This window comes from Helianthus annuus, chromosome 10 (assembly GCF_002127325.2).
Source record: "Helianthus annuus cultivar XRQ/B chromosome 10, HanXRQr2.0-SUNRISE, whole genome shotgun sequence".
NCBI classification, from domain to species: domain Eukaryota; kingdom Viridiplantae; phylum Streptophyta; class Magnoliopsida; order Asterales; family Asteraceae; genus Helianthus; species Helianthus annuus.
The window spans coordinates 172,305,223-172,446,533 of NC_035442.2; the positions used below are offsets into that span (position 1 = coordinate 172,305,223).

The 141,311-nt window shown below is 38.7% G+C and overlaps 1 protein-coding gene, 2 long non-coding RNA genes and 1 other non-coding gene across 4 annotated transcripts; 2 read left to right on the plus strand and 2 right to left on the minus strand.

The window, feature by feature from the left end:
• Positions 1–66,152: 66,152 nt before the first annotated feature.
• Positions 66,153–66,259, plus strand: LOC118483536. Its single transcript, XR_004870826.1, has one exon. It is a non-coding gene; the product is annotated as a small nucleolar RNA R71 (small nucleolar RNA).
• A 9,514-nt stretch (positions 66,260–75,773) lies between these two features.
• LOC110883319 (CBL-interacting serine/threonine-protein kinase 6) lies at positions 75,774–77,585 on the plus strand. Its single transcript, XM_022131108.2, has one exon. It carries the CDS (start codon positions 76,071–76,073, stop codon positions 77,349–77,351), a length of 1,281 nt encoding a protein of 426 aa, XP_021986800.2. The 5' UTR covers positions 75,774–76,070; the 3' UTR covers positions 77,352–77,585.
• A 14,876-nt stretch (positions 77,586–92,461) lies between these two features.
• LOC118483229 lies at positions 92,462–107,187 on the minus strand. Its single transcript, XR_004869948.1, has 6 exons — positions 106,579–107,187; positions 105,955–106,482; positions 105,747–105,821; positions 105,468–105,569; positions 105,287–105,377; positions 92,462–93,016 (listed from the first exon to the last, which is right to left on the minus strand). It is a non-coding gene; the product is annotated as an uncharacterized LOC118483229 (long non-coding RNA).
• Positions 107,188–117,799: 10,612 nt separating this feature from the next.
• On the minus strand, positions 117,800–121,595 carry LOC110886596. The gene is made up of 2 exons (XR_004869949.1): positions 120,692–121,595; positions 117,800–119,208 (listed from the first exon to the last, which is right to left on the minus strand). It is a non-coding gene; the product is annotated as an uncharacterized LOC110886596 (long non-coding RNA).
• Positions 121,596–141,311: the final 19,716 nt, after the last annotated feature.

Here is a 141,311-nt window from a genome sequence, read left to right on the forward strand (position 1 = left end):
TTTGATTATTCGTCTTATCATTATGCTACCAGGGTGACCTAGACGGTCATGCCATATATTGAATGTGTCTTTATCTAACAGCTTTTGGTTACTCACCATGTATGATTCGATAGGATTGATATTAGTACAATATAATCCAGAGGATAAGGCTTCTAATTGTTCAACAATTGTTTCTTTGCCATTTTTGTTTGAAGTAATTTGAAGATATTCAATATTTTGTTCAGATATTGTTTTTAGGTGGTAACCATTTTTTCGAATATCTTTAAAGCTAAGTAAATTTCTTCTGGATTTACTTGAATATAATGCATTATCAATAGTTAGTTGGGTACCCGAAGATAATATTATGTGTGCTCTGCCGGAGCCTTCGATAAGGTTACTGACACCAGATATAGTACTAATCGGTGTCTCTGCCGGAGACAACTCAGAGAAAAATTTCATATCTTTGAGAATAGTGTTAGTACTACCGCTGTCTACCAGACATTCATCACCAATAATAGCTCTACTGGAGCTAGTATACATATTTCTTTAGGAAATAAAAATAAATAAAGTTAATGAAAAGAAGTAAAATGAAACATTGCAAGAGTTTCAAATGAAAAGTAAAACATAAAAGGTACATTATCCTCAATCAGATTAGTTTCAGCATTCTTTCTTTTTTATCTTTCATTATACGTTGAGATGCCTCAAAGAGGTGTTTAAGAGTGCGACATGTGCGGGACCAATGATTTGACATCCCACATTTATAATAAATGTCGCTTTGGTTCCCGCTACTTTTCCCTTTTGAAGGTCGCCCTGTACTATGTCGACTCGATGCACCACTGCTATTTTTAGTGTTCTGGGACTCTCGATGCCATGTGTATCTCCGTCCTCGACCACGACCACGACCTCTGCTGGGGCCGCGGCCTCTACCTCGCCCGCTTTGATAATTGGCCACATTCGCTTCAGGGAATGGGCTTGCACCGGCAGGTCGCGATTGATGATTTTGTAGTAGGAGCTTGTTGTTTTGCTCCGCGACCAGAAGACATGATATCAATTCAGAATACTTAGTAAATTGACGTTCCCTGTATTGCTGCGACAGGAGCATATTTGAGGCATGGAACGTTGAGAAAGTTTTTTTTTTTAATCATGTCTTAAAATCTTGTAGTCGTAAATGAAGCCATTCATAGCGGGCTTTGGGGAGTAAGACCAACTTCTGGTGGTCAAAACGTTCTTTGATGTTTGTCCATAATTCAAGAGGGTTCCTCAACAGTTAGATATTCCCGCTTTAGATCTTCGTAAAGATGATGGCGAAGGAATATCATAGCTTTCGCTTTATTTTGAGGTGAGGTCTGATTATCAACATTAATTGTTTCCCCCAAATTATTTGCCGTCAAATGGATTTTAGCATCAAGAGTCCACGGGAGGTAGTTATTACCCGAGATGTCAAGTGCGGCGAATTCAAGTTTTGATAAATTCGACATATTTTCTACAAAAGAAAGAGACATGCCTTTAATAACAAGCATGTGTGTATATAATTGATACTATTGGAGAACTTCGGGTTTTTTATAATTAGAACTTCAAGTTCTATACAATAATACACTTTTCATGTGTATGTTGTAGTTGCGATTTGTAGATCGGACGAAAGCTCGCATGTGATTTTGGTAAATTTTCTTTATTTCTTTATTATCATTAAGAATTAAAACACACCCAAAAAAAATCTCGCATATTTGTAAAAGTAGTGATTTCTTTCTTTAATAACGTAAATGTGATATTAAATATGCGATATTAATAACATAAATGTGATATTAAAAACTAAATAATAGTGTATTTATGTTACAAATTGTAAGTACTGATGTGATTTCTTTAATAACATAAATGTGATATTAAATACTAAATATAGTGTATTTATGTTGAAAAAGTAGAACGACAGATGTAACCGTTTTAAATGAAACGGTGTAATATTGTAGCCCATTAATAACACAAGTTATTGGGTCAGAGGATAGGATGACGAGGGTTGGATCCAAACATAACACGGTTTATAAAGTATGAAATAGAAATTAGGGTTTGGTAAAAGAAAGGCAACACTTTTTTTTTTTTTGTTAGGATCTTCCCATACGCCGAAGATAATCCGATGGTTTACCGCTTCACCTGTAGCCATCACCGTGACAAGAACGCCACCATAGAAAAGGTTTTAACGGATATCATGTTTATCCAAGTAGTCGTAGGGATGAATTTGTCGATGCGATCCATCAATGCTGTAAAACAAGATATACCTTGTAATCAACGGTTTTATCGCCACCAAGCAAGCCGTCGCTAACATCGCAAATTAAGAACATCGGTGGTGCGCGGCGTCGGTTAACCGGTGAGTTGAATAGCCGGAGGAAGGTTTTCGGGTAAGATTGTTATGTGTGACGGTAGGAACCGTCGTGTGTTTTGAGGAAAAACAATCTAATTTAATTGTATATCGATTCGTTAATCGTTGTATCGGTTCATAATATATGTTTCTGTATGTACAAATCAAAAGAAATTCCTAGTTGTTCTAAAGTCCAGATAAAAAAAACGAATTGAGTAATCTAGTATCCAGATCGAAATTCTTATTTCTTTTGTTCCAAAGGATGAGACTTAAAATCCAATTTAAAAAGTATTCGAAAATGGCGCGGATCTTTTTTGTGAAAAACTACCACCGAAGAAAGTATATATATATACATAAATTTTACTTTTCTAATAGCAACTTTGTAAAATTTAAATATGTGAATCATCCTTTGGAATATCAAAACTGTAAAAAGAAAAAAAACTTGAAACATAATAAACACTTAGTTGAGACTGTGATGATATGTACCAGGAGGTGGTAGAACAGAATAGTTTCTGAATCACCAAAATAAAGTCCGGTGAATATGTGTTGTGGCCGGCGACGGGAAACGGCTACCAATTCTTGTGATTGATTTGAGATTTCCGATAAATCTCAGTGGAGAGTCTCGTGCTGATAACGTGATAAAAACAGAGAGAATTAGGGATAAAACTGAATTCTACACCTTCATTCTATTCAACAATACAATATATAGATAAATAAAACCATAAACCCTAAAGCCCATAAGTAATGGGTTGGGCCTAAAATGTCTGGTTTATAACACTTTTAATATTAATTAGTAACCAATATATAAGATATAACTTATTTTTATACTTATCTCTATCTAAAATTAATAAATAACTTTAATTTTGCAATTTAGACTTTTTTTACTTTTAACCCAAAGTTTTTCATCTTTTGCAATTTAATCCCAACTCTTTTTTATTTTCAATTTTGGTCCACCATACTTTTCATCTTTCTCAAGTTTTTTCGTTTCGTTCTAAATTTTGTAAGTTAACACACCGCAACGTGCATGTGGGGTTCAACATTTTTTGTGTATTTTTTTACGTTTGACTGGCCTGTCGCGTCACATCTATTTTTCTGCGTTTGACAAGTTCGTGTAACACGCGGGTCCTGGATGGACTTAGTTGGTTTTTTTCTGTGTTTTACGTTTCGGATTAATTTCTCAGCAACGAGCGTGCGTGATTCAAAGATTTTATGTCTGCTTTTCGTTCGGCGTTATTTTTTCCCGTTTTTATTTATTTTGTTTTTACGAGCTTTTTCGGTATTGATGGTCGCTGACAATAGTATAGCATTACTACTACTTAATAAAGTTTTATAACAACCGCTGAAACACAGGAAATATTTAATAAAAATATCCACCACCATCAATAATATACAATCAATATACAAAATTATACATTCACAGTCGAGTCACTATATACATCCAAATTGACAACTGACAATTCGGTAACGTGTCACGTCGTCTGTTCTCCACGTAGAAGACGATTCACATGCCACCTGTAAAAAGCGGATAACCCCAAACATCCACGTCAGCCCTAACCCTTAGGTGTCACATGCCACCTGTAAAAAGCGGATAGCCCCAAACATCCACGTCAGCCCTAACCCTCTAAGGCTAACAATTGATTTCATTTACTTTTACTAACAAAAAATCCTCTATAAATACCATATTCATACCAATTTCTTATCAAATAAAGTTTTAAAAGTGTTCATGTAAAGTAACATACTAAGCATGGGTGGCGGCAAAGGAGGAGGTGGCGGTGGTGGCAAAGGTGGTGGTGGCGGTGGTGGCAAAGGTGGTGGTGGCGGTGGATGTAAAGGTGGCGGTGGCGGCAAAGGTGGTGGCGGTAAAGGAGGTTGTGGCGGTGGTAAAAGTGGTGGAGGGTCGGGTTACATGAAGGCGCCTGGTGGTGATGGAGCATATATTTCAAGAGCTGGTTTTGAGAGCAACCCGAAAGGATACTTTGATGGGCTTCACGGTGGTTCGAAGGGTGAATAAGTCATCCTAATGTAACAAGCGATGAGGGTTAAAGTTGTCGTTTCTTATGCTTCCTAAATAAACGGTGGTTCGAAGGGTAAATAAGTCATGCTAATGTAACAAGCGATGAGGGTTAAAGTTGTCGTTTCTTATGCTTCCTAAATAAATATTTACTTTCACTTATCTATGTTTTAATTGTGAGTATGATATCCCAGCCGTTTCTCTATAAATCTAACAGTAATAAGTTATAAAAAAAAAAAAAAAAAAAAAAAAAAAAAAAAAAAAAAACTAAGCTCTATAGGAAATCTCTTATATCAAATATTCTGAATACATGGAAAATATGTTGTTATAACAAGCCAAACTGATCATATGATATTTGTCATAGTTGCTTGATCTTGTTATATCATCTAAAAAAATTTAACACCTAAATATTTGCAAAATCCCCGGCATAGATGATCATGACATAGGGGGTGTCATGGGTCGGTTTGAACCCAAACTCGAAATTTTGGTTTTTCGGTTTTGGGTATGGGTTTGTTTGGTATGGGTTGATTTTTGGTTTTCCAAGTGGGCTTGAAATGTCTGGGTAATGAATTTGGTTCAGAACTTTTAGCCAATAGTATTTATATGATATCTATCTATCAAAGATAGATAATCAAGAAATGAGATAGAAATTAGTAACAGAAGATAAAGAAGGAGGTTTCGAAGTAATTTTCTTATAACTAACTAACACTAACCCACTAACATTAAGTAATATAAATTAAAATAAAACACTAACCCACTAACATTAAATAACATAAATTAAAATAAAGAGAGATGCATGAAATTAAAATAAACAGAGAGACGTGGGTGGTGCATGGGTTACGTGGGGAGGCACATATCATTGTAAACCACTTATTAATGAACTTGGGCCTAAAACTTATGGCCGATGTAATGAGCTTGGGCCATAAATCCAATAACAAACAAGTTTGGTGTGGTTAGGTTTAGTTTTGTGCGAATAGCTTTGGTTTTCCTATGGTTTGGTTTGGTTTTGGAACTAGGCATAACTGAACCCGAACCATAACTTTCAGAATTGCTGGTTGTGAGTGTTGCTCGGTTATTTTTGGTTCATTTTTGTTGGTTATTTCGTTTTAGGTTCTTTTAATCGTTGTTTTGCTCACACATACCATTGTACACATGCATCTGTTAAAAGTTGCTTATTTCGCCTTAAACATCAAAGAAAATAGTTTGTGTATATATATATTATGTTCGCTTGTTCCTCATGCATAAAATTCGTAAAAATGTCTTGTGATGTATGTTGGTCTCATGGTCATTTTTGCAATCGATATACCTTTGAGACTGCATCATCCTTTCAAAATGGTTAAGAAACTCGATAAGTAATCAAGCTTACAGAAAAAACAAAAAGTAATTCCCAGTCGTCAACATATTCTCATATTTATGGTAAGCATATCTTTACATCTCTCAACTCAAAAACGTGATTCAACCCTTTATCGTCTGTTAGATTAAAGTATTTCTTTATACACGCCCATTCCCTCTTAAACTCAGCGCAATTTGTTGCGCTAAACCAAATGACTTTTTAAACGCTCTCAATTATAACCACTTATATGATAAAGTGGTCCTCGAACCCAACAAAGCAACACCTTGTGTAACATTCCAATTGTGATCATCAATATCAATATACACAGGGCTGGCTTTGGGTCTGTGCGAGAGGTGCCACCGCACAAGGCCCAAAGTATCTAAGGGCCCAAATCGTTTTTAAAAAAAAAAATATATTTCACATATAAATTATTGTGGAAAAAATAACACAAATTTAGCTTTGCCTCAATGGATGCGGGCTGCGGCAATTCATCTGATACCCGGCCGTTACTTGTTCGAATCCCCTTGTATGAAAAGATTCGTGTTACCAAATTAATTTGGATATGTTTGCACATATTACTGTTATTTTTGTTACAATACTTTTGTTTATTTTATAACAATTATCGTCGTATTGTGACTTTTTGATATACGATTGATGAATTTATATTATAGAGAGGGGGCCCAATAATTTTGTCTCGCACGAGGCCCAAAAGTTTTCTATCATTCTCGGAGACGGCCCTGAATATACAGTATAAACGCCATCTTATACGCGACACAAACAAATTTAAGAAGACCAATTTTTATATATATTGTACAAACCACATATCATGCTTAGTGTAAGTTGTTAACCTTGAGTATCGTCTTTATTATTAATAAAACTATGATTATGTTCCTCTACATATTTGAAATTCTTATAATAATAATAATATATATAAACGTTGATAGTAACTCTATCAATTTGTTTAAAACTAACAAAACAATTTGATAGAGATGCTATTAACAATGTGAAGAATGATAGTTTATGTTGGGTGAATTAATTACAACTAACCTAAAATAAAGAAGAGTCATAATATAGGATTAAAGTTAACTTTTGCTAGAATATATATACAACAAATAAAAAAGAATGTAAATATGATTACGCCATTAACCATTTTCTAATTAATGCCTTCATTCAGGATATTAACGTGTTATTGAAATTATCTAGAAATTAATCTCAAGGGGTTTTGGTAAACAGTTTCATAGAATCTCAAGAGTTTGATCTTAATAACTAATTTATTTTACTTTCTGTCAGAGAAAAAACTCCACTATAAATATATATCTTATAATTCATACAAGTATATCATCAAGTAAGTTTACAAGTGTTCATTAGAAATAAAATACTAAGCATGGGTGGCATACTAAGCATGGGTTGGGGCAAAAGTGGTGGTGGAGAAACCGGGTCAAGTGAAGGAACCGGGTCAAGTGGTGGATGGTCCGGTTACATGAAGGCTCCTGGTGGTGGGGGAGCATATATATCAAGGGCTAGTTTTGAGAGCAACCCAAAAGGGTATTTTGATGGGCTTCGTGGTGGTTCGAAGGGTAAATGAGTCATTCTTGTGTAACAAGGGTTAAAGTTGCCATTTCCTACTTATCCTAAATAAATATTTACTTTCTCCTATTTTCCTTTCGTCATGTTTTTATCACGAGTATGATGAAAAAGTTGTTTCTCAAATATTGTTTCTCAAGTATTTTCTCGGTAATTAGTTATAAAACTAATGCCAGGGCATTACACTAATATGCAATAATGCAACAGTGGCGGCCTCTTTAGCGACGACTTCAGAAAAATCGCCGCTAATGGCAATAACTAAAAATATATACATGTAGGTTAAAAGTACATAAAATATATACTCAAACACAAGATGAATATGAGGATGATTGGTGCCAAGAAAAAATGTATATATAAAATGGGTGCCGGCAAAAGTAGCGACAGTTGAAATGGGCTTCTCTTTAATATTTTAGTTTGTTTGAGGGTTTTGAGCTAAGTTGCCTCGTATATTTTTATTTTAAGCCCGAGCTAACTCTAGCTCGACTCAACAATATTGTTGGCTTCATTGCTGGCATTAAAGCTGCGTAGGTTCATGATTCACTATCTCAATGGTTTTGCAAGCAACCCAAGGGGCAGACGTTCATTCTTTATTAGTTTATTTCACTAATCATCATTTAATAATAACTAAATTTAAGTATTTTATTATATTGAATTTTATATAGGTTTTGATTAATTATTCAATACACTAATTCCATATTTTATTGTATATCATGCAGATTTGATACTTCAACGTATGAGCTATTTCATTTAATTATAATTATCTTTTGAAAAATCCATTTAAATAAGATTAATTATTCATTCACCAAGTGTGCAACTGTTGACTAATAGAGGAAACAGTAATAACAACTTATTGTCTGGAATATACTTAATTAGTGTTAACTATTTTATTATTAGCAATAATATCTTCTTATGTCCGGAATATTGTATAGGTGTCATTTAAGCTAGTTTGTCTTGATGTAGTTTATTATAATTTTTCCCTATGATTGTAAGACGTCAGATTTTGTTATTTTGGGTCTTATGTTCTTACAAATGATTTGATGAAACATGTCGATCATGCTTCGGATCTCTACAAGGATGTGATTTTATACAAGATATAATTTTGTATAAGGGAAATCAAGATTGTAAACGAAGAAAGCATCCATCAAATCATTTGGTGGGAAGTTCGTTTATGCAATGTTTTAAAAACTGGTTTTTAAATCGTACCGGGCTAGGCTTAGATATGGTTCAACCGGTTGAACTCCATTGTACCCGGGGGTTCAACTGGGTAGACTAATTAACCCTATAAATCCATTATATACAATTTCAACTCAGAAAATAATCAAATACTATATCATTCCATAATAAAAATATTCCAAAAATTAATCCATAATACAAAAATTCACTATTGGTTAGTGGCGAAGCTTGAAAATTTCCACCGGAGGGTCGGAAGTCACTGGACCTAAAAATTCTATATAAGTAAAAACATTTATAAAACCGGGGGGTCAAAAACGTATATACCTAAAAAATTCTATACGAAACGTACATACATAACACTACTGAGCGAAAAGTTCGGGGGGTCGAGCGCCCCCGGCCCCTTGAAAGCTACACCCCTGCTATTGGTACCTTTTTGTGCACTAAATTTTAAGAAGATAAATCGTCACCTTTCCGCATAAAAGATTAAAAGTACAAATGTTAACATTTGGCCCTATACCGGTATAATCCAATTTACCGGCGGTACAATTTCTTTGCCATTCACTCAGTTTACCCTTTACCGGTATGATTCGTGTCGGCCAAGCTTCCAGCATCCGGTTTAACTGGTTCAACCGGCCAGCTTAAACCGGTTTTTAAAACATTACGTTTATGTATTAAACAATCCGATGAGAAATCAAAGCAATCTAGATGAACAAGAAAAATGGGTGGGTAGGGGTTGGAATTTAATTGCTTTTATTTTTTAGTTTTGTTTTAATCTTTCTATATTTTTTTAGCAACGGTAATTTTACACCACATATTTTAATTGTTAACATATTTCAAACGGATATCCTATGAATAAGTAGGGGTGTTAATTCTTAACACGACTCGAAAATACGACACGAACCTAACACGATATTTTACGGGTTTGAGTTTTCTCTAAGTAGGTATAGGTCAGTTTCAGGTTAAAACCCGTGAACCCGTTTAGCTAAAAGGGCAGGTTCGACCGGGTTGACCCGTTTAACCCATTTGTATTGTATTATATTCTTTTCAAAATGTTTTACCGAAAAATAGAAATTAGCATAAGATTTTCATAATTTTAATATAATTGTATTATATACTTTTGTGTTTTTTTTATTAAACTTTAATTTTAATATATTAATTTACCGAAAAAATTGAAAAATTAAAAAAATTCGGGTTGAACGGGTCAAGCTCGGTTTAACCCATCAATATTTGGGGTCGTGTTCGGGTTTTCTAGTTCGGGTTCATCTAAAATTTTAGGTTCGGGTTTAACCCCGACATATGAGTATATGACCTGTGACTCTGAGTAAAAAGAATTAGGGGCCATACGTGTAACTCTATTAAACGGACAAATATATAAAAAATATCATGTATATTTTAACTCTAGTATATTCTACAATAAGCGTTTAAACATTTATGTTCGTTCTGTTATTTAGTTGAAATCTCTGCGGTTGTCCGTTTGTTTACAACCTTATCACAAACATGATAACTTGTGAAAATAAAACAAATAACACATGGGCAAACTAAGGAGTCCCGTGAAGGTTGATTTACTGAAATAAGGCGCCTTCTACACTTTACAGTTTACACCTAAAGTCAAGTCTCTCAAAATATCAATTTTGATATTTAAAACCATGAGTCATACTACACTAGATTTGGGACCATACCCAGTGACTACTTGAGATCTGCTCATATTCATATTTGAAAGGTTGATTGATTTAGTGAAATAATAATGCGCCTTCTACACTTTACAGTTTACACCTAAAGTCTCTCAAAATATCATTTTAATATTTTGCAATTTTAATATTTAATATTTAAAAATATCAATCTAGAGCTGTGTTATTCAAGGTTTGTATGATTTTCAATTTTATTGTTGACTAAAGTATATAGAATAATTTATACTTTGAAAACAATATAAAGATATACAAATTATCAAAACTCAAAAATTAAATATTGAGCTTTAAGTTGGCTCGAGACGAATATGAGTTAGGCCAATTCCAGTTTGGAGTGGACATATTAACTCGAGTCTGCAAATGGAGTAGTGGTCCATTGGCAAAGGCAAAATCTTTAAACACATTAAAAGAGAATGTTTTGAGTTCAAGTCTTACAAATAACACTATAAAAGAAATTTGCCTTTAAAAAAGAGTTAAATGTCATTTTAGTCCCTGTGGTTTGGGTCAATTTGCCAGTTTAGTACAAAGGTTTTATTTTTTTTTACCTGTGGGTCTAAAAAGTTTTCAGCGTTGCCATTTTAATCTAGTGGGTTAACTTCATCTATTTTTTTGTTAACGAAAAACCAATTCAGTCATTTTATATGTAATTCTGTTAACTAAAAGAGCAATTCGGCCATATAAAATGACCGAATTGGCCTTCTCGTTAACAGAAAACATTGATGAAGTTAACCCAATGGACTAAAATGTCAACAGTGAAATCTTTTTGGACCCACAGGTAAAAAAATGAAATCTTTGGATTAAACTGCCAAAATAACCCAAACCACAAAGAGTTAAATGACATTTAACTTTTAAAAATTATTAGCTCGAGTCTATTTGATATGTATTTGATAGGCTCAGAAAGGGTTACGCACCGTAGAGTCCGTTTTTTCAAAGACCTAAATTTAAAAATATTTATTTATATTTTTTATGCATAATTATTTAAAACAAAAATCTATAAAATTTAAAACTCATTAACCTTTTTGTAAACCAACTCAATTAAAACTATTTTAAAACTTGAGTAAATTACAAGTTTTGTCCTTTATGTTTACATCAAATTGCAGGCGTTGTTCTTTAGCGTAAAATTTTACAAGTTTGGTACTTTATGATTTAAAATATTGCACATTTTAACCTTTAGGCCAAACCCAATTAATTTTTTTGATTAAATCAGGATATTTTTGTAATTTTAGTAGGCAAATAAAGATATTTTTGTAATTTTAGTAGGCAAATAAGAATATTTTTGTAATTTTATCTATTTAATTAAAAATATGTTAGTTAAAAAGGCAAAAAATTAAAACATATATAAAGTTAGAGTTAATTACTGTTTTCGTCCCTATGGTTTGTCAAAAGTCACTATTTCAGTTCATTAGTTTAAAAATTGCGATTTTCAGTACTTGTGGTTTCACTTTCGTAACCATTTCAGTCCCTGTGGTTTCACTTTCGTAACCATTTCAATCCATTTATTTTGTTAGTATAGGGACTAAAATGGTTACGAAAGTGAAACCACAGAGACTGAACTCACAATTTTTAAACTAATGGACTGAAATAGTGATTTTTGACAAAACACATGGACGAAAACGGTAATTAACTCATAAAGTTAAAACCCTTTCTCTCTTCATTCAGTCTCTCTTTATATCTCTCTCTCTATCTCTCTCAACCAACATCCACCACAGACACCACCTGTAACAACTCTCATTAAATTTTAAATAATTAGGATAGTAATTAGCTATTAAGAAAACCCTAATTGAGACACCCAAGTAATTCTGCACTAACCCTAGAATTTCCAGAACAATCAGAATCAGGATCAGGGGCCCTAAAACTCAGGGGGGGCAAAACCCTAATAACGATTATCTTCATAACTCATTATAAAATTCGAAATTTACAAAACCGTCGACACAGCAAGCCTACATGCACGAAGGGCTACTCTATGAAAATAGGGTGGTCACTCGCGTAGCGCGACGGCTAAGGGGGTACCCCCTCGCGCTACGCGACGGTGTCAAAATTTCAGTATAAATAGCAGGGGTTGGGACTTGAATTTTGGCACTTGAACGACGAAAATCGGAGTTACGTAGGCCGAGTTATAAGCAAAACAGTCCAACACACACACACAATTATCGAATCGCTGCCGCGGAACAGGGTAATTACTCGATCACTATTACGATTCAGTTTCCGGGATCAATATACCCAAAGAATGCCTAAGTGCCGCCCACATTGGGCTATGCTTTATCGTTGTTGATAATTCGATAATGAGCCGAAGCATTGTACTTTGTCGTTGTCGATAATTCGATATACGAGTTGAAGTACTATACTTTATCGTTTGTCATTTTGATAAATGAGCCGAAGTATTGCACTTGGACATTCATTGTCAAAATTGATCTCGGGGAATTATCGTAATCGTTGTATTGATCACTAATCCTGTTTTGTGTGCTTTATTGTGAAATTAGGTTAACAGGGATTAAATCTAATTCTATCAATACTAAATCTGCAATGTGAGTTATTCTTCTTTTATAAATTCTTTTCTCACCGTTTGTGAGTTATTCTCTTTTTATCAACTGTTTTACAATACTCCAAATTATTTTCAGAATTATAACTTACAGTGATTAAGTTTATGTGAATCACCAAATTACAGCCGGTATGTGGGGTATTGTGTACATTACTTGATAATCGTCACCATTGGGGCAGCCATTGGGTGATATGACCATAATCACAGATACCATTGGACGTACGGGCCAATGGATCGAGTGGTAAAGTACTGTGGGTAGTTGGTTGATATCAGGAAACATTGTAAAAGATCTTACCACTGTGAATTATAATAAATGTGTCATTTCCAGTAACTAGAATAATTCACTCAGTATTTCCCCGCTGACAAAATCTTTTTCAAACATGTTTCAGGTGATTTGCTGTAATTCAGGAAAAATGCAGGGAAAGCATTTCAAGCTTAAAATAGTGGCTCAATGTAAAATAAATAAAGATGTTTAAAATGATAATTTGTCACTAAACTTATGTCTTGTAAATTATCGGGGTTTTATCCCGAATTGTGAAATAAAAATAATCGGGAAAAGTTTTAACTTAGCCGATCCTGTGAACAAATTTTCCGCTGCTAAACTCACAATAAACAGAATACCGCATACTTTCTATGTCGCGGGTCCCGAAACGGGTAAATCCGGGTCGGGGGCCGTGACAGAAATAAGGTGGTATCAGAGCCACTGAGTTAAGCTAATTAAGTATTTAACCGATACTTAATTCTTCCTGATTATTATTATGTGATTATGTGATTATATGCTTTTAACTGATTATTTGTTAGTTACAGTATGGGTAAACAAAAGTTGCAAGATATCTATCTTAAATTAGATAGATCAATTTACGAGAAAGGAAGTTCGTCTAAAACTAAAATTTCAAAGCTCCCTACGATTCCTGAGGAAGGAATATTTGTGCAAAAAGCGAATTACGAAAATCCGCTTTCTCCTAGAAAAAGGAGTATGATTATTAAGAAAAGTAAGGAGCAAATCAGGGAAAAGAAAATTAAAAAGGAAACCCTGGAATTACTTAAGAAATCCCCTTGGGAGGATAAACTTGATGAAAAATGGGCTAATTTATATATGTTAGCTACTGTAGCAGAAAATGCTAATCTTTAAAAAGCATCTTGAATACAGTACTAGTAATTCTCAGTAAGTAGATAAATAAAACTGAGTGTTTCCTGTATTTTGTACAAATAAGTATGCAATAAAACTTCTGTGTTTATTTGGTAAACTTTGTTCCAAAGTTTTAACTTGATATTTTGTGCATTTTGCATATATGCTACACAGCATGAACGAGATCTCTGAAGCTTTTCAGAACCTCAATCTGTACCCAGTAAATATTGAAGTTTCTCATGAATTTACGGGATACGTTGCTGATGTGGATGAACCTGTAAAACTCCCTACTCCACCAGTAACTAAACCAAAAAAAGAAAGCCAAAGAAAAATTATGTTTGGGGAAGCCGTATACGTAAGAGAAAGACAGTTACAAAAACCCCTAAAAATAGTAAACCCTTAGACAAAGGAAAAACAATTATAATTCAGGAAAACCCTAATCCACAAGAACAGGAAACTGAAGCTAATAATGAGTCTAGGCAAATGGAGGAGCAGTTTGATCAGTATTCTCAGGAAATAGAGTTAGAAATAGGAAAAGATTCTAACCCAACTCAGGTAGAAATCGGAGAGAGTTCTAATCAAACCAGGAAAGTTACTTTTCAGGATCAAATAGATATTTTACTAGAAAAATGTGAGACTATGCAACCTGTCAGTCCGGGTATTTTTACGTATCCTATCGAAAACCCAATTCCTATGAATTTTGCACCAACAATCACTGAACCAATAGTCCATGACCAACCTGCAGAAGAATGGTGGACAAACGATTGGCAATTCCAAAATATTGTCAATAGCCCTTACTCGTTTCTTCCACAATTCGACCCAGAACCCCTTCCTAATCCACCGATGAGCAATGAAAACCTGGCTGAACTTCGCCACTTTGGTGAAGAGTTAATGGATGCAGGGAATAGAATTAGGGAAATAGGGGGACAGATTGCCTGGAAATACGACGAAAGGGAATTCCGTTTCTGAGATGACAAATAGAAGGATGGTGGAATTATCCTTGTATAATAGTAAAAGAACGTAGAAAAATCAGTTGTACATAATGAATAAAACGTTGTAAAATATCGGTGTGTATTGATGCATACTATACTGATATGAAATGCAATCGAGAAATCGATAATTTTGGGCTTTATGTGTTATAACTTGTTTAATGATTTGTATGAATTGTTAATTGCTAATTATACATAATAATTTATCATCAGATGGCAAATAACGATAACGAACCAGTAAATGAAGCTAATCAATCGGAGCAACACCCAGAAGATCAATATATGACCAAACAAGATATTGAAAATATGGTTGCCCAAGGCATAGCCAATGCAATTCCAATGTTCGTTGCTGCTATGAAAAATCCAAACGATCCACAACATATTGTTCCTAGTAAACATACCATCGAAGATAATTACAGTAACAGTATAAACGGGGGCAATGATCATATAAATCATGACAATGAATCTCAGCACACGCAGCACCCTAAGAAACGAAAGACTGCAACGCCTGGTTGCACTTTCAAAGAATTTCTTGCTTGTAAACCCGCTGAATTTGCAGGCAACGAAGGAGCAACTGCAACGCTGCGATGGTTGGAGAAAACCGAAGCAGTAATTGCAATAAGTAAATGTGCTGAAGGAGATCAAGTCATGTATGCCTCAAACCTGTTTAAAGAAGGAGCACTAGAGTGGTGGAACACAGTGCTACAGGCAAAAGGCAGACGGGTAGCCTATGCTATGATTTGGGACGAATTTAAAAGTCTGGTCGAAAGAAAATTCTGTCCTGAGTATGAAAAGGAACAAATGGCAAATAAATTCCTAAATCATCGAATGACCGGGGTGGATTGTCGTGGTTATACTTCGACATTCTTCGAATATGCGAGAGTGGTACCTAACTTGGCTTCGCCAGAACCGGTACTCATTTCTCGATATATTTGGGGATTAATTAGTGAAATTCGCAATATCGTTAAAGCGGCGAGACCTCGCACTATTGACGATGCTGTGGAATTAGCTAATACCTTAACCGACGAACTGATACGCACACGAGATGAAGATAGAAAGAAAGAATTGGCTCAGAAAATTACCCAAGGATTTAGGGTGGGTAATAATAGTAATTTCAAGAAGAAAGGAGCAAGACAATCTTCCATTCCGCCATTTTGTAGAAATTGCAGAAGGAAGCATTTTGGAAAATGCAATGCAATTTGTAACTTTTGCAAATCTGTAGGCCATAGTGAAGAGAACTGTAAAAAGAAGACTGTAACCTGTTTTCACTGTGGAGAAATGGGACATTACAAAACTGAATGTCCTAAACTGAACAAAATCATCGACAACAAAGGCAAACCGGTTGAAGGAACTATCAAAAAGAATGCCAGAGCTTTTCAGCTAACAACTCAAGAAGCAGAACTCATTCCGGATGTGATCGCCGGTACGTTTTTAGTTCACAACGTCTATGCAAAAGTATTATTTGACTCTGGTGCAAACCAAAGTTTTATAAATACTTCATTCTGTCAAGCTCTTAAGTTACCATTGACCACCGTTAGGCAAATCTTTACAGTCGAAACTGCAGATGGAAATTCCATAGAAATTAATCAGGTTTTGCAAAAAGTAGAAATAGAACTTTTAGGTCATAAATTTGTTGCAACCCTATTACCGATGAAATTAGCCGAGTTTGATGTGGTGTTAGGAATGGATTGGTTAATAGCCAACCATGCTCAAATCATATGTGATAGAAACTCTATAGAAATTCAAGCACCCACTGGAGACATAATTAAGATTTCAGGAGATAAACCTCGGAAGCCGTTAAAGTTCATATCAATAATGAAAGTTGCTAATTATAAACGGAACCAAGGAATAGTATATATGATTTCAGTAATCATTTGTACTAAAGGCAAGGAACTCAAGGAAATTCCTGTAGTTTCAGAATACCCAGATGTCTTTCCAGAAGATTTACCTGGGTTACCACCTGACAGAGAGGTAGAATTTAGAATTCATCTAATTCCAGGAACTACACCAATAGCCAAAGCACCCTATCGATTAGCTCCTACCGAAATGTTAGAATTGAAAAAGCAATTAGATGAATTACTAAGCAAAGGATTTATACAACCTAGTTCATCCCCTTGGGGGGCACCAGTGTTGTTTGTGAAAAAGAAAGATGGATCAATGAGAATGTGTATTGATTATAGAGAATTGAATAAAGTTACAATTAAGAATCGATACCCACTACCTAGGATTGACGATCTTTTCGATCAATTACAAGGAGCTAGATATTTCTCTAAGATAGACTTAAGATCCGGATACCATCAATTGAAAGTACAAGAAGAAGACATACGTAAAACTGCTTTCAGAACTAGGTATGGTCACTATGAGTTTACAGTCATGCCCTTCGGATTAACCAATGCCCCAGCTGCATTCATGGACATGATGAACAGAATCTGTAAACCATATTTGGATAAATTTGTGATCGTATTCATTGACGATATACTCATTTATTCCAAAAGTCAAGTCGAGCATTGTCAGCACTTGCATGCACTCTTAACTCTGTTAAGAAAAGAAAAGTTATACGCGAAATTCTCAAAGTGTGAATTTTGGTTACAAGAAGTGCAATTCTTAGGCCACATGGTGAATCACGAAGGTATTCACGTAGATCCTGCTAAGATCGAAGCCATTATTAACTGGAAGGTTCCACAAACTGCAATGGAAATTAGAAGTTTTATAGGTTTAGCCGGTTATTATAGACGGTTTATTAAGGATTTTTCCAAAATAGCTGTACCATTAACTAAGCTAACCTGTAAAGCCACTAAGTTTGAATGGGGACCAAAACAAGAAAAAGCTTTTAGAATCTTAAAGCAGAAATTAACCAATGCACCAATCTTAGCCTTACCAAAAGGAACAGAAGATTTTGAAGTATACTGTGATGCTTCCAAATTAGGATATGGATGTGTATTGATGCAACGCAAAAAGGTAATTGCGTATGCCTCCAGACAATTGAAAAAGCACGAAGAAAACTATACGACTCATGATTTAGAACTAGGAGCTATAGTTTTTGCCCTTAAGATTTGGAGACATTATCTGTATGGAAGTAAGTTTACTGTTTATACAGATCATAAGAGTTTAAGGTATATATTCGGGCAAAAAGAGTTAAACATGAGACAAAGAAGATGGATGGAAGTCTTGAGTGATTACGACTGTGATATTCAATATCACGAAGGAAAGGCCAACGTAGTAGCAGATGCCTTAAGTCGTAAGTTCCATGAAAAGCAAAAGCGAGTCCGTGCTCTTAGAATAAATCTACAAGTAGATTTACGGGAGCAAGTGAAAGAAATCCAGAAAACAGCAATCAATGACGAAGTCGAAGGAATGAAAGGTTACCTAAAAGAATTAGAACAAGGAAATGATGGAATTTGGAAATTTCACCAAAGCAGAATTTGGGTACCTAAACAAGGAAATTTAAGATCAAAGATCTTAGAAGAAGCTCATAAATCTAGGTATACTATACACCCAGGAAATAACAAAATGTACCAAGATTTAAGGAAGAATTTCTGGTGGATCGGAATGAAAAAGGACATAGCTGAATATGTATCTAAGTGTTTAACTTGTTCACAAGTTAAAGCCGAACACCAGAAACCCTCAGGCCTACTGCAACAATTAGAAATGCCTGTATGGAAATGAGAACTTATAACAATGGATTTTGTTACTAAGTTACCCAAAACCAGAAAAGGTAATGATACTATTTGGGTAATCGTGGACCGATTAACCAAATCAGCTCATTTTCTACCAATCAAGGAAACCTTTAGCATGGAAAGATTAGCCAAGCTATATGTGGATGAAATAGTATCTTTACATGGAGTTCCGCTCTCCATTGTATCAGATCGAGATAGTCGTTTCACTTCCCGATTTTGGACAAGTTTCCAAGAATCCATGGGAACTCGACTTAATCTCAGTACTGCATATCATCCACAAACTGATGGACAAAGTGAAAGAACAATCCAAACTCTGGAAGACATGCTCAGAGCATGTGTAATTGACTTTGGAGGTAATTGGGATAACCATTTACCATTGATTGAATTCTCCTATAACAATAGCTATCATTCAAGTATTGAAGCCGCTCCATTCGAGGCACTGTATGGACGCAAGTGCAGAACACCCGTGTGTTGGGCAGAAATAGGAGAAAGTCAATTATCAGGTCCAGAAATTGTGCAAGAAACTACCGACAAGATCACTCGAATCAAGGAAAGATTGAAAACAGCAAGAGATCGCCAGAAGAGTTATGCAGACAATCGTCGTAAACCACTCGAATTCCAAATAGGAGACAAAGTACTACTGAAAGTATCTCCTTGGAAAGGAGTAGTCAGATTCGGTAAGAAAGGAAAACTGAGTCCCCGATATGTGGGACCATTTCCAGTGATTCAACGAATCGGACCAGTTGCTTATCGCTTACAACTACCAGAAGAACTAGCTGGAGTACATGATGTATTTCATGTATCCAATCTCAAGAAATGTTTATCAAACGAATCCCTGGTAGTACCCCTTCAAGATATAGAGGTGAACGAAAAATTAAAGTTTATAGAGAAACCACTACAGGTCGAAGATAGAAAAGTCAAGTTTCTCAAACACAAACGACTGGTATTAGTCAAAGTCAAATGGAATTCAAAAAGAGGACCAGAATACACTTGGGAGCTGGAATCAGAAATGAAGCGCAAGTATCCTCATCTATTCCAGTGAATCTCGAGGACGAGATTTTTCCTAAGGTGGGGAGGATGTAACAACTCTCATTAAATTTTAAATAATTAGGATAGTAATTAGCTATTAAGAAAACCCTAATTGAGACACCCAAGTAATTCTGCACTAACCCTAGAATTTCCAGAACAATCAGAATCAGGATCAGGGGCCCTAAAACTCAGGGGGGGCAAAACCCTAATAACGATTATCTTCATAACTCATTATAAAATTCGAAATTTACAAAACCGTCGACACAGCAAGCCTACATGCACGAAGGGCTACTCTATGAAAATAGGGTGGTCACTCGCGTAGCGCGACGGCTAAGGGGGTACCCCCTCGCGCTACGCGACGGTGTCAAAATTTCAGTATAAATAGCAGGGGTTGGGACTTGAATTTTGGCACTTGAACGACGAAAATCGGAGTTACGTAGGCCGAGTTATAAGCAAAACAGTCCAACACACACACACAATTATCGAATCGCTGCCGCGGAACAGGGTAATTACTCGATCACTATTACGATTCAGTTTCCGGGATCAATATACCCAAAGAATGCCTAAGTGCCGCCCACATTGGGCTATGCTTTATCGTTGTTGATAATTCGATAATGAGCCGAAGCATTGTACTTTGTCGTTGTCGATAATTCGATATACGAGTTGAAGTACTATACTTTATCGTTTGTCATTTTGATAAATGAGCCGAAGTATTGCACTTGGACATTCATTGTCAAAATTGATCTCGGGGAATTATCGTAATCGTTGTATTGATCACTAATCCTGTTTTGTGTGCTTTATTGTGAAATTAGGTTAACAGGGATTAAATCTAATTCTATCAATACTAAATCTGCAATGTGAGTTATTCTTCTTTTATAAATTCTTTTCTCACCGTTTGTGAGTTATTCTCTTTTTATCAACTGTTTTACAATACTCCAAATTATTTTCAGAATTATAACTTACAGTGATTAAGTTTATGTGAATCACCAAATTACAGCCGGTATGTGGGGTATTGTGTACATTACTTGATAATCGTCACCATTGGGGCAGCCATTGGGTGATATGACCATAATCACAGATACCATTGGACGTACGGGCCAATGGATCGAGTGGTAAAGTACTGTGGGTAGTTGGTTGATATCAGGAAACATTGTAAAAGATCTTACCACTGTGAATTATAATAAATGTGTCATTTCCAGTAACTAGAATAATTCACTCAGTATTTCCCCGCTGACAAAATCTTTTTCAAACATGTTTCAGGTGATTTGCTGTAATTCAGGAAAAATGCAGGGAAAGCATTTCAAACTTAAAATAGTGGCTCAATGTAAAATAAATAAAGATGTTTAAAATGATAATTTGTCACTAAACTTATGTCTTGTAAATTATCGGGGTTTTATCCCGAATTGTGAAATAAAAATAATCGGGAAAAGTTTTAACTTAGCCGATCCTGTGAACAAATTTTCCGCTGCTAAACTCACAATAAACAGAATACCGCATACTTTCTATGTCGCGGGTCCCGAAACGGGTAAATCCGGGTCGGGGGCCGTGACACCACCACCACCTCTAGCGACCCTCTCTCTTTTCAGTCTCTCTTTATCTTTCTCTCTCTATCTTCTCACTCAGCCATCATCCACCACAGACCACCACCACCTCCGACGATCCTCTCTCTCTCTTCAGTCTCTATATCTCTCTCTTCTTTCTCTCTCTATTAGCCCCATCTCTCTCTTATTCCGACGATGAAGGCAACAAACAGAGGTGAATTGGTTCACCACCATAAGATTCCGATAAGAGATTCAAGGTATGGTGATGGAGGATTCAGAGTTTTACAGATCTATTACAAGGCCTAGGGATTCAAAGTTCTACATGTCGATTCAAGGTCTCGCAGGTATGATGGTTTCAATGGTGGGGGAGACAATCGGATCTGGTTTCAGATCTGAAACTCGACAACCACCACCACATATCTGAAACTCGACATTTTTTGTTCTTGTTTCTGATTAAGAGAGAGAGAGAGAGATAACAAAGGGTGGTGGATGGTTGTAACACCCTGTGTTACCGAATGTCAAAGTCAAAGTCAAAGTCAAGTTTGACTCCTTTGACTGTAAATAGTCTATTTTATGTTTTAATTGTATTATGTGGAGTAAGTGTTGTGAAGGGGTATGGTCCCAGATCTCGCGTCAGCATCGACCGCGAATGACCATTACCCTTATCAAAACCCCCACTAGCTAACAACCTACTTGTGCCCATGCGAGAACGCGTCGGCACAAGGGTTGAATCCAATCTATCTAGTAACGAAGGACGACTTACATGGAACATGAGAACGGTAGAGTGATGCGACATGGCATCACATCTGGTGTATGAAAACGGAAGTAGTCACAGCGATGCGGCCTCGCACCGCATCCAGTGAACACTTCTATCAATACAAGAAAGCCTTACCTTAGGCATAGAAGAAGATGAACATAACGGTGCGGCTGGCACCGCACCATATGGGCATTTTCGTCACGACAAGGGATGCAGGCGAGTAGTCTCCGCGGACGACGATGCTGCTAGCACCGCATCTCGCGTATTCCTTGATCACAAGTAGGAGACGCGGTAACTTCAGATATTACCGCACGTAGCGATGCGGCTTGCACCGCATCCTATGCACTCAAACAAGTGGGACTGACACCACAGTGCAAGTGGCACCAATGGCAGTTATCTGTCAGAGCTACGTAAGCAATGGACTGACGTGGCGTAACCTCCACAACCGACAAGCCTGACACACCTACAAAGGTGCAACACGTCGTCAGTCCATCCATCATCATCCTCCTTCACTCCTCGGCTATAAATACCAACCCCAAACCAGGTTTGAGGTATCTCTACACAACTCTCTCACTACTACTACTATCTTACTTTGCTTCCCAAGCAAACTACTGATTCTCACGCCGGAGAGTGGTAACAAGGAGCACCCCCCACCCCATCCTCCTTGTTACGAGTCACGGCTTGTTTCCTTGTGCAGGAGATCAACCACCGGTGATCCAGCCAGCGATCCTCGAGAGGAAGGGATTAACCCTTCTTGACGAGACCAGTGTGTTAATCCTGCCCGGTTAACCATTGTTTCATCATTGGCGCCCACCGCTACTCTTAGCATTTTCTAAACCATCCTTTTTCCTCTCTCACGATCATGACTGATCACCAAAACAACACTGCGGATAACCAAAATCCTCCAATCCCATCCCCGGTAGGGGTCAATGCCTTGACCTCCCAACCCGGACACATCGGCACGTCCACACAAAGGAGCCCCTCCTTTATGTTTGGACATGACTTATCACAGTTCCCATCTGTGATCCCACCAGGCATGAACGTTCATACCTGGTACGAGCAGCAGGCAGCCACGCTGACCGCAGCATACAACCGCGCTTGTACTGAAGCAAATATACGAGCTGGGCTTCCCCCAGCACCGCACACCCCTGTTGAGCGTATTTTACAATACGACGGCAGGATACATTCACGCCCGGCTTCAAGAAGCCGACGTGAAGAACGGGGATCGTCTTACTGTTCGGTCCACACCCTCAACGAGGATGATTCCTCATACGGATCCCACACCAGAGGACCGGTACATACCCGCCTTGGCCCCCATGGCGAGGACAGGAGGCGATCAACCTCCCGACGCGGCCCAGGCATTCAGAGCCGATTGGGCCCACAACCATACACCGAAGGGTACGGTCATACCGACCCTGACGACCATAGCTACCGCGGTGATTCGCATGACACCAGCAGCAAACCGGGAGGACGCAACTATGTTCCTCCCAGTCACCCCCGCAACACATACCTTAGGGCGGCAAAGCGCCCTGCGAACGAGCCATACAGGCCAAAGGCAGCGGCCGAAAATTCCAAGTTCGGCACGCGGATTGCCAACGCCCATGTCACCACGACAAAGTTCCCATTCAACGTTGGGAAATACAGTGGTTCGACCGACACGGACGACCACATGAACATCTTCATGGGCGCGGGCATCAACGGCCAGTGGGATGAACCCACTTGGTGTAATTTTTTCCCCCAGACCCTTACGGGCCTGGCCAGGGCATGGTTCGATTCTTTGCCAGTGGGATCACTGTATTCATTCGAGGACTTGCGTACCAAGTTCCTCGCCCATTTTAGCTAGCAGCGACGCCACGAACGTGATTCGTTGGACGTCATGAACATCTGGCGAAGAGACGACGAATCGCTCGAAGCATTCGTCGTCCGATACAATAAAGAGTGCCTGGAGATAGGTGACGTGGCAGACCAGATGGCACGAAACCACTTCATCCGGGCCGTCAAAGACAGAGAGATGATCATGACCATCTCTGGCAAGGAGGGCTTGCCCAAAAAATGGGAAGATGTCATGACCGCGGTCAAGACATACGCCCAGACACAGCGGTCACTTGAACCGCATGTGACGAAGGCAAAGCCCCAAGCCGAAACATCCCACCAAGGGTCCAAACGTAACAATAAACGCAACCGGGACGTTGGAAATCACGATATTTCCAAACCATATTTCCCGCGAACCAACACGTTCGACCCAAAGAACTACAACCCCGCCCGAGACAGTCGGGCGTCAAAAAAAGATTCTCGGGACCGCAACTGGACCGAGATCACCATGTCGCCAAGTGAGGTCCTCCTTACGGACCCACAGTTCTTGCGACCGGCCCAACCGATGAAGTCCAAGAAAAATCAGGACCTCACACTCTACTGTGAGTACCACAAGGACTCGGGCCACACCACCAACAACTGCATCAGTCTCCGACTGGAGATTGAGCGCGCCTTAAAGGAGGGGAAACTGCAACACCTTTTGCCAGGTGGGCAAAAACCCACCAAGCGCATTACCCCTCATGGCGAAGGTACCTCCTCCGGGAAGAGAACCATGCATGTGGCTTCCACCCACATGATCCACGGAGGCAAGGGCAGGCCGCGCAAAGCGGCGAGAAGGCCGGAATGTGACTGGAAAGACGAGCAAGTCGTCTTTCCAAAAGTCCGAGGCGGACCGCGCGATAGGCGCGCCGTCGTCATTTCAGGCCAACTGGCACACTACTGCACCGAGCGCCTATTTATCGACCCGGGCAGTACATCTGATATAATCTACGAACAATGCTTCAACCAGTTCGACCAGGAGGACAAAGATCGGTTGCAAGCAGTAGATTACCCGTTAACCGGGTTCGCAGGGGAAACTGTCTTTCCCCTAGGCCAGATTACTTTCCCTGTGCGTCTTTCCAGCGGAAACCGCACAAGGACAGAAGAGGTAAACTTCATGGTTTTACCTCACACCTCCAGATATGACGTACTCCTCGGGAGAGAATCCCAAGGGGATTTCAATATGATCACGTCCGTCCCCCACTCTGCGGTTGGTTTCCCAACCGAATCGGGGGTCGCGATAATCTATGCCCGCAGGGACGTCATGACGTCGGACGAAGTACGTCCGACCAAGGTCGCAAGGCCCACCCCCAACGACCAACCAGAAAAGTGGGTTCTCAACGCGAGATACCCAGAACAAAAGGTCACATTGGGTCACGCCTTATCCCCGACCACCAAAGCGCAACTGAAGCAGCTTCTCTTCAGAAACCAAGACATCTTCGCGTGGACACCCGCAGACATGACGGGGGTCCCACGTGATATTGCGCAACATCACTTGAATACCTTGCCAGGTATTAAGCCAGTGATCCAAGGCCAACGCCACCTTGGGTCAGCTAAAAATCAGGCGATGCAAGAGCAGATCGAAGAACTGTTCTCCGCAGGCATCCTGCGGGAAGTCAAATACCAGACGTGGTTATCCAACCCAGTTATGGTAGAAAAACCGTCCGGGGGCTGGCGCATGTGCGTCGATTACAAAGACCTTAACAAAGCCTGCCCCAAGGATTGTTACGCGCTTCCAGAAATCGACGAAAAAGTCGATAATCTCGCACCATTCAGGTGGAAGTGTTTCCTCGATTGCTACAAAGGGTACCATCAAGTACAAATGGCAATCGAGGATGAAGACAAAACGGCATTCCGGACTCCCACCAGAAATTACTGCTACACAAAAATGCCGTTTGGGTTGCGCAACGCGGGCTCAACCTACCAAAAGTTGATGAACGAACTTTCCGCGGCCAAATAAGCAAAAGTGTCGAAATCTACATGGACGACCTGGTCGTCATGAGCATGGAAGAGGATACCATGCTCACAGATATTGAAAGAACATTCCAAACTCTGCGCAGCGTTAACATAAAGCTCAATCCAGGAAAATGCTCGTTTGGAATGGAAGAAGGCAAATTCCTTGGGTTCATCGTCACTAAAGATGGATTCAAGGTAAACCCGGAGAAAGTCCAGGCGATCGAGCGCATGCCATCGCCTTCATCGATGAAGGATATGCAACGGCTAGCCGGCAGGCTAGCGGCGCTTAACAGATTCTTAGCCAACCACGCAGCTAAGTCTTATCCGTTCATCAAGACCCTGCGAAGCTGTTCAAAGAAGGAACAATTCCAGTGGACCGCAGAGGCTGAACAGGCTTTTCGGGAAATGAAGGAGTGTTTGATACAACTCCCAACTCTAACCGCACCACGCAAAGATGAGCCACTCATATTATACCTATCCGCCACGGATAACGCGGTGGGTGCGGTATTAATAGTGGAGCGAAAGGGGGTTCAAACACCCATCTATTACATCAGCAAGATGATCAACGACCCAGAGACGAGGTACTCAATAATGGAGAAATTGGTGCTAGCATTAGTGCACGCTTCAAGACGGTTGCGACGCTACTTCGTAAACCACGTCATCACAGTGCTAACCAATTACAGGATTGGCCCGATCCTATCCAAACCCGACATCTCTGGGAGATTAGCAAAATGGGCAATCGAGCTGGGCGCGCACACGATACACTATAAACCGCGCCCCGCGATTAAAGGCCAGATCTTAGCTGATTTCGCCGCCGAAGTACCGGTAAATCGCATCCAAGAATGCGAAGAAGCACAAACTCCTGCACCAACGCCATCCTCCTCCGAGACATGGGCACTATTCACAGATGGTGCCTCTAACGACGAAGGTGCGGGTGCAGGTCTGCGACTCGTCAGCCCTGACGGCCAAGAGCTTACATATGCAATCCGCCTCGAATTCAAAAGCACAAACAACGAGGCAGAATATGAGGCCCTGTTAGCGGGGCTACGTTTAGCAGTCAAAATCGGCGTGCAACATCTGGAAGCACACGTCGACTCTTTGTTAGTTGCAGGCCAAGTACGCGGCGACTATGCCGCAAAAGGGGATATCATGATCCTCTACCTCGAGCAAGTCCTGCAACTAAAATCCAAATTCGCTTCGTTCAATATTCGCCATATTAATCGAAGCGAAAACAAGTCCGCAGATGCACTATCAAAACTTGCATCTACTAGCTTCCAACACTTGGCAAAGGAGATACGCATCGAAATCCTGCAAAATCCTTCGGTACCCCTGCGCCAAGTCAACGTCATTCAATACGGTTCAACATCATGGATGACACCTATTATCGCATATCTACAATCCGGTGTGACTCCCGAAAGCAAATCAGAGGCACGCAAGCTCCAATACAAAGCGTGCCATTATCAAATGGGAGACGGTATCTTGTACCGCAAATCATACCTAGGGCCACTACTACGATGCGTCAACCCCCAGGATGCCACATACCTCATCCGAGAGATACACGAGGGCATATGTGGCATACATGCTGGACCACGCATGGTAGTGGCCAAAATCATGAATGCCGGGTATTACTGGCCCGGCATGCACCTGGACGCCGTCAAAGAGTTGCGCAAGTGCATTGACTGCCAACGTCATGCTCCAAAAACCTTGCGGCCAAAGAACAACTTAGTCCCCGTCACAACTGCATGGCCCTTTCAGAAATGGGCAATTGACGTGGTGGGACCATTCCCTGACGCTCCAGGTGCGGTTAAATTTATCATAGTAGCGGTTGATTACTTCACAAAATGGGTGGAAGCAAAACCGCTCGCCTCAACCACTGCTATGATAACAAGGAAGTTCATTTGGGAACACATCATCTGCCGTTTCGGTTTACCAATGTGCATTGTCACCGATAACGGCACCAACTTCGCTGCCGACGAATTCAAAAAATGGCTAAAAGAACTACATATTGAGCACATATTCTCATCAGTCGCACACCCGCAAGGGAACGGCCAAGTCGAGAGTATCAATAAAAGCCTAGTCGAAGGGATCAAGGCACGGTTGGGAACAGCCAGGCGTGGCTGGGTCGATGAACTCCCAAGTATCTTATGGGCTCACCGTACAAGCCCAAAAACAAGCAATGGGGAAACACCCTTCAGCCTAGTCTACGGCTCAGAAGCGGTGATCCCCGCAGAAGTAGGTCTCCCCTCTCCTAGAATGTTGGCTATTGAAAAACTAGACAACAACACGGAACGCAGGATCGATTTGGACCTCTTGGAAGAAAGGCGCGAAAACGCTGCCATCAACGAGGCCAAATATAAATCCAAACTTGAAAAGTACTACAACACGCGCGTCCGCGTTTGTACTTTCAACCCAGGAGATTACGTCCTACGTGACAATAAGGCATCTAATGCCGAGCGCCCAGGCAAACTTGCCCCCAAGTGGGAAGGACCCTACCTCATCAAAGAGGTCTTAGGGAAAGGCGCGTACAAATTGCAAACACTAGAAGGCGAACCTATCGCACGCACATGGAATGCACAACAGCTTCGACGCTGTTATATGTAAGCCATGTTCTTACATTTCTCTATGTAACCTATCGGGCCGCAGGCCATTTGCAAATAAATAAATAAGCAATTTTATACATTATTGTTTGTTATTACTATTACAAATGCGTGTTCCACTTTGCGGTATCCCAAAAACAGATTGGCAAAATCTTCATTCGCGATACCCATACAAAGTGGTAACCACACACAAATATTGTAATAGGCCAGCAAGAGGCAAAAAGACTTGCATATTTATCCGGCCGGATAAACAAGTTTTTGTTAAACACTTAACACAATTCCTGAGCCCAAAAAGGCAAACAATGGAATTGACGCGGACTCATACGACAAAGGTATGGAGTACACTCGACCCCATTCACAAATGGGTAGAGTTCCGGACATATAAGCTTTTACAAAGTTTACACAATTCTAAAACCCTAACGCGGTAAATAACAGAATTGACGCGGACTCATACGACAAAGGTATGGAGTACACTCGACCCCATTCACAAATGGGTAGAGTTCCGGACATATAAGCTTTTACAAAGTTTACACAATTCTAAAACCCTAACGCGGTAAATAACAGAATTGACGCGGACTCATACGACAAAGGTATGGAGTACACTCGACCCCATTCACAAATGGGTAGAGTTCCGGACATATAAGCTTTTACAAAGTTTACACAATTCTAAAACCCTAACGCGGTAAATAACAGAATTGACGCGTACTCATACAACAAAAGTATGGAATATACTTGACCCCATTCATAAACGGGTAAAGTTACGCATACATACGTTCAGACATGCAAGAATTAAAAACACTTGTACAAATTGAACAAAAAACTTTATATTCAAAAAATTCAAACACCCACACGGTGCTTAATGGATTTACATAAAGTTCCTAATATATACAAGAGGAAAACAAAAAGGGGGCACACTTGCCAACCTAAACCCTATTTCGTACCGCTGGTACCAGCGTCGTCTCCAGCACCACCAGCGGGATCCTCCTCTTCCGCATCGGCATAGAGCATCCGCAGCCGATCTACATAATCCGCAGCCTCTAAACAGTCGTCCACTTTCTCCACACAGGAGAGAGGCGTATCATAAAAGGAGGCTACGGCCGCGTTCAGGCGACCTTCGGTATCCACATCACGGAACCCGGATCGCTTATCAGTATAACCGTCTGCGGACAATACATTGATATGCCCAATGCAGCGGTTATAACCAGCTTTAAAGCCAGCATCGCGCGCACGTTCCTTAACCAGGTCCAAACCAGATGTGGTCTCAGGGGCATTCATGATAGCCTCAACAATCTGCAATAAAAGGATCATAAGTCTCGGATATTAGTCCAAGCAAATCTAAAGAAAAGGGATACTTACACGCGCGATACCGTGAGCCCGCAACCACTCACGGTCAGCCTCCAGCTGGTTAAAAGAGGACACCAAGGCATCCTTGGCCTCAGCAGCGGCGTCAGCCCGTTTCTCCGCAACAGATACGCGGGCAGTAAGGTCTGTAACCGCGACCTCCCGGGCCTGAACCTCAGCCTGTCAAAAAATAGTAAACAGTTTACACGATAAACATTTACGAAACAAGGAAGAAAGTAACACAGTTAAAGAAACATACCTGCAGGCTGGAAACAACTTTGTCCAAACGAATGCGCTTCGCATTCGCCTCTTTAAGAGCCTTAGAAGCACGACTCTCCCTCTCTTCAGCCTCCTCAAGGGCTTTCGCGTCACGAGCACCGGCTTCTTTGGCCTCTTCAAGCGCCTTCAGGGCGTCGGCCTTCGCCTGCAGCGCTTTAACAGAAATGGCCTCAGCCGCAACTTTCTCCTGGCTCAAGGTAGCGTTCGCTGCCTTGGCATTTGTCAACTCCTGCCGAGCATGAAACAGAATGTCATTCTGCTTAGCCCAAGATGCATTCCACTTCTTGCGCTCATTGGACATTTTTTCATTCCAACTCTTGCGCTCATCAGCAAGAAGTTTAGCAAGGGTACGCACCTATTTCAGCTGGGCAGTGGCAGCCCATTTAGAAGTCTGTTTCTGCTTCTCAAAAGCAGCCTTGTCCTTCTCGAGCTGCTCCGCACCCGCGCGCGCAGCCTGGACCAACTTTTCCGCTTCCGCCCGCATACGAGCAGCCTCCTCCTCGCGGCGACCCAGCACTTTATAATCTTCCAAAATGGCATTTGCCACAATGGAAGTCCCTACCAGCATTGTTGAGAGCTGGTTTATACGCAGCTCTCGGGGTGCGGCACGGGCACGCTCGACTTCAAAAGGGGTGCCCAGACCACCCAGAATCTCCTTGCATGCCGCAGGGTCATTAGAAATATCGTCCCCCTGCATAACAGTCCAGGGGGGTCGGTGATACATCATACTGCGACCCTGGGAGTATGTGCGGTAATAATACTCCAACTCAGTCTCCCCAGGCTGAATTGGAGGCCCATCATAACCCGCACCACCGGCATCAGCACCGGTAACCTTCACACCAGCAGAAGAGCTCTGCGGCTCATTAGCAGTCTTCTGCGCCTCCACATCAGACTTCTTCTTACCAGTATCTGAAAACCTCAAGTCCAATCCATCACCCTCATTAGGAGAGATCAGATTGTCCGAGGAATCCACGGTGTCGAATATCCGGTCAGCAGTCGTTTCCACCGTTTTCTCCAAGGGGGGATCGCGAACCGGCCCAACAAAAGGGGCCGTAGGCTCCTTGGGCACGACAGTCTCCTTCGATACCCCCGCACCCGCAGCAGCGGTATGCAGAGGAGACAAAGGGAAGTCAAAGAAGGAATACCCTGCATCTCGGGATTCTGCAACACAAAGAGCATCAATGATTATTCCCACCTATTGTACATACAAAACAAAGAAAATGGATATACTTACCAGCAGCAACTGCAGGTTTCTTTTGCGCCGGAGCAACTCTCTTGGTCTGCAGTCTCCGACGTTTCGGTTCACCACCACCAGCAGCCTTCTGCTCTGGTCCTCTTTTCTCACCAACAACGGGGGGAACCACAGCAGTTCCACCCGCAGCCGCACCACTACCTATAACACCCAAACCCTCAAGGGTGTCAGATACTACCACATAATCGGTATATCCCCGATAACAAGATCGATAGGTACCTGCGGCTTCAGAAACTGAAGAAGGGGCAACTGAGCCTTCAGCACTCCCCTTGCCACGACCCCGCACGGTCTTCTTCACCGTTTTCTTCTCCACAGTCTTTTTGGGGACGCGTTTCTCAAACTTCCCCAAATCCGCAAGGATACCTGGATTGACACAATCAACAAAACCAGTAAAAAAGATAAACTGAAAAAACTAATGCCACGTACGACATACCTCTTGCGTCTCCCAGCACCGGGGCATCCAGCACCGCACGCGACGGTACGCGGAAGTTGCTAGAGCCTTTCTTCAGCTCAACCGCAATAAGTTCAACCCGGCCCTCGAAATCGGGCTCAAACATTCTCCACAAGCCAACCGCATCCGCTGATACATGCATGGAGGTTACTACAAGGCTTAGGAAGTAAGGAAAATAACAAAGTGTAAAGAGCTTACCACCACCCTTTTCCCGCAAAACGGGCCTTTCCTTCCTATCTGGTTTCGAGAGCATCATCCGCAATATCCACAGTTGATCGTTATCCAACTTCTTGAGTTCAATTGGCCGCAGCCTAGAGAACCAGTCCACGGTCTTTGCGGTAGCAACAGGAATATCTTCATCAGAAACTCCAACGTTGACATTCCTGAAAGACATGCTAGCATAGACCGCACAGGCTTTCACATAGAAGAACCTCTTCTTCCAGCCTGTCACACCCTTAGGGGGCGTCATCAACTTCAAGCTCCCATGCCGTTGAGTAAACGAGAAAAAACCGGTGTTCACCGTCAACTGGTAGAACCGCCGGAAATTTTCCACTGTAATGGGCAAGCCATGGGCACGGAATGTGTATTCAAAGTTCCTAATTCGGAACATTCCAAAAGGACTAAGTTGGGAGATATGGAGATGATAATACTCCAATACCTCCGCAACAAACACCGTCACCGGCAACCTAAGGTTGCCGTCGGTGAAAAAATCAGCCCACAAGGTTATATAACCGGCCGGAGCATCGGCACCGGTGTCCCCCTCTTGTGGGTAGGTAGCATCCCAATCTTTAGCCATCTGCACAGTGGCCATCAGGAGTTTAAAACCACCCTTTGACCACTTCAACACCGGTAACCCACCACCGGGAACGTCAACGTCATCATCTTCATCTTCATCAGCCGCTATTACCAGCTGTTCTGGGTTTTCACCCTCCACATTATGTGGACTTGATGGTTCAGCCATCAGATATAACAGAAGAAACAGACGACAGTGAGTGGAAAAACTAAAAAGCCTCACCGGAACTTCAAGAAATATCGTCGGAGAAGACAAAGAAAAGATTTTCTCTCACCGGCAAATTTTTGAAATTTCGAACAAGTGAGGGGAAACCACGAACGGTTTCCCCTTATATACCCATCGCAATTAATGCGGAGGGAGAAAACAAATCATCACGTTCGAAAAGAGCAAATCGTATGACACCACGTGTCGAGCGCCGTTTTCGCTGACGGTTATCACGCGCGCGTGGCCGCCCACGCGCCTGACGAAAGAGACGTTTACACTCTTCGCTACAGTGCATTTAATGCCTCGGGCAGTGCAAACGTCCTTTCATTTCAGCACATGCCAGGAAGATCTCACCAACTTCCACCAACTCACACGTGAGATCAGCCACGTATGCAACAAAAAGCGACTACATTATCCAATTATAAGCGGCATGCGGTTTCTCTGGTATACCGCACCATAACCCATACCGCATTTCGTTTTTTAACATACCCCTAAAAATAGGTAAAAATATATATCTCTACACTATAAGGGGGTATAATACCTATCCGCACTACCCACGAGCACACGTGGAACATGCGGACATGACACACACGAGCCCGTTCAAGTGTGTCAGATGCTCAGAACCAGCGTTGTCCGTTGGACTGAACCGCATCTCAGACATAGGGGAACCGCATTGCCTTCATTCTCTTCAAGCTTCAAATCCCTCCTGTCCGGTTCACAACCGCAGAGGGTACATGAACACCTCCTTTAACAAAAGGAAGGAAGGGAATGCACGCGAACGCACATCAGCAACCCTGTCTCCTGAACCTTCAAGAGCTACATCCGAGCAACACACCCGCTTCGAGCGAATGTGGTAATGCAAAACCACAGACACTTACGAGGAGCTACGGACATAACCATAGCTTCCGCAGAGTGGTTGCTACGGAAGAGCCAAGCTCACTCCACATCACCGAGCAATGCTACTTCAAGGCAAACTCGGTATTGGAGCGGGAAGGTAAGTGGCTACAAAACGAACGCAGATAAGCGCTCTAAACGAGCCTTTGTCGAACAGCAAGCATCCGAATAGCGGTAACAAGCCTGCTTATGACTTTGTTTGCCCGCCTATGGGCCGGATAGAATAAACAATGGTGGGCATACCCTTGCCTATGACCATGTTTATTTACCCATAGTACGAATATACATTGTTCGACCAAACATGGCCAACAATGACGCAACGAGGTAACCGCAAAGAACGTGCGGTTACTAGAGAGCTATGACGACGAACACGAAAACCCAACAAAAAAGGGATCGTCATCTCATGACTAGATGCTGAACATAGAGCTTGAGCAAAGCACTTACAAGCATCAACTACTTTTGGTCCCAGTCTCAAAGATTGGTCCAAAAGTTTCTTTTCTTCTTCATGCACCAATTTAACAATTGGTTTGAAGAAAAGACCACCTTTAAAGGGTGGGAAACCTCTGCATACCTTCAAACCACCATCTCAGAGGTTGGTTCGAAGTTTGTGCAGCATTACTAACAAAGTCTCCAAGAGACCTTCGTCACAACAACAGGTGGCAAGCCACCTGGTGACATAAATCGGCTGAGAATTTCGCGTCCGACGAGATTCCTTCACCGATACGGAAGAGGCGTCAGATGACCCTACCAGACCTCCAGCTTGATTTACATACAGAAAAGACCACACATGGTCTAGGATCTTCTCCAGACTCCAAACTACCTTCCAAACACCATAGTCCAGTACTCCTCCCACATACAACTTGTATGTGGCAGCAACACTAGACTGGGGGGACTTGAAGGGGTATGGTCCCAGATCTCGCGTCAGCATCGACCGCGAGTGACCATTACCCTTATCAAAACCCCCACTAGCTAACAACCTACTTGTGCCCATGCGAGAACGCGTCGGCACAAGGGTTGAATCCAATCTATCTAGTAACGAAGGACGACTTACATGGAACATGAGAACGGTAGAGTGATGCGACATAGCATCACATCTGGTGTATGAAAACGGAAGTAGTCACAGCGATGCGGCCTCGCACCGCATCCAGTGAACACTTCTATCAATACAAGAAAGCCTTACCTTAGGCATAGAAGAAGATGAACATAACGGTGCGGCTGGCACCGCACCATATGGGCATTTTCGTCACGACAAGGGATGCAGGCGAGTAGTCTCCGCGGACGACGATGCGGCTAGCACCGCATCTCGCGTATTCCTTGATCACAAGTAGGAGACGCGGTAACTTCAGATATTACCGCACGTAGCGATGCGGCTTGCACCGCATCCTATGCACTCAAACAAGTGGGACTGACACCACAGTGCAAGTGGCACCAATGGCAGTTATCTGTCAGAGCTACGTAAGCAATGGACTGACGTGGCGTAACCTCCACAACCGACAAGCCTGACACACCTACAAAGGTGCAGCACGTCGTCAGTCCATCCATCATCATCCTCCTTCACTCCTCGGCTATAAATACCAACCCCAAACCAGGTTTGAGGTATCTCTACACAACTCTCTCACTACTACTACTATCTTACTTTGCTTCCCAAGCAAACTACTGATTCTCACGCCGGAGAGTGGTAACAAGGAGCACCCCCCACCCCATCCTCCTTGTTACGAGTCACGGCTTGTTTCCTTGTGCAGGAGATCAACCACCGGTGATCCAGCCAGCGATCCTCGAGAGGAAGGGATTAACCCTTCTTGACGAGACCAGTGTGTTAACCCTGTCCGGTTAACCATTGTTTCATCATGTTGTTAATCAAAGAATCGAAGTAATCAAACGTGTAATCGACGCGAAACGCTTATCGACCTTGAATAGTAGGAAGTAACAATGCGATAAAGTTAATCAATCAATAATCAAGCTAATCGAATCATCATCGAACTCGAAACTCGAATTACGCGACCTTGGTATTATTTATACGTGTGTGTGTGCCTTACGTGTTACTTGTGCGTGTTTACTTTATGTTACGTATGGTGATCAATCGAATCGAAACTCAAAACTCAATCGAAATCGAAGTCGAATATGGAATGTAGATGCTTGTATGTAGATATAATAGTTGGGACTAAAAGTAATTTGAATAGGAACTCAATCGTATTCGTACCGTCTTCAATCGAAATCGAAATATCAGAAGTCGTCGCACCGAACGCCCAAAACAGGCTGCGGATCGATCAGGCTTTCAGCCGATCGAACAGCCCAGCCGATCGGACAGGCTGTCCGATCGAGCAGGCTGTCCGATCGGGATGCCTGGCCGATCGGCCAACACTTTCCCCTTTTGGAAGCCTATAAATAGCCCTGTCATTGTCATTCTTTCCACTTTTGGAAACTCTCTGACCGACCAGCTCGTGTTCTTCACTATTTCTCAGATTTCTCTCAATCCCGGTAAGATTTCATCCTAAATCTTGTACGTTTCTGATCTATGCACACTTCTACACCTTTCTATATTTCAAATCTTGATTTCTAACCGTGAAATCATCAAGATCTAAGTGTTCTAGGATGATGTCATGATGGTGTTCTGCAAGAACTTCATGTTTTGGCCTCAATCCACCAAGAATCACTTGGATCTAACCGATTTCCACATAAACAAACAAAGATCTACCCTAGATCTAAACATTTACACGATGTAAAGGATTGAAAGATGGATTTTCCAACTTTCTTTCAACTCTTTTACACTCAATGCCTACAAACCGGTAGAAACTGAGCTTAAGCCAACTCACTAAACATTCTAATGGCTGAGTGGTTCAAGATTCGGATTCTACCTACGAGGTTCACCGATCTCGGGTTAAACTCTAGACTCCGTTCCGAACTGTTCACCGGCCGGACTTGGGTGATTCCTGTCCGAGCAGGGGAAACAAGTAAGGACGAAGGTTCCATGGTTTAGCTCGTTGTCAAAATACCTCGATATAACGTCAAACAATCAGAATAGCCAAGAGTTAGACGAACAGGCCGACCAGGTCAGGATGCTGATCGATCGAACAGGTTGTTCGAACGAACAACCCAACCGATCGGACAGGTCAGCCGATCGAACAGGCCAGCCGATTGGCTAGCAAGTGGCCTCACGCTTTGACAGTTTCATGAAGTATAGTATTGAACGAAGTGATGTTCGATCAAACGAGCTGTTCGATAACATTACTCATCGGATCATGAGATACTATGCTTTAACACTTAATCGATTTTCAATGCGTTCAACGTATTGGAGTGCCACATGCTGTACGATCAGGTGACATCCTGCCGAGGACCATATCTGAAGTACCTAACCGATCGGTTAAGCCGGCCGATCGAACAGACCGTTCGATCGATCGACCTGAAAGGTAAGGACGCTTCAGTGTTCTCAAATACTACAACGAAAACTTCAAAAGGACAAGCCATCATACACAAACACATCCTACTCAAAGGAAGAAACAATCCACTCGAACAGTCCAACCTATCGAGCCTACCGGCCGATCGAACAGGCTGTCCGAACGGACTGTCCAACCGAACGAACAACCCGTTCGATCGAACCTACAGTTTGATCGACCAGGCTGTTCAACCCAACATTACTTGTTTCCATTTTGCGCGTTACTCATCGTTATGCTATCGAACTATTCAGGCTAACCCTACTCTCAAGCGCTCCCTTCAATCCATCAATCAACCGCTGTGAGTATACTCGATCCCTTTTTGCTTTAGCACTTTTGGGTGTTACATACGTTACCTATCTAAAATCACAATTGAACACACTACTCAATTACTTTCAACGCTAACCGATATGCATGTATTACGTGACTAAATGAATGCTTGTTGTTATGTTTACACGTGGAATGTTGTCTACCTGCCTTAACGACGTAGTACTATAGTTTGGACTCAGCACCCGTTCACACGGGGGTTGTTAAGGACAATTACTTGCATGGATTACGGTGGTAATCATGTATTGCGAACTGTCTCGGATAGTCAACCCGCAGTCATTGGTATCGATAGATCCATGTCGATAATTAACATGCTTCGTTTTCCTCTGTGTACGTGCTGGTTATGCGTAAACTATTTCGAACTCTTTATGCTATTATCAAACTTGTATGCTCCCCTTTACATTTTATGTATTGACTTTATTTTAACGTATGTGACATGTGTTTATCTGCTAGGAAGGCGAGCTTAGGATAAGCGTCTAGAGCATAGTTGTCTGTAGATCTTGCAGATCGAGTCTCTAGAGGCATTTGAACAATATTTATGTTTTTATTTGAATCTGAGTTGTCGGAACAGAATACTTGACTAGTTGTTATCTGTAATAATTTGTTTTACTATTTAAGGTACGGTATGAGACGTATTATATAAATTAAATAGTAATGATAGTTGTTGTGGAAACTTCTGGACAATCTGTTTCGCTCAGTGCCATGCCCCGATGATTCCGCCATCGGTTGGGGTGTGACAATGGTGGTTGCGGTGGTGGGTGGGTTGAAAGGGGGTGGTTGTTGGTTGTAGGATGGTGACGGGAAGATTAATTTGGGAGACTAAATTGGCGATTTGGTATTTTGTATGTAGGTGTTGTTAAAATTGGTAGTTAATTGTATGTGGGTGTTGTTAAATTTGGGAGACTAAATTGGCGATTTGGTATTTTGCACACTATTTTGTTTGATGAATTTGTGGTGGTGGTGTAGACTACTGGAAGGAGGTGGTGGAAAGATTGATAAATTTGTGTTGGTGGTGGTGTGGGCTGGTAGAAGAAGTGGTGGAACTAGAAGACAGAGAGATAGATATATGGAGTTAATATATATATATATATATATATATATATATAGTAGGGTTCACACGGAAAGTGTGTTTTTCCTAGAAAGTCTAGGAAGCGATCTGGTCCATCCGATTGGTGTGTTTAAGGGTTGAGATTAAATCAATGGCAATCTTGTAATATTTGAGTTTAATTAATTGATTGTTTTGAATGAATAGGGGCAATTTTGTCAAATGGCCATTTTTTAAAATCAATTAGATAACTGCAATCCCTACTTTCATGGGATTTTCCCTCTCTCTCTCCATTATTAATTTGATTTTCTCTCTTTCTCTCTCCAATCTAACCCTAAACATAATAAAACCTACGATCTCTACTCCCCCTTGCTGTTGGCGACGCAAAACAGGACCCCAAAAGCATCCAGATTTCGGTTCCAAGGCTTGTTGATACCCCTTTTCTTCACTAGGTATTCATATCTTGTGTTGTGATTAAAGTTCTTGAAGTGCATATACGTTTTCAGTCTTAATTTGCTTGTAACTTGGCTGTGTTTTTTCTGTTTTAATTAATGATTGTAGAGAGGCATGTAAAACACAACGTCAAGAATCTGCTTGCTGTTAAAACACAGCGTCAAGAATCTGCTTGCTGTTAAAACACAGCGTCAAGAATCTGATTGCTGTTAAAACACAATGGCCTGCTTGCTGTTAAAACACAATGTCAAAAATCTGCTTGTTGTTAAAACACAATATCAAGAATCCTCCAGCAAATCTGCTGACTTAAAACACAATCATATATGTTAAACTCCAGTATAAAAACAAACTGTTGTAAAACACATTATGATGTAATGTAATCATCAAAAAACACAATGTGATGTAATGTGACATAGACAACAACATATAACACATTCAGAGTGTTAAAATGCAAAATAACTGTTAAAACACAACCTGATTATATATTGACTTCAGATTGTTAAAACACACTGACTTCAACCTCTCTGACTGGTAAAACACATCACCAAGAACATGCTGATAGTTTCAGATAAACACATTGACTTGCAGATTTGAATTCGAAAACAATAAAAATTCCGAAAATCATGGAATTTTAGTTAATGAAGATACATTCCAAAAATAAAATTAAAATGTGAAATTACATGATAGCCCTTCTACTTAAAATCCCTCAATGACACATGTCCAAATCTTATTCCTTCCTAGACTTTCTAGGAAAAATAGACTTTCCACCCAACTCCTACTCTATATATATATATTTCTTTTAAGATAGTTTAATAATAATTGGAAAACGATCATTGTACCCTCATGTGCATTGCACATGACAAGAATTAACTGAGATTTTTAATCATGTTTGGCATAAAGGACAAAACGTGCAAGATTTTGAAAGGTTAATGACACCGTCTGTAAACTTTTAGCCAAAAGAACAACGCCTGCAATTTGATGTAAACATAAAGGACAAAACTTGTAATTTACTCTTAAAACCTTTTAGTTTGGCCCATCTAAACACAATTGTCATTTACCCATTTAAACTCATTGATATAACCTAATAAAACAACTTAATATTTTAAACCTAAAATAGATCATTGTGCATTTGTGCTATAATAGTTTTGTTTTGTTTATTGTTGTCGCTATTATCGTTTTATTATTGAATATTTGTATGTATAAACACTTATATTTTAGAGACCATTTTTTATAGTCACACGGGACATCTGAATTCTTAGAGACGGCCCTGATATCTTGTATAAACTTAGGCCCGAATTCTTACTGTCGAGCTGGCATTAAAAAAACTAACTATTTATCATTGACAAATAAGTAGTCAGTAGTGGCTATCTTTGGAGGATTCAGGCGAGTGTTCACGGGCTTCGGCCCTATGTGAGGGTTTTCCCCGGTTCAGAGACGAGTGTATTTCAATGTGGTGAATTCGCCGTTAAAAAAAGTAGTGGCTATCTTTATGTGAAGATTAGTATACACAAGCAATTGCGATCTGAGTCATCTTCTAATATCTATCTTGTCCCTTTCAGTCTACCAATAAGTAACAAAAACTAAAATGGTAACAAACTCATGGTCGTAATCAACCAATTTAATATTTCAAAAAAAATATAGAACCAAATGTATAATATTACAAGATTCGATTGTCCCTTTGCAAGGCTTACAAAACCCATTAGGTCGTCTTCATAACTTACGTGTTAATTTTCAGTGGATAGTTATTGTTAGTGTGTACGCAATTATAAAAAAATATGAATATATGAAAGACATTATAAATTAAAGAGTAAACTTTCGTTTTGCTTCCTGTGGTTGGATCACTTTAACGGTTTTGCACCAAACCTTTAAAAATAGTCATTTTCCTCAAATAGTTTGCATGGTTTTTCCATTTTGCTCCCCACCTCTAACTCCATCCAAATTGTCTGTTTTTTCATTTTGCTCCCCGCAGGGAGCAAAATGGAAAAACCATAGCAAATTATTGGAGGAAAATGACTATTTTTAAAGGTTTTGGGCAAAATCGTTAAAGTGACCAAACCACAGGGATCAAAACGGGAGTTTACTCTAATTAAAATACAAAAGACTCTTAACATGCGAAGCGTGCGACCACAAAATAATATGCATGATTAGGTATACTCATGCATGATTTTCTGATGTTTGTTCATGCGTGATTAGGTTTCCTCACGCGTGATTATGCGATGTTTTGTTCATGCATGATTAGGGTATGCGTGATTACATGTGTTGTTCATGTGTGATTATGTGATGTTTGTTCATGCGTGATTAAGGTTTGAGTTTTCTAACATGCGTAAAATACAAATACTTACTATACAATCATACGTATACTTCCCTGTAGAAGCTTACAACTTAAATTGCTTAATTAACTGCTATCATGTACTTAATTACCACTAACTACTGGGATTACTTCTGTCATGTGCCGAGAATTTGGTCGGTATTGGTTTGGGTGTCGACACTCACTATAAAAACCAAAAGAGAAAAGGTAAATAAATAAATGAACTCATGATGTGCCTAAAGGATACCAACATATGTTTACATCGATAAAAAAATAATAAAAATGAATATTGGTACCGATGTTAGATCGGAATCTGTTCGGTCCGTTAGGGTACCAGCGTACCATCACGTACTGACGCTTGATACAATCTATGATACTAAAGAAGTACTCTATTACGAACACAACTCTGTTTTTAACAAACTTTGTACCCAAAATGTCAAGAAAAAAGGTGAACACAACTCCATATTTAGTTTTTGTTTACTTACCATGTGGGCATTATCAAAGGAAAACTAGATTAGTAAGAAAAACTAAGTAGGAAAAATGTGTATAGTACATATAGTATATGGTGAGATTGATAGTTTTGAAGCGGTATATTGTATATCAGGCTATATAATCTAACTTATAATAAAAGACTCCAAATAATGTCACATGACATTCTCTCCTTCAAACTCATAAATTTTATTTATACTTGTTTAATAAATTTCTTTTAATATTAGTATTAATTAATAAACAATATATAGATATCACTTATTTTTATCCTTATCTTTATCTAAAATTAACAAATAACTTCAAATTTTCAATTTAGACCCTTTGTTTTTTTTTTACTTTTAAACCCAAGTTTTTCATCTTTTACAATTTAATCCTAACTCTTTTTATTTTCAATTTTGATCCACCATACTTTTCATATTTCCCAAGTTTTTCGTTTCGTTCTAAATTTTGCGAGTTAACGCACATCAACGTGCGTGTGGGATCCAACATTTTTTTCGTATATTTTTTCCCGTTTGAGTGGCCTGTCGCGTCACATCTATTTTTCTGCGTTTGACAAGCTCGTCCAACACACGGGTCCTGGATGGACTTAGTTATTTTTTTTCTATGTTTTACGTTTTGCTTTAATTTCTCAGCAACAAGCGTGCGTGATTCAGAGATTTTACGTCTGCTTTTCGCTCGGCCTTATTTTTTTCCCGTTTTTATTTATTTTGTTTTTACAAGCTTTTCTGGTGTTGGTGGTCGCTGACAATGGTATAGTATTGCTACTACTCAACACAGTTTTATGACAACCGCTGCAACGCATGGACTTAATACTAGTTACTATAATATAATTATCGGTTACGGTAAAAAAGTTACAATTTAATTTTGGGACTAATGGGTGAATGCCTACGCTAATAGGTGGATGACACGTGGCATCCATTGGTTTAGCGGTGTCCCGCCGCAACACACGGGTCCTAAGAACCAGTTATAGTAAAATGCCAAAATGATCCATGAGATTTGGTCATATTTGTTTATTACATCCAACATGACTTTTTTTGTACATTTGAGTGTTTGAGGTTTTTGTTTTATTGTTATTTTCATCCAAATCACTAACGCCGTTTAATTTAAGCGTTAACTCATAGACAATTTGGACATTTTACCTAGTTTTTTTTTCTATTTTTTAATTATCTTTTAGTACTAATTAATCTTTATATAAAACTAGATGTAGATTAATTTTAACCCACCTCACTCCACTTACTCACTCTCTCCCTCTCCCCCCTCCGCCTCTTTCTCTCTTTTACCCACCAATTCACCAACACAGATCCCACCCCCCGTCACACTACTTGTCACTTATCGCCTTTCCGACCCTGTTCCATTGATGATGATAGTTCCAACAACGAGACAGAGCAGCAATGGTGTCGACCATAGATTCAAGCAACAACAGTGGGTGAAACAATCATAAACAGAATATGACCAAAACTAAGAAAGGATTTTGGTATTTCACTCAACTAGTTATATGTATAGTAAGACTAAGAACTACCATACATTGAGCGATTTAGAAAGTCAACTTATGACAACACACATAAAATAAACAAGTAAGAGTTTTGAAAATCGAAAAAACGCCAAGAAGTGAACCTAAGAAGCCAAATCAAAGTTGTTCAAAAAGTAGAACTACAAGTATTTAGTAAAAAATTTGGAGCTTTAATGTACATTCATGAACGTTTGACTGTTTTGAGTGTGTTGTTCAATTAAATACCATACATACATAGGTAAGCACATATAACGAACTCTTTGCTAAACTTTTAGTCAGTCAGTAACTTAGTTTTTTCGTTTTAAATTGATAAAATTATTGGCCATTTAGTACCTCTTATGATATTAGATATTAGTAACCTTTAGTAGTTTTTAGTTATTTTGTTGAAGCTATACCAAACAACCATTATATAAGTTTTTTTTAATGTTAAAGGACTTGTAAACTAATGGTATCAAGGGATTGAATTGGTGTCTATTTTAAGTAGAGAGGGTTCAGGTCTAACTGAAGACAAAATTTCAGTGTTGTTTTTTAGAACAATTTAATATTTTCTTTTTAAACGTTGTAGGTATTGAAATTTGATTAAGTACTTTAATTCCACCATTTATGATGTCTCTGATTTTTCGTATTGTGTGACACGTCAACCATAACCGGATTTGAGTGTTATTAGGTATGAACATTTCGTACCGGGTACCGAACCGTAGCCGATATATTCGGTACCGGTACCGGTTCCCATTTTCCTCGTTTTTTCGTTACCGGTACCGATATTTATGGGTAAAACACCTGTAAATACCGGTACTGTAATGCTTTGCATTTCTGTACTTTCCTTATTTAGAAATTTGTAATCGTATTTTATTTTTGAAAACTTGTAATCGTATTATACTCTTTATTCACTTCCATACTTGTAATCCGATACTTCGATCATAATGAAATTCATCTCTTGTACTTATTTTTGTTATATTTATACATATACGCAATCAATCTTTGGATACATGTTTTATGCAAACTAAGACTTATTACACGCTTGATTCTCATTTATACGTAAACCGTGCATGCATTATACTCATACGATATCTTATTACACTTTAAATATCTAGGAAATGGGCTAAAATACAAGTAAGTGGCATAAAATGATAAACATTACGAAGTTTGGGGGCCTCCAAATTGTGAAACAACAAACTTTCGGAGACAATAGGACTCCTCGCGGCCCGCGAGCCAAAAGCCCAATCTTCTCGCGGGTGGCGAGAAGGCCGAATCTGCATCGAGTTGTTTGCTGCTCATGGGTTGGCCACTTTTCACTCACCTCTTCTTCACCCAATCATCAGACAACCTCATTTAACCACAAACCCTAATCCCCATTATAAAACCAAGCCTCTTACACCTACATTAACGTTTCCAAATCTTCATACACTCTCAAAACACTCTCTAATCAGCTGGAATTACAAGTTTGAGGCAGAATTCTCTAAGTGAAAAAGTGAGCATTTACCTCACTTTTCTTCAACTTTTCTCACTTCTTATTCCTCTTGAAAGCTTGAAACACCTCTAGGATTGTTTCCACAAGTTTACCATAGTAAACTAAGGTGGAACATTACCATTTTGAGGTCCAAACTTTCTGATTTGGAAGAACTTTTACTTACACTTTCTTTACATATGTGGTTCTTGTGAAATCATATACCTACCTTGCTCCTAACCAAGCCTATGGTTATGGGGCTTGAGTATGGTTGATTCTCATGAGTTTAGAGGTCTAAACACCTCATAAACTTTATGTTTAAACAAGGTTCTAAGTGACCTACAAGTGTTGAGACCATCCAAGCTCACCATCTTCAATATGGTAAGACTTGTGTTTTGGTGAAAGTGTGAACCATGGAAGCTTAGGCTCTCCAACCTAGTTCCACTACCTCAGTTGTTGATTTGATTATTTATCTTCTTACCACTAAGTCACTAAAACAATTTCCTAGTAATAAAGTGAAGAAATGTACATCACGTCCCTGAACACTTTCCATACTCGGGATGAACGCATCTAGCTAGCTCACTTGGTTGTTTAAGTGATTTAGATGAAAACTAAGTAGTTTCCTAGACTTAAAGTAAGTTAACACCACCCCGCCTCCAACATTAGTTAGTTGTACTTCTTTTTCACTTTATTCATGACCAACCGAGTCATCAACTACATTGATGACTTTGTACTTTGGTGAACCATATAGTGAGGTTTAATGGATGTTCATCATCCTACCTCCTTCCATGACCACTTCTGTGGCTCCTTAATTTATCTTGTATTCGTATTCATTAACTCGTAAATTCCGAATCTAACCCATTAACAAAACCGCAACTTACACACCTCTGTTTCCCATTTTAGGGTAACTTCGGTGTTCTCAACTCTCAAACGCATCAACTCACGTACGCTGGATTACTATGCAAACTGTGAGTATACTCTATCCCATTTTATACACTTTTGGTGCAACATGTACACTTTATACAAATCATAAATCATGCTTAAAATTGTTTACGAACACACTCTATCCATTAATAACATGATACTTGTATCATTCTTGTTATCGCATGCTATGTTATACTTGTGTTCTATATGCTCATTAACTTTGCAAGCCTACTTTAACAATTATAGCGCTATAGGATTAACGCACCATCCGTATTCTTGTGGTATAGTTAAGTAAACTATTTTACAACCTTGTCGTTTCGGCGACAACGGTATGCACGATTGCAGTACACTTTGGTTTGACTTATAGTTAACTCATGCTAGTATGATAACGAACAATGTACGCAATTTCCCATGTTGGAGGTGAGTCAACTTTTATTTACCATTATGCTATGTATTCAAACTTGTATACGCGGCAACTTTTGTTGATCTTTATTTTAATACATGTTGCAAGAAACTAGTTGATGATGATTGGAGAAACGTACTTTGTTTGACAACTGGCACCAAACCGGTAATTTCCGTACACTTTAATTATTATTTAATGACTGCAATTATGTGCTTAAATGTCAACATTGTCTGACTACATTCTATAGAAGTGAATTCATGCACGTTTTATACTACAAGAATTACTTTATGCATTAATGAACAGCGTTGCGTCAGAAATACTAGTAAACTCACCGGTAAGACACATTGTGTCAACAATTCTGCAGAAAGCAGTTAGACAATAGAATTGGAGCCTAGGTGTAGGTCCAACGACAAGAATACATTAAAACCCAAGAGTACATACAAGGGTTTATATATAGACTTTCCGTAAGCTAAAATACGCACTTAAAAGCACCCGAAATACACTATAAAAGCTGAATTTTATATAATTCAGCAAAATTCAGCAATATAACAAGGTATTACCATGCAAAAACATGACTAAATGGTCCAGAATACTTCCCTAAGTGTTGGGAATTGAAAGTGTCACAAAAGAATACTTAAAAGACACTAAACGGTGCAATTTAGCACTTTAACAAACCGGTATCTAACCGAATAACCGGACATTACCCGGAACATCAAAATATGACTAGAAGCATTATTTATTTATTTCTGAACTAGTTAGGGGCCCCGAACACCCTAACACACTATATAACACCTCATACACTTAAACACTAATCAATACACTTTGGATTTCAACTAGATAACTTAAATTACCATTGAAAGTTACACATCCCCCCCCCATTGCATATGGACGGTTACAAGAAGTGGCCCCACACTAAAATCTCCATTAAACCCACCAAAATCTTGTCAAGATCCTACATAATCTTTCTTGATCTCCTTGGATTCACTTTGATATACTTAGATATGATTTGGATTACAAGATAGCTTTATGATTAAAATTTGCACTTAGACCCCTCCCCATGTCCTAATAAAATCGGCCACATGCCTAGTTAAAAGATTTGGTTGATTTGATTAATTGATCTTGCTTGATTCACTAGTAGATATGGTCATGTACTTGGGGAACATAAGGTCCAATGGTTAAACAAAGCATGGTTAAATAGAGATCATATGCACATAAACCCCACACATTCAACACCCATTACACTTCTCCTCCCTTGGCCCCCATTCTCGGCCGAGTTTAGTGCCATCACCACCATCACCTTTCATTCATAATCCAACAATTCCAAGTTCATTTAGAGGTGTTAGAAGGTGGTTAACGAAGCTTGGAACACTTGGATCTTGAAGGACCTCTTGCGTGTGCTTTTATCCACTCAATCTTCATCTTGTTCTTCCCTTGCTTCAAGCTAGTAGTAAGATCCTTTTTAACACTTGTTTACTTCCATTTTAGTTGGTTAAAAGATATAACATGTTGATTATCATAAGAACATTAAAAGACATGCACATGAATCTTGAAACATAAGGTGAAATATGATGATATCTTGATGAAATGATGTTGCTTAGTAGATGTGTAATGTTTGCTTGTTGATTACTAGAAATATTGATGTTGATCAATACATGAAGCTTGTTAGATTGTGATTAAACACATGATCTAGCAAGTTAGAGGATGATTATGTGTTAACACAAGAAGATCATCCTCATGTATAAACATGAACTTGATGAATAAATGATTTCTTGGAAAATAACAAACAAAGTAAGCTAGTAAACTTATAGATCCAAGATGTATGAATGGTTTTTCTAAAAGAACCAAGCTTAAAATGTGATTTTTGAAGATCTTGGTTTTTACTCAAACATACACTATTTTTATTAGAAAAACAAGTGCATAAACACTTATGAAACAAGAAAAATACAAAAGAAATATTTTTAGAAAAATCATCTTACAAGTTGTAAATGACTAAATCCTTCAAGAATGAGATTTACAAACAAACAACCATGTTTTTAAGGGTAACTAAACCTACTAAATAACATGGTAAGTTACTACAAGTTTTTACAAAACTTCAAGTTCATGATGTAGTGTAAATTACTTGATTTTGACACTCGGTAATGTTGAATGAGTTGTTGATGTTTGATGATGATTTAAAAGAAAATAAACACATGTTTTGAAAACATGGGAAACCTCCATTTTTAGGGGAGACTATGTCAAAATTTTTATAAATTTTGACACTTAGAAAAATATAAGTTTTTGAGAAACTTATTCCCTAAAAATGTATCTAAAAATATTTTCCAAGGTTTCCCTAATTTTTGTGTTAAGAAATGATGATTTCTTCAGGATTAAAATTTGATATTAAGTATGTATATTTTTGAGAAAAATATATATATTTATTGATCACCAAATTTTGTGCTAAGTGTATGTAGTATGTATTACATGTAATAGTGTATTGGGACTTGAAAATACACTAAATACTCCTAAGGAGTGAAAATACAAAAATACACATACAACATACTTAGACAAATACAAGAGAATATATTTATGAAGATATATTACTTGATAGAATAAATAACTTGGACAAGTTATGAACATGAAGTGAAGTATTAGACAAAATACATAATTCGGGTGAAAAATACAAGATACTTATATTTATTTTTGAGAAAATAATATAAGTAAGACACATAGTTAAAAATATAAATTATTTTTAACACAAGAACAAATACATAAAAGATGGTGACTTGTACTTGTGTGATACACGTCTAGTGACTAACGTTAATAAAACATGTTTAGGTCACGACGCTAGATAAGCAAAAAACCGGTGAAGTTTATCTGAAGGAAGAGATACGAGGATGAAACAATGGCCTATCTGAAGGAAGAGATACGAGGATGAAACAAACTGTGCGGACTGTGCAAGGAGTTACGTAATTATCGATGCATACATAATTATGGAATTCAGTGCACATAAACCACAGCAAGTCTTATCACGTATAGATTCCCTCAGTACAAGAAAAGGTCAAACGTGAACACCCTTCCCCAGACTATTAAATACTCTTTTGGAGTAATGACTTAGGGTATAAAGACAAGAACCGCCAACGTGAATATCTTATGACACAACAGTATTTATCTATTTATGCATGCTTGTTGCGGTATGAATTGATACATTTGGCAGATTGTTTGATGTGACTTATGTGGTATATGCCTGTGTATATATATACTAGTACTGTCTCGTATGACGATATCAAACAAATGTCTAACCCTATTGTGTTCTGTCAGAACATGGCACCCAGAAGAGCTGTGAACGCTCGTGATCAACCTCCTCCCCCCCCCCACTGCCAAAGACTGCTGAAGAGCTGAACGCCCTACTGGAAGAAAGGATCTTCGCAGCTATCGTCCATTATGAGGCGAACCGTACTAAAGACAGTGGAGGACCAAGCAATGCGAGACGTAATGGGAATGGAGATTCATCTGGAGGAAACACAGCTCAGGGCTGCACTTTCAAGCAGTTCCTCGACTGCAAACCACTGAACTACGATGGTACTGGAGGTGCAGTGGCATTTGTACGCTGGACGGAAAAGACTGAAGCCACTATCATCATGAGCAAGTGTACCGCGGACCAACAAGTCACTTTTGCTACTGGGTTGTTTGTTGATGAAGCCCTGACTTGGTGGAACTTGCAAGTCCAAACTCTTGGTGATGATGCCGCGTACGGCATGACGTGGGATGAGCTAAAGGAGAAAATGAGAGAGAAGTATTGCTCTAGTGCTGAACTCCAAAGGTTGGAGACTGAATTCTGGCATTTGACCATGGAAGGTGCTGACATTACTGGTTATACTCGAAGGTTCCATGATTTGTCGAGGGTGATCCCCTACATGGTGACTCCCGAATTTAAGCGTGTCGAGCGCTACATCTGGGGATTGGCTCCGGAGTTTCGCAGTTTGGTAACTTCGGCCAAACCCGCAACAATCACTGAGGCTGTAACTCTGGCTGTTAGCCTTACTAAAGATGCTGTTCGAATGAAGAAGTTATCATTGAACCCAACAGAAAAGACCGAGACGCATGTTGAGTCGTCCGGTAACAAGAAAAAAGGAAACATACAAACCTGAATCAAGCAACTCGTAACAACAAAGGTTCAAACAACAAGAAGCGTGACACTAACCCGCCTCAGGAGGCGAAAACTCTTGTAACCATGAATGACGCTCCTACCAAAAGATACCTGGGCACTCTGACCATTTGCAACAATTGCAAGCGTCATCACGAAGGGGTTTGTCGCATTCCAAAATGCGACAAGTGTGGAAAGCTGGGTCACCATACTGAGGACTGTTGGGGAAAAGGAAAGAACCGGAATGGAAATGGTGCTGGTAACAGGAATGGTAACGGAAAGGGGCAGAACCAAGGATGCTTTAGTTGTGGAAGCAAAGAGCATTTCATGAAGGACTGCCCAAAAGGAAGCAATACTCAGGCTCGAGCATTCGTAATTGGAGCAAGGAACACACGCGAGGACCCTAATGTGGTCACCGGTACGTTTCTCGTTAACAATCACTTTGCATCCATATTGTTTGACACCGGTGCCGATTATAGTTTCATGTCTGTGGAATTTAAACGTATGCTTGGGATAGAGTCTAGTAGATTGGATATTCCTTATTCCATATAACTAGCCAATGGTAAACTTGTTGAATTGGGCAAAGTTGTTAGAGGCTGCACGTTAGAACTTAGTGAACCAAGATTTAGCATCGACCTCTTACCTATTCAATTGGGTAGCTTCGACGTGGTGGTCGGAATGGACTGGTTGTCTAAGAAAAAAGCTGAAGTTATTTGTCATGAGAAAATCATTTGCATCTCTTTGGCGAATGATGAAACTCTCATCGTACATGGAGAAAAACGAGACGCGCCTCTGCGAATCATCAGTTGTATGAAGGCACAGAAGTGCTTAAGGAAAGTATGTGTTGCTTTCCTAGCGCATGTTGTAGACAAGAAGGCTGAGGAGCCGAAACTCGAAGACATTCCTGTGGTGAAGGAATTCCCTGATGTTTTTCCCGAAGATCTGCCAGGACTACCTCAGCAACGACAAGTCGAATTTCATATAGACTTGGTTCCAGGAGCCCAGTGTTGTTCGTAAAGAAGAAGGATGGAACACTGCGGATGTGTATCGATTATAGGGAACTGAACAAGCTCACAATCAAGAATCGGTACCCGCTACCGAGGATTGATGACTTATTTGATCAATTGCAAGGATCAAGCTACTATTCCAAGATCGATCTTCGATCTGGATACCATCAGTTAAGGATTCAAGAGGAAAGCGTACCAAAGACTGCATTCAGAACACGCTATGGGCATTACGAGTTTCTTGTGATGCCATTCGGACTGACGAACGCGCCAGCGGTATTTATGGATCTAATGAACCGCGTATGCAAACCATATCTCAATAAATTCGTGATTGTATTTATCGATGATATCCTGATTTACTCGCGAACGAAAGAAGAACATGAGCAACACCTCAGAACCATTTTGGAACTACTGAAGAAAGAGAAACTTTATGCAAAGTTCTCAAAGTGCGAGTTCTGGATTCGCGAAGTGTAGTTTCTTGGTCACGTTGTGAATGAGAAGGGCATTCATGTAGACCCATCCAAGATTGAAGCAATAAAGAATTGGGAAGCTCCCAAAACCCCAACTGAAGTTCGACAATTTTTGGGCTTAGCGGGCTATTACCACCGGTTTATTGAGAATTTCTCAAAGATAGCTCAACCGTTGACCACCCTTACGCAGAAAGACAAGAAGTACGACTGGGGTGATAAACAGGAAGAAGCCTTCCAACTGCTCAAAAATAAGCTATGTGATGCACCGATACTATCCTTACCCGAAGGCACTGAAGACTTCGTGGTATACTGCGACGCTTCATGACAAGGTTTGGGTTGCGTGCTCATGCAACGCTAGAAAGTCATCGCTTATGCTTCAAGACAATTGAAGGTACATGAAAGAAACTATACCACTCACGACTTGGAACTCGGTGCGGAGGTATTCGCCCTGAAGATCTGGCAACACTATTTATACGGAACTCGATGTACAATCTTCACAGATCACGAAAGCCTGCAACACATATTTAATCAGAAGGAATTAAACATGCGTCAACGACGATGGGTCGAGTTACTGAATAATTATGACTGTGAGATTAAGTACCATCCTGGAAAGGCAAACGTTGTAGCAGACGCACTAAGTCGAAAAGAAAGGGTTAAGACCCTAAGGGTTTGAGCATTGGAAATGACTATTCGAACGCACCTTACTGCACGTATTCGTGACGCACAACAAGAAGCCCTTAAGATGGAAAACCGTAAAGCTGAATACCTCCCGGGTATGTTGAAATATATGGTGCCAAATGAAGAGGGAACCTTATACTTTAAGAGGCGTATTTGGGTTCCGCTCTATGGCGGTATTCGAGAAGTCATCCTTGACGAAGTACACAAATCGAGATACTCGATCCATCCAGGATCGGATAAAATGTATCAAGACTTAAAGGAATATTATTGGTGGCCGAGACTCAAAAGAGATGTTGCTGTTTATGTTGGAAAGTGCCTAACCTGTGCTAAGGTTAAGGCTGAATATCAGAAACCGTCTGGCCTACTGCAACAACCAGAAATACCCATGTGGAAGTGGGAGCAAATCTCGATGGAATTCATAACGAAATTACCCAGGACCCTGAGAGGGCACGATATGATATGGGTGATAGTTGATCGATTGACAAAATCTGCGCATTTCCTACCAATCCGAGAGAAGGATAGCACGGGAAAGCTTGCTGAGATATACTTAAAAGAAATTGTGGCACGTCATGGAGGGCCTATCTCAATTATTTCAGATAGAGATGGACGCTTTGTCTCAAGAATCTGGCAATCCTTTCAGGAAGCCTTTGGATCTCAATTAGATCTAAGCACGGCATTCCACCCGCAAACAGATGGCCAAAGTGAACGAACCATACAAACATTAAAAGATATGCTTCGCGCATGTGTCATGGACCTAGGCGGTAGCTGGGATACTCATCTACCTTTAGTTGAGTTTTCCTACAATAACAGTTATCATACAAGTATAAAAGTCGCACCGTTCGAAGCTCTGTATGGCCGCAAGTGCCGATCGCCCTTGTGTTGGGCAGACGTTGGAGATAAACGTATGGTTGGTCCTGAACTAGTACAAGAGACAACCGACAAGATTATGCAGATCCGAGAGCGCATTAAGGCGGCTCGAGATCGACAAAAGAGCTACACTGATAGAAGACGGAAACCATTAGAATTCGAGGTGGGAGACAAAGTTTTGTTAAAAGTCTCACCTTGGAAGGGCGTAGTAAGATTCGGAAGACGTGGAAAGCTGAATCCCAAATACATCGGACCACTCAAGATTTTGGAAAGAATTGGTACCATGGCATACAAGTTGGAATTACCGGAAGAACTTAATGGAGTACATGATACGTTCCATGTATCCAACCTCAAGAAGAGTCCAACACAAGAAAACGTGATCATCCCTGCGGATGAAGTGCCTATTGATGACACCCTCCGATTTACAGAACAACCCGTTGAGGTTACAGACTGGAAAGTCAACAAGACCAAGAGGAGCACTGTCAAACTTGTCAAAGTACGTTGGAACTCTAAGCACGGGCCCGAGTACAAGTGGGAACACGAAGACCAGTTTAAAGAAAAGTACCCCCACCTGTTCAAGAAGACTCCTGCGAGAGTTAGCTCAGCCTGAATTTCGGGACGAAATTCTTTTAACGGGGGGAGACTGTGACAACTGGCACCAAACCGGTAATTTCCGTACACTTTAATTATTATTTAGTGACTGCAATTATGTGCTTAAATGTCAACATTGGCTGACTACATTCTATACAAGTGAATTCATGCACGTTTTATACTACAAGAATTACTTTATGCATTAATGAACAGCGTTGCGTCAGAAATACTAGTAAACTCACCGGTAAGACACATTGTGTCAACAATTCTGCAGAAAGCAGTTAGACAATAGAATTGGAGCCTAGGTGTAGGTCCAACGACAAGAATACATTAAAACCCAAGAGTACATACAAGGGTTTATATATAGACTTTCCGGAAGCTAAAATACGCACTAAAAAGCACCCGAAATACACTTTAAAAGCTGAATTTTATATAATTCAGCAAAATTCAGCAATATAACAAGATATTACCATGCATAAACATGACTAATTGGTCCAGAATACTTCCCTAAGTGTTGGGAATTGAAAGTGTCACAAAAGAATACTTAAAAGACACTAAACGGTGCAATTTAGCACTTTAACAAACCGGTATCTAACCGAATAACCGGACATTACCCAGAACATCAAAATATGACTAGAAGCATTGTTTATTTATTTCTGAACTAGTTAGGGGCCCCGAACACCCTAACACACTATATAACACCATATACACCTAAACACTAATCAATACACTTTGGATTTCAACTAGATAACTTAAATTACCATTGAAAGTTACACATTACACCCCCCCCCCATTGCATATGGACGGTTACAAGAAGTGGCCCCACACTAAAATCTCCATTGATCCACCAAGATCTTGTCAAGATCCTACATAATCTTTCTTGATCTCCTTGGATTCACTTTGATATACTTAGATATGATTTGGATTACAAGATAGCTTTATGATTAAAATTTGCACTTAGACCCCTCCCCATATCCTAATAAAATCGGCCACATGCCTAATTAAAAGATTTGGTTGATTTGATTAATTGATCTTGCTTGATTCACTAGTAGATATGGTCATGTACTTGGGGAACATAAGGTCCAATGGTTAAACAAAGCAAGGTTAAATAGAGATCATATGCACATAAACCCCACACATTCCACATTCAACACCCATTACACTTCTCCTCCCTTGGCCCCCATTCTCGGCCGAGTTTAGTGCCATCACCACCATCACCTTTCATTCATAATCCAACAATTCCAAGTTCATTTAGAGGTGTTAGAAGGTGGTTAACGAAGCTTGGAACACTTGGATCTTGAAGGACCTCTTGCGTGTGCTTTTATCCACTCAATCTTCATCTTGTTCTTCCCTTGCTTCAAGCTAGTAGTAAGATCCTTTTTAACACTTGTTTACTTCCATTTTAGTTGGTTAAAAGATATAACATGTTGATTATCATAAGAACATTAAAAGACATGCACATGAATCTTGAAACATAAGGTGAAATATGATGATATCTTGATGAAATGATGTTGCTTAGTAGATGTGTAATGTTTGCTTGTTGATTACTAGAAATATTGATGTTGATCAATACATGAAGCTTGTTAGATTGTGATTAAACACATGATCTAGCAAGTTAGAGGATGATTATGTGTTAACACAAGAAGATCATCCTCATGTATAAACATGAACTTGATGAATAAATGATTTCTTGGAAAATAACAAACAAAGTAAGCTAGTAAACTTATAGATCCAAGATGTATGAATGGTTTTTCTAAAAGAACCAAGCTTAAAATGTGATTTTTGAAGATCTTGGTTTTTACTCAAACATACACTATTTTTATTAGAAAAACAAGTGCATAAACACTTATGAAACAAGAAAAATACAAAAGAAATATATTTAGAAAAATCATTTTACAAGTTGTAAATGACTAAATCCTTCAAGAATGAGATTTACAAACAAACAACCATGTTTTTAAGGGTAACTAAACCTACTAAATAACATGGTAAGTTACTACAAGTTTTTACAAAACTTCAAGTTCATGATGTAGTGTGAATTACTTGATTTTGACACTCGGTAATGTTGAACGAGTTATTGATGTTTGATGATGATTTAAAAGAAATTAAACACATGTTTTGAAAACATGGGAAACCTCCAATTTAGGGGAGACTATGTCAAAATTTTTATAAATTTTGACATTTAGAAAAATATAAGTTTTTGAGAAACTTATTCCCTAAAAATGTATCTAAAAATATTTACCAAGGTTTCCCTAATTTTTGTGTTAAGAAATGATGATTTCTTCAAGATTAAAATTTGATATTAAGTATGTATATTTTTGAGAAAATTATATATATTTGTTGATCACCAAATTTTGTGCTAAGTGTATATAGTATGTATTACATGTAATAGTGTATTAGGACTTGATAATACACTAAATACTCCTAAGGAGTGAGAATACAAAAATACACATACAACATACTTAGACAAATACAAGAGAATATATTTATGAAGATATATTACTTGATAGAATAAATAACTTGGACAAGTTATGAACATGAAGTGAAGTATTGGACAAAATACATAATTCAGGTGAAAAATACAAGATATACTTATATTTATTTTTGAGAAAATAATATAAGTAAGACACATAGTTAAAAATATAAATTATTTTTAACACAATAACAAATACATAAAAGATGGTAACTTGTACTTGTGCGATACAAGTCTAGTGACTAACATTAATAAAACACGTTTAGGTCACGACGCTAGATAAACAAAAACCGGTGAAGTTTACGACGCAAGGAACGCAAAGTTGTGAGTTCATGCTCCCCCTTTTCTTTTAACTATTTTCAGTTTTATAACTTCGGGGGTGAAATACATGTTACAAATGTTACAATATTTACAAATGGTATGATGGATACAAGAATTGAGGAATGATACGAGAAATGATATAGGAATGATACGAGAAATCGTGTCACGAATAGGGTACCATAAGCACCGTTAATCGTGTACATACTAAGACCGCAGAACAAAAGGTTAGATCTAATGGGTTTTCGGGCAGCCACACTCTTGGTGAAAACTAGTACCGAGTAGTGCTTTTGTGTCTCAGTCGTGAATCGACAACTAGAAAAATGCATATGGTTTGGTTGCTTCCTATGTCGTGTCACATGTTAATGGCCTTGCAACCCATTAACAACCTAGATACATACAGAAATACTTGATTTATACAAGAATACTTGATTTATACAAGATACATACCATGTTTTCATACAAAGTATACAAACGTTTAATACAAGAACTGCATGAATTCACACCAACATTATGTTGACGTTTTTCCAAAAACTCACATGTATTTCAGGTAACTAAAGTGGATGTGCGCGCGGTCTTACTCATGCTCCTGGACGTTGTTTATGTTTATCCTTAAATAAAGTTGTAAACATTCAGACAATATGATGTCTCATGATGTAAACACTTAATCTATGTTTTCAGTTATGTAATGTTTGGCATTTGAAGTTATTTTTACGAGCATGTAGTATGTTTACCAATCGTATGCAATGAAAACCTTTCATGATCACATCTTGTGCTTCCGCCTTAGAAAGGGGTGTTACACTTTGGGAAGAATAGAAACACACCTAGACTTTAATTTACGTATTTTGCTTCACGTTGTTACGTTATTTGCCAAACTTGTTGTACTTTCCATTTCAAACAATGTACTTGTCCTTTTTAGTATAAAATGAAATTGAGTTATCTAAATATTGTCACAATTAATCGTTATAAAGTCTCTTGCAAATCTCGTTTTCGTCTCACTCCGATGTTTCTGCCATCGGTTGGGGTGTGCCAGAACCGGTATATTCGGTACCAGTACCAGTTTTCTCCGTTTTTCGATACTGATACTTTCGGTACCAGTACCAATTCGATACCTTGCTCATCCCTAATTGCTGCAATACAACTAATCCGGTTGAAATTCAGCTTCGAAATTTTGAGTTTACTCTATTTGGAGATAAATGATATGGAATCTAGGAGTTAGGTGGAGTTTAAAAAATATAAATGTTTAATATAATTTATTACATACATATATATAAAGTCGAATCATGTGTTTTAATAATAAGGTTACACGGTATGGGGCGCTATCTCCATGCTACCTCAGATAAAAAAGACTAATAGTGCAGCAATAGCAAGAATGCAAGATGTATTGTGTGAAAGACGAGGCGCTAGCCACTTGTTCAATTTATCATTATGATGTTTAAAGCAAACTGATGTGCGTGAAGTGTGTTATATTTTAGATGTATATTTAAGCCCTTTTTACACTTTTAGCCAAGTTTTAAATTTATAAAACACGATATTCACTAACACTAAACACACATATGGGCAAGTGCACCCATCGTGGACGTAGTATAGTGTTGGTAAGATACCGAGGTCGTCCAAGGACACAAGAGCTTTTAATACCGGTTTATCCTCAACGTCTAATCAAATCAAAAAGTGAGAAAAATGTTTTAAACTAAGAAAAATAAAAACTTAACTAAATGCTGAAAAATAAAATAAAATAGATAGACAAGATGAATCACTTGGATCCGACACGTGTATTAGTATAACCTTTGATTATTTTCGCACTTTTGCACTTGTTTAAGAGATTATCTTAGTTATTGTAGTAGGCCCCTCTTTTGAAGGTGACGTTACCCTCAACCCAGTAGTTTGAGTCAGCAAGGATACAATCCTAAAGGGTCGGATTATTGAAAGATAATGAATTAAGTTATTAATGCAAATTGTGGTAGGCCCCGCTTTTGGCGGTGACGTTACCCTCGGCTAAGTAGTCTGAGTCAGCAGGGATACAGTCCTAAATAGCCGGGTTATAGTATTAATAGTAGTTAACTTATGAGGGGGTCAAAGAGTTTGGATCCCCGCCATCCAATACCTATGGGCATTGAAGGAGATCCTACTAAATTTGACCCAGGTCCCAAGCAGGACCTCTAAACGCTGAACAAGGGCAAGACCCTTACCAAACCGTTCCCTTAACCCCCGACCAGGTAGCCAACATACCTCCATATAGACCGTGGAGATATGAATGGTGAAAATCTTTTATTTTATATAGACAGTAAAATAATGCCAAGACACCACGGACAAACGATAAGGAAAGATCACCTTCAACATAAGTAACTAGTTATTAAAGTCATTAATACAAAACCAAATAAAAAGTGCAAAAGATTAAAAATAAAAAGTATTATACTAAACACTTGTCTTCACCAAGTGATGTAAGAGACTTAGGCAAACATGGCCTTGATTGTCAAGAACTCTTACTATCAATCTTGGATCCCGAGACGACTCACACACTCTACGATGGACAATGGATGATGGTGGTGGATGATGGTGTTATGGTGGTGGTGGGTGGTGGATGAAGTGTGAGAGAGGTGGTGTGCCAAGGGATGAAATGGAATGAAGCCAAGCACCCCTATTTATAGGCTGAACAGAAGGCTGGGCACGGCCCCGTGTCCGCTGGACACGCCCCCCGTGCCCGTCTGACATTCTCTCTCTTCATTAATTGTAATTCGCAATTACAATTAATGCGCCTGCTGTACTTTCACCACGCCCCCGTGCCCGCTGGACACGGCCCCGTGGTGGGCAATGGAAGCTTCTACTGGTTTGTCTTTTCTGCTGCTTCCTGGGCACGCCCCCGTGTTCGCTGGACACGGGGCGTGTTCAGTCTCTGTTTTCTCTTCTTTGCCTTGGGAGGTGCCGTTGAGGGTCCGGGCAGTCTACTTTTGTTCCTTTTCTTGTATTTATGCTAGAATTAGTTGTCTTTTTGCTTCTTTTGTGATTTTGAGCTCATTTCATCCTGAAAATACAAAAGGAAGACAAGAACACTCTTTTTCCAACATTAGTACTTAAAAAGGGTTAGTTTTATGCCTTAATTGATGTGATTTATATGTTGCATTTTACACACATCAAATACCCCCACACTTGAACTTTTGCTTGTCCTCAAGCAAAACTCTTTAAATGTGGCTTACACTCCCAAATGGAATAGGTAGAAGAGAAGGTTTTTAGCTTGTCCTAGAGTGTCGGGAATCCAAGGTCTTTGTAAGTTTTATTTTTTTTATTTACAATCCTATTCGTTATGATTTATTTTGAACGTTTCATAAGATAAATTACTTATTTGGGCATAGCATGCCTTATTAAAATTCCATTTATATACAAGTTCACATACCTCACGGGGGATCACTCAACACTCGGCCGAAGGTGTATATTTTTAGTGAATCACTCGAGAGCGGCATGGAACTTACGCCTTCCATAGGCTTGCCAAGCAATCAATCCTCCTCCTTTTTAACTTTTTACCTTTGTAAATATCAAGAGGACTTTTGGGTGAAGGGTTAGGCTTGGGTTAAAGGTGGGTGGTTGGGTTAGTGGTTAGTAAAAAGGGCGAAAAAATCGTAAAAGCGTCGGTTTTTGTAAAATACCTTGTCTTTAGCGACTTTTTATTTTGAAGTATTTCTCCAAACAAGCTTTTATATAGCTTTTGTTTGTTTTTGAGTTCATCATTTTTTTTCATCACATAAAAAGGTGAGTTTACGAAAAACCGAGCTTGTTACTAAAATAAAAGGTGAAAAATAAAAAAGGGTTTTTGGTGGGTAAAAAGGGTTTTGGGGTAATGAAATGAAAGGTTTAGGCTCAAAGGGGCTATCTAGGGGGATTTTGGGTAGGTGGTAAAAAAAATGAAAAATAATGGTTTAGAAAAAAAAATATGGTTAGTCCTAATGCCTCCATCACTTACTTACTTGGGTTTAAGTTGGTAAGGACCGGGAATGTATCGTCGTGGCAAGTTCTAGAGTTGTAAGAACCAAGCGGCTATTCACACAAGAAACGAAAAATGAGCATTTAGTCTAAATATGTATATTTTTATGCTCAATAAAGGCTCAAAACTCACTTTTGTGGGAATGGGTTTTTAATGTGATCAAGTATATATAATCGAATTTTTAACTAGACTTGTTATGCCATTTCATAATTTTCTTATGTTGGTTCTTTGTTATCACGACGCTATCGGTTGTAAACTTGTAAAAATATAACCTTTTTAGAACTTGTTATTCCCAACTTAAACTAAGACAAGTAAATGATAAAAAAAAATTGAAAGAGTTTTTGAAAAAATTTGGGGTGTTTAGCGGTTCCAATAGAGTTTTGTGTAAGGCTTGTATTTAGGATTTGCAAAATTCAAGGTTTTAGCATCCCCCCCACACTTAAATTACACATTGTCCTCAATGTGTCCAAAAATAAGGTTTTTGGTCGATTAGGATGTGTAAAAGTAAGTTAAAAAGCAAAGATTTATGTTACTGGCATCCTGGACACGGCCCCGTGGTGACCGGGCACGGCCCCGTTGTCAAGTGCCAGTAACAAAAATTAGAGAATTGAAACAGAAGCCTGGACACGGGGGCGTGTCCGCTGAACACGGCCCGTGTCCAGTTACCTGAACTGGGTGTTTTCCTGCAGGTGGCTCAGCACGGGGCCGTGTTGGTTGGGCACGGCCCGTGTTGAGCCTTCTGTGATGGAGATTTGTGTCGGGTTGCTCTGTTCTTCGTGCATGGTTCCATTTTTCTCGTTCCCTTTTTCATCCATTACCACCATGAGTGTGTTTTATTCTGCAAAATAAGACTAAAAGATTAAACTAAACTAAGGATAGTTCCGCGGAATGCCTCCGTGGTGCGCCACGTTTATAAGGGTCCTTGGCTAGACCCGATTCGAGGTTATATATTTTCTGAGTGGGATGCTTGGCGTCCCATGTTACACCGTCGGAGAGCAGCATCCAAGCTCGAATCAATAACCTTCATGTAATTGACCGGGTCGTCATCTTCTATTCTCTTCCCAACTCCGAATTTCACTTCATCATCCCCATACCTCAAGGTGAGTGTCCCGTCATTCATATCCACCACTGCTTGGGCTGTGGCAAGGAAGGGTCTCCCTAGTATAAGGGGGACCTCGGTGTCTTCCTCCATATCGAGTATGACAAAGTCAGCTGGATAAACGAATCTGCTTACCTTTACCAAGACATTCTCGATGACACCTTGTGGGAATTTGACGGATCGATCAGCGAGTTGTATGCTCATTTTTGTAGGGCTCGTGGTTCCCAAGCCGAGCCTTTTGAACATTGACGAGGGCATGAGGTTAATGCTAGCTCCTAGGTCGGCTAAGGCATTGCGAACGGGCGATTCCCCTATTGAGCATGGAATCGTGAAGCTTCCGGGATCGATTTTCTTTTGGGGAAGTTTATTGAGCACGAGGGCAGAGCATTCTTCGCCTAAATTAACTAATTGCAAATTTTCAATTTTCCTCTTATGCGTAAGGAAGTCCCTCATGAATTTAGAGTATTTGGGCATTTGGGTTAGGACTTCGATAAAAGGAATATTGACGTGCAATTGTTTTAACAGACTTTCGAATTTTGCGAATTGCTCATTTGTCTTTTGACGAATTAACCTATCGGGGTACGGAACTCGAGGAGCCTTGGTCGGCTCTGGTGGTGGAGGAGAGTTCTTCTCCTGCAGAGGTGTCGGTACTGTTTCTTCCGTTGGCGGTGGCACTTCTGCAGGCCCTACGGTGCGGTTTCGTAGTGTGATGAGGTGAACTTGCGCCTTTGGGTTTGTTTCGGTATTGCTGGGTAATGCGCCTTGTGGTCTCTCGGAAAAGTTTTGAGCTATTTGATTTAATTGTTTTTCTATGTTTTGAATGCTAGCTTGTTGATTTCTAAAATTAGATTCTAATTGTAGAAATCTTTCCGAGTTTTTCTTATCAGTGTCAGAGACGAGGCGAGATATAGTATCTTCGAGCCTTTCTCGTCCACCTTGTTGTTGAGTGAAATTTTGTGACTCATTTCTTGGTTGCTGAAAGTTTGTTCGTTGGGTTTGTTGGTTACTACTATTGCCGGGTTCCCTCCAACCAAGGTTTGGGTGGTTTCGCCATCCTTGGTTGTAAGTTCCCGTTGGGGGACCCGACGGCCTAGGTCTATTATCAATGTAGTTTACCATTTCTTGTTGATCGTCTGTTTCTTTCATGCAACTCCAATTTTCATGTGACCCACCACACCCTTCACAAGCCATAACCGAGACTGTTTTTGTCATTTCCAATTTTTTTATCTTTGAAGAAAGAGCCTCGATTTGGGCTTGTAAAGAAGTGCTTTCATCGACCTTATGGGCGCCCGGGGCGATAGACTTATTTCCCCGGGGGGTGTGCCATTGAAAATTGGTTTGAGCAATGTCACACACCGATTTCCACGTGTATCACCGGTGGGCCCGGTGGGGGATTACCGTGACGTAGTTGGCAACAATATAGTCAAACCACACAATTATATAAATGCACAGCGGAAGCTTTAAAGATAAATATATACTTCAACCTCTGGTGGTAATATCAAATATATTACAGAACTCGAATGTATCCACAGCGGATCAAAATAATAAAATATTGTTCATTCAGATACGGCATCGAGTTTGCGAGACTATTCGTGATGCTTAGGAAGCTAATACCAGCCAATTTCGTATAGTACCTGCACTTAATCTTTTTGGGGAAAATACGTCAGTTTACACTGGTAAATACATTCAACTGACACATTTGAAAATGTTTATTAAAATTGATTTGAATGCACAAGGCACAAACTCTTTTATAACTTGGGAAAATTATTAAAATCTTGTGAACGTATTACATGTTCTTTTATGCGTTCAGTAGCCGGGTCGTGCCGGGTTAAAGATTAATAGACACACCACATTGCGTAAAACCGTAGCATAGAAACCAACGGCTACGTCTTTTAATTTAATTGTTGACAATATATACCGGGTGTACGCCTACACCGGGATGTCGATGGTCGTGGCCATTTCGTAAAATGATGCCAAGGATATCCGGGACAACGGTCATTAACCCCCCAAAGGCTTATAAGAAACAAAACTGTTTAAATGAGCCGATCATAATATTTAATTAACCACCTAAGCGATGGAAGATATGATGCTCAATCAAGCGGTATTATTATACCGTATCCCAAGCCCATATAGGGGAAATAAGTTAAAAGTATTTACCTTTGCAAGTATTATTCCTTAATTTGATTAAATCACCGATAGCTTTTACTGGGCTCCTAATCTGGAACGAAGGTTTTAATTAACCTCTTAGAATCCTAACGGGTCTTTATATTGGCCGTAGCCTAGACCGGTTGGTTCCGGAATATAAATATGGTTTAATCGCGCGAAAAGGCGAAAACCGAGAATGGAATGTGATTCTGCCCCAACAAGTTCAGAGACTTGTTTTATATGGGTTCAAGGTTCACACTCTGGATTTTGGGGTCCAAATAATATAAATTGACCCGTATCGGCTAGTTTATGAAAACTAGTTTCATAAGCCGAACCGTGCGCGCAATAGGCGAAACGGTTAACCATGAGAGTCTTACGTTTATTTCCTAAGTCAATATGCCTTAAAGAGGTTGTGGTATCAGTAGGATACCTTCCGTGATGCCCGTAACGAGTTTAAGTTAATATTATGCCCCGTAGGGGCTTTTTGGTCATTTTAAAGACTTTTAAAGGGCTTTTCGAGTTCTACAGGAAATCTGAGTTTCCCGAACAGTTTATAAAGTCTAAAATACTTTATTTATTATTTAAAATCAGTGGCGACTGGAATCGGGTCAAAAGACCTTGTAGAACTCATGTTTTGGCCGAAAAGGGCATATTCGGTATTTACCGAACCGTAGCCATAACCGCAGGTTATGAGCAAGGTAAAAATTTTTAAAAATCTTTAAAATTCCAAAAATATTATTTTATAGCAGTGGGTAAAAGTTTTGGTGACGAAATCTCGGTTTAGATAGGCGTTATGCTAATTGCGCCGTTTATTACAAAAGTTTATTTTAAATTGCGCTATTTAGCATAACCCTCATTCTAGACCTCGGATTGACGTGAAACTTTAAGGACATGCTTATAATTTAATAAGCAAGGTTATGGTCCGTTCACGTGTCCGGAATACTCGTTTTATTTTTAAAAGGACGTTACGGCCAACTTTTAGGCGATTAACGGAAATGCGTAAAAGGCTCGGACAAATCATGAACCGATCATAGAGGTTTATACCATCATGTAACCTGGTCCTAAGAGAGTCCTAAGGCATATCTATACCTTACTAAAACGGGTCAGAACTGAAGTCAAAGCAAAAGTCAAACTTTTGCGACATTCGGCTCCGAACCGGTTCAATATAGCAAATGGTCGATTCAAACGAGCGCAAACAAGTTTATATACTTAATATCATGTTTTACGAGTGTCCAAACAGGTTTCATAGCATATACATTACAGATTATGCATAAATCGCAAAAATAGCTTTCTGTTGACTTTTTAACCGTTCTTTTGACTCGACATTTGAGCTAGTTAGAGTGGTGATCAGAGGGAACCCTTTTAGAGGTTTATTACCCACATTAATACCAACTCATAACTACTTTTGATTCGTCATAAGACTGAACCATCTTGGATTTATTTTAAAGTCAAACCGTATTTACGACGGTTTGGTTTCTAGTGATTTACTAAGCATAAATTGAACTACAAAGGATCTAAGCAACTTACAGAAGTTAAGACTTGTTTAGAGAGCAGTGAAGAAGACTTGAGAGCTCTTGAAATGACCAGATGAGTGAGTTTGATTTGTGATGAACTTATGAACACAAACTTGCTATTTATAGCCAAAGACATGGTCCAAGATCATCACACAAGGGTCTACAAGTGCTTATGGATGATGGGCAGGTGTCCCTAAGTGTTATGGGTCGAGTAGGGGGCGCCCATGACCCTGAGAACCCATCATTTCGTGTTTTGCCGCTTAAAACAGCCAACAGCCAACAATCTGTCGCTGGGCGCTGCTTACGGACCGTATGGCTTCGGCCTTGCGGTCCGTAAGCCATAGGCGGATCTCAGCAATCATTCCCCCTCCTTACGGTCCGTAAGGCATACCCTTTACGGTCCGTAAGGGGTTAAAATTAAATCTTTTTCAAATCTTTTTGTAATGATTAAAAATCTTGGTAATTAATTACCTGACCTTTCGGGTTTGAAGGGGTAACTTTGCGATATGGCCCTCGGTTAATTACGATTAAGGACCTCGCGTTATTTACCCGTATCGTTAAGCCCCTGGTTAATTTATTTATTATTCAGAAGGCCTTAAATTTTATTATTGACGCTTTTAACCCTTCTCCTACGAATTCGATCGTAACTTTCACGTTTCATAACGAAACTTCGCGAAATTTATATATTACATTCTAGTGAGTGTATAACACTGTTACAAAGCTTTGGGAACGTTAAAGGGTCACTCAGAGGTATAATTTAAACATGTTGACACAGTTAACCCCTGTGGTTTGTAATCCCTCACTTTCTTCCGCGTTTCGCTTCCGTACGATCTATGATTTATTCGTTTGAAGGTATGAGCATCATTTAGGGTGACTATACCGTATTTTACCCTTTGTTGACATTTATAACCCTCGAATTTACATACTTTCAAGGTTCGTCAAATTTAATCCTTTATTTATTATAGATGCCACGTGTAGTCAAATGACACGTGTTAACACATCATTGGACACAAAAATTCGAGGTGTTACAAGCAATTTCCTCAATTTGATTATATATTTCGTGTGGGCGTCGATTACCTAAAAGTCCCCCGGAGCTAGAATCAAGTGTCTGCCTAGTGTGTGGCAACAATCCATTATAGAAAGTGGATACTTGTTGCCATATTGCGAGGCCGTGATGGGGACACTTGCGTAATAGCTCCTTGAACCTTTCCCAAGTTTCATATAAGGATTCCCCGTCCTCTTGTGAATATGTATTAATTTCAGCCATTAACTTAGCAGTTTTAGAAGGAGGGAAATACTTATATAGAAATTTTTGGGCTAGTTCATCCCAGGTGTTTACCGATCCAGCTGGGAGGGTGTTGAGCCAAGCTTTCGCTCGGTCTTTTAGTGAGAAGGGAAACATACGGAGGCGGATGGCGTCGTTTGATGCTCCATTGATCCGAAAGGTATCACATATTTCCAAGAAATTAGTTATATGTAGATGGGGATCCTCGTCCGCAAGCCCGTGGAAGGTTGCGGAGTTTTGGAGCATTTGTATCAAATGCGGCCGAAGTTCGAAGTTATTGGCTTCGACATTCGGAGCATTGATAGCGGCGCCTAGATTACCTACGGTGGGTCGTAGATAATCCATAAGGGTACGTTGGTCCGCCATTGGAGGTGGATCACCCGAAACCTTCTCTTGGTTTTTGGCTTTTAACCTTTTTTCTGAGAAAGCGTTCGGGTTCTTCTAGTGGTTCTTTTATGTCTTTATTGGAACTGGAGCTCATACACTACGTGAGGTTGGCGTCGGGTTCCAAGTCCTGCAATAAAAACAGAAAAGAATGTTGGTCAGAAGGTTCACCATGGCCCCGTGTTGAGTGAACACGGCCCGTGGTCGGAATTTCAGTGATTGTTTTCCAGATCCCAGTTACTGGAAGTTGGACACGGCCCCGTGTTGCACCGGCACGGCCCCGTGGTCAGCCTTCTGTAACTTGGAAAACAAAAACTGCCAGTAACGATGCTGGGCACGGCCCGTGTCCGACCAGGCACGGCCCCGTGCTGAGCTCTGCAGAAGCTGAAAATCTAAGAAAAAATCCTAAAAAATTAAAGAAAAATAAAAATATGATTAGGCCGTTGATTCCTAACTTTCTTAAAATCCTTGTGTCCCCGGCAGCGGCGCCAAAAACTTGATGTGCGTGAAGTGTGTTATATTTTAGATGTATATTTAAGCCCTTTTTACACTTTTAGCCAAGTTTTAAATTTATAAAACACGATATTCACTAACACTAAACACACATATGGGCAAGTGCACCCATCGTGGACGTAGTATAGTGTTGGTAAGATACCGAGGTCGTCCAAGGACACAAGAGCTTTTAATACCGGTTTATCCTCAACGTCTAATCAAATCAAAAAGTGAGAAAAATGTTTTAAACTAAAAAAAATAAAAACTTAACTAAATGCTGAAAAATAAAATAAAATAGATAGACAAGATGAATCACTTGGATCCGACACGTGTATTAGTATAACCTTTGATTATTTTCGCACTTTTGCACTTGTTTAAGAGATTATCTTAGTTATTGTAGTAGGACCCTCTTTTGAAGGTGACGTTACCCTCAACCCAGTAGTTTGAGTCAGCAAGGATACAATCCTAAAGGGTCGGATTATTGAAAGATAATGAATTAAGTTATTAATGCAAATTGTGGTAGGCCCCGCTTTTGGCGGTGACGTTACCCTCGGCTAAGTAGTCTGAGTCAGCAGGGATACAGTCCTAAATAGACGGGTTATAGTATTAATAGTAGTTAACTTATGAGGGGGTCAAAGAGTTTGGATCCCCGCCATCCAATACCTATGGGCATTGAAGGAGATCCTACTAAATTTGACCCAGGTCCCAAGCAGGACCTCTAAACGCTGAACAAGGGCAAGACCCTTACCAAACCGTTCCCTTAACCCCCGACCAGGTAGCCAACATACCTCCATATAGACCGTGGAGATATGAATGGTGAAAATCTTTTATTTTATATAGACAGTAAAATAATGCCAAGACACCACGGACAAACGATAAGGAAAGATCACCTTCAACATAAGTAACTAGTTATTAAAGTCATTAATACAAAACCAAATAAAAAGTGCAAAAGATTAAAAATAAAAAGTATTATACTAAACACTTGTCTTCACCAAGTGATGTAAGAGACTTAGGCAAACATGGCCTTGATTGTCAAGAACTCTTACTATCAATCTTGGATCCCGAGACGACTCACACACTCTACGATGGACAATGGATGATGGTGGTGGATGATGGTGTTATGGTGGTGGTGGGTGGTGGATGAAGTGTGAGAGAGGTGGTGTGCCAAGGGATGAAATGGAATGAAGCCAAGCACCCCTATTTATAGGCTGAACAGAAGGCTGGGCACGGCCCCGTGTCCGCTGGACACGCCCCCGTGCCCGTCTGACATTCTCTCTCTTCATTAATTGTAATTCGCAATTACAATTAATGCGCCTGCTGTACTTTCACCACGCCCCCGTGCCCGCTGGACACGGCCCCGTGGTGGGCAATGGAAGCTTCTACTGGTTTGTCTTTTCTGCTGCTTCCTGGGCACGCCCCCGTGTTCGCTGGACACGGGGCGTGTTCAGTCTCTGTTTTCTCTTCTTTGCCTTGGGAGGTGCCGTTGAGGGTCCGGGCAGTCTACTTTTGTTCCTTTTCTTGTATTTATGCTAGAATTAGTTGTCTTTTTGCTTCTTTTGTGATTTTGAGCTCATTTCATCCTGAAAATACAAAAGGAAGACAAGAACACTCTTTTTCCAACATTAGTACTTAAAAAGGGTTAGTTTTATGCCTTAATTGATGTGATTTATATGTTGCATTTTACACACATCACAAACACATATACATATTACCCTATGCAATGGTAAAGGATCCTGTAAAAAGTCCATCTTTTTTAAGAAGTGTAAGAAATAATCTTGGAATGACAAGTGTCCCTCCTCTTAATTAATTCAAAAGGGTAGATTAGTAATTGTACATTTTTGTCATTTAATTGATTTACAATATAACTGGAAAAAAAAAACTGGCCATGAGAATTTTTAGGGATTGATCATATCCATCTCCGATTCAGATCATCTTCTACGACCATCTTGTTAACCTTCCGTCATCATCATCACAGTTCACGTCATCTTCTCCGATTTGAACACCTGCATCTCCGACCACCGTCACCAATTTCTTTCATCTCCACAAATCATTCACCGTCATCGTCTTTCATCTTCGTCATCCTCATTCTGATCATGACTTGAATCATAGTCATGGTGTTTTAAAATCTGGGAATGTTTTGTATTGATTGTCCAGATGTTAAAACACCATGGATGTAATCACAATACAATGTTTTCTGGATTCTAGATAAAACACCATAACTTGAATCATAGTCAATTTATCCAGTTATTTTAAAACACCATGCCATGAATCTGATTATACAATGTCTCCATATAAAACACCATGACTTGAATCATAGATGTTTAAAACACCACACCATGAACAATGTCTACAGATAAAACACCATGCCTTGAATCATAGTCATGGTGTTTTAAAATCTGGGAATGTTTTTGTATTGATAAAACACCACGCCATGAACAATGTCTCCTGATAAAACACCATGACTTGAATCATAGATGTTTTAAAACACCACGCCATGAACATTGTCTCCAGATAAAACACCATGACTTGAATCATAGTCATGGTGTTTTAAAATCTGGGAATGTTTTCTATTGATAAAACACTACGCCATGAACAATGTCTCCAGATAAAACACCATGACGTGAATCATAAGCGTTTAAAACACCACGACATGAACAATGTCTCCAGATAAAACACCATGACCTGAATCATAGTCGTTTTAAAACACCACGCCATGAACATTGTCTCCAGATAAAACACCATGACTTGAATCATAGTCATGGTGTTTTAAAATCTGGGAATGTTTTCTATTGATAAAACACTACGCCATGAACAATGTCTCCAGATAAAACACCATGACGTGAATCATAAGCGTTTAAAACACCACGACATGAACAATGTCTCCAGATAAAACACCATGACCTGAATCATAGTCAATTTATCCAGTTGTTTTAAAACACTACGCCATGAATCTGATTATAGATCTATTTATGATAAAGTATGAAGAAATTCGTTGATTTTTTGGAGATGGATGACGGTTACCATATAATTCGCTGATCTTTAGGAAGTTGATGGAGGTTTTGAAACGGTTACCATATTTGAAACGTTGGAAAAGTCACTATTGCCCTTCAATTTTTACATAAGGTCCTTCTAATTAAAACACAATTTACATTTTATACCCTATTGATCTCAACCATTAGATCAAATATCCATTGGTTTAAAACACTTCTTACCCTTCTTACATTTTAAACACTTTTTACCATATCTCTACCCTTTATGCAATTCTCACTTTTTTTTTTTTTACTTAAAGTTGATTTATATTAACCATCTTATTTCACTAAGGATTCGTCAAATTTGATTGAGTCCGACTCATAAGTCATAACGATCTTTTAACAAAAAAATGACTCTGATTATTTAAGGATTAACCAAAAACAATTTACTTATGAGACTAAGTTGACATTTACAAAAAGTATCAAATAATTTTGATTTCGGTACATCCTACACTATCTATGTATATAATGTAAACTTTTAAAACTTTGTATCTTGTCGACGGTTTATGAATTATAAACTTGTAATGTAATGATGAGTGGATGACAATTTGAGAACGTACATAGCTTAGTGGTTAGTTAAAGTAACCAAGTGACATGAGAATATTTATTAAGGTGGAATAATTATCAGCCGTTGGTTGTGATATTTTGTTATAAAAACAAATACATTAGTTAAACTTTGATTAATAATAATATTCCCATGTGGACCAACTAAAACATAAATAATTTGTGTTTTAAATTCAGAATAATAATATGTATGATCTCTAATATCTGTTTTAATTTTGATGAAACACCTTTTGCGTTAGACCATGTTCGTGTTCAAAAGACATAAAGTTTATGCCACTAAAAAAACACTTTTGGCAACTTTTAAATTAAAACGTGAAGATCTAATAATAATAATAATAATAATAATAATAATAATAATAATAATAATAATAATAATAATACTAATAATAATAATAACAATAATAATAAACAACCTATATAAAGTAATTCTGATTAAGCGAAAAGATAGCGTGGGGATTGAGTCCAATTAGCAAAATTGTTAAGGTGTTACTCATCTTAAAGTCAAGGGTTCAAGGCCTGTTAAAGCGAATTTGACGTAATTTAAGCTGTTAGAAAACGAAAGAGATAAATGTATTAAATTTAAATTAAAATAAAAGTTAACGACAACTTGATTATAATAATTGTAATAAAAATAATATTAATAATAATAAGTTGAAACTTAATACTCCTGCGTTAAGGGCTTTTAAAATTCTTTAGGACTTGACTACATAGGTGCTTTAGAATTAGATTCATTTAGTTTTTAGACATTAAATATGTACAAAACAAAGCTTATGTTATCATATTCTCATATATTATGATCATTTAGTTTTTAGGCATTAAATATGTACAAAACAAAGCTTATGTTATCATATTCTCATATATTATGATCATGTAAAGAATTCCCTGTACGGGGTAGAGGTGCTCATCAGTCACCACACGCTCATCATTCACAACATCCAATCAATTTTCGTCATGTCATTGAGCATTATTCCATCACTAGTGATGGATTTTAATGGAAATGTCCATCACTCACCACACACTATCAAAATCATTCACAAAAAAAAAAAAAAACAACTGAATTACATCAAATCTCCACGCGTGCTCGTGATCACGTTTAAGTTTCACCATGAGTTATAAAAGCCATCGGCGGTGGTGTTCCATTACATTCCACGCGTGAACAATAGTTGATCACGAGGCGCCCCGTCCTCTCTTATGATTCTTTCTGACCTGACCTTCTGACGAGAATTCTTAAAACTCTATTTTTCAAGTCAACAACTTTTAAGAGAATCTGATTTTAAAACCCGCCTCAACCTCGTAAAGGGGTTGATCAGTGAGTGTTAAAAAGGTTACAATGATTTATACGTAGGTTTGTAAACGAATCGAACTATTAATAAACCGTTTGATGAGAAGTTTGTTTTTAAATAAAGGATAAATTACACTTTTCGTCCTTTATGTTTGTAGCTAGTTGCAATGGATGACCTTTACCTTTAATAATTACAACCACAGTCCTTTATTTTGAAAACTCATTACATCTTTCGTCCTTTACCACTAACCAGGTTAAAATTTTGAGATAAGTCTAGTCAAGGAGGGTATTATGGTCATTTCACGCTTTTATTTTAATTATTTTTAATAAATAAAACCAAAAGTTCATCAGATATATAATTTCATCCCCCGTTAAACTCTCACCCATCCCCATTTAACTTCCTCTCTCTAAGATAGCAGCATAAGCCCACCACCACCGCCACCTGATACATCACCATCACCGCCACCTGATACATCACTACCACCATCATCATCGGAGCTACACCGTCGCCACACACACACTCTCTCTCTCTCTCTCTCTATCTATCTCTAAACTCATTATCTCATAACATCACAGCCGCAGATCTGGTGGGATTTTGTCAAACCCTAAACATAAATCTGGTGGATTTCGATTCCTGCAAAGAAACTAAAGTGATTTCAGATGGTAGACTAGAATCGATGGTTCTTGGCTTGGAATTGAAGCTCTCCGGTTGTGAAGACTCACAGATCTGATGGTTCTTGGCCCGGAATCGAAGCTCTCTGGTCCAACTGCACCACCGTTGATTGGAATAACTTATTTACCCCTTGTTTTGTTTATTTTCTAGTTTTTTCGCCTCTTGCAAAAGTTAAGGAAGAAGAAAATGGGGGTATCAGAGTTGGAACCGATTGAGAATAATCACAGGTACTCAACTATTAATGAGTTTTTCACTTTGTTTAATAAGAGATTTATTAACGAGTTTCATAGATCCAATTTCACCTTGTTGGATTTAGACCGACCAGTGGATTCAGATCCGCCACAGCACGCAACAACTTAAGCAAGATGACATCGGTTCTTTCATCTTTGAACAGGGGTATCCCCCAAATTGAGATTTCTTAAGTGGGTTGTTCTGGATTAGGTGTAAAGGCTGAATCTTTATTGATTATTGCTTCTTGAACCATGAGTTTGAGCTCATTGAGTGAAGTTTTTCCAGATGTGAAAGATCTTTGATCATGTTGCTTTCTTCTTTGAAAGAAACCATGGATTGTGGGATGTTGTTTGGGAGTTTTTCTGGGTTTTAAATAGGGGTGTGCATCGATCTATATACAGAGGTTTTTTTTTGGGTTTTAAATAGCTCCGATGATGGTGGTGGTGATGTTACAGGCGGTGGCGGTGGTGGACTTAGGCGGTGGTTGAGTAGATACAAGAGAGATTCGGATGTACAGATATAGATACAAGATCTTTGAGTAGATTAAATAAGCTGTATTATGTATATATGTTATGTTTTAGTTTTATTATTAAATAAAAACATGAAATGACCATAATACCCTCATATGACTAGATTTAACTCAAAATTTTAACCTGGTTAGCACTAAAGGACGAATGGTGTAATGAGTTTTCAAAATAAAGGACTGTGGCTGTAATTATTAAAGGTAAAGGTCATCCATTGCAACTAGCTACAAACATAAAGGACGAGAAGTGTAATTTATCCTTTAATAAATGAAAGAACATGAACATGATTTTTTTGTTCAATTAATTAAATGAACGAACGCGAAGTCCCGAATTCGTGTTTCTTACGTTCAAGACTATGTCTCTGAACATCCGCTTGTATATGTTTATCCGTTAAATATTGATACAAAAGTTCATTTACGTTCCTTTGTTTTTGTTTATTTATTTTCATTTATGTCCGTTTGTAATCATTTTTGTACATGAATTGTTAGTTCAAAATGTTATCGAATTAACATAAATAACTAGGATTTTCTTAATGAATGAACATGAAGAAAAAGATCAGTTCATTTAATTATGGATATTGCATTTAAATAAATTCAACTTTCTATTTGTACTACACCACTCCAAACTTTCAAATTATTTCCGCTGGCACTTCCAAACTAACTAAACCCTAACTCAGTTAGCTGATGTCAGATGCCATGTCATTGAACTGCCATGTCATTGACCACATCACCTGTCACGTCATCAAAAATGGCATGTCAATTGCTACATCAACAAAATTGTCATGTCACTAAACAAAGTGCCACATCAGCAAAAAAACTAACTGGGTTAGGGTTTAGTGAGTTCCGAAGTGACAAAGGAAAATAAATTGAAAGTGAGAAGTGGTGTTGTACAAATCAAAATCAAAAGTTGGGAATGTTAAAGTTAGAAATAGATTTTGTTGATTGATGAGTTTGCCATTATAAATTTTTTTCTGTTATCATCGAAAATCTATTTTCTATTATATTATATTATTATAGAAATAATTACACGGTTAGCTCCTATGTCATATTTATATAACGAATTTAATACATATTTATTAAAAACTATATCACTTGTCTCAAATAATGCATAAAAGTAACATGATTGATCCCTAATTAACATTGATAAGGTTATCTTTTTTAAGTTTAACCCTTTTATATTTATTTATGCACAACTTTAAACTAAGAGTGTAGTTATTACTTTTTGAGTTCTTGTGTTTCAGAGATTTTAAGTTTTTAACCACTTGAGTACAAAATCAAAATGTTTAACGCCTTGAGTCCCTATAGCCACTTTTCTTAACCATTTGAAATTTGGACAATTGTTAGGAAAAGTGACTATAGGGACTAAGGGCGTTAAACATTTTGATTTTGGGCTTAAGTGGTTAAAATTTCTAATTAAAAAGTAATTTACCATTATTATTATATTATATATAACATTTGTGGGTTCTTAGTAATAGTACTAATTTTGTTACTTTTTTTGTTTTTATCCTTTTTTGGTCGTTTATACTTTTAATCCATATACTTTAAATATTTTACAAATTTGTCACAACATATTTATAAATTTTTTGTTTTACGTTTCGCTTTAAATTTTGCGAGTTAACATGTTGTAATGTGTATTTGTGGTTCAATACTTTTACGTATGTTTTCCCCGTTTAACGACTCCGCCACAATAAACATGTTCTAGGTCGACTTAATTATTCTTTTCCCCGTTAACTTAGCTTTTGTTTCTAACTTTTTGTGATTTTACAATTTTTTATCAGCCTTTCCAAATTTCATCATTTTTTATAACAATGATATAATTCATTAAAATGCGAAAATAACAAAGAGTAAAATGTCAAAATAGTACCTGAGTTTAGGCCACTTCAGTCCACAAACAAAACTTTTTGTATCTGTGTCACTGAGTTTTTATTTTTATTATTATTTTCATCTAATTAGCAAACTTAATTAAAAGTTTCTGTTAACTTCAGTCCACAAATAAAAGTTTTTTTTTTTGTATCTGAGTCACTTGGTTTTTATTTACGGGAATTCTATATTTATATTAAGGGCCAAACTTGTTCTTTTATAATTTCACTACTTAATTATTATATTATACACTCTTTTTTTATAATTTCAGTACTTAATTATTATATCATACACACGTTTAGAATTGAAAACGAAAATAATGCAGCAATTTTGGTTTGTTTTTTTGTCAGTCATCATTACAAATAATACCAAAGCCACACCGTTGGATCCAGAGCACACAGATCCAACGGATAAAACCGCACTTCACCTCAACTAAAACCGCCTATATAAACCCACCTCCTACCATCGTTTCCAAAAGAATTCAGACAACTGAATCACCACGTCTCTTTATTCCGATCCAAAACCCTAAAAATTCCCCCAAATCATCATCAAAATATCGCAAGAGATTGTTGCCGCCGGTTAGGGAATGCAGAAAGATGAGAGGAGATTCGCTGCTGTCTAACGGTGGCCGCGCTAAAAAACCAATCACCGGCAGAAACTGCCACCGTAAACACGTCGAAGACGGGTGACCTAATCGTTCATAAACGGTTACAAAACTGTGGTTAGTTTCTATTCTCTAGACTAGCACAAGTAATTTACATATGGCGGTTGATAACGGAATCAACGGCGTACTACACGGAAAGTACGAGCTCGGACGTCAGTTAGGGCACGGAACGTTCGCGAGGGTATACCACGCGCGTAACGTGCATACCGGTACACACGTGGCAATGAAAGTTGTTACAAAAGAGAAGGTGATTAAGGCCGGCATGATGGAGCAACTTAAGCGCGAGATCTCCGTGATGAAGATGGTTCAACATCCGAACATCGTTGAGCTACACGAAGTGATGGCGAGTAAAACGAAGGTGTATTTCGCTTTGGAGCTTGTCAAAGGTGGAGAATTGTTTTCGAAAATTGAAAAAGGAAAGCTGAGAGAAGAAGTTGCTAGAAGCTATTTCCAGCAGCTGATCTCCGCCGTTGATTTCTGCCATAGCCGTGGTGTGTTTCATCGAGATCTAAAGCCAGAAAATCTGTTGTTAGATGAAGAAGGTTGTTTGAAAATTACAGATTTCGGTTTAAGTGCTTTTTCCGATCATGTTAAACACGACGGGCTTTTGCACACCACGTGTGGAACTCCGGCGTATGTAGCACCGGAAGTCATCGGACAAAAAGGATACGACGGAGCAAAAGCTGATATCTGGTCATGTGGAGTTATTTTATACGTGCTCCTCGCCGGATTCTTACCGTTTCAAGACGATAACGTCGTCGCGATGTACCGGAAAATCTACCGTGGCGATTTCCGGTGTCCGCCGTGGTTTTCTTCCGATGCACGTAAACTAATCACAAAATTACTAGATCCAAATCCTGATTGTCGAATCACAATCGATAAAATCATCGAATCTCCATGGTTCAAAAAACAAGCTCCAAAAAAATTCGTCGAAAGTAAAAACGACGTCGTAAATATGAAATGTAAGGAATCCGAAACGCTAAACGCGTTTCATATAATATCGTTATCGGAAGGTTTCGATCTATCGCCGTTGTTTGAAGAGAAAAAACGAGAAGAGAAGAAGGAGATTCGTTTTGCGACGGTGAAACCGGCGGAGATGCTGGTGGCGAAGCTGGAAGCGGTGGCGAAGGCGATGAAGTTTAGTGTGAAGAAGAGTGGAGATGAGAGGAGTTTGAGGATGCAGGGGGATGAGATTGGGAGGAAAGGGAGGTTGGGGATAGAGGCGGAGATATGGGCGGTGGCGCCGTCGTTGGTGGTGGTGGAGGTGAAGAAATCTAGCGGTGATACGCTGGAGTATGACCAGTTCTGTAGGAAGGAGCTCCGGCCGGCGTTGAAGGATATTGTGTGGACGTCCGGTGATGAGTCGACTCGGTTGTAGTTAATTTAATTTTAATGATTGTTCGTGATTTCCATATTATTATATTGGATTCATGAAATTATTGTGGTAGTGAATCTTTTTATCGTGTCTAGTGGAATGGTTGGATGTTTTGTTTTTTTATCTCTTTGTTTTTTTAGATGTATAATCAATCTGTAAGATAATGTTTTCAGTTTGTTTTACTTGATTGTATACATCATCAACTTAAGTTGGAAGTAATAAATTAAGTTGTCATGATAAGATTAAAGAAAGTACATCTAAGGTGATGAGATAACACTATTATCTTAGATGGCTGTCTCGTGAAGTAAGGGTGTTTAATCTCTTCCTTTACTCGTTGTAAGGGTGCACGGGGCACCTTCGGTGACTCCTATGCGGTGAGTGATTTCACTAGCGGGAACACGCCGCCAACAACTTTTTACCGCTTGGTGATGGCTTGGCTCGGTGGGTGGTCACCGATTGAGAGAGAGGAGAGAGAGAATGGGTGATTGGTTTTCAATGTGGGTCTACCCTCTTTATACCAATCATATTTTTTTCTTCTTTCTTTATAAAAAATAATTGTGTGAGTGAAGTGATGTCAACGTTTGAGTGCAAAATGGGGACTTAAGAAGGGAGTTGACATGGAATAACCTGATTGGTTGTGGCTAAGTGGGGAATACTCCCCACGTGGGGAGCGTCCCAGACACCCTAAGGGTGAGAGGGGCACTCCCCTAAGGGTGGACGGGGCGTTCTCGGGGAGGCCTTGCGGTGACCACCTCCACCGATCGGGAACACCGCCGCCATCAAAGCGGGGTCCCGATTCGGGGCGTATATTGGGTGTGGGTTCACCGATGGAGGAGAGGGGAAAGGTGTGGGGCCAGCCCACTTTCAACCAATCATAGCTTTTCTTTGTTTTTGTTTTTTTTTTTTTTGAATAAAAAAATAAGGGGAGTTAAGAGGGAGTGGCGCCATCAAATGGGGGTGTTAGGGGAGTTTAAGAGGGGAGTTGACGTGGCACACGGGGATTGGTTTGGCGTAAGAGAGGGGACTCACCTATTAGGTGAGCACCCCCTTCACCCTAAGAGGGGAGTCCCCTCTCTTACGCACCACCAATCAGCATATGTCACGTCAACTCTCCTCTTAAACTCCCCAAACACCCCAATTTGATGGCGGCATTCCCCTCTTAGGGGACTTGTGTTTTTTTTATTTGTTGTAAAATTATGCATGTTTATAAATTAAAAAAATATTAATAAAAATAAAAATTAAATAAAAGACATTTCATTAAATTAAAAAAAATTACATTCAAACTAGAAAAATAAAAACTACATTCAAACTAGAAAAATAAAAATTACATTCAAACTAGAAAAATATAAAAACAAACTACTCGTCGTCGGAACTCACTTCAAGGTGAGGTAGATCTAAACTTCCGAGATGCTCAACGAGATCGTGTTTTAGTCTCCAATGCGTTTCTTCGTCAATGAGCTCGCTATAAGCTGTATCATCGAAGACGGGCTCGACTGGAGGATCTTGAATATGTACCGGTGTTATCGCCCTTCCGTCATCTTTTATAATCATGTTATGTAAAATAAGGCACGTATACACGATGGACCTTATCTTTTTCACCGTTTTCGAACGCATTGGACGATTTAGTATTCCCCACTTCGCCTTTAACACACCAAACGCCCGTTCCACATCTTTTCTTGCGGCCTCGTGTTGCCTCTTGAACTTTTTTTCATTCGGGATGTGAGGATATGGAAAAGACTTCACAAACACGGACCAGCTAGGGTAGATCCCATCAGTAAGATAATACCCGCGTTTGTATAAGTGGTCGTTCACCTGAAATGGACAATTTGGCGTCGTTCCGTTTCGTTGAGTAAGAAATAATGGAGATTGTTGCAGCACGTTGATGTCGTTTTGTGAACCCGTCGGGCCACAAAAAGCATGCCAAATCCACAAATCTTGAGACGCCACCGCTTCTAACATAACCGTCGGGTATTGATGATCGCCTCTCATATATTGTCCACGCAATTCTGTGGGGCACATTCTCCAGACGAAGTGTGTACAATCCAGACTACCCAACATACCAGGTAGGTGATGCCTCTCCTCATGAGCCTGATACAATAGCGCAACGTCGTGGCTCGTTGGTCTACGTAAGAATTCACCGGCATACATTTTACAGACCGTCTCGCAGAAATATTCAAGGCACTCACAAGAGGTCCTTTCAGACATATTTAAATACTCGTCATTTTCGTCAGGTGGGTTACCGGTTGCAAGTTGTTTAATCGCCGAAGTAACCTTTTGCAACGGCGTGAAACTTTTCTTCATTCTCCCGTCCAAGCCCTCTTGAAACCACTCGTCATTCGCTTCCACGTCACTAACAATTTTTAGGAACAAAGACTTGGACATACGAAATATCTGACGAAAAGTATCGGCATTAAATTTTGGATTTTCGACAAAATAATCGGCTATGAGTGTCTCATGGCCTCCCACACGATCTCGACGGACTATTTTTTTACTAGACGATGCCGTGTCTAGTAGCTCCGCTTGTTGGATGAGATTTTGGAAGAAAATTAAGCTACCATCGCTTGACGATGAATCTTCATCGTCGGGAAAGTCGGGTAGGGGAGAAAAAAACGGAAACTTGGAATCCATTTTGTGTTGTATTTGATAGATTTTTTTAGAGTGAGTTTGAGAGTGGTGGGTGTGGTAAAAAATTTGATTAAGTTGGTTATATTTATATTATTAAAAAATTGATTTTTTTTTAAATATGACTGTTGCCCAACGTCCACCATCGATCTTCGTGCATTCAACGTGGTGCCTCCCCCCCGAATCGGGTCCCTGCAGTTAGGGGTGTTCATCGGGTTTTTTCTTCGGGTTTCGGGTTTTTCGGGTCGGGTTGTTCGGGTTTTTCTCGGGGAGAAATTGACCCGATAACCAACCCATTTTAAAGTTCTGGTTAGTCGGGTTTGGGTTATTCGGGTTCGGGTTAGTTCGGATCGACTTATTCGGTTTTCGGGTTTAGATGTAAAATGAAATTAAATGTTTTTTTTTACAAAATATCATCAAAATTCATATTGTTACTTTGAAAATATCATCAAAGTTCAAAGATTAGTTGACAATATGGTATTATAGTATTTAAAATTCTTAAAACTTAGTGTTCTATCTATTAAAGACTCTAAATCTAAACACTTTTATAAGAAAAAACAATAAATGTTCGGGTTTTTTTTCGGGTTTCGGGTTTTTCGGGTCGGGTTGTTCGGGTTTTTGGCCTGGAAAAAGTGACCCGATAACCGAACCATTTAAAGTTCGGGTTGGTCGTGTTCGGGTTTCTCAGGTTCGGATTTTTCGGGTATTTGCTAATTCGGGTTCGGGTGGCTTTGAATTCGGGTCGGGTTTCGGGTTTTGGATAAAAATGAACAGCCCTACCCGCAGTGATGGCGGCGGTGTTCCCGATCGGGGGATGGGGTCACCAAACACCCTCCCCGTGAGTGCCACGATCACCCTAAGCTAAATATTCTGCAAAGTAGAACACCGATGACTTGTCACAAGGAGGCAAATAGGGAGGTTCTCCCTATGACCATCTTCCGGCGTGAGAATAAGTACTGTTCTGAAGAAATAGTGTGAGAGATTAGAATCCTTAAACCTGGAGGTGGACTTCTCTATTTATAGTTGAAGGATGAAGGAGGAGGAGGAGGAGACCTGCCAGCTAGCCAGTGGGTATCAACTGTCCGACCAAGGGGAATATCCTTTTTGTCCCCTATGTTGTCGCCAGTCTAGTGGATGACGTGGCGCGCACTCACTTGTTCCAGCTGGGCGCCTGCTAGTACTGGTTGTCGGCCTGTCCTCCAAAGATCTTGCAGTCGTGGTTGCCGTCCATCCATAGGTGCAACGTTTCGTTCTTTGTGTCTGAAGGATCATCTTCTTTATCACAGGCGATTCCTTCTAGAAGGTTCTAGAAGCTTTTGGATGCACTCGGGTGATGTGGACGCCATGTTGGAAAAGTGGTGTGGTCCCCGTGCCATGTGTGCACTGATTTGAGACTATACCTCTTCATAAGGTCATATGTCATGGGCATCGGTCAGGACCCGATATTTCGAAAGGCACATTATTCAAAAAAACCCGATATGTATATGTAAAATTATTTTTAATAGGGTATACCTATACAAACACCAACATAGGCTAAAGTACAAAACTATTCTTATGGTTTAGATTAGTTAGTCGCCTATAGGCATTATGTTTAGACCTTTAGTGGGCCCAATACCCAATTTCGTGCACGTTTTTTCGAGCTCGAACAAGGTACACGAATTCTCAGGGCCAGCCCTGGTAATGGGTATTATAGACGTGTGTAAGGGTTTGATAACATCCATAGTATTGTCTTTCTGGTGTTATACAAGTATGAAAAGGGGGAAACATTTTTAGAAGACTAAATTGCAGAAATCAACCTTTATGTTATACCAAAACTACACTTCGTGCATTTTACTATGAAATCGACAAAAACCAACCTTTATATTCATGTTTTGATACAAAGTATAACCTTTAACACAAACGATGTTAGTTTTCTTGGTTGATTGCCCTCACATGCAATCCTCACATGCATTGCATGTGAGGGTAATACTGTCATTTCCACATAGTCTTCCCTAATCCATCCCCTCAAACCCCCAGAAAAAACCCTTGTCTTCTTCAAATATTTTCTCTCTATATTAATTTTGACAATTGATCCCCACTGGCTTCATCCCTCCTTCAGGCTTTCAACCTCACATCAGACATCCCCCTTTTTTCAACACTTCGATTTTCGAACCCACATCCAGCAGGCGACATCCCCCCTTCACGAATTTTAGGAGGTATGTATTTTTATTTTGATGTTTGATTTTGGATTGATTTTTAAGTTTGATTGTTTGAATATGAACATCAGAACCTGGATTTTGATTTTGAACTTTGATTTTACTCACTCAGAAACTCATAAAAAAGATTCAGAACACACAAATTTTGATTTTGAAGTTTGAATACTGATTCACTTATGAATGTCCCTTTTTTTCTTGCTCGATTAAAATTATTACATAGTTAATTTCTATGATTCTGGTCTTCTGGAAGGTAAAGTTCTGACAGTCGATATATTGATTACTTCTGTGATTTCCATTTTGGCTTCTAGGACTTACTTAGGTAAACACTAAACAGTTAATTTTTATAGACGATGATAAATTAAAATGAGATCAATCGGAATGACCAGACTATGAACATGGATTGATGTTTGATAAGTTTACTAAATTGAAGTTCAAGTTCAACTGAAGATTATGGTTAGACTGAAGTTTACTGTAAAGTACATTTGTTATTGTAAATTGTTTATTAAAGGGGCAAAGTGATGTTTTGAGGATAGTGCAACCTTAAACCTGGCACGATGACACTCCCCCTTCGCGAATTAGACCTGAGTACATGGCACCACTCTGTTTGAGGGATACTTTATGATAAGAAGAAATAGGTTTTTTCTAGGTTTGAGGGGATGGATTGGGGAAAGACAATGTGGAAATGACAGTAATACCCTCACATGCAATGCATGTGAGGGTAGTTAACCGGGAAAATAAACGAGGTTAGTAGTAAAGGTTATACCCTGTATCAAAATATGAACATAAAGGTTGGGTTTGACCGATTTCATAGTGAAAGGTATGAAGTGTGTAGGTCCGGCTAGGGGAGGATCTAGTCGCCTAATCCTTGTGTACAAACCAACCCGGTTGTGCGGAATCCAACCGAGATAGCAAACCCAGATAGAGATAAGGAAACACGAGATACTAGACACGTAGATTCAATGATTAACACCAATGTATTAATACTTGAAAGCAGTTACAAAGCAAGGTTTACAAATACACTCTGTAAACTCTCTCTAGTTCTCTCTGGTTCTCACTTGTGTCCTCACTCGTGTCTGTCTCTTCTGTCTGATATGGTCTATTTATAGCACCAGCATTGACGAAACAGAAGACCAACGACGAAATGGAACATCTTCGACGAAACACATGGCCAAACGACGAAACAGGAAAGGATATGAAACATGGTCAACGAAACAGACTTGTTTCGTCGACATCACTCATGTTTCGTCGATCTGGGCTTTGGCCCAAAACAGTTGAGGCCCATGCTGTGTTTCGTCACCTTGCTTCAGCCCAGATCTTGTTATCTGGCCTGGTGCTAAAGGTTTGGCTCTCCAGCTTTGTGTATGGAACTTTGGAACGCACGACGGAGGAATGTCGTGACGTTAGACTTGAGCCGAACCTTAGCCGAACCGAACCGAGTCGCGTCCACATATCGTGTACCAACAAACTCCCCCTTGGACGCTACTCATGAGGTTCATCTTTTTGGTCTTCTATGTCGGAGGATCTTCAAAGTCTTCACGTCTTGTAAGCAGAAAGTGTATCAACAAACTCCCCCCTTTTTATGTAGGAAGTGTGTTAACAAACTCCCCCTTAACATAAGCTCTCCCTTGAGTTATGCTCGTGAATCTTTTGATCTTCAATACTTGAGATCCTTGTGGTGTTGATGATTGATCAGCGGCAACTCGATCATCTTTATCCTTTGAGTGCCTTCACGTCGTGTCATCATTCCGAAGCTTGTCATCGAACATGTTCTCCTTGCCTTTAGCATCTGCTCATGCAAGAAAGCTAAACGCGTAATGAGAACAAACGCTTGGAATATAGTTAACATAAACAAGCGACACACATGTGACCATATTTCAATCAACTACCGTCCGACAGTTTGAAAGTTTAACAAATTTATCAATTTCAGTTTTTAACTTTCAAAACTTGCAATTTTGACCGTTTATGAAGATTTAGTCGATTTGGTTTTCAATCAGGTTTCAAGAAACGAAGACTCGAGATCCAACATCGTACAATCAAAAACAAGATAGAAATAAAATTTTTTTGGCTTTTATAAAGTTTATATTAAAACACACCTAAAATCTTTTTGATATTTTTGAATATTTCAAATGTAAAGACTCAAAGCAGTAAATAAATATATACAAAGATGCAGAAACTGAAAGCATTAAATAAATATTTACAGACATTCTTTTTGTGAGATTCAAGGGTTAGAGAATCATATCAGTATACGGTCATGTCAAAACGCTCTTGTTGTTCAATTAGTTAACATCAAGATAAGCATTCTATAACGATTATCGGTATTGTTGTCCACATAAGCTCAACTTATCAGATGTAATCATGTTTAGGGGATACGTTAACGTATGATTTATACTTACCGACCGGTGTTCATCCACATCACGACACATTCCCGTATCAAGGTATGCACGAGGGTTCATCTTACCGGTGAGTATACCGATTATCATCTGTTTTGACGTATATGAAAATGTGAAAAACTCACTTATTTTGATTTGAAAACAAGCCCTATGTGATAGAATCACTTATTGATGAGGAACTTGATTTTCATATGCATGAGGGCGCAGAAGCAAGTCCGTGAACAGGTCAGTAGTTTCGTACAGCAAAGAGACGAACTTGACTCCCGGATAAATGTGATATATTATCACTTATTTTGAGGGACATGTGATTGTTTATCACTTATTGAGGTCGAATGCAATATGTACACGTATGTATGGTATCATGGAAGATCTAGACTTGCGTCCCCGTTATTTTTCGGTAAAAGATACAACCATGATACCCAGATGATAAGCAGCATAAAGACCGAATATCTCAGAACCTCGGCAATCTCTCAAACGAAATTTCGGTACCAAGACCATATGCCAATGAGCGGTTCCCACCTGGTCTTCAGTCGATTTAGGTTTATATCACCCTGCACACTTTAAAATGATTGTGAGCCTACCGATACATCTTATATAGAGCTGCTTAACATATTTTTCATTTAAGGTTTAAAGAGGTTTGGACAGACCACTGATGTACTATCATTTTCTCTTTTTCTCGCCAGGAAACTCATTTTAGCTTTTCTATTGTTTTTGTGTTTTTGAAATTTTTCGATGTTTTTGGATTTTCAAATTTTGGATTTACTCCCCCTAAAATCAACAAACTATGATAAATTTAAAAGACACAAAGATATTTACAAAAATGATTTTCCGATGTTGGTTTTACTCTTGCTTGACCTTAATGCCATTTACCAATAATAAAAAGTCAAATCTTGATTTGTCAAATGCTTTGGTAAAAAGATCGGCACGTTGGTCATCGGTGTGGACCTTAACAACATCGATTAGCCTTTTATCAAAGCAATCACGTATGAAGTGATATTTGATTTTAATGTGTTTGGTCTTTGAATGCTGCACAAGATTTCTAGTGATCTGTAAGGCAGCAGAATTATCAACGTAAATAGGAGTAGTTAGGAATTCAAAATCGTAGTCGCGCAATTGTTGTTGGATCCATAGGACTTGGGAGCAACAACTTGAGGCAGCAATGTATTCAGCTTCGCATGTTGATGTAGCGACACACGTTTGCTTCTTGCACTGCCATGTGACTAGGCGATTTCCCAAAAACTGACATCCAGCCGTTGTGGATTTGCCGTCGATTTTGCATCCGCCAAAATCAGAATCACTGAAAGAGATCAAGTCAAAGTTATTATCCCTAGGGTACCATAGATCGGTGTCAGGGCAACCCTTCAAATAACGAAAAATCCTTTTTACAGCTGCAAGATGTGAGGCCTTCGGGTTGACTTGATATCTGGAAAGCATGCACATTGGGTACATTATATCTGGTCTTGATGCTGTGAGGTACATAAGAGATCCGATCATCGCGCGGTAGTATGAGGGGCTAACAACTTCACCCTTCAAGTCTGGATTAATTCCGTGATTTTGCTGCAATGGGGTACCGATGGGCATTGCATCAGACATCTGGAACCGGCTCAAGATGTCACCAACATATTTAGTCTGATGGATGAATATCCCAGACTCAGTTTGTTGCACTTGTAAGCCCAAAAAGAAAGTCATTTCCCCCATAGCACTCATCTCGAATTTATCCTGCATAATACGCTCGAAATTCCTACACAAAACATCATTAGTAGAACCAAATATAATATCATCAACGCCTAATCCTTGTGTACAAACCAACCCGGTTGTGCGGAATCCAACCGAGATAGCAAACCCAGATAGAGATAAGGAAACACAAGATACTAGACACGTAGATTCAATGATTAACACCAATGTATTAATACTTGAAAGCAGCTACAAAGCTAGGTTTACAAATACACTCTGTAAACTCTCTCTGGTTCTCACTTGTGTCCTCACTCGTGTCTGTCTCTTCTGTCTGATATGGTCTATTTATAGCACCAGCATTGACGAAACAGAAGACCAACGACGAAATGGAACATCTTCGACGAAACACATGGCCAAACGACGAAACAGGAAAGGATATGAAACATGGTCGACGAAACAGACTTGTTTCGTCGACATCACTCATGTTTCGTCGATCTGGGCTTTGGCCCAAAACAGTTGAGGCTCATGCTGTGTTTCGTCACCTTGGTTCAGCCCAGATCTTGTTATCTGGCCTGGTGCTCAAGGTTTGGCTCTCCAGCTTTGTGTATGGAACTTTGGAACGCACGACGGAGGAATGTCGTGACGTTAGACTTGAGCCGAACCTTAGCCGAACCAAACTGAGTCGCGTCCACATATCGTGTACCAACAAAGTGCAGTTTGGGTATAACATAAAGGTTGATTTGTGTAATTTTGTCTTTTTAGAATAATACCTAAAGAGTAGAAAAAAATGGAAAACATTGAATGAAATGGACATTAAGATGCATAAACAGTTACACATTTTTTGAAGAGTCGTTATAATGCTGATGTAACGAAAAACACTTATTAGAGGCATTAACCATTATGCATGGTCAAAATATTTGTATATTGAAAGATATGGTGTGGAACACCTCACAAGATGCATGGTATGTTCATCAAATAAAATCAAGATACCATCAATTCGATTATACTCTCAAGCATGCCCATAAGTTATGGACATTGATAAGTAACAATGACTAATATAAACATTAGCGAATTATTTAAGCAAGGTCATTTGGTCTCTCACAACTCGTCAGAGGGTAATCATAATGATAATTCCCCTCCTATGGAACTCTCGTGTGGAAGTCATCATCTTGAAACCGGTTGATTCGAATAACCCGATCCGAGCTAACCCGAACCCGAATAGCCCGGACTTTAAAAGGGTTGGTCATCGGGTCAATTTTTCCCAGACAAAAACCTGAACGACCCGACCTGAAAAACCCAAAATCCGATGAACACCCCTACTTGTGTCTAACACAGTCCCCTTTTGTTTTTACTTTTTGTACATATATAAAATAAAATAATCAATAGTATAAAACATTCAATTTATTTTACTTGCTTGTACAACATGAAAGAAATACAAGAGGATGTAAATTATTATAAACTAATATGTCATGATAAGATTTAAAAGAGAGTACTTTTTAAATATTTGTAAACCAAAATTACTATTTATATTTTGTTTTCCAAAAAACATGAATAACGCGACCAAACCACGTGAAAGCCAAGAACTATAACAAACTAACGTAACTGAGATGCAAAAAATTCCTTTATAACTATAAAATACAATATTTTATTAATGAACTGTTCTGAGGCAGAAGTTAAGAAAGGAAGCTTTAAGTTTTGTGTCTAAAGTAGACCAACAACATTTATCCATCATAACACTCTTTACTCTTTTCTCATATTTTGGGGTCTTCTATAAGACCATCCGTAGTGGGGCGTGATTTTTTAAAAAAAATTGAAAAAAAACACCCCAAAACGCCCCGCCCCCCACTACACTCGGCGTTAGCCGGTGTTATTTTCAAATAAAATGGAAGATGGCGTTTTAATTAAAACGCTGATTTTGGTTTGTGAATGCATTGACTGGCTTTGACCCACAATCACTTTTGAGCTACCCACCAATCACTTTTGAGGATCTCTGACAACTTTGGAAAATGGTCACTTTTGAATGTATTTCGTGTTTTTTTTTTTTTTTTTTTTTTTTTTTTGCATTGAAAATAATATGGGCGTTATTGGAATAATGTCGCACTACATCATTTTTACTATAATGCCCAATGCTGATTAGGATGCCACGTGTCGGATAATGCCCCATGGTGGGGGCATTATTTTTGTTCACCACTACGGGTGGTCTAAGCATTGGTGTTTATCGATTTGTTCGGTTTGAAGGTTCTTTTGATCGAAGACCAAATTTGGATTTGGTTTGGTTCTTTTTTTTTTCGACTACGAAAACTGAACTAAACAATAAAAAAATTAACCCACTCTCGTTTTTGCTTAGAGAAATTTACGAAAATATATATTTTTTTACCTTGACTTTTTTAAAATAGAAACATTTTTTGTCTTTTCAAAAAATAATCATGTTAGGCGGCTGGCTAAAGGCGGCTAAACATGAATTTATGTACCAAAAAGTACCGGCTGAGCCTTAGGCTATTGGGTCTGGAGGAGGGTAGTCCTCAAAGAATGATCCGTCACGTAGACGTCCACGTAAGCAGATGTGAGGGATGAGCCTAAAGGGATGACCCTAGGGTGTGTGTGTGTGTGGGGGGGGGGGGCGTCAAGGTAGGCTGGGGGAAGACAGAGGCGACGGGGACGACCCGGGTGGGGGCGGTGTGGACGGGGCCCGACGTGGCTCGCCAGTCCTGAGCCGACCCCCACACCGCTAAGCTTTAGCTTTCTCAACCGTCAGCCGTAAGTGTTGTTTTCTGATTGGTGTAAACACTTTAATAAGTTGAAAAAAGTATGTCTATTTTGGAATAGTCTTGATAAACATTGTGTATTTTGATAATTTTCTCGGGTAACACAATTAGTAGGATTAAATTGATTAATCACAATACAACTAGTTCAAACCATCAAGATTTTCACGCTTTGATAATTTATTCTTTGGAACCTAACCTTAGTTTTATATTTGAGTAGTTTTGATCCTAAGGAAAAGTGTCGCCCCTAATGCTGTTATTTCTTTTAGTGGATGATAGAAAAAAATAGATGCAAAGATTAAAGATAAGATGATATCTATAAATCCTGACAATGAATATGTGGTTCAATTAACAATTGATAAATTCATGTTAACAAATATAAAAAAGTTTGTGGAGTTCCAATATGTGCGACATCCCACTTGAAGTTGATTTAACCTACCTTTTTCCGTTTCATTTTGTCTTTTGATTCAAACCATGTAAATCTAGGTATGCTTTGTGTAATGGTTTGGTGACTATACAAATGGGTACGCTCACTTTTTATCTTGTAATCGTTTTATTTCCATTTGTTAAATTTTTGTGGGGCATGTTCCTTTAATAACACGATCTTTTCATCACTCGACTGGTTATTGAACATGTCATCTTATTGGTTCGTTGGTAAAAAGTGAATGGCATAAATAATTTATAATTATAAATATGAAATTATTTAATGTTTTTTTATGATTTTTTAACATTAACAAAATGAACAGCCTAAAATAAAGAAAATATAGAGTTTGCAGCGGTAGATGAATTAGGAAATGAGTATTGTAGAAAAAATAAATACAATTAAAACAAGGTCCAAGTGCATGGTCTGATTCATTGGTTTTACTGGTATGGCTGATTCAGATGGGCTCAATCAGATCGGCTATTTAGCTGGTTCTTGATCAAACAAGTTAGGCTCCAGAAAACGTGAAACATGGCTATAAGAGCATCTACATTCGACCAATTTCAATTGACCACCATAGCCAAAAATTGGTTAAAAAAAAACCACCCCACTAACCATTTGCTACCTTAGACACAACAACACCCGCTCCCCCTCATTTTCACATATATTAATATTTTATCCTTCCTCTCATCAGTGCTTATACCCACATTTTAAACTCAAGTTATATGTTGCCTTTCTTCTACATGTTGGTGCTACATCAACCACAAACGTAACACTTCCGGTGTACGTAGGTGCTCAAATAGGGTTGAAATTGCCAATTGTGGTACCCTTTTTCATGATTAGACTCGTCAGAGCGTTATATTTTGGATAATCTAATTTGTCTGGGGATTAGATTGTCCAAATTGGACTGTTCTTTGTTTGGCTCTTCTTCCTAAGGCCTAAGGCTATCCAGTGTAGGTGCTAAAACCCACAATGTCGGGTGGAACACCATGCCGACAATGGCGTTGTGGAGTAATGAGATGTAGACATGTGGCTGTCTCCACTCTGGAACACCACGCCCCCATAATCCCATATGTTGAACCCGTAAATGTTGTGGCGTCTATATGGCTATTTTCATATGGTGTGAAAAGTAAAACCACACCCTAATACCCTATAGTATAAGAGTACTCTAACTAGATATTTAGCAATTAGATTTCAACGTTTAATTCTGGTTTATAAATTTTAGAGTGCGAAATGCTAATTGAATGGCTAATTAAGATTATAACTTAAACGTATATTTATAAGCGATCGTTTGACAATTTAATGCCGGACAACCAAACAAAGCTATAATCTTAACAAAATCTGTATATGTTATAGAACAAAGTTATAATCTCTTTTACAATCTCAAGATTGTTTTTTTTCACTATCTACAAGAAAAATTTTTATATGTTATAGAACAAAGTTATAAATCTCTCACTATCTTTTACAATCTCAAGGTTGTGTGAGTTTGAAGTACAAAAAAAAAAAAATAGGTATAACTTGTTAAAAAAAGAAAAAAATAATTTAGAAAAATAATGGATCCTCAACATCATATCCATATTTAAGTCTTTCCTTTTATTTGTTCTTGTAAAGCCTATAAATAAAGGCTCGTTTTTCCTGTTTTGTATGAGAGAAATATATCAATAAAATTCAGTTCCTTTTGATTATTCTTTCTCATCTCTGATTATCAATTTACAACATAACTATCATTTATAAATTGTACTGAATAAAACAGATAAATATGAATATTAATATATGAAATTGCCTCATTTTATTTTATATACATATAATATGAGATTTAAAAAAACGTATAGCAATTGTAAAATTAATTTGGAGCTCCTGATGTTTTTATGAAAAAAAAAAAACTGAACCATATGAATTATATATCTTTAGACAAATCATTTTCTACAGTTGTTATCACCTTCTTATCACAATCTTAACACGACTCTCATCTTATCTAAAGATCGCTAATGTAACTTTATTGCTTTGGTGGTTTAAATCTTTACTTTTTTCAGAATATGCTTATTTTTTATTGGCTTGTTACAAAAGTTGTATAATGTTATCACAAGTTCATATCTACAAGTTACGACAATCAATTAAGGAAAAGTATTTAAAACATGGATATGCCTAATTTTAATCCTAAAAGTCTAATAAATTGAGCCTTGCACATTAGAATAGTAGTTTAATAGAATTAAATTGCTATATCCTTCACTTATGCATATTGCATACACATCAAACCCTGAAAAGTAACGCTAGAGTTAGTGGTCTAGTGACAAAGCAAAACCTTTTAATATTCTTAAGTGTGAGGACTTGGATTGACGTCTCGCAAAGAGCAATAACATTCGTCATTCAAAAAAGAGTCGAAACCCTAAAAACTGTCCCCAAAGAGTGTTCAAATCTTGGTGCAAGTATATGGGTATTTAAGGTATATAGTATTTTAATGTGAAAAAAAGAAAATTACTTCTAATAGTAAAATATATTCTGATTCATTCTTAATTAATATTAATAATTAAATTAATCAAACTGCACCATAAAATGGGTATACTTTTCTCTTTTAAGCAGACCTCACAATATTATTACTTAATAGCAGTGTTTTAAAATCGCGACAAGTCGGCGATTAATCGTTAGTTGGCCAGTAATTGAGTAATTTTTCGTTAATCAGTCAATTAATCGCTAGTCGGCCTAGTCGGACCTAGTCGGCCGGCCAAAAATCGGTGATTTCGGCTAGATTCCGGCAAAAAAACCTATATTTTCCCGAACAAAACTTCTAAATTCAAGACAGATTCCAACCAATCCATGTGAATTCCAACAATTTATCTTGTATACTTAAAAATGAGTTGAGTAAGAGTTATAACCTAGCTACTTAAAATATTTACCTATAAAAAATGTATATGTGTATACATAAAACTTAAAATTACATATAAAAAACCCGATCCGAGTAATCCCGATTAATCCCGAGTAGTTGTTAGTCCCCACTTCACCGGCCGACTAGCGACTAGCGAGTTCTCCAACCTTGCTTAATAGTGACATGTATCAAGTAAATTTTTAGTGTTGTAGATGATATAAATAATAAGTTTTTTTTTTTTTTGTACATATCTAACAATAAAACCTAGACCTTGAAATTTGAAGATATCAGAAACACATCATGAATTTATACCATTCTAGAGTTTAAGGTTGGTGTAATGGTATGCCGTATGCCATTCCGGCCTCCTCCTCTAACTTGAAAGCCTCGAGCCAAATTCTCGTACATTATTAACCGTCAAAGACGGCGCTGTGGTAAACTCATGATTCTCCTCTGGCAAGAGGTATCAAATTTGAATCCATAACCTCGATCAGCCACCTTCCCAACACAAGTTGGTTTATATCTGATCCCGCTCGTTAGCAAAGTATTGACAAGTCTCGTGAGTTTTCTTGTAACGGGTTCCACTGGGTACCCAAAAAAAGGCTCATCATTGAAGTAAATGCGGGCTCCGCTATTCCTGTTTTGTTGTAGGATAACCAACTCCCTTGTTAGTTGTTACCATGGTAAACCTCATGTTTGGACCTTTGATGTTTCCAAACTCATTCTTTAACCCACTGAAAATACCTAAAAGAAATAATTAGATTACACTGAAGATATTTGAATATCAGATTTACAAAAACAATGCTACAAGATCTGATCATATAAGGAAATAGAATTATAAAAAGAGAAGCTAAGATATAACCCGTTGGTTTTCATCTATGCGTGGTTAATGGATCTTAACCGAAAGGAGGTGCCATTACCATGCCCTAATGGGCCTTGTAGCTAGTTATGTAGGGCTGCAAACGAACCAAACGTTCAACGAACAGTTCGTGAAGCGGGAAGTTCATTTGTGTCCGTTCATTTATTAAACAAACAAACACGAACAAGAAATTTCGTTCGTTTAGTTAAATGAACAAACATGAACAGAGGCCGCGTTCGTTCATTTATGTTCGTGAACGTTCGGTAACATGTTCGTTTGTGTTTGATAGTTCGTTAGTGTTTTTAGTTTTTATATTTTATTTAAATACTTCAAAACTCCGATAAATAAAATATTTATTAAGTGTCAATGTATTAAATATTTTGTTCTTGAATGCTTGTTTGTTTTCATTTGTTTCCATTTGTGTTCATGAACATTAGTTTGTGCTCATTCGTGTTCATCAATGATCGTTTTCGTCTGTTGCCTAAAGTTAACAAACAAACACAAACGAACACGAACAAATACATTTCCTTAACAAACGAACACAAACATAAAATCTTGTTTGGTAAGTGTTCATGAACAGTTCGTGAACACATATTTCTTAACAAACGAACACGGGCAAGGTCTTGTTCGTGTTCGTTCGGTTCGTTTCCTCGTTCGGTTCGTTTGCAGCCCTATAGTTATGTCCTTAAGATAACAAATAATGATTTGCTGAGCTAAAAGTAATACAACTATCATGAAGCTTTATAAAATATTTGTGATATTCTACAATGCCTCATGATTGTAGAAAGGTTCTTGCTTGTTTTATTGTTGTTGAAGTTTGGTTAAGTCTTTGTTGGTCAAGGTTAGAAAGCTTGAGGGGTAGTTATGACATTCTATAAAGGTGAAGGGTTGTCAGTCAATAAAGTGTAGGGACTGATTGTGCTAATCAGAAAGTTAGGTTGTTAATTAACCCTTGTTAACAGTTTAAAAGGTGGAGAGCAGCTCAGAATTAGGGTTAGACTAAGTTTTGCTAATTCGTTTCATTCTCTTAGTAATTCCTTTGTTCTTCATATTGTAATTCGACTTCATGTCTAATAAGATCTAATCGTTCGAAGAGTTCAGCTTGGTTAATGTTCTTTGGTGTTATTCTTAACAAATGTAAGTTGTAAACACTCCACTATTCTTGAAAACGTGTCTTCTTTTTGTAGCCCTGACTAATTGCATAAGTGGAAACTGTGAGGTTATAAACACTCGCCTACGTGTCCGACGCCACAAGGATGACATTGAGGACATTTTTGCCTTATGTGGTGTAACTACCCTAGTGACGCTCTAGGGAGACTCAAGTCGCTCCTCATTAAGGATTAAAATGATTTGCTAAACTAGTCACTTTGTTGCTCTATCAAGGTCTTGGTGATTTAAATAGAAAAAAACACCTTTTATTGGTTCATAATGTCCTCAACATTTGGAATTTGAAGAATGCAATCCGAAACCTGTATTTGCCAGCACATGCCTCGCAAGTGTGATTCATCATTCACATAGGAGGAAGGTTCAACCTCGAAAAGACCCATTTTTTAAATTTTGTGCATCTTTGGCAAGTATCATACACTAAAAAAGACAACTCATATCAATCAAATATAAGGTAGTTCTATGTGCATTTAGGTTATCCAGCCAGTTAAAAGACTCGAGTAGCAGTTCATGTGCCAGTTGCATCTTATTCCAACTGTATCAAGGTAATTTTTCCTCACTAGAGCACCCAGCATCTCGTGAATATCATCACCTACGAAATACCAAAGACCAACAAACACACGACGACAGATTGTTGAGGTCAACACTTCCAAAATACTGCTGCCAATTTTTTCAAAGCGGTGGCATCTTTCACTTATCGATTGTAAGATTGCAAGACTATTGACAGTGGGTTGCTACGGTTTTAAATTTTTGCAGATTACTAGTTGATACATCTCGGTACCAACGAAGCGTTTATCCGAGCTCAGATCCTAGAAATATGTCATAAAGATTGGGTAATATATGCATACTGATTAGGGATTTTTGTAAGAAGTTTGTAATCAAGTATCACCACCACACTGTTGACACTAACTGGTATATGTCTGTATGGGTCCCTTTTGTCACTCAGCTCATAGAACTAGGGCTTCCTGTATAAACAAATGAAACCCTAGATTTGCTAATTGCTATGAATGAGTGATTGTTAATTACCTTTTGGTAGAGAGAATTCAATATTTTTCTTTGGAGTAATACTTTTTATCACTGTTTGGTTGTTTCTGCATTTATCTAGTGCATACATTTGCCAAGCCTATCAACACAAAAAACATACTTTCTGCTGACAAGATCCACTAAAAACCAACTCACCCAGCTGACAGATGTCAAATGGCCAATCATATCTTAAGTATATTTCACTTTTGTAAGTACTTGAATGAATTGCATCACAGTAGTATGTACATGTATGAAGAAAAACAAACACACCTACTCGCCAGCCTATTTTGATCCCTTTTTTTGTACAACTCATCTCTAGGATAAGGATCATTACAGAACAGTAATTATTGCGAGAACAAAAAGAATAACTCTAAATCACTAAATTTTGGGATTTAAGGTTCATATTTCTTAAATTTTATGTTTCTTACATTCATATGTGTATTATATATACATAAAAAATCATATATTTTTCCCTACATATAGTGTACATACATGTAGGTACACATAACCTACATGTGTGTAGGTTATTTAAAAACTGAAGATTTTTCATATTTTGTTTTAAATTATAGTGTGAGAAACAATAAATCTTACATTTATAACATTTTCATTTACTTTTTAGGTTTTAGGATTGAAAAATGAGTGATTCATTTTGTTCTGCGTGTTCTCGCAATATTTAGTGTTCTGCATAGAACCTTTCCCCTCATCTCTATTAATCCTAACAACATGAAATAAAACATATAACTAAATAAGAGGAACGAATCAATAATTGTGCTTAGTGGAAGGACTTCACCTTAATTATACACATGGGACTTTATAAATCATAACCCTAAATTCAGAAACACAAACAGTGGCATTTAACTAAAGGTACATAATAAAAACATGTTGAGAGGGTGTTTGCGACTGACTTTGAGAATGACTTATTCACTTATTGGCTTTTTTCAAAAGTCAACAAGTTAAAAATGCGTATGGCATTGATAAAAATGGTTTTTTTTTTTTTTTTTTTTTTTTTTTTTTTTTTTTTTTTGTAAAAGCCAATGTTTTAAAAACCTGTTTTCAATTTATGCCAGGTTGAACCAGGTTGTAGCGGGCGGTTCAATTGGGTTACTAGTTAACCCTATAATTTCATATAATACAAATTCATCTAAAAACAATCCGAGCTCAATTAGGATTTAGGTAATTGATCATGGTTTTTATTGTAAAATATTAAGCATTTTTATTACTTATAAACAATATTACATGGACGAGGTGGGTAACAGTTTCAACAGCAATGAAATATTAGAATGGAAGTCACTAGGTTAATTACCGGAAATACGAAAGGTCAGTATAACCTTAATATCGTTTTTTATTGAAGTGAGAAAAATCAAATTTAAAGATAATGCAAACCGGTTCAACGGTTTGAACCGGTAGAATCAGATTTATCGCCGGTACATAGGACATATCGTATTCGAGTTTTACCGGACTTTATCATACCGGGCTTGTGTCCGGTTTAAATGATATAACCGGCCGATTCATAACGGTATTTAAAACATTGGTAAAAGCCACAAATTTGGCTTTTTAAATAGCTTTTGGCTTTGGCTTTTTAAATAGCTTTTGGCTTTTTTAACATAAAATTACTAATCTACCCCCACCTTTTACCTTAAAAGCCCTAATTCACACAAACACATAACACACGCACACACCATCACCTGCCACCCCCTCCACCTTCACCCGACCACCATCCACCCATCCGCCACCCTTCCCATCGTCATACCACGACCACCGTCACCCACAATCGCCCCTGCTACCGTCACACCCACAACCACTGTCGCCCCACGACTGCCCCTGCCACCCATCCGCCACCTTCACCCAACAGCCATCCACCACCACCCGCCACCTTCACCTAACAACCATCCACCACTTGGTTTTAAAAAGCGTGCCTGAGGCGCGCTTATGCGCGAGACTCAACAAGGCTCACACCCTTGGGCTTTTTCGCTTAGCGCCTAGAGTAATTACAAGAAGCCCTAAAAAGGCGTGTTTTTTTGGGATTTTTCTGGGCTTTTTTGGCCTGAGGCGTGCGCCTCTTGTACCCGAGGCGTTTTTATGCATCTAACTGTTGTACCTTGGGTTTTTTTGGCTTGTACATGCAACTAAAATCATACAAAAACCTTACTTATAGCTATATTTTGGGTAGAAAGCTAAAAACGTATGTGATATATAAAAAATATATATAATTAGCTTGCACCTTAGGTACGAAAAGCCCACCGCTTTTGCGCTTTGCGCCTCGGTTTAGACCTCGTCACTTTTATGTGCCCCTCGCTTTTTAAAACCAAGATCCACCATCACCTGCCCGCCCCTCCACCATCACCCGCACACACCGCCACACCCCCAACCACCACCTGTTGCATCTAGTGTACCATACTACCATCACCATCAATTCCAAAAAAACAAATATAAAAGTATGAAATTTGTAAAAAAAATTATTATATATTGTGTAATTTGATTATAAATTATTAAAATTGGCCAAAAAATTTGTTAAGTATATAACATTACATGTAAAAGTAGTAAATGGTTTTAAATATATAAGAATGTCTTTTTTAATCATTTTACATGAATAAGCTAAGCCCAACACTTTTTAAAAAACAACTTATTAAAACGTATTTTGGAAAAGTCATAAGTCAATAAGCAGTTTTGACCAAAAAAAAAAAAAAAAAAAAACACTTTTGGAGTTAAATAAGCAAATATCAAACACCCTCTAAATATGTATAAGTGTTTTTTTACCTATGTTTTCTACAAATACTAGCACTTTTGGAGATAAATAAGCAATCCCAAACAACCTCTGAATATGCGTAAGTGTTTTTTGATACCTATGTTTTCTACAAATACTATTAGCATGCTCAAAATGTCCTCAAGGATACCCACAATTCACGATATATCTTAAAGCCTAATTAATTTTTATAAAACTTTATATGTGTGTAAACGAGCAAGCCGCTCGTGAGATACTCCAGATTGGCTCGCTAATAGCTCGAACCGAGCCGAGCTTAAATGAGCTCAAACCTAAAAACAAGGTTGTTTAATGAACTTCCCAAGCATTCACTTTCTGGTCTACTGTTAATGTTAATATAATTTTTATTCAATATATTAAATAAGTATATAATTATATACTAATACAAAATAACAATAAAATAACTAAATATTATATATTATATCATACATAAAAATTATAAATATATGTAATAATCAATTATAAATGTATATAAATTAATTAATAAATAATAAACAAGTGAAGACCGAGCCGAGTTGGAGCTTAAAAAACGACTCACCGACTGATCAAGAATAAAACTCGAAACCAGCTGAGCTCTAACTCTCATAAGTTAAGACTGCGGGGTATGGGGCGGGGGTTTGGGCGGGGGTGGGCTGAAAACGCCCAAGCCACCACCCCGGGTGGGCATGGGTTTGGGCGTGGCCCTTGGGGCATGGGTTTCAAGCCGGGCGTGGGGCGGTCTGGCCAAGCTGACATGGCGGGCTTTAATTGGACAAACCAAAAGAAGCCGTTGGGCTAGCCGTTGGCCAACGGCTATTTAAAAAAAAAACTAATAAAATTTAATTTTTCCACTATAAAACCTCACAATTTCTTCCATTTTTTTACTACATTCATCTTCAATTCTCCATCTACAAAACGAAAAAATGCATCCTCATAACCGTCCTTTTGACCCGAACAACCCGTATGCATTCCAAGAAAATAATCCTAGCCCACCACCCACTCGTCCAATGGCTCGTCCATTTTTCATACACTCTCCTATGCCCGACATGGCGGGTTATGCATCGTATCTCGGGAATCGTTTATTTACTAACTTCCCACACACCGACGATTCGATACCTACCCCGTTTACACAATCGCCCATCGACCTTTCACCAACCTCCATCGACCTTTCACAAAACGAAACCGTCCCCGAAACTCAACCACCCAACGACGGTCCTTCCGCACCCCAACCCATAAAAAAGAGAAGCCATAAGAAAAAAACCGAGGCGGATAAAGCACTTGAAACCATCAAGCGAAAACAACTAAAATGGACCGTTCCTGAAGAACTTGCATTGGCGAGGGGTTGGTTTCAACAATCTCAACATCCAACTTTAGGTATTCTTAAACTTTGTTTTTATTGATGTTTTTTTTTATATAACTTTGTAATATATTAAATTTTGTTTTTATAAAAACAGGAAACTCTCAACATCGAACCCATTTGTGGCAAGGGGTTAGTAAAATACTCCATGAAGAATTGGGAAAAGAGGTTTATCGTGAAAACGATAGCTTATCCTCGAAGTGGACCGAGATAAGCGGCCAACTTACAAAATATAGTGGTTTTTTAAATAAAGCAAAACAAAACCCAAAAAGTGGTGAAACCGAAGCCGACATTGTGACGAATGCATTGCTTCAATTCAAGACAAATGTGGGGACCGACTTCCGTTTCATGCATTGTTGGGAGATATGTAAGTTTCATCCAAAGTGGGCGAATGTCCCCAGTGGTAGCGAAAGCAACACGTCTTCCAAAAGGTCGAGGGCCTCGTCCCAATCTGATGCACGAGATCAAGAGATTGAGGACCTTCTTGATGATTCGCCAAGCCCAAACCGGCCTGAGTATGGAAGAGATGCCACAAAAAGGCGTGCTCAAAAATCAAGATCTGCTACGGCATCACCTTCAGCTGGGAGTTCGCTCTTGCATAGAGGAATATACAGCGACCAGTTGGATGCCATTTCATCCAAGATGGATACATTCAACGTCTTCCAACAACAAAGGATCGAAATTCGGAAGAGCAAAGAAGCTAGAGATGCCGCTAGAGAAGCCGAGAGACAAAGACAGGAGGATTTGAAAATTCTATCCCAGCCGATTGATCACCTAAAGGGTGACGAGTTGGAAATAGTCTTGCAGATGAGAGAAGAGATAAAAAACAAATATAAACGTTAGGAAATTTTTTTATGTAATTTTTTTATGTAATTTTCTTTAATTTTTATGTAATTTTCTTTAATTACAAAGAGCCCAAAGAGCCCAGCCGGGTCAGCCCAGCGAAGCCCACCAAACCCACGCCCCCAACCTCCGCCCCACCATACCCTGTTTTAATGTGGGTCGCCCCATGTCTGTCACCCAAGCCACGTGTCAACAAATGCCCCAACCCAAGCCCAACCCCCGCCCCACCATACCCCGCAGTCTAAACGAGTTGAGCTCGAGTCTAGGCGAGCTGAGGCTCGGCTCGTTTACAACCCCAAAGTTTCATGAAACAAGCAAGTCTTCGGGTAAAAACCCAATTATAGGAAAGACAATGATTACAGCCCTGTAAAGTCAGTACAAGAGTACTGGTAAATTGTGTTGGAACTTGGGAATTCACATCTACATTAATATATGTCCCATCAAACCTTTGATACCAAAATTAATATATATACTTCTAATACAATCAAACTTCAGGAAAGATATGCATCTGAATCATGATAATATTCATAAAATGAAAAAACTAGCTCAGCTAAGCCACTTTTTTTCCTTCAAATTTTAAGGATAAAATATAGCAAAGAACCTAAGATGCAAATAAGAGTCCTTGAAAATTATAGTGGAGATGAGCAGAAGCTTGAAAATTTCATTGGTAAATTTTAATTATAAAAAAAAAAAAAAAAAAAAAAAACTTTATGTGTTTGATTTTCTAACAAACTGAACACTTACATGTTTCTATTTCTGGTATTTGTTATAAAGTTAAATATAGTTATAACATTCTCCTTGAAATTTACAAAACTCTGTTTGATTTTAGAGTTGGAAAACTGGTAAGTTTGACTTCAAAAATCAAACTAAAGTCTTCTACTTTCCTTCTAGGAATAGGAAAATATTAAACTTAATTCCAGTATATATTCTTGGTTATTTAGCAATTTAAAGCTAAATAAGTCATTAATTTGTGAATGTTAAAAATTTTACTTAGCAATTTAGCACTTATGAAGTTATTATTTTTTGTATGTTCAATTAAGTCAACAGTGAAGGCATGAGGGATTAATGAACCCATGTGATATATTATTAGTTACAACTTATGAAGAACACACTATATAATTCAATAAAAGTAATCTGTGATGAGCAACATGGATACGATGTTCTGATTTAAGTATTTTCTTGCAAGGGTATGTACGTTGTCATATATGTTTTTATTGTAATTGAAGGAACAAATGTGCATGCCTATTTTACTATCAATTGTTTTGTATGTATTTGTGACTTGCGATTTCAAATGAAAAGTGAGCACTTACGGTGAAGCACATGCTTCAAAGAGCATCCACATGGACGTGAAGCGTTCACTTTAGAAGTGAACACGTGGGATGCAAAGTATGCGCTTAAGGTGAAGCGCATACTAATTCAAATAAGTGGCGGCTTATTTGAAATTTTGAATATTAGATCTACACTGTAAATAGGGGCTTGTAGTGTTCATTTATATGTGTGAGTTTATGGTGAGATCACCAACCCAAGGGGAGCTCACCTAGGGTTGGATGGGACTTGAACGATGTATGTATGTGTGTATGAATCAAGCTATGATAATTGTTTATCAATAGGATTCATACAATTCCTCATCTATATTCTTGTTTGTGTTTGATTTCATTTCACCACACACATCTGTCTCTATCGATGTTTGATTCAAAGAGTGATTAGTAAAAAAATTGGGGACTTGCATATACAACTCAAAAGGACCTTAATGCATTTGCTAAATGGTCCACTTAATCCTAGGTTAACTAGTTAATTAAGTTTAGACCACTTTGTAGAATTCTTATTGATTTGCTAGATTTCAACAACAAAACTTGCTTCCCTTTATAGGAGAGGGTTATTAAGACTAGAATTAGAAGAGAAACTCAGGTTATGGTAAACCAATTTGGTTTCATGCCAGGGCGGTCAACTACGGAAGCGATTCACATTTTGAGGAGATTGATAGAAAAGTATAGGGAGAAGAAGCGTGATCTACATATGGTGTTACTTGACCTTGAAAAGGCATATGACAGTATGCTATGTAGACTGATTTGGGATTAGTTTGGAGGGTAGACAAGTGCCAGGGAAGTATTTAGACATAATTAGGGATATCTATGATAGAAACTGGAACTAGGGTACATGCGCCTGTAGGGGATACAGGTTCCTTCCATGTGGAGGTAGTACTCCACCAAGAGTCTGCATTGAGTCCGTTTCTTTTTCCGGTTGCTTTGGATGAGTTGTCCAAGTTGATTCACTTGCGGTGTCTAGATGAAGCCTTAATGCAAGGCTAAAGGAGGGGAGAGCAACTTTAGAGAACAAGGGTTTAAGGATTAGTTGCTCTAAGACTGAGTACCTTTACTGTGACTTTAGTGGTGTAGGTGACTACGAGGACACTCAGATCAAGATCACTATTGAGGGTCAAGTGGTTCCTCAAGCAACTAAGTTCAGGTATCTAGGAGCGTTTGTGCAAAAGGATGGGGAGACTGATAGTGACGTAGCCCATCGTATCTAGGTTGGATGGTGTAGGTGAAGAGCAGCCTCTGGGGTTTTGTATGATAAGAGGTTCCCAACTATATTAAAGGGAAAACTTTATATGGTTGCAGTTCGACCTGCTATGTTACACGAGACAGAGTGTTGGGTCATCAAAAGGACACAAGCGTGCAAGATGGATGTAGTAGAGATGAGAATGCTAAGGTTGATGTGTGGCCACACAAGATTATACCAGATAAGAGATAAGAAATGAGGTTTTTAGGGTAATGTTAAGAGTAGCTAGTATAGTGGATAAAATAAAGGTGGGGTGATTGAGATGGTTTGGTCATATGAAGATGAGGCAGTCGACTGAGCCAATTAGGGCAGTGGAAACCCTCACCATGGAAGGGAGGAGTAGAAGTAGGCCTAGGTTGATTGGGATGAGCGGATTAGGCAAAATTTGCTAGAGTTGCACCTCTCCAAGGACATGGTCCAGAATAGGAGTTAGTGGAGACGTAGTATTAAGGTTAAGGACATTTAGATAGTACTGTTGTGGCTTAACTCTGTCTTAGAGGCCTACATTTTTCCTTTTTACTTTATGCATATGTATTATTTTTGTTGATGTAGCCAGCTACTCTTGCCACAATGCACTTTCACACGTCTTCTATTGATAGCTTCCTATGTATACATTCTTTAGTCCTATGTATTTGCCTGTTGTTTGTTTTGGAGTCGGGGGTCTCTCTCGAAGCAACCTCTCCATCCCTAGGGGAAAGATGTGCCTACATCCCACCCTACCAATAGCTTTGCTATGTGTGGGATTTACTGGGTATGATTGTATGATCACAATATAAAAAAAAATCAAGTTTGTTGTGAGATATTACTAGATATTTGGTGTGGTTGAGGCATTTGGTTGATGAATTTGACTCGGGGATAGCAATGAAATCATCATGTCAAAACCATCCTAAACTCTATATATATATCACCCATGATGCTAAGTGGCTTTCCAACCTTTTCTTGATGTTATAGCACACATTAGTTCACAAGATGGAATCCAAATTTAAAATATTAGTACTTCTAATAGTAATGCTTTCTAGATTGCCAAAATGTGCACCAATTAAGCTATATAGTTCTAGAATATTTAATTAAGTCATTGGTGAAGGCATGTAAGTCATGAGAACCTTTAGTTGCAACTTATGATGAGTGCGTTATGCTTCTTTTTTTATATATAGTTTTAGAATATTCAATTAAGTCATTGGTGAAGGCATGAAGGGTTTATGTCACGAGATCCTTTAGTTGCAACTTATGATGAACACGTTATGCTTCTTTTTTTCTTCAAATCACAGTGATTTGTGAGAGCAACAAAAGGTTATGATGTTAAGATTATATTATTTTCTTACAAGTGTGCCTAGACGCGAGGCACACTAAGGTGCAGGCCTCCACGCCGTATGTCACAAAGGCATGGTGGTCTTTAGGTGTAAAAATTGTTGTTAAAAAACATGTAAGGTGTAAACATTCTTAAAGACGGGCCTTTAGAGAATTATAAAACCTTTAAGCCATGTAGAGACCTAAAAGCACCATATTGGAAGCTTAACAAATGCTTCAATTGTCCACTAAAGCACTCTTGTTGACTGATAAGTGATAATTAATAATTCAACTATGGTATACATAAGGAGTACAAACTACAATGTACAAACATAACTATATAGGCAAAGCATCTCTAGTAATTGTTTTGTAACAATTATGCTACACTATTATATGCTCCAAACTTTAAAATATACAAGGTGAAATTGTAGTTCATCCTATAAGAAATGCAATAAATTAAGAACATAAAAGGGAACCTATAAGGCCTGCATAATTTTAATTCCCTTGTATCCTTGTACTAGTTAACTCATTATAAACATAAAGTCATAAAGAACAAATAATTATAAAGAGGTTGAAATAAAGATAAACAATGTATCCACTATATATAGTTCATCATTGAGCTAGTTAATCACCACATTAAATCACAAACAATAAGTGAACTTCAATACATATTCTTATATTGGCCATTAAAAAGCATCAGAGCCTGGTATTATTTACCCAAAACATACAATGAATCATATATATATATCAACAACTAAATACCATCATCACCTAATATGGTTGAAACAGTTAACCAAATAATGCATTCCTACTTGGGTAATAGAAGCTGTTTCTTACTAACCCCCAAAACACAAAGCAGCAATGTTTATACTATAGGAACTAAGATATTATCCTTAAACCCTAAATCTTTCAATGAAGATATACACATATATATCAGCATGGGCGAAGGATAAGGTATCTCCGGGGGGGCGCCCGACCCCCCGAACTTTTCGATGCGTAGTGTTATGAATAGTACTTTCGTATAGGTATATACGTTGCCGCCCCCCCGGTTTTGCGAAAATTCGGGGGGGCGTGGCTTCGCCAATGTATATCAGATATATGTTATGCTTAAGTTGAAAGATTTTTTTTTTTTTTTAAAAACAACAAAGTAAATAAGTTCCCACACATATATATACTTACCTGGAATAATCCTTTTGATATGGTGCCTCCAGATAGTATATAGCAACCCATAGACTTTCAAAGAGTTGGTTGCATGCATCTTTTAGGGGTCCTGTTGTTGGCAAACTTGAAATTTAGAAGACATTATATATAAAGAGAGTAATTATAAGTTTATAACTCATGTTTAGTAACAAGTTCTTACTTTACACAATGAAACCCTAGCTAGTTGTGATGCATACCATGCTTAAATTGGATCACTTCTTCAAAGAAAACCATAACTTTTCTGGTCTTCTCTTCCCAAAAACTGAAAATAAATCAGACCCAGCTTTATTTTAGGTCAAAAATCAGTAGGAAATTATATTAAAGGGGAAAAGGATGGAATAAATTAAAATTTGGGAGAAAATTCTTTGGAAAAAAAACTAAAAAACGGTTAAATTTGCAGTTAAGAAAAAAGAACAGCTATGAGAAGATAGTGTAGTACCTTGTTAATGATTTCAAGAAAAAACCCTCTTCTTGCTCTTCATCAAGAAGAAGTACAGGATTTCAAACTCCAAAGCTGAATATTATAATAATAAAAATTAATACAGTTTAAGGGAAGGTTGGATAAAAAGAAAACATATTAAATAATTAATCAATCATCATAAATAGTACAAAATTAACAAGAAGGTACATAATACACTATTCTCTACCTGGTGTGTCCGAGATCATCTTCCTCAGTTTGAATCTGATCAAAACTCCATTTTTACACATCAAGAAACAAAAAGGTCAAAACTTTTATTATATAAAAGATTAAAATTAATAAAAAAAGGGTATGTGGTGGAAGGTGGATGATGGGAACTGGGAAGATAAGTGTTGAGTCATCAGAAGCTGCAGCTTTTTTCTGTGAACACAGTGATGGCGGTGGTGGTAATGGATGGTGGATGATGGGTGTGTGTCAATAAGTCTCTGACCAGGTGTCACTCCTTTTCTTGCAGCTTCAAAGTTCAAACATCTCCACTACCACACATAAAATACACAAAAAAAGATTATAAAAACACATAAAATACAAGAAAGAGAGAGCCATAAGTTTACTGCTGTAGTTCCACTGTGAGTCAGCCGACAGCAAGAGAAGTGAGCACACGCATAATCCCAATAAATGCATACTCTATATACAACTGGTTGCATATGCTCACTCTCTTCTGTCAGCTTTCTTCATCTTTGTAACCATATATATCATCCTGTCATGAAAAGAAAAAAACAAGATTCAAACTCAGATCTGAAACCATAAAAGATCCCACTAAACATAAAAAGAGTGAGAAGAAAAAGATGCATACCCATCAAAGAACATAATCAACAGAAGTAAAAGAGTGCATAAAGTTTGAGACTTGAGTTGACTTTTAGCACAAAAGATGAGGGCATAAGCATAAATCATAATGAACAGATATATATAATTGTGATATGAGAGGCTCCTGTTGAAGGTGAAGGGTGAACCAACACAACACAACAATCATTTCAATCACTAGGTAGTAATATATAGATATATCATGATAATAGTGCTCATGTAAGCATTTCATCGAACAAGTGGTGGGGATGAGGGTTTGAGAGTGAAAGGAGGAGACAAAGCTAATAAATCACCATGTGGGTCTGTTTATAAATTCATCTGATTAACGTGAGCAAATTAAATAAATAGGTACAGCAATTAAGGTTATTATTATTATTATAAGGTGGGTTGAAGTGATTGGGGAATGGGATGTTGTTGTCGACATAGGATTGGTAGATTAGGGTGAAAAAAGAAGAAGAATAATTGTGCAATTTGAGTTTAGTGAAAATGATAATGAGAGAATCCGGCGGGTGTAAGCCGTGAGATGGGGGCCCCGGAGCTGTGCTGTCGCCGGAAGGTGGACTTTTCTGGCGTAAGCCACAGACTTTGCGTAATTCGAGGAAGACCACCTTTGCTTTGCTTTGCTTGCTTTTGTTTATACTTTCGTACATCTATCTAACTAAAAAATTGTACATTTTGAAGGGTTTCTAGGTTCGTTGTACAACTTCTGAATGGTTAACTGAATGGTTAAGTGTTAAATCAGTAAAAGTTCTTAATTATTAAGTATTGAATCAATAAGAGGTCTGAATCATTAAGAGCTACTATAATACTTAACCGTTATAAGCAAATGTCTGACCAATTCAGATTAGAGGTCTTAATCATTCAGACTCAGTATAGTGCTTAACCATTCAGGGGTAAATGTCTGAACTATTCAGACATCTGCTCGTGAAACAAACAGTCTGAACCATTAAGTGTTAAACCAGTAAGATGTATTAACCATTAAAAGACTCATTAAGAGGTAAACAAATAGCCCCTTAGGCTTTTAATATAACTAGTGGTAGAAATACGATTCGAAGCGAAACAGGTTTAGTATTGAAATTTTTTGAAATGTTTTAGTTTGGTATCCAAACTGACGGTTTTCCATCGGTTCTACCTCCTCACATCAAAATTGATCGAACTGGTTTGGGGAGAAACTGGTTCCCGAACTGATGTGAAAAAAAACTGGTTGCCGTTGGAACGCTTTTTACTGTTAGAAAACGGTGTTGGGACCATTTTTTTTTCTTCCCTAATTCACCATATTGCCCCACCCCCTAAGTTGGTATAAATAGGTATATGATGTTTTGGGTTGATCACCACACTTGAAAACGCAAAAAAGGAACTGAAAAACACAAAAAACTGCTATCGTATACACTCATTTTTTCTTGTGTGTTTTACTTGTTTGTTAGTTCTTTAATTCACTTACTACTCCACTTTATGGCTTCATCACAACCATCTGGTTAATGCCCAAGGTTTCACAAGTGAACCGGTCGTTCGTTGTTGGAGTTCTAGAAACGACACGAAACAGATTGCTTTCTGGTGAAGAAAATGGGTAGTTCGACTTATGTTTGCTATCGAATGGCCATCAAAAGGCACGTTGTAGAAGGTGTGTTGGTTTTCTCGAACCCAACTTAAACTTCACCATGATAAATCATATGACGAAATAGTGTAAGTGAATAAAAGATATTCCGGTGGAAAGTAGTGGTCAAACTTCGATTGATCCTCAAGGTGGGATTTTTCATTACGACTATAACAAGGTTCAAGACCAAATGGCGAAATTCGTGATTCAATAAGGTTTGGCGGTCTCCAACTTCGACAACCTTTACTTGACAAAAATGATTCGAGACATGCTCTAACCTCGTTACAAACATGTAAGTCATATTACTCTAAAGTGCCATTGTATGAAATTATTGAAACAAGCTAAAAGAACTTTAATCGATATTTTAAAAACTTACAAACCGATATGAACTTAACCACCAATGTTTAGTCGGCTCCATATGATTACCGGAATTGTATCTTTGCATCACCGTACATTGGGTAGATCCAGATATGTGGCAAATAATGAAACATACTATTGCGGTTGACTTGTTTGAGTATCCGTATATCGGAGAAAATATTTTTTAAGTTTTAGACAATGTAATACAAACTTAAAATTTAGAAAACAAAATATTTTCAGTGTCGTTCCACAACGCGTCAAACAGTAATATCACAGTTGAAAATTTTAAAATAAAATATAACCCGATTTGTAATGGAGTTTTTTTCCATACACGATGTATCGCACATATTATTAATTTAGTTGTGCAAGACGGTCTCTCTGTTTGCGTTGTCGAAAATTTCAAAAATTCTTTTGGATTTATTTACGTAATGTTTTTAAATCAAGTTGGGAAAGATACAGGCAATATAAAAAATATTGTAAGGATGCAAAAATAAAAACTTTTTAGGCTCGAACCGAGACATGCCTACTAGGTGGAATTCCACATGTAAAATGTTTGAAAGTGTTTTAAAACAAACATCAACTTTACAACCTTTTCATAATCGGATGGCTTCCTGTGGTCAAGTTCAACTGTTTCCCGAAGAGGGTTGGGCTTGTATCGAAAATCTTTTCGATTTCCTTGCGGTTTTAAATAACGTAACTAAAATATTATTGGGGTTTATTATCTCACGTGTTTAGAATTAATGCAAGAATTATATTTGATACTAGTATTAAGCCCCTGCGTTACAGCGGTTGTTATAAAACTGTGTTAAGTAGTAGCAAGACTATACCATTGTCAGCGACCATCAACACCGGAAAGCTCGTAAAAACAAAATAAATAAAAACGAGAAAAAAAATAACGCCGAGCGAAAGACGTAAAATCTTTGAATCACGCACGCTCGTTGCTGAGTAATTAAACCGAAACGTAAAATATAGAAAAAATAACTAAGTCCATCTAGGACCCGCGTGTTGGACAAACTTGTCAAACGCAAAAAATAGATGTGACGCGACAGACTAGTCAAACGGGAAACAATATACAAAAAAAATGTTGAACCCCACACGCACGTTGCGGTGTGTTAACTCACAAAATTTAGAACGAAACGAAAACCTTGGGAAAGATGAAAAGTATGGTGGACCAAAATTGAAAATAAAAAAGAGATGTGATTAAATTTGAAAAGATGAAAAACTTTGGGTTAAAAGTAAAAAAACAAAGGGTTTAAATTGCAAAATTGAAGTTATTTATTAATTTTAGATAAAAATAAGGATAAAAATAAGTGATAACTATATATTAGTTATTAATTAATATTAATATTAAAAAAAATTTATTAAACAAATATAAATAAAATTTATTAGGTTGAATAAGAGAATAACACGTGCCATTATTTGAACTCTTTTATTATAAGTTAGATTAGATTTCAAACAATGTACGTGGAGAAAAATGATTTATTTAAGTAAATAATATCTCCCATGAAAGAAACTTTTTTAAACTATTTTGAAGTAATACCACCCATTTTTATGTGCATCCTTACTTATTAAACTATTTTGAAGAAATACCACTCATTTTTATGTGCACCTTTACTTAAATGTTGTACCCTAATCGATAAAATACATATGAGTTTACGTTTTTACGAAAGTAAACCAAATTAGGCAATCATCACAAAAAATAATTTTGACAAACAATATAAGGCATTGTATGATACTTATTTAGGCTGTGGGGAATGGGTTGTTTTATAGGACGGGATGCCAGGCAACGCTGGCTAACCACACCGTGCCAGTGTTGGCCATGATGTTGCCCCACTAGCGTCGCTTTTAAGCCTGCCGTGGGGCGAGGGGGGGGGAGAGCTGACTGTTGGTTCAGTTCTGTTTATACATAAAGGAAAACATATAAATCATACCTGTCACAGCAGATAGTGCAGAGGAGAATCCAGTAATGGAGTTCGACATGCCTGTCATCTTGATCTGGTTCCTCCTTAGGGTGCTGACTGATGATGGGGACTTAGAGAACCGAAAAGGGGTATCGGTTATGGAGAGGAGGTTTCGTGATGATGTTGTGGCTAATGGGGTGTGTGAATTGTGTAACTGAGTAACCCCTAAACCTCCACATAACTCTCCTTATATAAGCACCCAGGAGGAAACCTAATTAGTTACTAAGGGTAATATGGTCCATCAACAATTACCAACTAATTAAATAATAGGTTATTATATATTTTGATCTCTATAATGTAAATGATTAAGATGGCTACAGATTAAATATTAATACGTAATATATTTAATCTTACATTCTCCCACTTAGCCGAGTAATCATTTACTATGAGTATTAGATAAGCCTGATCAGGAGTTAACACTCATTTTAGCCTTAAACAAGTAATATAGCAGAAAAATACAGCCGTTGAATCATTATGCGACTCAGGACCCCCATTAATCATACTATAGCCTTAATTTAAAACCTAATCGTCATGATCAAAATACGCGTAAGCCCTTTGTTTGATTTGTAACTTTTTATTTGTCTATATGCCATTATACCGGTTGAACATATTCTAATAGACATACAAAATCAAACTTGAGGAAAATTAACTAATATTTAGTCATTCATAGTACGATATGCAATTGCGCATGACTATTAATTAATACCAGTATATGAGCTCTCTTAATAAGACTTATGGGTAATAGCCCTTCAGTTATAGGATCCTTAAGCATATCATGAATGTATTCGATACAAAACTTAGTTTCCTCAATTCGTTCATAAACGAATAATTAATTGCGTATCGAAACTTAATGCAGCACCTCTTGAACTGTTACTGTTCAAGGAGTTATGGTAGCTGACTTTATCACACTAATTCTTCAAAACATTATATGGAGTTAATAAACTTATGAGTCCACTGATTAAATTTCCAACAACATTTAGTGACCATGTTGTGTCGTTATAACTCAGGTTGTTTAATATCAGTGCATTATGACTCCTCCATGAAATAGGTTTTGTCTGCTGACATAAAGATATACCCGAAACTGCATTTTATAATCTTCGAATATCTCAAAGTTAGAGTAATAAACCGGTTTTAATTCTCACTTCTTCTTTAAATTGTAGTCTCTCGTTTCTTTTAAAGATATTGTAATACTCCATTAGATGCTACACATTAATCTAGACATATCTAGTGTGTTGCAATATGAGTAATATCCAAACGAGTATAGACTTAAACTTACATAAGGCTTCTAATTAATGAAGCGTAAATAAATAATCTCATTTATCCTATTGTCCTCTAAAGGAGAGCAATATTGATTGTTACATATGTAAGGACCCATTTAATGTTAAACTTATGGAACGAAACTAATATCCCATTGGGTCTATCTCAGTATGTTATGATATCAATCACGTAAGAGATATCTCTGGGTTTTATTATATCAAAGTTTGTGTTAACAATGCTTTGACTTATGTAACATATGCTTGTCAAAGAATGTCATCTATATATAGACAAGTTTATTTTAGTTGCTCCCACTCATCTTGAGGTAGGTACATTAATCCACTTGATTCTTGATGAAAATAATTACGTTAGCTTTTCATCACATTATGATGTTTGCATTAACCCATACATGGATATTATTGGCTTACAAGTAAAGTGTTCTTTAACCTTCAGTTTGAAACTTTAGGTTGTTATCTAATGAACATGTAAATGTGTCAGCCATTTATTAGGGAAAACGTTTTAATGTTCGTCTAATGTAGCTTAAAACTATTATAAGCTACTAGAATAGTGATGATCCTCAAAGAAATCTTTTGTTAGATATGCAATAAAGATTCTTTAATAATTTATCTCTTCCTGAGTACAACCTTTGACAACCAATCATGCTTTTTAGTGTCTTAACACTTATATTAGGATTTGGTTTAGTCATGAACACTCTAAGGTAATTCAATCAAATCCCAAATGTTACACAAACACATAAAATCAGTTTTACTAGAAAACTGTTTTATTCCATTCATATGATTGATTTACACTAATGGCTTAATTTGAAGAGATAGGATCATTAAACATTTCCAAAATCCATTTCAACTTCAATTAGGGAGGTTATGTAATCATCAAAGTTAGTAGGCTTTTAAACCTAGATGACCTCCTGAGTTGATTATTGGGTTCATTAGAAGTTTCAATTTTATGGATTAGCTCTTGGTTAGGTTGCTATCATTTTCATTCTAAGTTTGTAAGAGTTGGTGCAGTATAGTGTACAAGAGGTGTAATCGGAGTTAAATTCGGAGTGAATTTAATGACACTCTTCCCCCCGCCTCTTGTATTCCTTGCAAGTCATAATAAGGACTTTGACTGCTCCCACTAACCTTAGAAATCTTTAGGAACTCAGCATGCTTAGGGTCAATACTTAACGACCAACAAATTCTAATAGAGAAAACAAATTAATGACATTAGTCGTTGTAGTTTCTCTTGTTGAGGATTATGTTAGTTTAGGTAAGAAATCTAAGTGCGCCCACAATTAAGCAACAATGAAACTTTTGTAAGAGTAGCATTAGATTTAAGGAGATAAGGTTTGATTGAACAGTGTCGTGATGGAACGATGTCTTGTACAAGAGGTGGAAATTTAAAATTTTCAATCCCCCATCTCTTGCAACTATTGCAAGTTATTATTAAGACACTTAATGCTCCCACTGATCTTTAATATCTCTAGAATGCTACAAGAGAAGTTTCAATGAGCTACGTGACGTGGGAACCTATCACATATACGTTAGACTTTATTTGATTTCTTTAATGTCCAGATATCATAAGAAACTTTAAGGACATATTTAATAGAAATCTGATTAACTACATATATGAATAGAGTTCTTCTAAGACCGTAGGCCATATGCGACAAAATTTAGATACAAGTTGATAGTCTTTCAAATGATAAATGAATTATGTCTGAATATTCCATTTGGAATAAGTTCCACGAATGTCAATGAATGACTTATGATGGACCCATACTTATTCCTTAAGCCAAGTAATATTTAGGGCTGTAACGTCATGATTTAGAATCACTGAAAATGAGATTAGATGAAAAAAAAATCATCCTCATTAACCATGTTATGATTTCTCATGAATTTTGGTTCTAATGGATGAAATTTATAAGTCTCATTTTCCTTTTGTCAAATTCTCATTTGCATGATGACAAAAGTTGTGAAAAAGTAAGGTATCATCTAGTTTCATCATAGTAATGTTTCTATCTAGATATTTAGAACAAATAAGATAAGAGTTTGAGATAAGTGTGACTTTATGTTGACTATGCAAACCTCACAACCTTCATAACATTGCTTAATTATGATACTATATTCTGATTAATCAGAATATATAAGGTATCGAAAAGCGTTGTTGGAAGACTGTTCATTATGGTTCTTATAGTCTTAACATTTAATTTTGTCACTAACTCTCATGTTAGTTATTTGTCGAGTTCTGGTAAGGAAACGTATGGAACTAGAGTCAACTAATCATGTGTTAATTGGAATATTAAAATTATCAGACTTAAATATCATTAGTAAGTTACTATCTAATTAATTTATCCAACTGTTCTTTAGAATAATGGATAGTCTCGTTGCTTATGCCTAGTCTAATGACATAATTATGCAGTGAGATTTTCCCTTGAAGAACCTTAACGTTGGGATTAGCACTTGTAATTTGTCTATGGACTTTAGAACAATCCTCTCTTAAGGTTTTCGTGGTTGTAAGGTGAATAACATCTTATTTTCCAGTTTCAAACATTTATTTCTATGTACATATGTTGCTTATCAACACACTCGTTATACTTTGGTACTTTTGAGTGTTATAGCTGATTTATAATGCATCAAATTGTACAAAAGAAAAACTTAGTATGTAATGTACTGGAAAATATACTTATTTCCATGCGTAAGCCCTTAACTTTACGGGTCATGGTATTGTACATTATAATATATTCACATATACCACTTAACCTTATAATTTATAATTTAAATGAAGACATGCACCTTAGGAGTTCTTGTGATTATTCCACAATTATAGATTAGTCTTAGGAAAGACTTAATCTGGAATAACTTTAGTGATAGCAATTATGTTAGAGAGTTCTTGATTATCATAAGAGACATCATGTTCGATTTATCCTAATCATCATGCTCTACTTTTCTTCCGTAGTGCCTTATCAGAAGAGAGCAATAAGGTTATCGTGTCTTAAGAGATAATCAAGGATTTAATTTAAGAGCTAATTCTTATAGAAACTTTAAATAAAGCAAAACATTTTAGGCTTAGGAATTAGAGTGGATGAGATATAGATTTATAGAAGAAAATTATAGTGAGTAAAAATATGGGTACTAAGAATAAGGCAGACAAAATGATCACAAAATTAATTGAGGATCATTAATATAAGGATCATTATGTGAAGAGGTTGTGATATGTCTATTACTAACATCAAAATAATAGACTACTTAAAATTCTACTTAAACGAAGACAAAACAGCTTTGGCCAGAAGTGTAATCATTTAAGCATATGTGCAAAGTGGTTGTAACAAATCAGCTTTGGCCAGAAATTGAGACAAACACTTTAGTTATGCACTTGTTGAGTATGCCATCTATGAATGAATTAGATCAGCTTTGGCCAGAAATTAAGACATTCATGTTTATGATGCACACACAACATAGCTTTCGTAATACTTGGATGATAAGTAGATGCATCAAGTCAGCTTTGGCCAGAAATGATGCATCAGAAGCTCATTCAAGTAAAGCCATTTTGGTTTTGTAAAACATTATTTGATCCTCATTAATTAACTAAATAATTACAAAAACCAATCATTTAATAGCAAACCACCCGTTAGCGCGGATCGAACTCATTTAAACAGCTTAAAATAATGAGATTGCGAGTCGCAACCACGATCTCGACTAATGACGTTATGGTTGCGAGTCGCAACTACGGTCTCGACTAATCACGTTATGGTTGCGATTCGCAACCTCATGGTCTCGAGTGATGACGTAATGGTTGCGAGTAGCGACCTCATGGTTGCGAGTGATGACGTGATGGTTGCGAGTAGCAACCTCATGGTTGCGAGTGATGACGTTATGGTTGCGAGTAGCAACCTCATGGTTGCGAGTAGCAACCTCATGGTCTCGAGTAGCAACCTCGCTAACAGCTGTTAATTGTGATATCATAACCGAAAATTCGAAAATTGAGAATTGTGATATAGTTTCCAATTATAACATTGATCTATTTTATCATAAAATTTCGAAAACATAATCTGTTTATCCTTTTAACAGATTTCGAAAAAAAACTTAATAGACAAAATTAGATCAAAATTAGGGAAACATTTAACAATTCAAATCACATTCCAAATCATAAAGGAAAATTCGAATTTTGACTAAGAACATGATGAACCCTAAATAAAAATTACTCAAACATTCATCCGAAATCTCTGAAATATTATTACACATTTAAACATATTGATTTCGGAACAGTAAAACTTCATGAACATATTCATCCGAGATCCATGATTCATGATTCAGATCCGAGATGACATAATTCAGATCCGAGATGATATTTCGGATGATGATGACGAAAAATATTATGGTTTTATAATTCTGTTTTCCAGATTTATTCCAGATTTCGGATACAAAAAAACAGAACCGACTAATCAACATATGCTCTGATACCACATGTTGGTTCAGTTCTGTTTATACATAAAGGAAAACATATAAATCATACCTGTCACAGCAGATAGTGCAGAGGAGAATCCAGTAATGGAGTTCGACATGCCTGTCATCTTGATCTGGTTCCTCCTTAGGGTGCTGACTGATGATGGGGACTTAGAGAACCGAAAAGGGGTATCGGTTATGGAGAGGAGGTTTCGTGATGATGTTGTGGCTAATGGGGTGTGTGAATTGTGTAACTGAGTAACCCCTAAACCTCCACATAACTCTCCTTATATAAGCACCCAGGAGGAAACCTAATTAGTTACTAAGGGTAATATGGTCCATCAACAATTACCAACTAATTAAATAATAGGTTATTATATATTTTGATCTCTATAATGTAAATGATTAAGATGGCTACAGATTAAATATTAATACGTAATATATTTAATCTTACACTGACTTGGCTGGCTAGTATTGACTGGTGGCATATGATCGTTGGGCTAACCGTTTGGCATAGTCGTTGGCCAACAGCTATTTAAAAAACATTCTTTTATTTATAATCTATATATATCAAACAATATTTACCATTTTTATTATCAAAAAAATTCCAAAACCACTACCAACCTCCAAAAAAATATATACAATGGATTCTTCAAGTTCAAGCGATTCGTATGATAGATTTGTTTTGTCATCCTCGTCCGACGACGGAGCGGAAATACTATTATCAACAGTGGCGACGGTCGTGAAAGCTATTGTTGAAGATTCAGATGAAGGGACTTCCCAACCCCAACCCAAACGGAGGAAGTACATAGTTTGTGAATGGGAAACCGCAAACGATTTGCTGGTAAGAGATTATTTCTCACCCCAACCAACGTATGATGAAAACATGTTTAGGCGTCGTTTTCATATGAGTAAAACCACTAAAACACAGGGACTCAAAAAGTAATTTACTCATATATTTTTAAGAATATCAAAGGATTTAGAGAATAATTATCTTTATTTCCAACAAAGACCCGATGTGCGTGGTAAGATCGGATTTACCACGCAAAACCAAAATCTAATCGAGTCAAGACAAATAAATTCAAACCTTCGAGCTGACTGGTAGAACATGTTTCGACACTTTCTAGATTCGACTCCATTGAAGATGAAGATGAAGATGATTGATTGATTTTTTTTGTTGTAATGTATTATTTTATTGTAGTTATTCAAAATTACTTTATTAAATTCTATGGTTAATATAAAAAACAAAAAAAAAATCTATCCACATGGCACCCCACGCCACTAACCCACGCTCCTTCCACACCCCACTTTTTTGGGTGTGGACTGGTGGAGCCCACAAGTGTCACATGTCGAGCAAATCCTCCAACCCAAACCCCCAACCCCACAGCCTTGGAGAGACATGGCCTAACATACACACACATGGGATGAATGCAATTGGGTTCAAGGGGCAACTCGACCCGGGGTATGTAACGCCCAAATTTCATATTCCGAAAATGACTATTATCATACTATTATTTAACAAAATTCGGGCATGACCCGTTCGTAATAAGAACAATTCCCAGTAAGACTAACGTGTAATAACTTAAAATATGACACAGCGGAAAATAAGAGCCCAAAAATTTCGTTCTTTACTAGACATAATACTTACAGGAAGGTTCCAAGACAAAAATTCATACACTCATTAAAAAGGAATTTACCACTTCCCATTATATTAATACTTCAAGACCTATATTTTTTTTTGTCAAATTATATGACTGATCCTTCCCGTACAACCCTCGCTCTTGACTCGATCTTCAAACCTTCTTTTCTTCGTAATGATGCTAAGTCCACGCCACCTGCATTCACCATATACATATACATCGGTTAGATACAATGACATCATTCCTAAACTAGACCTACGTAATCAATAGCCAGTCCGCGTTCCTTCTTCCCATACTAATCCCCACGAATAAGCTTTCCGTGTACATTCGTGCATTCCAAATTCTTTAACCCTGATAACGACGTTAAAAGAATACCTGCATTCTCATTTCATACTCAAGACAATGGTTTAGTAACTTATTACTTCAACTGATTTAAACTGTATAAACACATACACGAGGTTAGTTCGCTAATAAGCAATAAATCCTATTTCAATCACATTCCTATGCATGGGACTTAATACTCAATTTGACAACCCGTCCCCAAATCCTTTAATCTACTCGCATTCTCGCTTCGACTACCGGCTTGTGTGTTTAATGTTTCTTTACCCGTAACCCCGGGCTTAGCACTTATGGAATTGTGCACCCATTTACCCGGTTTGCACCTATTATTGCTCAACCCGTTGATTTGTCTATCATAAATCCTTATTATAGACAAATCAAACATTTTTACATCTCGAACTTTCATATATCATCAATATATAAGATTTACGTATTAACAATTAACAACAACAAAACGTTTCGTCGCGTACCTGGCTCGAGTCAACGCATAGACCCGTTTTTATACCTCGCTTTATTAGCCGAAACTTTATGGCGACACAATTATCCAAATTGCTATTCGTTCCTATGAACAAGTGACTTGCCAACCAAACATTAGTCGAATTTGTCAAATGGTATTATTACTACCATTTGGCCCGTGTGGTCTAACTGACCAAATATTGATGTTTACAAAATATTTTAATTTCAAATTCACGCATACGACTCATTTCGGATTTTACCCCGCTATTTCTTTTATTAGTTACACTATAAGGTAACCTTAACGAAAACTCATTAAAACTTAGTCATTCATGACTAAATTACCAATTTGCCCTTTTTACTATTAATCATGGTTTTTATCGATTATATCTATTCCGACATGTACCATATCGCGTCGGAAACCACATTTCGATTTTATCATATTTATAGTTCATAAAAACAAATTCATATTCTACAAAAGATGTAAGCTTACTTACTTTGTGTCCATTAAAGCTTCTTTGCGTACTTGACCCGTTTAACCCATTCTTCTCCAAGATCCCATATAGCTTGTCAAGAGTCGAGCTATTACATCATATCCATAAGATGATTAGTTTAGCCATCTAATATCATAAAAACTAGACTTTATGGATTTTATTACCACATTTATCAAGATACTAGTTTTGGGTCAGCTTGACTTTTAGAAGTCACACCACTTATAGATAAGTATATCTTTCAACTATTACATACAAACACTTTAAACACACCTTAACAACTGTAAACCCGAAGCAATATTTAGTGTTTAGTAAATTGGTAACTAGAAAATCATATTTTTAAGTTCATAAAACACATTATTTTCATTGTTGCATTTTTCACGCAGCAGCTGTTCGGGGTCCCTTTCCCCCTTTTTAATCACATAATCTGACTTCGACTTTCAAATAAGAATTGTGCTTCATTTAAATATCTTTCCAAGCATATAAAGAACACCTCCATACGATTTTTCTATGATTTTATACGATTTTTGAAAGATCAGGTCAGAAACTAAATTATGTGTAAACAGCTTGCTGTCAAAACGAATTTACTAACTTTTCATGCTGTTTTGACCCACTAAATCTCATAACCAGCCTCTTATGACCAAATATGAAATGTAATATGCGAAACGAAATTTTCAACGATATAAGGCTCGTTGTCTAACTCCTAATAACGAAGGAGATATGACATTTACAAGATGACTATCTAAGGCTGTCAAAAGTGACGAATTTACTAACTTTTCATGCTGTTTTGACCCACTAAATCTCATAACTAGCCTCTTATGACCAAATATGAAATGTAATATGCGAAACGACCTTTTCAACGATATAAGGCTCGTTGTCTAACTCCTAATAACGAAGGAGATACGGCATTTACAAGATGACTATCTAAGGCTGTCAAAAGTGACGAATTTACTAACTTTACATGCTGTTTTGACCCACTAAATCTCATAACCAGCCTCTTATGACCAAATATGAAATGTAATATGCGAAACGACCTTTTCAACGATATAAGGCTCGTTGTCTAACTCCTAATAACGAATGAGATACGGCATTTACAAGATGACTATCTAAGGCTGTCAAAAGTGACGAATTTACTAATTTTTTAACACAAACTTGAATCAATTCAAGTTTCATGTAGGCATTTTATCAAACACTTAATGTGCAACCATTTAACACATGATTCTTTAACATGTCAAGATGGTTCTTAACCCTTTAAAACTTGTAGTTTTCACTAGGATTTTCACCAAGTCTAAGCACCCTAGTAATTATTATCATCAATTGACATCAACTAACATAGATTCAAGCTAGGAACAAGTACATCAAACAAGGATTTGGACATGGGTAGAACACCCAAGTCGCCACCTTCACTCACCATTATGGGTTTCACCTTGAATCACCAAATTACTTGAACTTATTCATAAAACATAACCTAAATGGTGATTTTAACACCTCTACATTCACAATTTCATACAATTTCGTAGTTTGATCATAGTCTCACTTCATACCAAATCATAAAATTAACTTCTACAACTTACCTCATGTGTAGAAAGTCTAGATGATTAAGAATCTAGGTCCATGTATCCGATTAGAGCCAGTTTCCCCTTTCAATTTGAAGGTTTATCTTGAATTAGGGTTTGTACCCCTTTCTGCCTCTTCTCCTGTGCGATCGTACGCACCCCCAAACACACTCAGTGTGTGTTTTTGAGTTTTTATTTTTATTTTATATTTCATCTTTCCATCTTTTCCAAATCAACCCCTCAAGTTTGTCATTTGTTCATAATTAACTTAATTTCCTATCCTTATTTTTTTTAACCAAGCATATAACTAGGTTTAATAACCTAGTTATTTCATTTCCTTATTTTAAACGTGGTATATACTAGTAACTGAATAATTCGAGTTTTTGGGGTGTTACAAATCTACCCCTCTTAAAGAAGGTTTCGTCCTCGAAACCTCTTTCATTTCTTCTATAACCCGTCTAGTCTTACTCTTCGTTCGTTCATTCATTCAGGTTACATTGGATGACTTACATAAGTATGTTGTGAGGAATTGACGTTTGTGACACATCCCATATTCCATAATTTGAAACTAAAATCCTTTCTAGGTTCTTTCATGTCCCTATGTGAAGTGAGCGTATAATAGTACGCATTACCGTAAACATCCAAGTATCAACATTCTAACATAACTATCATTTTTATATCTCATTATCCGTACTTGTCATGAGGATCAATCATTAATCTACATTTCTACCACCACTTGAACTACTTACAACCTTATGTCTAACCTTATATTTAATCTTTCACATTACTTCCTTATACTAACCCGGCATGTCGTGCAAAGAGCAACATATGAGCATTAATCAACTAGTTCCAAGTTTTCATTCAGGGTCCTTAAATCTTCCTCTTATTGACATAAATACTTTCTAAAGATGACCATTGCTAGTCGGTTATTGTCACACCCCGATTTCCACGTGTCTCACCGGTGGGCCCGGTGGGGGATTACCGTGACGATGTTGGCAACAATATAGTCAAACCACACAATTATATAATGCACAGCGGAAGCATAAAATAAATATATAAACTTCAACCTTTGATCGTAATATCAAAATGTATTACAAGGGTTGAATATATCCACAGTGGATCGTAAATAAAAGTAAAGTATTGTTCCATTAGATACTGCAATCAAGCTTGCGAGGCTTATCCCGACGCTAGGGAGCTAATACCAGCCAATTACGTTTAGGTACCTGCACTTAATCTTTTTGGGGAAAATACGTCAGTTTACACTGGTAAATACATTCAACTGACACATTTGAAAATGTTTATTAAAATTGATTTGAATGCACAAGGCACAAACTCTTTTATAACTTGGGAAAATTCATAATGATCTTGTGAACGTTTTACATGTTCTTTTATGCGTTCAGTAGCCCGGGTCGTGCCGGGTTAAAGATTTATAGACACACCACGTTTGCGTAAAACCGTAGTACAGAAACCAACGGCTACGTCTTTTAGTTTTAATGTCGACACTTTATACCGGGTGTACGCCTACACCGGGATGTCGATGGTCGTGGCCATTTCGTAAAATGATGCCAAGGATATCCGGGACAACGGTCATTAAACCCCCCAAAGGCTTATAAGCAACAAAACTGTTTAAATGAGCCAATCATATTATTTAGTTATCCACCTAAGCGGTGGACAAATATAGTGCTCAATCAAGCGGTATTAATATACCGTAACCCAAGCCCATATAGGGGAAATAAGTCAAAAGTATTTACCTTTGCAAGTATTAATCCTTTAATTTAGATCAAGTCACCGATAGCTTTTACTGGGGCTCCTAATCTGGAACGAAGGTTTTAATTAACCTCTTAGAATCCTAACGGTCCTTATATTAGCCGTAGCTTAAACCGGTTGATTCCGATATATAGATATGGTTAATTCGCACGGAAAGGCGAAAACCGAGAATGGAGTATGATTTGGACCCAACAAGTTCTGAGACTCGTTTTATATGGGTTTATAGTTCATACTCTGGATTTTGGGGTTCAATTTGTATAATTTGACCCATATCGGCTATTGCACGAAAACTAGTTCCATGAGCCGTACCGTGTGCGCAAATAGGCGAAACGGTTAACCATAAGAGTCGTACGCTTATTTCCTAAGTCAATATGCCTTAAAGGTATTTTGGTATCAGTAGGATATCTTCCGTAATGCCCGTAACGAGTTTAAGTTAATATTATGCCCCGTAGGGGCTTTTCGGTCATTTTAAAGACTTTAAAAGGGTTTTTCGAGTTCTACAGGAAATCTGAGTTTCCCGAACAGCTTATCAAGCTTAAAATACTTTATTTATTATTTAAAACCAGTAGCAACTGGAATCGGGTCAAAAGACCTTGTAGAACTCCCGTTTTGGCCAAAAAGGGCATATTCGGTATTAACCGAACCGTAGCCATAACCGCAGGTTATGAGCAAGGTAAAAATTATTAAAAATCTTTAAAATTCCCAAAATATTATTTTACCACAGTGGGTAAAAGTTTTGGTGACGAAAACTTGGGTTAGATGGGCGTTATGCTAATTGCGCCGTTATTTACGAAACTTTCTTAAAAGTGCGCCTTTTAGCATAACTCTCATTCTAGGCCTCGGATTGACGTGAAACTTTAAGGACATGCTTATAATTTAACAAGCAAGGTTTTGGTCCGTTCACGTGTCCGAAATACTCGTTTTAATTTTAAAAAGGCCGTTACGGTCGACTTTTAGGCGAATGACGGAATTGCGCAAAAGACTCGGATAACTCATGAACCGACCACATAGGCGTATACCAACATGTGACCTGGTCCTAAGAGAGTCCTAAGGTATATTTATACCTCACTAAAACGGGTCAGAACTGAAGTCAAAGCAAAAGTCAAACTTTTGCGACTTTCGGCTCCGAACCGGTTCAATATGGTAAATGATCGATTCAAACGAGCGCAAACATGTTTATATACTTATTATCATGTTTTATGATTATCAAAACAGGTTCCATAACATGTACATTACAGATTATGCTTAAATCGCTAAAATAGCTTTCTGTTGACTTTTTAACCGCACGTTTGACTCGATAATTGACATAGTTAGAGTGGTGATCAGGGGGAACCATTTTAGAGGTTTAATACCCACATAAATACCAACTCAAAACTACTTTTGGTTCGTCATAAGACTGAAACATTTGCAAGATATTGCAATGACAACCGTTAGTTACGACGGTTGTGTTTATAGGCTATAACTATGGAAATGTGAACCCAAAATGGTTATGAACGACTTACAGAAGTTAACTCTTGATGAGAGAACAGAAGGGAAAGCTAGAGAGCTCTTGAATGATCAGATATAAGTGTTTTTGAGTTGTGTGAATTGTTATGCTTAAGGCATGCTATTTATAGCCAATGCCAAGCTTTGTTGATCATTGCAAGCACTACCATCTGACCAGAGGTAATGGTAGGTGTCCCCTAAGTGATATGGGTTGAGCATAGGGTGCCCATGCCCCATAATTATGTGCATGATCGTTCACAAGTTCCAAAAGCCAAGTAGTTACCATATTTCTGCATCTGGGCACTTTACGCGGCCCGCATGGGAGTTCCCATGTGTTTTAATGCGGGTCGCCTAAAGATCAAACATCAGACGCGAAATAGAGGGGGCTCGCGGCCCGCCTCAACTTATGTTGAAACCTTACGCGGGTCGCCTAAGGTTAATATTTCAGGATTTTTAAATCTTTTGTCATGATTATCAGAATCGGGCCATTAATAACGAAATCTTTCGTAATGATTTGCCTGACCTTTCGGATTTGAAGGGGTAACTTTGCGGTTTGGCCCTCGGTTATTTACCGATAGGGGCCTCGTGTTAAATACCCGCATTATTAAGTCCCCGGTTTATTTATTTAATTATTCTGAAAGCCTTAACTTTCGTTGTTGACGCTTTAACCCTTCTTCTACGAATTTGACCGTAACTTTCTCGTTTCATATCGAAACTTCGCGAAATTTATATATATTATTTTAGTGAGGGTATAATACCGTTACAAAGTCTTTGGGACGTTAAAGGGTCACTCAGAGGTATTATTAAACATGTTGACACAGTTAACCCCTGTTAGTTTGTAATCTCTCACTTTCTTCCGCGTTTTATATTTGTACGATCTATAATTTATTCGTTTGAAGGTTTAAGCATTATTTAGGGATACTATACAGTATATTTACCCTTGTTGACATTTATAACCCTCGAATTTATATACTTTCAAGGTTTGTCAAAATTAGTCCTTTATTTATTATAGATGCCACGTGTAAACAAATGACACGTGTTAACACATCATTGGACACAAAATTCGAGGTGTTACATCCTCACCCCCTTAAAATAAATCTCGACCCGAGATTTACTCAAATAAATAGGGGTATTTTTCTTTCATTGTAGCTTCGACTTCCCACGTATATTCAGGACCTCTACGAGCATCCCATTTGACTTTTACAATCGGTACGTGCTTTCTGCGAAGCTTCTTCACCTGTCGATCTTCAATCGACAAAGGTTTTTCTATGAATTTTAAGCTCTCATCTATATGCACATCTGTGTGTGGAATCACCAACGACTCGTCAGCGAAGCACTTTTTGAGATTGCAGATGTGGAACACATTGTGAATTCCATTGAGCTCTTCAGGCAAGTTTAGTTTATAGGCAACTGATCCGACTCGTTCAATGACCTCAAAAGGCCCTATGTATCTCGGACTCAGCTTGCCCTTCTTGCCGAAACGCATCACCCCCTTCCAGGGTGACACCTTAAGTAATACTTTTTCACCCACTTCGAAGTGAAAATCCTTACGCTTTGGATCAGCGTAGCTCTTCTGCCTATCGCGGGCAGCCTTGAGACGTTCCCGGATCTGGACAATCTTGTCCGTCGTCTGGAAAACAATCTCTGGTCCCGATAATTGGACCTCTCCTACTTCCGCCCAACAAACAGGCGATCTGCATTTCCTACCATATAATGCCTCAAAAGGCGCAGCCTTTATGCTGGCGTGGTAGCTATTATTGTAGGAGAATTCGATCAGGGGTAGGTTTTTATCCCAGTTACCACCTAAATCGATCGCACATGCACGAAGCATGTCTTCTAGCGTTTGGATAGTACGCTCACTTTGGCCGTCCGTCTGTGGATGGTAAGCCGTACTAAAATTTAAACGCGTGCCCAAAGATTGCTGGAAACTCTTCCAGAAGTGAGATGTGTCTCTAGTATCCCTGTCGGAGATAATAGACACAGGTATGCCGTGTAAGGCTACAATCTTATCAACGTAAAGTTGGGCTAACATATCGGAGCTATACGTCTCCTTGATGGGTAGAAAATGGGCTGATTTAGTCAGCCTATCGACTATGACCCATATTGTATCATTTCCTTTCCTGGTCTTGGGTAACTTGGTTATGAAGTCCATAGTTACGCATTCCCACTTCCACTCGGGAAGTTCAGGCTGTTGTAGCAAGCCAGACGGCTTTTGGTGCTCGGCCTTGACTTGAGCACAAGTCAAGCACTTTGCTACATGGGCGGCTACAGACTTTTTCAAGCCTATCCACCAATAATTTGCCTTTAAGTCTTGGTACATTTTATCAGCACCAGGATGAACTGAGTATTTGGAACTATGGGCTTCCTGGAGAACAACATCTCGTAGTCCCCCATAAATCGGAACCCATATACGTCCATTCAGCCTAAGAATTCCATCCTTGCTAAGAGTCAACTGCTCCGCAGTTACTCCCAGCTTTTCATTAGGATAATTAGCTTCCAACACAGCCTCTCGCTGTGCAGCCAAAATCCTTTCAATCAAATTATTTTTAACTTCAATGCTCTTGGCATTGATTCGAATGGGTTTTACCCTTTCTTTCCTGCTCAATGCATCGGCGACTACATTCGCCTTGCCGGGATGGTACCTGATTTCGCAGTCATAATCATTCAGGGTTTCCATCCAACGGCGTTGTCTCATGTTCAACTCTTTCTGGTTGAACAGGTGCTGAAGGCTTTTGTGATCCGAATAAATCACAAATTTAATACCATAAAGGTAGTGCCTCCACAACTTCAGTGCAAATACAACGGCACCCAACTCCAAGTCGTGGGTGGTGTAATTCTTTTCATGCACCTTTAATTGTCTTGAAGCATAGGCAATCACCTTGCCCTTCTGCATAAGCACACACCCCATGCCTGTGTGTGATGCGTCGCAGTAAACCACGAATTCATCTGTACCTTCCGGTAATGTCAACACAGGTGCGTTGCTCAGCTTTTGCTTCAGTATTTCGAAGGACTCTTGCTGCTTCGGGCCCCAAATGTACTTTTCTTTCTTCTTGGTCAAAGAAGTCAAGGGCGCAGCAATCCTTGAAAAATTTTCAATAAATCTCCGGTAGTATCCTGCTAACCCCAGGAAGCTACGGATTTCGGTAGGCGTCTTTGGCTCTTGCCAGTTCATGACCGCCTCTACCTTAGCGGGATCCACTTGGATACCACGCTCACTCACAACGTGTCCTAAAAATTGAACCTCTCTTAGCCAGAATTCACATTTCGAGAATTTGGCGTAGAGTTTCTCACGCTGTAGTAATTCGAGAATGCAACGAAGGTGCTTCTCGTGGTCATCTTGGCTTTTAGAATAGATAAGGATATCGTCGATGAAGACTATGACGAATTTATCCAAGTATGGCTTGCAAACGCGATTCATGAGATCCATGAACGCAGCCGGTGCATTTGTGAGCCCAAAAGGCATCACTAGGAACTCGTAATGACCATAGCGAGTCCTAAATGCAGTCTTGTGTACATCTTCATCTCTGACCCTTAGTTGATGATAACCCGACCTTAAGTCGATCTTGGAGAAGTAGCTTGCTCCTTGCAGCTGATCGAATAGATCATCGATCCTTGGTAAAGGATATCTATTCTTTATGGTAACTTTATTCAGCTCTCTATAGTCGATGCACAACCGCATTGATCCGTCCTTCTTCTTTACAAATAGGACAGGAGCTCCCCAGGGAGATGAACTAGGTCTGATAAAACCTTTCGCCAGTAGTTCATCCAACTGGGTCCTCAGTTCTTTCATTTCCGTTGGTGCTAGTCTGTAAGGTGCTCTTGCTATCGGAGCTGCTCCAGGAATGATGTCAATTCTGAACTCCACTTGTCTATCTGGTGGCAAACCAGGTAGTTCTTCAGGAAAAACCTCGGGGTATTCAGAAATGACAGGGAGATCCTCGATCTTCGGCTTTGGTTCTTCAATTATCACCTGAGCCATGTAAATTACACAGCCTCTGTTCAAACACCTTGAAGCTTTCAGCATAGATACGTCTTCGGGCAATCCGTAATGCGTATCCCCTCGAATGGTAAGAGATTCACCACTCGGAGTCTTTAAAACTATTTGCCGCTTGCCGCAAATGATTTGGGCCTGGTTATGGGATAACCAGTCCATGCCTAGCACGATGTCAAAACCCGCAAGTTTGAAAGGAAGTAGAGATAAAGGAAAAGAATGGTTCCTAATGGATATTTCACATCCTTCTAGAACGGTAGAGACGGTTTCTATCGTTCCGTCTGCTAACTCTACTTCGTATTTCATGTCTAGGGTTTTGATTGGCATATTTAGTAGTTGGCAAAATTTCTGGTCTACAAAGGACTTGTCAGCGCCAGAATCGAACAGTACTCTTGCAAATATATTATTTACGAGAAAAGTACCTGTAAGCACATTGTCGTCCTTGACCGCTTCCTTTGCATCCAAGCGAAAAACTCTCGCATTTGACTTCTTTGTCTCTTCTGCCTTCTTGGCATACTTCGGGCAATTACTCTTTATGTGCCCCTTTTCATTGCAATTATAGCAGGTTGCGTCCTTTATCTTTTTGCACTCCACTGTTTTGTGCTCCTTGGACTTGCATAGCCCACAGGGTGGAGTCCTTTGTTGCGACTGTGAACCAGACGCAAACCTACACTTCCCGGAGTGAGGTTTCTTGCAGACCTTGCAGTAGGGTCTTCCATCAGCTTGCCCCTCTTCTTTGCCTCCGACCCTCTCTTGCCCTCACCGTTTCCACGGTGCTTTTTACCGGACTTTCGTGAGGTATCATCCTCACGTTTTCGCTTTTCAGCCTCCTTGCTCCTTTGTGCCCTCAGACGGACAGCATCAAGTGTAAGAGACAAGGAGAGGTCAGTAACTGACCTGAAGGTCGTCGGCCTAGAGGCCTTTACACTGGCCTTGATTGCCGGTTCTAAGCCCCCAATGAATCGGGCAATCCTTCGTGGTTCTGGTGTCACAAGATATGGCACCAGGCGTGACATAGTGTTAAAGCTTGTCAGATAAGCTTGACAATCCAGGTTTGTCATCACTAGTGAGACAAAATCAGCCTCAATCTTTTCAACCTCGTGCTGAGGGCAGTAGTTTTCTTTTATGAGGGTAATAAACTCCCCCCATGACATTTTGTACAAGGCAGACTTACCTGAAGCCTGCACCAGAGCTCTCCACCATGCCAGGGCCTCGCCCTTGAATGACTGGGACACAAACTTAACCACGTCCCTCTCAGCGCACCCGCTGATGTCCACAATCGTGTCCATCTCGTCCAGCCAGGTGATACAATCAACCGCACCTTTTTCCCCTGTAAATTCACGGGGCTTACATGATACAAAGTATTTGTAGGTGCAACCCTTAGCACTGGACGCATCAGTATATTCTCTATCGCGGTGAACGCTGTGCTCAGTAGACGAATGCTTGTCGTCATCTTTCTTGGGTTCAGAGGGTGGTTTGGAGTGTGTCTTTGGTTTAGAGGGTGGCTTTGACACAGTTCTGCCTTGAGACTCAGTATGTTGACGATCAATAGCTGCCTGGACAGCATTGTTGATCAGAGCCTTTAGTTGTGCGCCTGTCAAATGTACTGACGCATTGTCATAGTCATCTTCGTTCGTGTGGCTGTTCTCTCCATTGGGATCCGCCATTTGTAACTTGAATCTGTTACAGAAGATAACAAAATTTTTAATTTAGGAGATTTTTATATAATTGTCTTTTATGACAATTTGTCAACCATGGTACAGAGACCATATTCGGTTAACTTATTAACTCATTAAATATTAGGATTTGAATATATCCTATTTTAACTATATAAATAGTATTGGCGGCATAAAGCCTAATCACGATGATGTTTTATAATACTGGCCGAGATTCCAGAGAATCAAAGGCATAGAGAGTTGAACCGTAGTTCTTTTATCTCTTTCTGACAGAGAGTCATAGACTACTACTGCCTTTTGTCTTATAAGACAATTATTATGGCCCATAGGCACTACACTCTAATGGATGTTTGAATATAGTCGGCCCGTAGGCACTACATCGCTAAATGGATGTTTTTATAATACTGGCCCGTAGGCACTGCATCTCTAATGGATGTCTTAATATGGTTGGCCCGTAGGCACTACATCACTAATGGATGTTTTTGATAATATTGGCCCGTAGGCACTACATCACTAATGGATGTTTAAATAATTCTGGCCCGTAGGCACTGCATCACTAAATGGATGTCTTTATAGTACTGGCCCGTAGGCATTGCATCACTAAATGGATGTCTTTATAGTACTGGCCCGTAGGCATTGCATCACTAAATGGATGTCTTTATAGTATTGATCACCTTCATTGGTGATTTAACCCACGATCTATATATCATTTAGTTGGGTTTTGAAATCCTCAAAGGATTATTGTATAAGAATGACGTGCGTGATTATAACGAATCACATCTGCCATGAATGTTAACATGCGTACAGAGGTTAACAGGGAATCAGAATCTTTTCAGCTAGGTCGTACCATCTTGACTGATCTTAAAAGACCCCAAGCTAGGTTTCACCCCCTTAAGATTCTTTATTTAGGCAGATCAATATAAAAGGAATGGTTTTGATTTATTTTTATATCTATTAAAACAAAACTCATAACATACATTCCAAAATCTCAAATACAATTACATATTGCCCTAAACGGGTCTTTCAAATAATACATACCTCCATAGAGGTTTTAAAATAAGTGACAAGTCCACGCAGGGACTAATACAAGGATAGGTGTCCATGCAAGGACTAAATATAAGTCCACGTAGGGACTGAAATACGATAAGTTGTCCACGCAGGGACTTATTTCAAAGTAGAAATTACAGTAGTACTACTATTAAGGGCTAGTGGTCACGTTTCTTCTTTTTGCCCTTTAGTAGATTCGCCAAGCCCTTGAGAAATCCTCGGTGGCTTTTCTTTTCTTCCTCGAACTCTCTCTCCACACGATCTAGTCGATGGAGTATTTCTTCCTGTTCAGGAGGAGAAAATCGTGGTTGTGGCGCTTGATGCGGAACTGGAGGTCTGGGAGGTATTGGATACCCATGAGCTGAGTAGTCCGGTGGTCCCATGTTTCCATGTGCTCCGTCAGGGTAGCGCGCATTATATCTAGCCGACACCACATATGGGTCGCGCTCATAGCCGTAGTTGTATTGTGCTTGTGATGGTTCAAACGGGTTGTAAGCCGTTGGACCTGTGTAAGCTGGTATGGGTTGGTCATACCCAAATGGTGGCGAATTTCGTGCAGTAGGTGCGGAGTTCGCTTCCTGTATAGGACTTGAAGGTCCTTCTTCATGTAGTGGCGGATAGTGGCTACTACTAGAATGTCGAGGAGTGCTGAAGTGGTTACCCCCTCCTCCTCGTGTAGACATACGAGCATTGGTCCTCCTACGCCTCGGCGGATCAGGTATTACTGGTTGTGCCGGTGGCGGAGGTGGTGGCGTAACTGCCTCAAAGCGTGAATCCTCAGAGGGATCCTGTGGATGTCTCGGTTGTGATGTCTGATGAGATGGTGTGTTGTACCACTCATGTCGGTCAAACAAGGCCATAAAGCTGTCTGGGCCTTGATACTGCGGACCATGATATGAAGATCCATCAGATACTTCTATCGGATGCGTGGGCGTACCACGAGCTGGTTCAGTTGGATCCTCATCTTCCTCCATGGGATCTTCAGAAAAATGGTCTTGTGGCCCTAGTGGAACAAAACCTGAAGGTTCCTGTATGTAGTCAGCCGGATTAAACTGAGCTACGTAGTATGGACTAGGGTCGTCGTAGTTTCGGTGCGATACCGAACGTTGTAGAGGTATGAAGGAAGGTTGTGGGTTGTTGGGATTATTTTCTGAATCTGGCCCAAAGGAGTGCCGGTAGGATGGCGTCGAGCTGTGCGAAGTGGAATGCCTCGCTGGTTCGTAAAGATCTCTTCGTCGTTGTGGCTCTTCGCTTCGTGTCATCGAAGGATGTCTTGTACCAGATGGTCCAGCTTCTTGATCGTGATGTGTCACGATTTCTCCTCGGCCTCTTCGTCCCCTTCCTCTTCCTCGGAATATAACAGGTGGCATTTTCCTGCTCCAAAACTTATTAAAAATCAAATCGAAAATAAAGACAAAAAGGAGTATTAATCCGAATTTGTCCTAAGTTCTTGTCTAGACTCAAGTATGTGCAATTGTGTCACTGAGATTAAACACAATAGGATAGTGTTTAATTCACTCAATGTTGGCTCTGATACCAACCTGTCACACCCCGATTTCCACGTGTCTCACCGGTGGGCCCGGTGGGGGATTACCGTGACGATGTTGGCAACAATATAGTCAAACCACACAATTATATAATGCACAGCGGAAGCATAAGATAAATATATAAATTTCAACCTCTGATTGTAATATCAAAATGTATTACAGAAGTTGAATATCCACAGTGGATCGTAAATAAAGATAAAGTATTGTTCCATTAGATACTGCAATCAAGCTTGCGAGGCTTATCCCGACGCTAGGGAGCTAATACCAGCCAATTACGTTTAGGTACCTGCACTTAATCTTTTTGGGGAAAATACGTCAGTTTACACTGGTAAATACATTCAACTGACACATTTGAAAATGTTTATTAAAATTGATTTGAATGCACAAGGCACAAACTCTTTTATAACTTGGGAAAATTCATAATGATCTTGTGAACGTTTTACATGTTCTTTTATGCGTTCAGTAGCCCGGGTCGTGCCGGGTTAAAGATTTATAGACACACCACGTTTGCGTAAAACCGTAGTACAGAAACCAACGGCTACGTCTTTTAGTTTTAATGTCGACACTTTATACCGGGTGTACGCCTACACCGGGATGTCGATGGTCGTGGCCATTTCGTAAAATGATGCCAAGGATATCCGGGACAACGGTCATTAAACCCCCCAAAGGCTTATAAGCAACAAAACTGTTTAAATGAGCCAATCATATTTATTCAATTAACCACCTAAGCGATGGAATATATAATGCTCAATCAAGCGGTATTAATATACCGTAACCCAAGCCCATATAGGGGAAATAAGTCAAAAGTATTTACCTTTGCAAGTATTAATCCTTAATTTAGATCAAGTCACCGATAGCTTTTACTGGGGCTCCTAATCTGGAACGAAGGTTTTAATTAACCTCTTAGAATCCTAACGGTCCTTGTATTAGCCGTAGCTTAAACCGGTTGATTCCGATATATAGATATGGTTAATTCGCACGAAAAGGCGAAAACCGAGAATGGAGTATGATTTGGACCCAACAAGTTCAGAGACTTGTTTTATATGGGTTTATAGTTCATACTCTGGATTTTGGGGTTCAAATAGTATAATTTGACCCATATCGGCTATTGCACGAAAACTAGTTCCATGAGCCGTACCGTGTGCGCAAATAGGCGAAACGGTTAACCATAAGAGTCGTACGCTTATTTCCTAAGTCAATATGCCTTAAAAGTATTTTGGTATCAGTAGGATACTTCCGTAATGCCCGTAACGAGTTTAAGTTATATTATGCCCCGTAGGGGCTTTTCGGTCATTTTAAAGACTTTAAAAGGGATTTTCGAGTTCTACAGGAAATCTGAGTTTCCCGAACAGCTTATAAAGCTTAAAATACTTTATTTATTATTTAAAACCAGTAGCAACTGGAATCGGGTCAAAAGACCTTGTAGAACTCCCGTTTTGGCCAAAAAGGGCATATTCGGTATTTACCGAACCGTAGCCATAACCGCAGGTTATGAGCAAGGTAAAAATTATTAAAAATCTTTAAAATTCCCAAAATATTATTTTACCACAGTGGGTAAAAGTTTTGGTGACGAAAACTTGGGTTAGATGGGCGTTATGCTAATTGCGCCGTTAATTACGAAAACTTTCTTAAAAGTGCGCCTTTTAGCATAACTCTCATTCTAGGCCTCGGATTGACGTGAAACTTTAAGGACATGCTTATAATTTAACAAGCAAGGTTTTGGTCCGTTCACGTGTCCGAAATACTCGTTTTAATTTTAAAAGGCCGTTACGGTCGACTTTTAGGCGAATGACGGAAATTGCGCAAAAGACTCGGATAACTCATGAACCGACCACATAGGCGTATACCAACATGTGACCTGGTCCTAAGAGAGTCCTAAGGTATATTTATACCTCACTAAACGGGTCAGAACTGAAGTCAAAGCAAAAGTCAAACTTTTGCGACTTTCGGCTCCGAACCGGTTCTATATAGTAAATGATCGATTCAAACGAGCGGCAAACATGTTTATATACTTATTATCATGTTTTATGATTATCAAAACAGGTTCCATAACATGTACATTACAGATTATGCTTAAATCGCTAAAATAGCTTTCTGTTGACTTTTTAACCGCACGTTTGACTCGATAATTGACATAGTTAGAGTGGTGATCAGGGGAACCATTTTAGAGGTTTAATACCACATAAATACCACTCAAAACTATTTTGGGTTCGTCATAAGACTGAAAATCATATTTGCAAGATATTGCAATGACAACCGTTAGTTACGACAGTTGTGTTTATAGGCTATAACTAGTGGAAAATGTGAACCCAAAATGGTTATGAACGACTTACAGAAAGTTAACTCTTGAGGAGAGAACAGAAAGGGAAAGCTAGAGAGCCTCTTGAATGATCAGATATAAGTGTTTTTTGGAGAGTTGTGTGATTGTTTATGCTTAAGGCATGCTATTTATAGCCAATGCCAGGCTTGTTTGATCATTGCAAAGCACTACCATCTGACCAGAGGTAATGGTAGGTGGTCCCCTAAGGATATGGGGTTGCATTGTAGGGTGCCCATGCCTCTTTGTTTGTGTTTGATCGTTCACAAGTTCCAAAAGCCAAGTAGTTACATAATTCTGCATCTGGGCACTTTACGCGGCCCGCATGGGAGTTCCATGTTTTAATGCGCGGGTCGCCTAAAGATCAAACAGACGCGAAATAGAGGGGCTCGCGGCCCGCCTCAACTTATGTTAAACCTTACGCGGGTCGCCTAAGGTTAAATTTCAGGATTTTTCAAATCTTTTATAATGATTACAGAATCGGGCCATTAATAACGAAATCTTTCGTAATGATTTGCCTGACCTTTCGGTTTGAAGGGGTAACTTTGCGGTTTGGCCCTCGGTTATTTACCGATAGGGGCCTCGTGTTAATTACCCGCTTTATTAAGTCCCCGGTTTATTTATTAATTATATTGGAAAGCCTTAACTTTCACTGTTGACGCTTTTAACCCTTCTTCTACGAATTCGATCGTAACTTTCTCGTTTCATATCGAAACTTCGCGAAATTCATATATATTATTTTAGTGAGGGTATAATACCGTTACAAAGTCTTTGGGACGTTAAAGGGTCACTCAGAGGTATTATTAAACATGTTGACACAGTTAACCCCTGTAGTTTGTAATCTCTCACTTTCTTCCGCGTTTTATTTTTGTACGATCTATAATTTATTCGTTTGAAGGTTTAAGCATTATTTAGGGATACTTACAGTATATTTACCCTTGTTGACATTTATAACCCTCGAATTTATATACTTTCAAGGTTTGTCAAAATTAGTCCTTTATTTATTATAGATGCCACGTGTAAACATGACACGTGTTAACACATCATTGGACACAAAAATTCGAGGTGTTACATACGCGGCCAAGGTAGTAGGCTGGGTAGGCCTTAGGGCCCAGTCATCGAACTAGCTTCGCCACGAGCCCAACACGTGGCGGCACCGGGTTAAGCCTGGTGGCCTATCTGTCGCGGCCCGCGTTGTCACAGCCCAACCGATGGCGGAAACATCGGGCGTGCATACAAGTTATGCACCTGCCACATAAGTTAAACATCTTATGCACCTGCCACATAAGTTAAAGTAAAAGTCAATACACATAGTGTAAAGGTGAGCATACAAGTTTAATAGATATAATAGAGTTCGAAATCGATTACGCATAACCAGAACGTACACAGTGTGAAATGAAGCACGTTAGTTATCGACATGAACCTATCGATACCAATGACTGCGGGTTAACTGCCCAAGGCAGTTCGTAATACACACTCACCACTTTGAGCCATGTAACAAATTGTCCTTAACAACCCCTGAATGAACAGGTGCTGAGTCCAAACTATAGTACTATTGTTGCTAAGGCAGGTAACAGCATTCCATGTGAAAACATAACAAACAAGCATTCATTAAGTCACGTATAACATGCGTAATGGTTAGCGTTAAAGTATTGTGTAGTGTGTTCGATGTGATTTAGAATAAGTAATGTATGTAACACCCAAAAGTGCGTAAAGCAAAAAGGATTCGAGTATACTCACAGCGATGATGGATTGAAGGGAGCGCTTAGAGCGAGGTTAGCCTGATCAGAACGATAGCATAAATGATAAGTGGCGCGTAAAACGAAACAAGTGTCAAAGGATCGGACGATAATCCGATCGGACGGCAATCCGATCGGGTGGCCAGTCGATCGGGTGACAATCCGTTCGACGGTCATCCGATCGGGTGACCATTCGATTGGATTGTTACCTCGTTTGGGAAGGAGTGCTTGTGTCTGATGACTTGTCTTTTGAAGTTTTCGTTGTCACATTTTGAAACAGAGAGTATCTCTACCTTTCAGGTCGGTCTATCTGACTGTTCGATCGGACAGCAATCCGATTGGCGAGGCATCTCAGGTTGAGAACAAGTTCACCGCAGGACGTCACTCGATCGGATTACAATCTGATCGGGTGGTAATCCATATGCATTGAACATGTTGAAAATTGTTTAAGTCCCTAACGTTACACGATCGGACGGTCACGCGATCGGATGCAATCCGATCGGGTGGTAATCCGTTTCAACGTTCAGATCCTTAAATAGTTTGAAAATAGCTTAAGTATAGAAGCAAGTGCAGCCCGATCAGATGACCGGTCGATCGGGTGACAATCCGATCAGGTGGTAACCCGATCGGACGGTAATCCGTTCCGACGGTCTGATCGTCCTAATCACTTGTTTCTGTTTGGAGTGTTGTAGTTTTGAATGAGATGTTTTGACATCTTGCTTGTACAATAGAACCCTTATCTCGTCCAAGTGACCTGGCCGAACAGGAATCACCCTAGTCCGAACAGTTCACGGTTCGAGTTGGTTGTTCATGTTCAAACCCAAAATCAACATCCCTCTGGATAGAATTCAGAGCTGGAACTAATGCATCACTAAGGAAGAGTGGAAGATCAGAACAAGTTCCGATCTATCGGTTTTGAGTGCATTGAGTGTAAAAGAGTTGAAAGAAAGTTAGAAACCATTTTTAATCCTTTCTCACCATGAATATGTTTAGATCTATGCAAGATCTTTGTTTATTTGTGTGGAAATCGTTCAGATCTAGTTGTTCTTGGTGGATTGAAGCCAAACATGAAGTTCTCAAGAACACCCTGATGACATCATCCTAGAACACCTCAATCAAGTGATTTCACGGTTAAAGTTAAGATTCAAATGATAGAAAGGTGTAGGAGTGCGTGTAGATGAAGAAAGTACAAGATTTAGGTTGAAAACTTACAAAAGAATCGCGAGAAATCTGAAGAAATAGCGGCTGGAGCGAGTTGAAAGAGAGAGAGAGCTGTCAACATCAAATGATGTTGACATAAGGGGGTATTATAGGGTTTCCATAAATGGAAAGGGGATAAGTGGCTGGTCGATCGAGTGGTATCCCGATCGGGTGGCAGCTCGATCGAGGGGCACCTCGATCGGGTGGCAGCTCGATCGGCTGGCCACTCGCATGGAGAGGTTCGCGCGACGAGTTTTGCTGTTTCGATTTTGATTACGAGAGTTGCGATGTGATAGAGTTTCTCATTCAAATTACTTTTAATCCCAACTACTATATCTAACATACAATCATCCTAAATTACTTGCGTTTAGCGATTGCGATTCGATTGCGATAGCGATAGCGTTAGATTGTGTTTCGATTAATCGCCTCAACATACATAAAATAAACATGCACAAGTAACACATAAGTAGCACACACACGTAAAACAATATCCAGAACTCATAATTCGAGTTGCGAGCACGATTGCGATAAGCGATAAAGCGATAAACCAAGTGATAAATAGCGAATTAACCTAGATTATTAATAAATACTCCACATAGTACAACTAACGTAAAAGCATAAAAAGACTATCTACAAGTCAAAGAGTCAAAACAGGAATAGAGCAAGGAGTGACAGATCGCAATTAGCAATCTTGTCCCCCTTTGACTTCAATCTTTACTTTGACTTTGACTTTCAAAACACGGGGTGTTACAGCCTCCCCCACTTAAGGGAATTTCGTCCCGAAATTAGGCTTCAGCCGTAACAAACAACTTCGGGTACTTCGCCTTCATTTCGCTTTCGAGTTCCCAAGTGAACTCTGCCGCTCGTTTTCCTTCCATCGAACCTTCACAATGGAATGCGCGAGCGTCTGAGCTGCTTGGTTTGGCGATCCATGATTTCGACAGGCTTCTCCATGAAGTGTAGTGTTTCATTTACTTGAAGATCATCAAGAGGTACATACAAATCATTCTCAGCCAGGCACTTTCTGAGGTTTGAAACACGGAAAGTCGGGTGAACGTTGCTAAGTTCCTCCGGTAGTTTGAGTCTGTAGGCCACTTTTCCGATCCTTTCCAGAATCTTAAAAGGTCCAACATATCGAGGCGTGAGCTTTCCTTTTCTTGCCGAATCTGACCACACCCTTCCAAGGTGATAGCTTTAGGAGTACATGGTCGCCAACGTCAAAATTCAAGGGGCTTGCGTCGTCTATCGGCGTAACTTTTCTGACGACTCCGAGCTTCAGTAGATTGTCTCGAATTTGGAGGATTTTTTCAGTCGTTTCTTGCAGTAGCTCAGGACCTGTTAGTTGCGAGTGCCCGATCTCGTGCCATACAATAGGCGATCGACATTTCCTCCGTATAAAGCCTCAAACGGTGCCATTTGAATGCTGGAATGATAACTGTTATTATACGAGAATCGACTAACGGCAAGTAAGCGTCCCAATTACCACAGAAATCTATGACACACGAATGGAGCATGTCTTCAAGGGTACGAATCGTTCTTTCAGTCTGACCATCGGTTTGAGGGTGGAATGCGGGTACTTAGATTAAGCGTGTACCGAGTGCGGTTTGAAATGTTTCCCATAGACGCGAGGTAAACCGAGCATCACGGTCAGAGATAATGTCGCGAGGCGTCCCATGTCGACAATGTCTCATTGGTGTAGATTCGGGCTAATCTTTCTACCTTGTAGTCTTCTCGTATTGGCAGAAAATGAGCAGATTTGGTCAGACGATCAACAACAAACCCAGATGCTTGTCGTGACTTGATGGCGTACGCAGAAGTTTCGTTATGAAGTCCATAGCTATGCTTTTCCCACTTCACATCGCGATCGGGGTTGTTCAAGCAAGCCAGAGGGTCTTTGGTGCTCAGCTTTGACTTTCGAGCAAGTCAGGCACTTCCCAACATAGAGAGCGATATCCCTCTTCATGCCCGGCCACCAGTACTTGTTGCGAAGGTCCTGGTACATTTTATCGGCACCGGATGAATAGAATTATCGAGATTGTGGGCTTCGTCCATCAGAATCTGTCGTAAATCGGTCCGCTTAGGGATCCAAATTCGGTCCAAGTAATGGAATATCCCATTCGATTTATTCACTAATTGGGCTCCATCGTGATAGATTATTTCCTTCTCAAAGTGCGTTCGGTAAAGCAAGCATGTTGGGCTTCGCGGTGAAGAGATTCGAGAATGATGTTGGGCTGGGAATGTTAGGAATGCTATGCAAATAGCTTTCGTCTGCTGAGAGCGTCGCAACGACATTTGCTTTTGCCTGGGTGGGTAACGAATCTCACAGTCGTAATCGTTGGGAAGTTCACCACCAGCGTTGACTCATGTTAAGTTCTTTCTGGTTGAATATGTGTTGTAGGTCCTTTGATTGGTGAAGACCGTACACTTAGTACCATACAGGTAGTGTCGCCAATTCTTCAACGCAAAAACAAATGCGCCTAGCTCAAGGTCATGGGTTGTATAGTTCTTCCCGTGGATCTTGAGTTGACGGATGCGTAAGTGATAACTTGTCCGTTGCATGAGAACACAACCAAGACCAAGGTTCGAGGCATCGCAATAGACGATGAAGTCATCGTTTCCGTCGGGTAAGGCAAGGACGGGAGCATTGCAAAAGCATGTGCTTGAGGGTTTGGAAAGCAGACTCTTGTTCAGTTCCCCAAAAAAGGATATGTCTTTATGTGTGAGAGCGGTAAGCGGCACAACGATTTTAGAGAACCCTTTGATAAATCGACGATAATAGCCGCTAGTCCGAGAAAAGAATGGATTCAGACGGGTTCTTCGGTGTAACCCAACTCTCAACAGCTTCAATCTTCGCTGATCGACATGAATACCTTGACTATGACAATATGATGAGAATTGAACCTCCTCCAGCCAAAATTCACACTTGGAGAACTTGGCATAGAGTCGATTCCCTGGAGTAGCTCGAGAACCAAACGTAGATGTGCGCGATGTGTTCGGCTTTCGACTTGGAATAGATCAGGATATCATCGACGAACACGATGACGAAGCGGTCCAGAAATGGTTTGCACACGCGATTCATCAGATCCATGAAAACCGCGGGTGCGTTAGTTAAACTAAAAGGCATAACAATGAACTCATAGTGGCTGTATCAAGTTGCGAAAAGCGGTTTTGGGTATATCCTCCTCTTGAATGCGTAAACTGATGGTAGCCTGAACTAGATCGATCTTCGAGAAACATTGTAGCACCTTGTAGCTGATCAAATAAATCATCAATTCGAGGCAGGATAGCGATTCTTGATTGTCAGCTTATTCAACTCCCGATAGTCGATGCACATCCTGAACGACCCATCCTTCTTTTTCACGAAAAGGACTGGTGCGCCCCCATGGAGAGGTCTCGGGTGAATGAACCTTTATCAAGTAATTCCTAGAGCTGACTCGAGAGTTCACGCATTTCAGACGGAGCGAGTCGATAAGGAGCTTAGCAACAGGGTTGGCTCCAGGAATAAGGTCGACACGAAAGTCGATATCACACACTTGGCGGAAGTCCGAGAGAAGATCATCAGGGGAATACCTGAGGAAATTCACAGACAACAGGAACGTCTTTCACCCTGTATTCTCTTTCTTTTCCTTCTCCGCTTACTACAATGTTATCCAAGAAAGCTCTGTATTCCTTGAGGAGATACTTGCTAGCTTGGACGCATACATGAGTTTGAGGGCCTTTCGAGGGAGTTTCACCATAAACACACAATAAATCACCATTTAGCGAGCGCGAATCGAATCATCTTATCAAAGCATACAACTTCAGCATGGTTTCGCGAAGAAAGTCCATGCCTACTATGATGTTCAAAACTTCCGAGTTGCATCGGAATG

Bases quoted from the DNA above. Each gene is read 5' to 3' on its own strand.
- LOC110883319 (XM_022131108.2), top strand. From the start codon at position 76,071: ATGGCGGTTGATAACGGAATCAACGGCGTACTACACGGAAAGTACGAG.